The sequence below is a fragment of the Pipra filicauda genome, unplaced genomic scaffold (assembly GCF_003945595.2).
Source record: "Pipra filicauda isolate LSUMZ 115617 unplaced genomic scaffold, ASM394559v2 scaffold281_size1565311_pilon, whole genome shotgun sequence".
NCBI classification, from domain to species: Eukaryota; Metazoa; Chordata; class Aves; order Passeriformes; family Pipridae; genus Pipra; species Pipra filicauda.
Window position 1 is genome coordinate 372,696 of NW_024104400.1, and position 122,443 is coordinate 495,138.

The following is a 122,443-nucleotide window of genomic DNA, read 5'->3' on the forward strand; positions in this document are numbered from 1 at the left end:
CCCCTTTGCTCACAGCAGGGGTGTTGTCAGGGACGCACAAGGCAGGGATGCTCTGGACCGATTGCCTCCAGGGCTGACACTCCTGCAGGAAGCCTTCCTGCTCCAGGAGTGCATGGGATCCTGTGCCCAAAGGGCTTCTCCCCACTGTGCCCTCACACAGGGCATCACAAACTGCTCTCCAGGGAGATCTTGGGAGTGCCAAGGGGCCAAGCTCACATGGAAGCATCAGGTAGAAGGAGGGCAGCTGCCACCATCCTGGCTGGGCACACCTTCTCCCCGCAGATGCCAACACAGTGGGCAAAAAGGTCTTTGCAATCCCTCTGCAGTGTTACCCCAGCTCATCCCAGAGCCAGGCATGAGCCTGACCAAGTGTGGGTCAGGAAGTGCAGCCCTGTGACCGTGTGACACCTTTCCCCAGGGCAGAGGGTGAGGGGAGCCGGTGGCGTGGGAGGAGGTTGGCGCTGCGGGAGGAGCAGCACCCCGGGTGCGTGCTGGCGCCTGATCGAAGCAGGACCCCGCCTGGCTCTGGGTGGGGAGAGGAGGTACGTGCCAGCCTGCTCGCCCACATCGGCCAGCCGTGCCAGCACTCCTTCCAGCCTCTCCTGGGCAACACCTGGCAGCCTGGCCAGCCTGTGTCCATCCTGCTCCGGGCAGTGAGGGGATGCCTCTGCACAGCCAGACAATCTCCGAGCACTGCCCGACCTGCTGCTCCACCGAACAGGCTGGGCAATGACCCACCCTTTGGTCTGAGCCATGAAAAGGGCTGGGGTCCACCTTGCCCTGGGCCAGAGCAAGTCAAGGAAGTCACAGGGAGACAAGGGGGCCTCAAGTGTGATGAATTTGGGTGGGAGAAGCAGGGCAGCACCGCCTTTCCCACTGTAATGTCAGGCTGGTGAGCAAGAGTGCCTGGACAGCGGTACCAGGGTGGTATTTGTGTCACAGCACCACTTGTTCCTGTCCATCGAGTGTCACTTTGTGGCAGCAATGCAGGAGGAGAGGAGCCAGGGCAGGAGGAGAGGAGCCATGGCCTAAAGGGCATCCCGGGGTGGCGGGGCCAAGGCATGCATTCCAGCTGGCTGAGTGGGCTGGAGCAACAAGGACACATTGATGGGGAGAGGGGCCACAAGTGAGCGTGAGAGAGGTGTGGGTGTGAGACCAAGCTGTCCTGCTCTCCCTGCTTTGGCCCCGGGACAGCTCTGCCAGGGAGGGGGCTGGGAGGGCCCCCTTGCCCACCAAGACCATGCATCAGGGTTTGCTTGCTTTGCTCCCAAAGGACAGAGCTGCACGTGGCCTGTCCCGTGGCCTGCAGTGTGGTTTGCCAGCCCTGCTCACTGCTGAGGTGCCAGGGAGATTTCGTTTCAGTGGCAGGAGTAGTTTGTACTGCTGGGAGGTGCTGACCTTGGTGTGCCCAAATCCTCCCACCACCAGGAAGATACCAGGCAGGCAGCCAGCTGAGCCCACCTTGGTCTCCATCATGGGCATCCTGACACCCTGGGACACCCACCCCATGACCCAGCAGACTTCGGAGCGATGTCCCCACAGGTCAGGTTTACAGGGCTCTGATATAGCACAGGGGGTTCAGCATGGCTTGGCAGGGCTAGTGGCAGAACACGCCACACCATGCACTGTGCCTGTCCCTTCCTGCTCCTGCAAGACCCAGCTCCCTCCAGACTCCCAACATTCCCTGGAGCTCAGGAGAGCCCTGCTTAGCCCCTCCAGCCTTTTGGGACGGAACCATTTGCCCACGATCACAAGGCTATGGCCAAGGGGGCTGGCACAGCTGGCTAAAGTCTGGTGATGCCAACGTCAGCTGCTCAGCAGCTCGTCACCTCAGTCCCCTCGGGATGCTCCAGCACTGCCCGTCTGCCAGGGCAGGTGCCTGGCTCCCCACAGGCAGGGGTAGGTGTCCCAAGGTTGGGCAGGGATGACAGCATGGCCCTATGGGGAAAAGGCTGGACAGGATTTATTTCCAGCTGTGAACTTTAAAGATGCGGAAGAGGTTGGAGCTGGAGCAGGTTGCAGGGGTCTGCCCTGGTCATCAGCATCGTGCCAATTCCCTCCAGCATCAAACTTTCCCTTCCTGGTGAGACGTGGCCTGATCCTGGATGGTCTCTGCTGGGATTATTGCCACCTCCCTGGCCACTGTCCAGCACGAGGAAGGTTAAAGCCAACCTTGTGCTTTGGGGGAGCACCGTGACCTGCGTGGGACCAAGGGGCTCGGAGGGGCTCGAGATGTGTGTCATCAGAGCTTGGCAGCTGTGTGTGTGCCCAGGGGATGTGACTGTCCATGTGCTGTAAGGGGACTGCCAAGGGGAGTGGGGGTCCAGGTTGGATCCTGCCCTTGGGAAGGACTGAGACCCTGTTGGTACATGGCAGAGAATCACAGAATTATTTAGGGTGGAAAAGACCTCTGAGATCAAGTCCAGCCTTACCCCAAGGCATGTGTGTGGGGGGGAGAGGGCTGGAGAGGTGATAGAGACTGCAACCCGTCCCGAGGGCAATACTTTGCAAATGAGCTCTGAGTTATATTTATCCAGGTGATGCACATGGCTGGCTTTGGAACAGGAGATCATCATCCTGTCTGTGTCCTGAGTTATATATAAATATATATTTGAGGGGGCTTTTGCTGCAGAATGACTCCAGTGACAGAGCAGAAGCCCTGGGCCTGCCAGACTCCAGGATCAGGCTGGGGTCCAGTCCTCGCCACCCCCTACCTGTGATTCCCTTGGGATGGCAGCAGGTGACTGATGCCTTGGGGCAGGACAAGACATCCTTATGGTGATCCCCCTGTGACACAGAGCGGGACTGATCCACTAGTTTGGAGGCAGGGCACAGTCTCAGGTTGTCCCCAAAGGTTGGCACAAGCCAGGTGAGGGCTGGCTACTGAGGCCAGCACACGGAGAGCCACGGCAGTTCTGTAGGTACACGTCCCGCCAGCAGCTGATTGTCTTTCACGTTGTTATTGTTCTGAAATGTCAGCAAGGGCAGGGTTTCAGCGAAGGTCCCTGATTCGAAATGCCCGGGATTCCTTGCAAAGGCCAGGCGGGGTATTAATAACCAGCTCTGCTGAAGCTGCGCCGCCCTGCATGTCCTTGCCTGACCTCCTGCGGGTGCTGGCTCACGCACTGGCTGAGCGCGGCTCCTCTCCTCTCCAACCCCCACCAGATCAGGTCTGTCTGGGCTTCGCACCCCCAACGGGGTCCAGCCACCCCCTGGGCGTTGTGGGGCTGCTGGGATTCCCCCCAGGCATCCTCATGGAGCCAAGCAGGGGAGCGCCAGGTTCTGGCACCTGCGAAAGGGGCTGGCGAAGGGCTCGGGGGGGTTCTGTAAATAGGGTTTATTCTGGGCTGGAAGAGCAGATTTGGGTGGCATGGGGTGTGCCACACTGCTCTCACAGCTCCCCAGCCGCCATGCTCATTACATAACGAGCTGCCTCCCAATTAGCGAGCGGGCACTCCCGCACGCCGCAGGGCAGCCACTGCCAGCGCCCAGCGGGGCTCCAGAGCGCCCGCTCCTGCCTGCAAAGGGGCCCAGGATTGCTTTTGGAGGATGCCAGAGGCCCTGCCTTGGGGTTCCTCTCTCGGGCTGGGGATCCCTGCAAAGCTGAGCGAGGGGCTGGGGGAGGCAGAGCCCAGGCTGGCAGCCCCCTGCCCACCTGCTCTGGGGTTCAAGGGCACTGCGTGGCCCCTCGTGCTGCAGGGCGTCCCTTCATCTTCACGGCCACCCCAGTTCCCTGAAACTGGACTAGAAAAGGGGAGGCAGTACCTGGGCATGATCCAGCCGGCACTGTCCAGGTTGACACAGTAAGCTTTGAAATGAGGACAGTTCGGAGTTCAGAGCCACGGCTGGCAGGAGCCCCAGGGCAGGGCACGGGCTAACCGGGAGGCGATAAAAACGAGTTCAGTGACAGGACTCCACCCTGGGCCTGCGTGGGTGTGAAGCACTTTGCTCTGCGGACAGATTTGTGGATTAAAGCTCTGCAGAGGGTTCAGCCTGCCATCCTCCCTGGGGCTGGGCATCCCCTCCCACTGGAGAAGGTGGCTGTGCTCCCCCCACAGACAGGCACAATGCATGGGGAACGCCATGGGGTTTTCACTGGGCTGTGCCATACCTGGCTACCTTGCCTCTGCATTCAGTGGCTGTGGGACCCTTTGGGGGGTGTGCAAGGGTGCCCCATGGCCCTTGGCAGGGTGCCCACCAGGGCAGCCTACACTGGGCTGGCAGCACTGTGGGGCTAGTGTTGACAAACACCACCAAGGTGGGATGTTGGGCCACATGGTCTAGGGCTGGTACCAACTAGATCAGCCCTTTTACCTCTTTCTCTCCTACCTCAGCATGTTATGGGGAAGCCATGGCTTTGGGGCCTTCCTACAGCATGGTGAAGAGGGCTTGGCTCTGAGCTGGGTCCTCTCTGACCTCCCCTCCTCACACTGGTGCTGGGGGGCAGCTGCTACCACGGGGCATGGGAGGAAGAAGAGGGTCTGGTGGCAAAGTTAGAGAAAGAAAAATTGCAGCTCTCAGCAGGCCGGCTCTGGGGTGTGCACTCACACGCAAGAAAAAACAGAACTGGGAGTACAGCCAAGTACCTTTATCAGAGGAAACAGGCAGCCCCACAGCTGGACACAGGAGCCTGCCAGGGCTCCATCCACCACCCCACGCCACCTCCAGCCTGACAGGTTGGAGGAGTCTCCACAGCACAACCCCTGCCCGCTGCCTGGCACGGGGGGTCACCCGTGTCCCCTGCCCACAGCCATAGAGCTTGCTGTGCCTCCGTTGGGGGTGAAGGGAGGTTCCTCGTCAGCCTTCCCCAAGGACAGGTTCCCGGTCAGCCTTCCCTCACTAAAACCCTCCTCAGGTTTCCCCAACATGGCAGAGGCCGCTGCCTCTGTGCAGCTCTTCCCACGTGACTCTGGTGTCCCCTGGGCTGGGACTGGGGCCAGGTAAGGCCAGCAGCACCAGCTCTGCAGGCAGGGGCTTGCAGCCTTGCCTGGGCACTTAGAGGTGTGCCCAGGAGGGGTTGCCCGCTGCTCTGGAGCAGCACATGCCCCAGGTTGGGGGATTTATGAGCTCCCTAAGGCTCTGGTGGGCATGACCTGGGTCCCCATGTCACAGGGCTCCTAGTTGTGTGGGGCTTCCATGTGTCCCACACAACCTCTGGAAGGCACCAGCTGAGCCAGGGGTAGTGCCAGGCCTCAGCGAGCAGCTCAGTCAGGGTGTGTTCAGGAAGAGGAAACCAAGAGCTGGACAACTGCTGTGCTTTGGCAATGCTAGCCTCTTAGCCCTGGGGACTGGCACGGCAGCCCCACGCCAGTGCCACAGGGCAAGCAGGCACAGTTTTGGATGCTGGGGCTGGAGCAGCATTCCCACACCATTGCCACAGGGCAGGCAATTCCAATTCAGGATTCTGGGACTGGCACAGCAGATGACCCAGCTGCCTGCTTGCCTGTTGGCAGCCCCTGGCATTACCCTTCCCAGCACCAGGATAGGGCTGCTGGGCAAGACCAGGAGCTTCTCAGCCCTGTCCCACCATGGGCTCCCACAGTCTCCAGCCATCACTGGTGTCCCTGGCCACCCCTCCCTCCATTCCTGCAGGGCATGGCTGGCCCTGGTGCTGGCATACCCACTCCCTTGGCCGCCAGCAACACAGCTGCAGGACTTTGGGCTTTGACAGGCAGAGTTTCCTTAGCGTGTTTGCAAGCAGTGGTTTTTCCTCTCCCACTCCACTCTGACCCTTGGAGCGGGAGATCTGGCTCTGCAGAGCAGCCTGGGCAACCTTGGCTCTGCGCCTCTCTCAGTTTGCTCTCCAGTGTCTCCGAGGCCAGGCTATAAACATTTCCCACGCCTCGGACCCTCTGATGGGCCTTCCTCCCATTGAGCTGAGTCCTTGGGAGAGAGCAAGCCAGGAATGCTGCCATGGAGCTGTGAGCACAGCCTGTAGCAGGGGGAGAGAGCTGAGGCTGGGGAGCCAGGGCCGCTCCTGCAGCCCCAGCAGTCCTGCCAGGGCAGGAGCATCCTTTGGTGTGTGGCACCGCAGTGCCTGGCTTGGGTCCCACGCACAGGGCTCAGCACAAACAGCACGTCTTGTCCCCAGGGCCATGACCCACAACACTGTGCAAGTGTGGAGTGCCAGGCAGTGAGAGATGATCCCCTCATCCTGCTCCCTGTCACCCCTTGCTCCAGCCAGGCAGAGCCCCGTGGGGGCTGCAGGCCTCCGCATCCCATTGCTGAGGAGGGGGCTGTCACTAAACGTCACTTGGCAGAGGAGCTGGCATCTCCCGGGCTGGGACACAGACTGTGTGAGGGCTGAGGGGCTGCTGGTAGCTTCAGGGTGTCCTGCAGGACCACTGCTGGGGTGATACCAGCATTGGCTGGTGTCACCACCTCTCCTCACTGCTCGATGACAGCTGCGGGTGGTGTTTTTCCCCAGACAGCACAACAATTAGTGTCACAATTACTCTGTATTGCGGCTACTGTTGCTGTTCCCAGAATAACCACAGGCACGAGCTGGGCCCAGCCTGACGAACCTCCCATCAGTGTCTACAGAGGCAGGAGCTGCCCTGGTGCTGTCTCAGGGATACAGTTCACAGCATTGGCCCTTCTCACCCAGCCTGCTCCAAGATGCCCATCACTGTGTCCTCTGGTGCCATAGGGTAGCTGCAAGTCCACGGCCCCCTGCTCTTTAGGAAGGGCAAGGGGTATGTTGCCCACCCTGCTCCGCTTGGAGGACCACGTGTGGGTGGTGGGAGAGGAGGTGGCTGCCAGCAGCCTGGCAAGGCCTTCAGCCAGGGCTGTGGGGGGGGCTGGGGCCCCATGTAGGACCCTGCTGCTGTGGGGGCATTGGGGTGGCTCAGAGGGGCTCCCTGGGGACAGCTGGCACGAAGCAGGGTCCAGCAGAGCTGGGAGCTCATGCTCCCGGCGTGGAGATGCCAGCAGGGCTGCCGGTGCCCCCCGTGGGCTGGGTGTGCCCCCCCGCTGCAGAGGGGCCCGCGGAGCTGCCTCGCGCCGCGCCGCCGACACGGGGTGTGCGGGCAGGGCTGTGCGTCAGCCGTGAGTCAGGCAGCGTGTGCGGGGGGTGCTGGCACTGCACGTGCATCCACACGCGCCGAGCGGCGGCGTGTTTGCCGGGCGTGCCTGCAAAGTGCTTGCCATAGGGACACAGAGGCTCTGGGGCTGGAAAAGACCCCGAAGGTCGTCGACTCCAGGTACTAAACTAACGCGTGGGCACACGCGTGCAAGCAGCGTGCACGAGCGCACATGTGTGTGCAGAGCGTGACCCCGTGCGCGGGGTGTGCGCCCGCGTGGGCTGGCAGACACACGTGTGCATTAAGAGGTGTGGGCGTGCTGTGTGTGCAGGGGGTGTGCGCGCACATGCATGTGCAGGAATGTAGGGGCTGCAAGGTGTGCCATGGTTGTGTGTGCCCAGTGACGTGTCCAGGAGCCCCGTCCCCCAAGTGGGAGTGCTGTGGGCACAGGGCTGCAGTCCCCCTACCCAGCCAGCCCCTGCCCTGGCCACAGGCTGCCTAGAGATCCCTCATTCATTGAGTGTGGGGAAGGAGACTGCTGCTTCTCCACCCCTCCAGAGCATCCCTCCCTGGGGTCTCATGGAGGTGGACAGTATCCTGCCAAGCCTTGGAGCTGGGAACCCGCACCCTGAGCAGTGATGGCTGTGGCCAGGGCTGGGTGGAAAGACCCCAGGGGGTCTGCAGGGAAGTCAGTTACACAGTCCTGTTTATTTTTGCAGTAGTCCCACTCCATGGGAAAAATATTGGAGGTGGCAGAGCTGAAGGGAACTTAGCCCAAAGCGCTTTCCAGCTTCACTTCAGCAGCTGCAGAAATTCTGGGGTTTCCCCAGTCCTTGGTGCCTGAGTGCTGCATCAGGAAGGGACCAGACAGGAACTGGGACCTCCAAGCTGCGGGACATGGGCCACCGGCAGAGCCCTTAGTCTCTACTAATGATTTAGGGCTTCCTTTGGGAAGGAGGCTGGGCAGGACTGGGGGGGGGGGGCTTTAGTACAGGAGGTGGGAAAACAGGCGCAGCTGTCAGGGCTTGGGGCAGGCTGGGGTCTGCCCATCCTATCTCCCTGCTGCTGCCACCTCTGCAGGAGACAGAAGGTGGCACAACTGGTGATGTGCCCAATCGTGGGAAAAAAAGTGCCTCTCCCCATCTCTCCTGCCCTCTTTGCAGTGAGAGCGGCACCCTCCCTGAGCTGCAGTGGGAAACTGAGTCAAAGGACCCCTGGTGTGGGTGGTCTGGACTTGTCCCAGTAAGGGGACAGCTGTGTCCTACAGGCTGCTACCCAGCCCACCACCAGTCACTCTTGCAACAGGCACACACAGTGCCCTTTCATCTGCCGATGGAGGGGGGCACCGCGCGGCTCGGGGTGGCACACTGGCCACCGGCCCTGAAAGGGCCAATTGAGCGCAGCTGAGGTCATCCCCCAGCATGTTTACCCCGTGCCCGCAGCCCCTGGATGCGGCCGGCACCCAGGCTGTCTCTGCCATCGCAAGCTGGGGGGACACGGCCACAGGCAGAGCCGGCATCGCTGCCGGGGAGCAGAGGGGCCGCAGCGGGGCCGTGGGGCAGCATGGCCTTCCAGCCACCATACTCCCCGAGCCTCTTCAGAAGGAGGGATTGGTGAGTAGGGTCTGGTGCGGGCAGGGGGGGTACACACGTCAGCCCGGTGGCGCGGGGGACAGACCCCTGCCTGCTCTCTGCAGTGCCAGCCCCGCACTCAGCCCTTGCCCAGCAGCTTTGCGTGGGCTGGGCTGGTGCCAGCACAGGGGGATATGCATCATCTCCCCCCCAGGTCCCAGACGGGCCCACTGGGGAGACAATGCTTTCTCACACCCCCACATCAAACCCGTGGGTGCTGGGGCAGCCGGGCGTGCCTGGCTGCGGTTTGCGGGCAGCACAGCATCTCATGCAGGGTGCCTGTGCCCTTTGCCCCCCGGGACCCCACGGCCCTCGCCCTGCCCTGGGAGGTCGGTGTGATTTGCAGAGAGCTGCCTGGCCAGGTCTGGCTCTCGGCAGCAGCTGTAGTGCACTGTACCTCCGTTTTCCTTTCTGATGGGGAAATACCACCTTGTTCCCCCTCCCCACCTGAGGAAGGGGCCTGGCAGCACACCTGTCAGTCAGGGCTCCTTGCTCTCTCCCAACAGCCAGCTGCCAGGCACCTTCAGGATCCCCTGGATCAGGGCCTTCGGGGCCCTCTGCAGCATTCCTGGGGTGCACGTGTGTCGTGAATGAGTGTTTTAAGGTCGCTTAAAGTGCCCTGCCAGCTCTAACATTTTCTTGGATGCTGCGCCGTGCATGAGCTCTGCCACGGGCTCTGTTCAGCATCAGCTCTGCCATGGCCTTCAGGGGATGAAACGCGGGGGTCGGGGGCAGTGGGCGGCCACTGAGCAAAGTCCCCCCAGGCCCAGGTCCAGAGGGCAGAGATAAGCGGGGAGCCGAGCGCCAGGAGGGGGGCAGCACCCGGGTGGGCAGTGCCACTCCATTTCCCGGGATGCTGAGGGCTTTTTAGGGGCCCTGCCTCCACCCCACGGAGGAGATCCGCTTGCTCTATGTGCAGGTCGCTGTGGAGGACCCGGCGTGACCCCGGGGCTTGCACACGCGTGTGCACACAGAGGGACGCCACTGCACACAGGCAGCGCGCCCCCGGCCCTGGCCGTGCACCCCAGCACCCCCCTCCTGTGCACCCCCAGCCCCTGCAGTGCCCCCCGTGCCCGCGGGGGGGCCCCCCCGTCCGGTCCCGCCGCCGCCCGGTGCGGGGTTATGCAAGGGCGGGCGGGGCCGCCTCGGCCGAGGGCGTGTTCGGCACCCGGGGGGGGGTCTGTACCCCGGGGCTGGTCGGCACCCCGCGGTCGTTGTTCTGCACCCTGGCGGTGTTGTTGTTCTGTACTTCGGGGCTGCTCTGCAACCCGGGGGTGGTGGTGTTCAGTACTCTGGGTTTGTTCTGTGCCCCCATTCCGTTGTCGACCCCAGGTTTTGTCTGCACCCTGTGGTTGTTGTTCTGTACCCTGGGCATGTTCTGTACCCCCAGTTTGTTCTGCACCCCCGTGGCGGTGGTGTTCTGTGTAGCGGGGGTTTGTTCTGTACCCCGGGATTGTTCTGCAACACAAGGGGGGTGTTGTTCAGTACTCCGGGCTTGTTCTGGACCCCTGGTTTGGTCTGCATCCCCCGTTGTTCTGCACCCTGGGTGTGTTCTGCACTCCGAATTTGTTCTGCACCCCCTATTTGTTGTTCTGCACTCCGAATTCGTTCTGTACCCCGGGTTCGTTCTGTACTTGGGTGCTGTTCTGCACTCCTGGTGTTCTGCGCCCTAGGTTTGTTCTGCACCCCGCAGTTCTGCACGTCAGGCATGTTCCGTACCCTGGGTTGGTTCTGCACCCCGTGTTTGCTCTGCCTGCAGGTTTTGGTTTCCCCTCCCGGGGTTGTTTTTCACGCCCAGTTGTTTTTCTGCTCTTGTTTCTGTTGTTTGTCACTCCAGTTTCTGTTTGTTTGCACCCTCATTTCTGTTATGCACCCCGGTTTTTTGTTTTGGTTTGGTTTTTTTTTTCATATCCCCATTTCTGTTTTTCATTCCCGTTTCTATTTTGCACCCCTGTTTCTATCTTGCATGCCCGTGGCTCCCCTTCCCCTCCTGCCTCCCCTTCGCAGCCGCGGGGCCCCACTATGTGGGACCTGCAGGCTGCACCCCCAAACGCAGAGCGGGTTCACCCCTTCTCCCAGTCCCCCAAGCAGCTGCGTGTGTTCCCCCCCCCCGTCCTGGGCGCATGTGGGGAGCACAGGAATGGGGTGCTGAGGCATGCGGGCTGTGGGGGAACTGTATTAGGGGTGCCAGGGGTGCCAGGACTCTGGTTGCAATAGTGTGTGGGGGTGCAGATTAGGTGGGGACACAGTGTTGAGGGCGGGGGTCCTGCACTGGGAGTGTTGCTGCGCTGGGGTGCAACTGGAAGGGGCGGAGGGGCGGCAGTGGGGTGCAGAGGTGCAGTAGGGGGGTGGAGGTGCAGTACGGGGGGGCAGGGTGCCGCACCAGGGGTCAATGTGTCGCACCGAGGGGCAGTAGTGGGGGTCAATGTGTCACATCGGGGGGCAGTACCGAGGCAGCCCCGGGCGCGGCGCTGCGGGGCGGCGGGCGGTCCCGGCCGCGCTGGCCCCTCCCGGCAGGGCGGGCGCCGCCGATATAAGCGGGGGCAGCGAGGGGGGGCCCGCAGTGTGTTCGTCGCCGTCTGTGTGAGTGTGTCCCTGCGCTCGCAGTCATGAGCACCGGCATGTATCAGTCCCCCATGGAGGTGGCTGTCTACCAGCTCCACAACTTCTCCATCTCCTTCTTCTCCTCCCTGCTCGGGGGGGATGTGGTCTCCGTGAAGCTCGACAACAGGTAGGGGCAGCCCCGGTGCCGCCGCGGTGCCCCCGCCGTTCGCCGCAGGGCCCCGGGGGAGGGGGCGTCCCGGTGCCCCAGCGGGGGCCTGCTGCGTACCCTGATTGAGGTCCAGGGGCATTGCTGCTCCCGGAGCGAAGGGCGCGCACGACCGGTGCCTGGATTCCTGGATTTCCCCGGGGAGGGGGCCGCCCCGATGCATTGGCAGGGGGTGTGGGGGGGCTGGCTGCGCGGATCCCCGTGGAAAGAGGGGTGCTCGGTGCTAACCCCCGGCCTCTCCGCTTTCTTCCAGCGCTTCCGGAGCCAGCGTGGTGGCCATAGACAACAAGATCGAGCAAGCGATGGTGAGCTGCAGGGCTGCCCCCCCCCGCATCTTCCCCCGTCATCCCGCGGGTGCTGAGCCCTAGAGGGAGGCTCCCCGCTCCCGGGCGGGTGCTCTGCCCGAGGCGGAAGGTCCCTCTACCCCCGGGGGTCCTCCCTCCCCAGCCCGCTGCCGGGCAGAGTCGTTCTTTGTCTGTGGCTGGAGCTCATTGGCTCCAGCCGCGCCGCAGTGCGCAGGGAGTGAGGGTGGACATGGAAGGGGACCCTCGGGTTGTGAGGGTGACGGAGCCGGGTTCTCTGGGTAATTGGAAACTGCAGCCTCCCCCCCCCTCAAACCCCGGGACAGGAGTTGGGGCTGGAGGGCGCCTGTGTACGCAGAGAGACCGGAGAGATGGGGGCTGAGGGGGAGCTATGCTGCCTGAGCACCAAGCCCTGGCCAGGATTCCAAGGATAGGGTGGGGAGGGACAGCCTTGGGAAAAGCTTCTGCAGCACTTGGCACTTTTCCCAGTACTTGGTAAAGGGAGGGAGCTACCCCCAGGGCATAACTCTTCAGTGATGGTCTCTTCTGTGGCCTTTTGCAGGATCTTGTGAAAAATCATCTGATGTACGCAGTGCGGGAGGAGGTGGAGGTCCTGAAAGAGCAAATCAAGGAACTGTTGGAGAAAAACTCCCAGCTGGAGCGTGAGAACAGCCTCCTGAAGACCCTGGCCAGCCCCGAGCAGCTGGAGAAGTTCCAGTCCCGGCTCCCAGTGGAGGTGCTGTGCCCTGAGGAGCAGAGCCCCGGGGTGGCTGCCCCGGCCCAGCACTCCGGGGCCTCTGCGGTGTAAGGTGGCTCTGTCCTTGGGGTGGGCAGAGCCACAGAACTCTTTCTACTTAATCTCCTGCAAAATCGTTTCCGCCTTCATCTCACACGAAGGACTGCCAGACCTGGCGCTGAGCCGTGCCCCCCGGGCAGCCCTGGCCAGCCCGCAGAGCCAGTGGCCGTCTCCTGCATGAGGATGCTCTTCTTCAAGGGAGACGCGGGCAGCTGACCCCCCCTCCCCATCCAACCGCCCGCCGGGTGCCAGGAGGAGATCTGTGGCTGCCCGTCCCGGGCTCTGCTGAAGCCTGGGCACCTTGGCACCCTGGCAGTGCTGGGCAGCCTTTGGCACCACGATGGGAGCCTGCGGTTGGAAGGAGCGCCGGCCGAGCCTCGGGCCACGGCTGCACTCTGCAGGGGGGTGTCTCTTTCTGGCAAAGCCTTACGTTGGAGGGAGACCGACGTTTAGCGAGCGAAGCACATTTGTCCCACGAGCCACCCAGGAGCCTGCTGGAACCCGACCCAGACTGAGCAGCACCGGAGGTGGCAGCTGCAGCGTAGTGCATGGCTGAACGCACAGCAGTGTGGGGATTACAAGGAAAAAAAAAAAAAAAAGCTTGTTTTGTTAGTTTGGGCATCTTCTGTAGCTGTATCTATGTATAAACATGCACACGAGCGGTGCCTCCGAGGCTGTGGGGTGCCCACTCTGGGCCAGCCATGCCCTTTGGAACAGCTGGGGGATTCAAGCCAGACTGGAACGGTGAGCGGCTGTCACTGGGTGGCCAGCTGCTGCAAGTTGCAGCAAGGAGGGGGCAGATTGACCCCTCTCTGGTGTCCCACATGATGAAGCAGTGTGGCAGCACTGGGAGGATCCGGACTGACCACTGGGCAGAGCCACGAGCGGGGCTGTGCTCCAGCCTGCTGGGTTGGGAGGAGCTGACTTGTTCTCTGAGCTCCCCCCTGTACCTGGCCTGCTCTCTGGGAAGAGATGGGACATTGCTTTTGATGTCAGAAGCGGTGACACTGTTGTGTAAATCTAGATAGAAATGGCAATAAACTCTACTTTTTATATATACGTGTGCCCCAAGCTGTGTCTGTGGCTGGGAAGGTGGGGGACAGTGGTGTTGCTGAGGAGGAGGCTGGGGCTTGCTGAGATGGGACTGGTGAGGATACTGGGCTAATGTTGTTCCCCAGCTGGGAAAACCTGGCAGCTCCCCACCTTTGCAAGGGATCAGATCCCAACAGACAGCCCTGGCTGAGCCAAGATGGGGTTTTGGAGACAGGAGCAGGCAGCCCCTTCCCAAGGCTGTGTGTGCAATAGGGAAAGGTGCTGTGAACTTGCAGGTCTCTGTCCCCTGTGTCACACTTGTGACCAGGGGTGTGTGCAGGGCAGGCTGGGGGGGCAAACAGGAAGGGGGCTTTTCTCAGGCTGTGCAGAGCTGTATGTACCCACAGCTCTACTCTTCCTCCAGTGTTTTTGTTCTCACTTCTCACAGTTATCACTGATATTTGTGTTTTGTTTTTTTTCATTTTGAACCATCCCAAAGGGATGTGAGGGTCAGAGGATGGGTCATCTAGACTGAACAGTGCTTGATGAGGGCTGAGAGTGCCCCAACTCTGTCCTAAGTCACAGCCAGCCTTCAATTCAACCCCATGGGGTATGTGGGAGAGGGCAAAACAACCCTAAACCCTCCACCTCTGGGAATGCTGGTGGCTATGACAGGTTAAAGGCTGGTAGGTGCCCGGAGGTGTGTGCACAGAGCCTCAGGACGTTTGAAGCCAGGTGCCAGGGTTTTATACCTGGACACAACTCCTGGGCCAGCTGGAGCCATCCCTGGGCCGGCATTGCCCGTGCCCATGGGAGTGGGTTGGTTGCTGTACCCTGTGCTGTGGCTTCAGATCTCTACCGTGGTGAGGGCAGGGCAGCTCAGCCCCAGCCCCACGTGAGTCACGGTGGAGCTGGGTATGGTTGGCACCCTGGAAACGCTGAGTAAACAGCAAAACACAGGCCATGGTGTCTTGAAACCATTACTGGGTGACTGTCTCCTCCCTGTCCTGTCTGTCCCAGGACTGGGACCCCACCTCAGCCTCACGCAGGCAGCCCTGCAAGCACTCTAGTGCGAGTGTCTTGCGTGTGTGAGTGCACGTGTGTGATTGCTTTCCCCGTGTGTGTAAACAGGTTCAGGCCCCTGTACCACGTAGTTACGCATCCCTTGCACACAGCGGTGCTGCAGCAGGCTGCGAGGCACACACACAGCTCATCTCCAATGCTGCCAGCCTCCCCAAGTGGGGCACAGCTGCTCCAGGAAGGGCTGTTCCACAGGGCAGCTGGATCCAGCTGTGCTCACACTGATCGGGTCGCTACAGTGGATGTTAGGGGCGCTGGGAGATGGTCCATCTGCCCTTCTGCCCCTCTCGGCCGGGGAAGGTTTGGGCAGCAGTGATGAGCTCTGTGCCCCATTAGTCCTTGCTGCACCTTGCAACCCAGCTGCATTCAAGGGGTGCAGGGATGATGTTTGGAGTAGTTTGCTGCCTCTCCCCGTACTCCATCCCCTCTCCACAGCCTTGGGGTGCCCCATAGTCCCTGTGTGCCTCTGTGCAGGGGGACAGGCAGTGGCTTCCAGGCAAACCCCACTCGTTGCAACCACCTCCCCCAAACCACTTGCTCCAGCTCAGCCTTCCTCCCACGGGTGGGCAGAGCCTTCCCCGTCCCTGCAGCGTGGTGTGACTCGATGCCAGCCAATGGCACAGGGCAGCCTCTGCAGAGCACTCCCCCCCGCCTGCTGGCCCATGGTGCCCCAGGGGTTAACGCGCGGGAAGGACCCGAGAAACGGCGGATTTGTGAAAAAATGAGAAACTGCTGCACAGAGCAGGCCTGCTTGGCCCGGGGGGGAGCTGCCTGCACACCCCGGCATCCCGCACCCCCTGGTCCCCCGCACCCAGCCCTCCTCGGCCACCAGTGTCCTGCACCCTGGCGTCCCACTCCTGACTGTCTCAGCTCAGGGCCACGATGGAGAAAAGGGCTCGGGGGTCGTGTTGTTGCAGCGGGGGTGGGGCGGGGGGGTTGTCCGTGCAGGTGATCCTCAGCGCAGAGAGCGCAGGTGAGCAGCAGCCTGGGAGGAGTTTTGGAGCAGCAGAGGAAGGGCAGCAGGGTTTGGGGGTCCTCCCAAGGGTCAGGGTACAGGGGAGACACCCCGAGCCCTGCACTTCCCGCTCCTCCGCTGGGTTCTCCTGGGGAGATTCCACTCCAGCCAGGCAGAAGGGCGTTATGCAACATCCCTCCCTGCTCCTCGAACACTGCATCTCTCCCTGCTCCTCGAACTGAACGCAGTGTCCCAGCCCAGCCCAGCCCAGCCCAGCCCCGCGGGAGCCTCACGGAGATGTGTGCCTGGGATTTTCCACACAGTCCTTAGAGCCCAGCACCCCCATAGATCCAGATCAGCCCAGGCCTCTGGCAGGGCTGGGGTCAGCCCACTGCAGCTGCCTGGGGTCACTTGCAGGCCTAGGGACCCTCTCAGAAGGGGAAGCTGCTCTGCACACTGGAGACTCCCACTGGAGAGTGGCACAAGCCGTGGTGCCAGCCCTGAGCAAGCCACAGCTCGGTGTCATGCGGGTTGGTGCATGGTGGGAGCAAGAGCTGGCCAGAGCTCACACAGGCAGCCAGGGTGCTTGGGGTCTGCCTGCAGCAGCCCCCCAGGACACCTGCACAAGCACTGCATGAGCACTGGAACCCCCCATCTGGGTACTGCGGGACAGGAAGAGATGCAGCATGAGGATGTGCCAGCAGCAAGCCAGGCTTGCAGGACTCGTCCCCCAGGAATCCCCGCAGCAGGGTGGGTGGGCTGGGCAGAGGGGGTGCACCCTATTTGTGGCTGCAGAATTGTGGGTCCTTGTCTAGCCTGTTTCCTTCCCCACAGTTCACCCACCCTTCTGCTGTTCCTCAGTTTCCCCTCTGCAGTGTTCACGTCTCCTGGGAAGGGAGTTTCTTCCAGGCAGGGCCAGACTGAAACCCTAGCACGCCTCCAAACAGTCCCAGCTGGGGACAGGGGTTCTGGCCCCCATGGCAGGCAGGCCTAGACTCCAAGCTTGTGCAGGCAGAGGGACGGGAGCTGTTCCCAGTGCGCATGTGTGCCGGGAGCTGCTGGCAAGGCTGCCCGCCGTGGGCACGCTGCAGCTGTGCCCTTTGCCAGCGCTGTCAGCCCACGGGCACTGGCACCTGTGGGGTACAGGCAGTGCCTTCCAAAACAGCACAGGGAGTCCTTGTTGTTGTCCCTGTGTGTGCCATGCTGCTGTTATATAACTGTGTGGAACCAGCCCGGGCCTGTGCCCTCTGCTCAGGGCTGGGACAGGACCCAGCAGCGCCAGCCGCCAGCCCCCTTAGGGCTTTTGGTGCCCTGACAGGTGAGGGGGCTGCTGTTCCGCCCTCCCAGGGGCACTGCCACCCCCTGTCACCCACCAACCCCAGTGGGATGGAGACCTGCCGAACCAAGCCCAGCCAGCCGTGGGGGGCAGGGGCTGCATGTGCCAGGGGCTCAGTGCTGGGGTGGGAGCCGGGGACAGGGCTGCTCAGATGGGTACATGGTGTTCCCTTGCGGTTTGTGTCCCCAGCACCCTGCCCTGACACCTGGCCACAGGCGTTTGTTGGTACCAGGAAGTGAAACAAACATCAGGCAGTCGCCTGGCAGCGAGACCGCAGCCGCCCCAGTGTGCACCGCGCTCCCGCCGAGCCCCCACCGCCACCCCCTGCCCCTGGCACAGCAGCCATCCCTGCCCTGGGCACTGCTGGGCAGCCTAAGGGGAGCTGCTGGCTCGTTCTCTCCACCCTCAGGTGTCCTCCCTGCATCCTCCTGCGCTGCAGGATGAGTTTTCCCACTGGGAAAAATAGAAATTAATGCACTGAACACCTGCATGGTTTGAGGCCCATGGGCTGCAGCCATGTCCCCGTCCTGTGAGGGGACGAACTTGTCAGCAGGGCTTGTTGGGGTAGGACAAGGGGGGATGGGTTTTAAACAGGGTTAGGTTAGATTAGATATAGGGAAGGAGTTTTTTACAACAAAGGTGGGGAGGCCCTGGCACAGGTTGCCCAGAGAAGCTGTGGCTGCCTCATCCCTGGAAATGTTCAAGGCCAGGTTGGACAGGGCTTGGAGCAACCTGGTCTAGTGGAAGGTGTCCCTGCCCATGGCAGGAGGGTGGAATAGGTGACCTTTAGCGGTCTTTTCCAACCCAAGACATTCCGGGATTCCATGAGTCTATGACTCTTTGGTCTGGCTGGGTCCAGCTATCGCTGAAGGTCCCTGCCTGTGCCACAGGGGTGTCATGCTTCTGGAAGCTGGAAGCACTGGCTGCCCTTTCATCCCCATCCAGCTGGAGAAAGGGCAGCCCAGTGAGGAGCTGTCTGCCCACAGTCTGCCATGGGTCAGCACATGGGGAGCCACAGCTTTGTCCCCGTGGTGAGATGGCTTTGCATGTAATCCTCTGGATTGACACTTCCCAGGGCTGAGACAGCCATGAGACCTGCTGTGGCAAATGGATTTGAGCTTCCCAGGTAGAAACAAGGTCAAACAGCTCCAAGGAACTGAGTTTAGAGGAGCAGGAGAGGAGAGGAATGTGTTGTGTGAGGGTTGTGTTAGAGACAAGTGGGACATGCTGTTGAACAACAGCATCAAAACCAAAAGTTGCTGAGGAGGGTGGAAACTAGCTGGGTCATGCAGGAGGGTGACAAGAGTGCAAAGGACAGATAAACAACCTGAGATGCCTCCTGCCTGTCCATGCCAGAGCCAGTGCAACAGCTCCCTGCGGTTAATGGGATCTATCGGAGGCGATAAGGAGGCAGCTAAACAGTGAAATGTTCCCGAGAAAGTAAACTTCCTCATTCCAGCCAAGAAAGGGAGATTGGTTGAAAGCAAACAGCACCAGGACAAACAACTCAATTAGAAACAGCAAGTTCTCGAACCCAGACAAACAACTCAGACCCGGAAGGTTTCGTGTGGGAAGAGCCACGCTTGGAGCAAACACTTCCCTGTGGGACTGCCACTTAATGAATGAGCACTTGGAGTTACAGAAGGTGCCAGGGATTAGCTGGGATTTAGGGGCCTGGGGGACCTGGCCAATTTGCTTTAATTGATCATTAGAAACAGTATAATCCCTGGGAAAATCAGTGTGGGAAATCCGGGCGCCAAGCCCTGGGAGGACTTTGCAGGGGCTTACAAGAGGGCACAAGTCATGGAGGGGTTGTCTCCACTGCAGAAGGGGCACAGAGGCTCCCGAGGAAAAGTGGCTTGGCTTGTCCCTGACTTCCTGGGGGCTGCCCACAGCCTGTCTAAGTCCCCAGCCTCCTGCCCAGTGCCCTGCCTGCAGAGGCAGCTGCCCACACTGCCCAGCCCCAGGGGCAGAACAGAGGGAAAAGAGTTGACCTGCACTCTGGGCAAGGCTGACCTCTCCCTTCTGTCCCTCCATGTACTGCTGCCACTCAAGCCCAGGGCTGCCTGCAGGCCATGCTGGGGCAAGAACAGGCAGCTGGTGACCCTGGTGTGGGTGACATTGGGGGCAGCCCTGTGCCAGGTTTACACCATCTCCTGTCTCTGTGGCTGGCATTCGAGGTACCTCCTGTCAGCCTTCCCAGCCCTGTCAATGATTACCCAGGACAGAGGTTGCCCAAGAGCCACCAGGACAGCAACAAAGCAGAGACAACATCCCCAGACAAACACCAGCCATGCTGGCCAGGGCAGGGTGCCAGCTCCAGACAACTCCTGCACAGCTTTCTGCTGACACAGCCGTGTGGGGCCACCCCACTGCCTCGCTACCCAAGGGCAGTCTGCTACAGAGGGACAGAAAAGAATCCCTGAGTGGCCTGACCCTCTCCTTGCCTCTGCAAAACCAAGTTCTCACCGCCACAGTGGGTCAGCGTGACGGCCCATCTGCCCCCAGTGGGGATGCCAGAGGTGTCACGGGCCCCTGCGCTGGAGGAGATCGGGGCTGGTGATGCCATGCAGCACTCCAGCATGTTTGTTGTGTCTGAGCCCTCCTCTGCCCTGCACAAACACCGCTGCCCGGGCCTGACCTGCTGCACCCGGTGGCAGTAACCCCGTTGGGGTTAAGGGTCAGCTTCAAGGCATGAGATCTCCCTGGCTCTGGGGTCACAACCTGGAGTCCCTGCTGTGGTGTTTTGGTCTTTGGTTTTGGCTGTGGAGCCTCCCTGGCATTTCAGAGGAGGGGTCCATAGGTGAAAGGCTCACCTGCAGCAGCACCAGTGGCACCCAGGGCTTGGAGGAGATAGCAAGAGGTGGGCTGCAAGAAGCTGCCTTTTTCCCAGAGGATGTATGGGCTCTGTTTGTACTTGCACAGTGCAAAGCAGCATGACACTTCTAACCTTTTCCCTCTGTCCCTGGAGAAACTTCCCCCTAAACCTTCTTGCACTCTCCCCTCAGTCAATCCAGTAATTCTTCTGTGCCTACAGCAGAAGACACACTGCCAAGGTTAAAGATGGTCCATGGCCACCTCTGAGCCAAACATAGCTACATCTCCTGTCTCAGAGGTCTCGGAGGTCCCAGAGGCAGGAAATGGGGCTCCTGACCCACCAGGAGGATCCCAGTGATCTGGAGAATGCGAACATCAGCATGGCCCCAATTTTAAGCAGCAAACTCTGGGAGAAGTGTTGCCCACAGCAGAGCGGCTGCTGCTCCCCAACAGCCTTGTGCTCTTGGGAGAAGAAGCCCCCAAGGATGCTTTGAGCTGGGGTGATGCAGACAGGATGGTCTGTGGGTGCTGGAGCCCCTCAGCTGCCCTGGTCCCCCCTGCAGCTCCCCACAGCGTGGGCTGACCACGGGTGACAAAGCTGAGGTGGTGGCAGGGACACTGTGGCTTGGTTGGCACCACAGGGAGATGGTGGGAGGGCAGGCAGGGGGTGGCCACTGCCAGGCGTGGGGCAGGTGGCTGCAGCCTTGCCAGCACCCTGTTACTTATTCTCCAGGAGGGAACCTTTGGACTGTGGAAGGTTCCAGGCTCAAGGAGGGAACCTTTGGACTGTGGGGGCAAAGGCAGAGTCCAGGCTGGACTCCATCTCTCCGGCCTCCTTTGGAGAGGTGACCGCTGGGCTGGGAACACCCACACGCAGGGCTGGGGTGAATGCACTGCACAGGGGCTGGAGCATCCCCTCCAGCAGTGGAGCCCACACATCAGGAGGCCCTTTTCAGCTCCTCCATTCACTCACATCCCCCTCAGTTTGGGCTGAGCCAAGCCGGGGGCTCAGGCCCCTGCAGGGTGAGCTGGTGTGAGCACAGGGCATGCAGGGGATGCAGAGCAGGACATACTCTGTCCTGAGAAGGACGCAGTGCCATTCCGTCTTTGTGTGAAGGGGCTCCATCAGCCTAGGGACAGCTGCAGAGAGCTCATCCTGTGCAGGAGAGCTTGTCCTGGATCTCTCCAGGCTGTCTCCATCCCAGCACCGACCCCGCAGCAGAGCTGCTGGACGGCCCCCGCACCCCGGGCTGTGCTCACGTGGCCGCGGCAGCAGCCCCTGCCCCGAGCTTGGCAGCTGGGAGGGACCGCGGCTGCATGTCCGCCGTCACAGCTTCCAGCCGGGACTGGCTTCCTCCCATGGAGGCTCCCAATTAAACCAATTTCTTGGACAGCTTCAGTGATGCAGGAGCCAGAGCCTTTGTAGTTGTGCAGCCCCTTGGGCCACCCCCGGGGTCTCCCTGTCCCCCCAGCGCCTTCCCCATCCCCGGGGCAGCACCTGCTCTCTTGTGTAACACGTGGCCTGATCCCCTGAGGTAGTGCTGCCACTGGCCCCGCTGCTCTCCGTAAGCCTTATTGGGAACATATCCCAGCAGGAGCCGAGTACTGGGGACTGTCCCGGCCTCTCCAGGCACAAACAAGGTAGCGCCATGCTGGGATGTGAGCCGGAGGCACCTCTGAAGCTGCCGCCTGGTCCGGGCCCCGCCGGTGCCAGCCCGCTGTGCCCAGGATCCGTGGCGCCGAGCAGAGCAGCACATCAAAGCCCTTCTTCCCTCAGCTCCCCACTGCCCCAGCCAGGCACAAAGAGGGGATTTGGCCAGGGAGTGGCAGGGAAGATGGGCAAGCAGGGCCAGGGCCCCTGTAGGGCTGGGGCTTGGGGGTGCTCCAGGGAGACGGGTGTCTTCCCATTCCAAGCACCCCTTCCACTTGCTGGAGCTCAGTCCCAGCATGTAACAGATACAGATACTCGGAGTGGCTGGGGTGGAGTATGGATGGGAGCATCTGGGTGGGAACACCCAGATGAGAGGTTGGGAACAGCAGGGGACAGAGTGAGGCTTGCATGCACAGCCTGCACTGATGGCTGGGAATGGGGACAGCAGTGGGTGAGCTGAGCTGGTCACCCCGGGGCACAGGAGCTGCATTCCTACAAGCCCAGAACAGATGGACAGACAGAATGGTAGCAAGGACCTAACAGGAGGATGCAGAAAACTCCTGGAGTGTGACTACAGCAAGACAGACCCAAAGGTGTCCCAGACTGGGTGAGACAGTGCTTGGACACACACCAGGGTCCCTGTGCCAGCCAGTGGTGCGAGCGCAGCGCTGGGGGCAGGTGAGACGTGGGCTGGGGCCGGGTGGCAGACAGAGCCTGTGCAGTGGTGGCAGTGCTGCTGCTGCCCTGGTTCACCAGCACTGTGGGACACTGCACTCACTCGTCAGGGTCACGTGCTCAGCCCTACACCCATGGCACTGGCACACACACCCAAGGCACTGGCCCACGGGCGCATTCCTGGCTCCATGCTCAGTTGGACCCCTAGGCAGCCTCTGGGGTGGCTGAAGGCTCCAGAGGTGTAGGTGAGACTCTGCTGTGGGGAGCAGAGTGTGAGCAGCTCGGCTGCTCCGGCAGCGCTTTGCAAATTTGGGTGCAGCAGCAGACGTGGGGTGGAAATCCTTGGTGTTGGCACTGTCTGGAGCTCTGGCCCCTCTGCAGCACAGGGGCTCAGGGACCGAGGGCAGCAGGGCTGGGGCCCAGGCAGAGAGCCTGGATGGCAAAGCACTGAGCAGCGGTGACTGCGGGCTCTGCAGACTGGCAATTATTGTTATTGTTGTTATTATTGTAATTACAATGACAGCAACAGCTACTGCTGGCTGCCATTGCATCACTGCTGGCATCATCATTGTCATTGCACTGGGAAAGTGCCACCCCAGGGCAGGAAGCGCCTGAGCCAGCGCCTGTCCTGCAGTTTGTCCCTCTCTGAGGGGGCTCACAGCACTCTGTCCCTCTATCCAGGGACCCACAGCCCAGGACTCCGCTCTGTTGCCTGCAGGTCTCTGGGCTGAACAGGACAGATGGGGCTGGAGATGAGCTGACAGCTCCAAAGCACCCTGCTGATCCCGGGGCCGTGCCTCTTCCCCAGGTCACTCCCTGCCAGGAGCTCACCCTGTCCCCAGGGACTGGCAGGGTGTCATTTGGGGTATAGCCAGGGTGGGTGTCGCTGTCCAGAGCTCTGCCTCTGCCAAGGAGGATGCACTGCTCATGAAAGGGCCCATGTGGCTTCCCAGCTTTCCTCTCACCCCAGCAAACACTGCTGTTAATGGAGGGATTATTAGGGAATTAAGGGTTGGAGCAGCAAGCAGGTCTGGGCTGTGGGCTTCAGAGGGCCAGGGATTACCCTGGGACAGCAGTCTGGTGCCAGTACCCTTCCAGCCAGAGCTGGCGCTGCTGGAAAGCTGAGCCCAGGGTGCTGGAGCCCAGCCCAGCTGGCAGTGCCTGGCCTCTGCTCCTTTGGGAAGCAGGGATGCTGCACACCTCTCTCCTTCCATGTCACCTGCTTGTCCTCAACCTCCAGGTCCCAGAGGGTTCCTGCTGCATGACTGGGGCTCCCAGCTCTTCTAGGTAGCGAGATGGGGCTGCCAAACCTTCTGGGCTGGTGGAGCAGTGCCTGGGAGCCAATATTACCCAAAAGCTTACCAGCTGCCCTGGACAAAGGGAAACACTTCCCAGCTTCCTGTAACTGCTCACTCTTCCTTAATTTCACACTTAGAGAAGAAGACACGGACACCCAACTTGGACAGCCTGCACCCATCAAAGGCACCCACCCCTCCTGCTTTGCCCCCAGCTGCCTGCTTCCTTCAGGATGCCGTGGGGGAGCAGGGGTGTTGCTGTCCCTCGCAGGGCTGGGCCACCTGGGAGCACCCTGCTGCATTTCTGGCAGCTCCAGCTCTGCCCCACCGCACCCAGAGCAGCCGTGACAGGGCTCACACCTCTCCTGCCGAACGCCTCCACGTCACCACACAGAGGGGAGGAAGGTCCTTCTCAGCCCGGGAGCAAATCCCTGCTCCAAGCCGGGCCTGGATTACTCTAAGGGGCTTGTGGCAGCAGCAGGTCTGGCTGCAGCGTCATGGCCCGGAGAAAGGAGCACACGTGTGGGGACATGTGAGCACACACAGAGACCCTGCGCCAGGGCTGGCTTGGGCATCCCACCAGTACCCGAACCACCGAGGCTGTGACCTCTCAGCGTTCCTGTATTGGGGAAACAGAGAAGGAACGTGTCATTTTAACAGCTCTGACCTGGCTCTGCTCCCCTCTGTCTGCCTCTCACAAAAGCTCTGCTGGCGGGTGACCCACAGGCACAGCAGCAGCGCTGGGCAGGGGCAGGGGCAGGGGTGGTTCTGCACACATGCTGGGTGCGATTAGGCAGCCAGAGGCTGCTGCAAACAGCACTGCTGCAGCATGGGAAAGCCACAATACTAATTAATCCAGGCACTGGCTTGGGGCCAGGATAGACCTTCCAGGGCTGTGGGGATTCAGGCAAAAATACCCCTGCAGTGGGTGGGTGTCTAACCAGGGCCTGGGTCTGGCAGTCAATGTGCCCACCCCTGGGCTGCATCTCTGCCTTGGGGTCACCCGCTTCTGCCTAGGGCTGGAAGAACCAACCCCTGCCCCCTGCCACCACCCTGGGGACACTTCAGCTCAGAATCCGTGGCCAGGAGGGGCCAGCATCTAGGGGTGGGAAGGTGACAGCATAGCTTCATGGCCCAGAGGGATTTGGAGGTCCCTGGCCATCTGAGCCCCACTCCAGCCACAGGCCAGTCTCCCAGTGTGCTCATCCCTGTGGCATCCAGAAGCTGGGTGCCAAGAGCCAGGCACAGTGCTCTATATAAGTCCAGCACATCTGCTCTCTGCCTGCTGCTCCCATCACAATGGCAGGTGGGTGCCAGGCCAAAAATGCCTTTCCCTTCCTACCTCCTTAGGGCAGTAGGATGGATGGAGGTGGGAAGGTCATAGGGAAGGTTGAGGTGAGAAACCGAATTCAGAGGCTGGCCTGGTACCCCCACTCCCAGCCTCTCCCACTGCATCCTGTCCCTGGGATAGTCCCATCACTGGCAGGTAATCCTTCAGCCTTCAGCCTCCTCCTCCTCCCATGAGCTTGCAAGCTGCTCTGCGCAGCCTGGCTCTGCTGACCACCTCTCACACCTTCTGCCACCCTCCATGAGCATTACAGGGCAACCTGCTCCAGGGCATTTTCCAGAGCTGGGTCCGCAGCCCTTGAAAGCACCCAGGCACCCTGAACTCCCTCATCTCACCCAGGTGTCTTGGTTAGAGCCACTTCCACTTCCACTTGTGTGGAAGTGGGGAACACATGTCCCCACATCTACCAACCAAGGCACCAGGGCCTGGGGGAGAAGCTGAAGGGACTTTCCAGCCCAAACCACTTCCAGGAGGGATCAGCTCCCAGACACATCAAAACAAGAACATTTTCTTCCTGCTTCAAGCTAAATTTTTGCATCAGGCAGGACTGATTATTTTTAATGAACCATAAACGGGGAAATAGGCACTCTGTTTCTGCTAATTTTGTTTTTTTTGGAATCTCCCAATTTTCAGGTCTAACGTATCCCACAGATGATGCCCCATTGGCATGGAGGGAGCCTGGTAGGGAGGGCCTCTGGGCTGAAAGCTGAGATGTGCCCTGTATTTTTAGAAGCTGGAGACAGCCAGCTGGATCCCACTCCAGATCCACTCCTACCTTGCCCTGACCCTCTGAACTCTGGGTTTCCAGGTCAAGGTGCCTTGGGACACATAAAAAACTTTTGCCCCCAGCAGTGTCGTGCTGCTGCTGAATGCAGCTGTGCAGAGTAGGACTTATTTTTTTTATTTAAAACCGGTCTCTTCAGGTGGTTGCCATGGAGGTAACATTGCCATGTCTGTCATATCCTTTCCAGGACAGGGAGCACATCCTGAAGGTGCCCCTGGCGTTGCAGGGGCTGACGCGGCAGCAGCACTGGCAGGATTGGGCCACCCCAGTTTGTGGGCAGCTGGGCACGTCATGGCCGTGGGATGCCAGAGAGCTTGGAGGCACTGCCTGTACCACCCATGACTCTGACTGGACGTATCCCAGGAAGGGCTACGCTGTGCCCAGGCACCACACTGCTTCTGCAGCCCCCTCTGTTCCTGGCCTGCCGAGCTCTGGCCCACAGAGGAGCTGCTGCTCGGCCGTGACCATGTTTGGGTGTTTTTGAGCCAGTGGATGACTCAGATCTCTGTTCCCAGGACTTGTTTACCGAGCGGGGTGGGAGCAGTAGGAGTGTGAGGCTGGCAGCGTGGCAGCCGTGCGATGCCCCGCGTGCCCCCGTGGGCAGCTGCCCCTGCCACCCACTCCCATCCTCCTGCTGGGGCTGGTCAGGGACAACTTCTGCTTTTGGAGCGGGAGGTTGCTGGCCCCCACCAAGTGTGGGGAGCCCTGGGGAGGGACTTGCTCAGGCTCACACAGAAAGGCAGAGGCAGATCTGGGTGTGCTGCTCCAAAGAGGGTCATTCCAGGCTGTTTTACCCCCTCTTGGTAGGATCAGCCCAGCAGGTCCTTTTGTCCTTACTTAATGTGCTGATCCCATGTAGCGCCTTGCCAGTTCCATGGCTGTGCCTCCGTCCTGTCACCGGCTCTCCCAGCTGGCAGCTGGCACCGTCCCCTTGTGCCTGCCTGGTGGAGCTCATGCCACGGGGGTTTCTTGGAAAACAACCCACTTCTTGCCCTGCCTGGAATAGCAGCTCAGAAAACGCAGTGCAAAAATCCCCTGGACTGAGCAATGAGTCGCTGCTCTCCTGCAGCTGATCCCACAGCCCTTGCACCAGTGCAGTGTTCCCGGGGGTTTGGGGAGCCTCCCCAGTGTCCCCTCCCACATCCCCACACTGCACAGCCATGGGCATCTTCTCAGCCCTCCTGACCACAACAGCTCCGGGGCTCTGCTTTGGCTGCTCTCTGTGGACATCCCAGGGCTTCTCTCCGCCCTGCCCTGCCCTGACTATCCCATCACCAAGCCAACTGTTGCTCTGGGAGCATGAACCAAAACCTGGTGCTTCCGCCTGCCCACGGTGTCTCACAGCACTGCCCAAAATAGCTCAAAAAGCCTTAAAATATTGCTGCCCACTCAGCCCAGCCAGTACCCTGAGGAAGATGTAGGAGTGTGTGCAAGGGAGAGGTGAGCAAGCGGAGGGACCAGCCCAAAAACGTACATCCCATGGGATCATCGTTTCCCCAAGCGTGCAGGAAAACAGCTGTTGCTGTGGCGACAGCTCAGCGCTTGCTGCTTCCTCCCACAAAGTGGGGTGACACGACGTCACCAACCGGCCGGCGGACGGTGAGTGTGGCCACGGCCGTGACTCAGAGCTGGCCACCGGCCCCGACCCCGCCTGGTTCCCAGCCTCCCCCCTCCTCCTCTCACCGCGCCTGGGCATCTCTGCCTTTCTTAGAGCACCCGTCAGGCATCAGGATGTGGAGTTTGGGTCACGATCAGCACATTCAGGAGCGGAGATGAGGTGTCCCCATCCCTCCAGCCCTGTTGTGGATTAGCCGATACCCGCCCCCTCCCTGGCGTGTCCCCTCTGTACCACCTCTGCCCAAACTCCCTCTGCCTCCATCCTGGGCACACCGGAGCATCCAACAAGGACCGGCAGCGTGCTGCCCTGAAGCATTCTCTCCACAAGTGAAACGCTTCCCAGCGCTCTCAGGTTAATCCCGCTCCGCTGCCAAAGCATCCAGGGGAGGTGCCGAGCTGGAGGTGTACAGGGTTCATGAGCCGGGGGAGTGGGATCCGGGGGAGCAGGATCGGGGGAAGCCAGGTATAAACAGTGCGAATTGCCCTGTCCCTCCCGGGGACCAGCCATCCTGACACACTCACAGCATCTCCAGGGAATGTTAATCCCCCCTGTATTAAACTCAGATTACATAAAACTCTCTGTTTGCAGTTCTAGTTCTCCCTCTGGCTCTGTGCCGCCGGAGGACCCCTCTTCCCAGCTCCCCAGGCTCCAGCACCAGGCCAGTCTCTGGGCTGTGCTGTCCCCATATCTCCCTCACAGAGCCGGATGCACGGGAGCACTCCTGAAGGGTCTCCTCTCCCCCCGGCATCTCTCTGCTTGTCCCAGTGCACAGACCCAGAACGTGCTGAAGGTGTTTTAAAGCTGAAAAATGGGGGAATCCCAGGGGAGACAAGACCAGAGCTGAGCTGTGGTGCTTCTCATGAACAGTTTTCCTGAGAAGGCAAAGAAAGAACCCAAAGTCCCAGCTGCCCTATTGCTGCTCATTGCCACCCACGGAGCTCACCTAACCAAAGGAACAGCTGCTTCCAGACCCCCTGACTCTACCCAAGGCTGCAGCATCTCAACTGGGAGGGCCAGGACTGTCCCAGGGAAGATCCTCTGTGCCCGTGCCAGGACCCAGCAGTATCAGGCTCCCAAAACCCTTCATTTTGCTCCCCTGAGCCACAGAGTACCTTCTCCTTGGGGGTTCTCAAGCAGGCTCTGGACTCCCACCCCATCATGGAGCAGAGCCACAGCTTAGACACCTGGAGCCTCCTTACCACCAGACAAGGAGCCAGAGGGCAATTCTAGCTCCCCCAAGTCCCCAGTACCCCTCCTCCCCCATCTGGGATGCCCTCAGCCCCCACGTGCTCTGTGCTGCCTGTTTGTGTGCTGCTGCCCTGGTTACCCACCACTGAGTCACCACCAAACCTCCTCACAGAGAGGGAAGCCCAGGCTCATATTTTCCATGGGAATCCTACAACTCATTCAACCTTCTGAGGTGGGGAGAGATGTTGACAGAAGTGGGCAGAGATGTTGACAGGGCAGGGATGTCCCAGCGACGAGGGCTGCCTGGACAGGGAGCTGCTGAGGGCACATCCAAGCCCCGAAGGGATGTTGGGTTTCCTTGGGGCTGCATTAGTGTGTGATCTGGGCAACATATCCAGGAGGAATCCTTCCCTAGGAGCTGCCCTTCTAGGTGAGCAGCCTTAGTGCCCATAAGTGGGCTCACTCCCAACATGTGCTTTGTGAACCCACATGCGGGCGCTGAGGCTGATCACCCCTTCTTACCCTCAGTTTTGCAATGTTGCAAAATTATCTCTGGCTCCCCACAGCCCCCCCCCAGCACAGGCTTGTGAGGAACCAGCATCTGGAAGGGATCAGTGCTGTAACCACTGCGGGGAAAGGGGAGGGCTATAAATAGCAGCAAGTTTCCAAATCAAAGCTTTAAAAACAACCACCAAAGAACACAGGCTGAGGCGCTGGCTTTTCTGCCCAGCATGTTTATATATATAGTCATTTTTTTATTCCTAGCTTGTTTTCAATCTTCCCTCACTGCTGGGATGTTCTGGGTCTGTCCTCTTTCCCACCAGGCAGCTTCCCAGAGACAAATTTCTTGGAAGGTTGTAACCTCTTTTAGTAAATAAATCTCAGGCAAGAAGGTCCCAGGATCCATTTTCTACTCAAACAGGCTTGTCCTTAGTTTGGGGGTGCCATAGGGCTGGCCTTGGTGGCCCAAGGGTGCTGTGGGCACAGCAGGGAGGACATGGATATTCCATCAAGTGGAGGGGTGATGTTTTCTGGGGGAACTCATTAGTAATGGGAAAATCTCAGCACCCAGGAGGAGAGTCTGGACGCACACTTGAGTTTAACCCTCATGGCTAAGAGGTGTTGCTGGTGGAGAACTGAACCTGGGAAACGTTGCCTGGCTGCTTTGAGGGTTTCCTTTGGACCATCCTGAAACAGTCCCCCTTGCTCAGGCATGAACACTCCTTAGAATGACCCAAGCCCAATCCCACGTGTTGGTCCCCTAACCCTGTGTCAGGAACAGGCATTGAACCTTCTGGGTTCTTCCCATTCTCCCTGCTGTGGCTCATGGACTCACTTTCCAGCCCCTCACAGACACCACAGCTCTAATAAGGGATCCTTCCTGGACCATTTGTGGCCCCAATTGCATGTCCTGTGGGACATCTGTTCTGCAGGGCAGTGGGCCCCAGCTCCTGGTTGAGCAACTCAGATGTTGCAAGGCAAGGGAGCAAGGAGAAATCACACCTTTACCCCAGCAAATTACTCTCCAGCTTGAAATCACCAACTGTGGGTCAAACTCCTTGAGTCCTGGTGGGGCCCTGCCATCTCCCCCTGCCCAGGACTTCTCAGCCACTGTGGGTAGTGGTAACCAAGCCTCAGGAAGTGTGGGTGCATGGCCTCCTGCACAGACCAAGCCAGTGCTGCCGCGTTTATCCCGGTTTTATTGCTCACTAGAGTTGTTTTGCTGGAAGGGCTGAGGTCTGGCAGGCCCTGTTCTGGCAGCAGTGCTGTGGTGCAGCCGGGCCAGCATGGCGTGACACACACGTTTGAGAAATAACCTCATAAATCTGCTTAATTCAGCCGATGAATCATTCCCACTCCTTGTGGGCTGCCTTCCCGTGAGCCGAGCCTCACTGCCCCTGCTCTGGGAAACAACACAGACAAAATGTACCTGGGCAGTATTATCCCCTGAGCAACAACAGCAGCTCATCCTGCCCCCTCCCCGCAGCCCTTTGCCCTTCCTAACGCTCCCAGTCTCCTCGCAGAGTGCTGGGAACTGCCTGGCACCTCCATGGCATTCCACAGCCAGAGCAGCCAGACATCTCCAGCTCCCCTCTCTGAGCCTCCCCAGGCCAAGCGGGTTAGAGGACAGCAGGCGCTGGAAGCAACCACGTCAGGAAAATGCGGGGACAATCTTGCAGCCAATCCTTGGGCTGCTGGCTGCTGTTAAGCTAAAGCCATGTGAGAGTGGGACCAGCTTTCGGGGGACCCACTGGCACCCAAGGCCACGGTGACAGCCTCAGGCAGCACATGTGTGGCTGACACCAGCACGGGCAGCCAGGTTGTTGGCAGCCAAATGGTGAACAGCAGGGTGGCTGTGAGCAGCACCCCCAGAGATCATTTGTGTCCCAGTCTCCAGGCAGAGCACAGCAGGCTGTGCTGGCACCGAGCTGCCGAGTGGCTCCGGATTTCCCCGTCACAGCAGGGATTGTGCCATCGGCCCACAGAAATGTCAGCGTGTCCCTTCTCCGGATGACGGATGGTCTCCAAACTTATCCTACAAGGAAGTAATCAAATGGGCTGCTTGCTAATTTGGGACAGGGAGAGGATGGCACAGCCTCACGCTATGCTGTCCCTGCCTCACAGCTGGGACAGGATCCTGGGCGAGCTGGCAGCACCCCTTGGCAGGACTGGGGTTACCATGGGAAGGGGAAGGCTGGGTCACACTCCACCATATCCATCCAGATGGATGAATATATCCACCTAGTTCAATGTCACAGCTGACAATGGTGTCAAAAGCACCAGGAGCAGAGCAGGTGATGGTGATGGTGTTCAGGTGATGGTCCCTGCCTCACCCTTGGCAGGGGGCTGGTGCTCCTGAAGACCGGTCCATCCACACAACAGCACTGCTGCCCACTTGGGCCCACTCTGTCATGGATAGGTCTGGGATCAGTCCTCTGCAGCCCCTTCTGGGATGGGTACACAGCCCACCAGCTGGAACCTCTTTCTGGGGGAGAAAGGTCAGAGTGAGAGGTCTGGATGTCACACACCCTGCTGGCACATTGGCAGGTGCATATTTGTCCCAGGGGTGCTGGGGAGCTGTGGCACCTCCCTGTTTCCATCACAGCCCCTCGTGGCAGCATCCCACCCGAGTCAGACCGGGTCTGCCCCACACAAGAGGCACGTGAAGGGTCATTGATGTGGACACTTGTCATGTCCCTGAAATAGCTATGAGCTGCAAACCTGGGCTGGGAAGGGGGGGGCGTCCATCATGAGGGCTGTGGCTGCAGGAGTTACGTGACAATCCAAGCCTTCCTTTCAAGAACAATGACACCAAAACAGCGAGTTTCCTGCATTCCCAATTATGGTGGGGAAAACCTGGGAACTTTTCTAAGTCCTTGCTACTAACGTCTGCAAAGGAAATGTCGTTAGAGAGACAGTGAAAAGATGTGATAAAAAACCAAAATCCCATGACATGTGATCATGGGATCACACCCTGCCCAGCTCCCGTGCCTGTGTGGCATGTCCCACCCCTCTTACATGGCCAGCTCACAGCATCCCTCACAGCTGGTGCCATTCTGGCCAGCATCCCAATGCTGTGCCCTGGGGAAAGGACTTGCAGAGATGGAGGAAAACCCAGGATGAGCCATCGGGTGCTCTGCTGACACAGCACAAAGTGGAAGCAGTGCACTTGGCCAAGTTCAAGGTCGAGGGCTGTAAATTCCTTGTTATTTTTAACTCCAGGATAGTAGCTGGCTGAAAACAAGAGGAAGAACAGCTGGGATCCAGAGAGGGAGGAGAGGTGCAGAGAAGGTGGATGCTTTTGCCTGCTGAAATAAGGGCAAAAACTTAAAGAAGAGGCAGGAGGGGTGAGAGAAAACTGGTGCTGCAAAGTGGCAGGATGTCCCCAGGGAGGGCCCTTGGGATGAGCAAGGTCCTTGTCTGTGCCCCACCAGTAGTGGAGCTGCAGCTGGACCCATCCTGGGGGCTGACAGGACCTGTGAGGACATGTGAAGTGCTGCTGCAGCCTGGGGCCATAGGTGGATTGGGGGCACAGGGTGAGCTGGGCTGCAGTGTGTGCTGGCACACACGTGTGCAGCCAGTGTTTTGCTTTCCCAAAGGCAGCACTATAAAACAGCAGCATGTGGCTAATATTGGGAAAGAGCCTTTTCTCCTCCTTGGTGCAGTGTCTGAAGCAGGGTTGGCATCCCAGCTCCCTCCTCCTGCCCTGCCCAGCAAGGCCCAGCAAGGGTGGGCAGGGCTGCAGTGCTTGGGACTGGGGCTTCACCTCTGGCCAGAGTAAAGCCTTGGTGCCTATGGCACAGTGTTCCCTGGCCCAGCTCTTGGCATGTGGCTCCATCAGATGGGCATTTCCAAAGTAGCCCACACATCGTGTCACATCACCCCAGCGATGGGATGCATACGGCGAGGGGACAACACAGAGGCCACACACCTGCAGCTCTGTGCATCCCCCACCCCGCACAGGGCAAGAGAGTGGCTGCCAGGAGAAAGCAGTGATGTTCCTGGGGTATGAAATGATTAAATGCTGGGTTTTGAAGAGAAAAAAACAGTCAAGGAATAACAGAAGAGAGAACAGCCTTGCAGCAACTGCTGCGCAGGGCTGAGCTGTGCACAGGAGCGTGCTTGCACAAACACCCACACCCAGCCTCCTGCTGGCACTCAGATCCTGTGGGATCCAGCTACGTGCACAGGACATGTGTGCACACACGTGCGTGCACACACTCTCACAGGGGTGTGTGATCCCTGGGATCCAGCCACAGGCAGCACTGGTGGGTGGGCTCAGGTGTCCAGACCCAACCTTGTGCCCACCATGGTCCCACTCGGCCCCAGACCCACAAGGCTCTGCCTTGCTTGGACACCATGTACTGGGGCCAGTGATGGTGCTCCAGGGAAACCTTTGGATCCTTGTCCTTTAGCCCAGCCAGAACAAACTGGGCAATTAAAGGGGATTTTCTTGCTCGCAGCCTCTTCTGCTAGCACAGACCTGTCCCTTGGCCTCCTCCCAAGCCTGCCCTCCTGTTGTGCCTCGTGCCCTAGCTCTCCCTTGTTGTCATCTCTGACTGCATCTGGTCCGACTTCCTGGCTTCTCCACACACCCCACAGAGACACTGGGAACAATCCCAGCCCCGTGATGCTGCTGGGATGGGTTGTTACGCACATCCTGGCTCAGGGCAAATCCTTCCTTGGGAAAACCAAAGTCTGACTTCAAAGACACCCAGGGCTGGCGCTCTCTGGGCTCCCCAGGACAGTCTCGCAGATGGTCTCTGAGCAGCTGGGGTCTCAGACCAGCGCTACCACCCATGGACCCTGTCATGCCTCAGCTCTGGGCTGATGGGAACTTTCCTGGGTTGGGGGGCACAGTCCTGCCAGCCCCCATATGCCCAGGAAGCCCAAGAGCCCAAGGGCTCACATTGCCTTTCCTACCCTGCCACTGTCTTCAGGGGACACCCGAGCTGCCAGAGCATCGCCTCTCCCGAGGTCTGCATCCCCGAGCAGCACAGCCCTGCACTCCACTATGGGGACATGGGCAGAGGCACTGCCCCATGGTGCTGTGAGGACACAAGGGACACACCACTGTGGGGGCACAGGCACAGGCAGTGCCAGAGGAGTTGACAGTCAGCGAGCATCTCTCCCTGCCTGGCAGTGCCAGGCTAGCAGCTCCGGTGGGAGGATGGGTGCACGTGAGGAGATACTTCATGCTCCGGTCAAACCCTGTGCAAACAAAGCAGCATGATCCGAGGACCGAGGGACAGCCCCCACGTGGGGACAGAGCCACTGTGCTGGCACACAAAGGCCCCTTCACTGCCCTGGAGAGACAAGCAGTGTGTGCAGTGGCATTGAATCTGGGACAGGGACAATCGCGGTGCGAGCCCTCCTCAGACAGAAAGGCCTTTGTGAGCCACGAGCATCCCCAGCTCTGCAGCCACCACGGGTCCCTGAGCACAGCCTGAGCCATGGTGCTGGGCTCCCCTGGAGCCAGGTCATGACAGGGCCACCCCAGACACGGTCTGTGTGATGGCTCAGTGTGTGGGAAGTGCTGGGAGGCTGGATGGCACCCAGGCAGCCAGAGAGCCGGGAGCCGGCTGCTTTCCGCAGCTCTGCTGGATCACCAAATCCCTGCTCCATCCCAGAAGCCCTCCTCTGCCCCGTCTTCTGTCTCCTGTTGGTGTGACTCATGTCTTGTGGTCTCTCTGCGCATCGGAAGGGCCTGGGCACCCCACAGCCAGCCCGGCGCCTCTGAGCGCTGCGGGAGAGGCAGCACCCACTGAGTCACACCGGCAGCACCCGCTTCCCACCCCACGGCAGACTCACACCTGCTGGGCTCCCCACAGCGTTGACCCCCAGCACAGAGCACCCCAGGGACCCACTGCCACTGGGAGATGGCACGTGGGGTTTCTCCAGGGTGCCACCCACCCAGCATCGCCCCTCCACAGTCAGTCATGTCGGAGCTGGGCGAGCAACGAGCAGGAGATGGTGGCTTGCTTTGGCTGTGCATCCAGACTCAGGGAGCAGAGGACTAGTGTAGCAATCCGTCTCTCTGGAGACAGGAGTTGGAGAAGATCACGGTGTTCCCCTAAACTCAAGCAAACACAAGCAGATGCTGCCAGACCGTGGCCTGGGGAAAGACAAGTTCTCTCCATGGCCATTCTGAGCAGGCTGGGGCAGCAGCCTCGCCAGAGCCCGGTGAACCCTGTAACTGGCACATGGCATGCCAGCTCCCAGAGACAGCCTGTCCTCACCACCACCACGTTCCAGCTGGCTCCTTCCAACAAGAGAGTGACATCAGGGCATGGCCATGGCTTGGGGTGACCATCTTTGCACACTGACACTGCCAGACTGGCCTGGGGTGCACAGTCTGGGGCTGCTGCACCCCCTATGCCTTCAACTGCCGTGTGTGCCTCTCAGTTCCCCCAGCCAAGTGACACTGCTCCTTAACACTGGGGCCCAGCACGTGCCAGGAGGAGGCCGAGACAGAAGGAAAACCAGACACAAAAAGGCTCAAGCCTTTAACAAACAGGTTTGTTTTCTCTCTTCTGGGTTGTGGTTAGGGTTAGGGATAGAGCTGCTGGGGCTATCATATGGTCAGGCCATCTGAACTCTGTGGCAGAGCCAGGGCTTGCAGTGGGGACAGGTGACTCCACAGGAACCCCATGCACCCCAATGCCAGCCTTAGCTGGGTGGTGCCAACCACAGGGTGAATGTGGGCACTGGTGGCACCCAAGCAGGGGCTATCCGGGGAAAAGCAACCCAGAGTCCACGGGAAGGGGGTGGGAGGTGTGCCAGCGTCGTGGTGCCCAGTCAGCCAGCCCAGGGCTCAGTGCAGGGCCCAGCCACAGCTTCTCAGCCCTGCTTGGGGCCCTCCCACACCAACAGGAGTGTTTCCTGGTCTTTTATTCCCTAAGGAGGGACCGCAGGTCTCAGGCACCTGGAAGACCCACGCCTGGAAGCTGTGCTGTGCTCAGAGGGCAATGCAGGGAGGACATTCTCTGCTGCCAACAGCCGGTGCCTCACCCCTTGTTTTCAACTTTATGTAAGCAGGGAACCCAAGCCTGCTCCAGGACATGGTGAAATTGGATCCATACGGAAACAATTAGAAAGGGGAGGGATAAGGAGGAAACTTTGCTTTGTTGGCACAACTCTCTGCCCAAGGAAGAAAACAGAGCCTGTGAGCCAGCCCAGATGTATTTGTGATGGGGGAAAACAACCCATGAGTGAAGGAGAGGCTTGCTCCAAGCAGGCTGGGGTTGTGGGGCAGCTCGCCCCACACCCAGCCCCTCTGGGACCAGCTTTGGCTGAGGGTGAAAGGAGCAGATTCTTGAGGACAGGGAAGCTCTTGAGGAGTAGAATCATAGAATATCCTGAGTTGGAAGGGACCCTCAAGGATCATCAAGTCCAACTACTCCAACAAGGAGGTTGTGTCTGACCAGGGAAGCTCTTCTCACTGGTTTGGAGACAACCCACCCTTAAGCCAAGGCCAAGGCCGTCACACAGGGACTGTAAAACACTCACTGGGATCCCCTCTGCCAAGACCACCTACAGGTCCCCAGCCCCAGTGCTGTGCTGCTCACACAAATACGAGATCACCTCTGACCTGGGCACCCCTCCTCTTCACAGGACAGGGAGAGGACAAATGTTTTTCTGCCTCTCTGTGTCACAAGCCCAGCCTGCACCCTGATGTGCCTTGGAGGCTCAGCAAAGGCCCAGAGGGCTCCACTGCTCCTCTGGGTTGTTTTGTACCTGCAGGGCCTGTTGATAGGGAACACTCGCCACCACAGATGCTTGGGAAAGGCACCCTGGGGCACGAGGTGTTCCAGGATGAAAGCAATTTTATCCCCCAGACTGTGAGTCAGCTTGGAATGTAGAGTCTGGAGCATCTTCAAGGGTGATTCCAGGATTGCACCACTGCAGTGAGAAAGTTTGTGCTCCTGGAGAAGTCCTTGGTCAGCCTGTGTGGGTAGGTGTCCACCTGGACAGGTGAACTAGTGCTGGTGCTGCAGGGTGATGGCTCTGCCTGCACCACAGTACCCACAGAGCCACACCAGCTCCCTCAGCGGCTTCAGCATCCTCCCTTACTCAAACCTTACCCTCCAGCCACAGATCCTTCAGAGCTCTGGGCCAAACCCCATACCTGCTCCAACCGTCTCCAGGGCAACTGAGAAGAACAACCTGTTCTCAGGGTACCCATGGATGTAGCCATACTCTCCAGCTCCTCTGCTAGCATCCTGAGAAGGATGAGACAGCAGCAGCTGCTCCCTCAACCCTTTTTGGGACAGGGGGCCCATGAGGCAAACAGGAGCATAGCTGGGCACAGGGTGCTGGCCTTGCCTCACCTCAGTGAAACCTGGAAGCCTGATGCAAGCACACAGGGAACTTGCTCTGCTGGCAACTTCCACTGTGTCTTTCATCAGCCAGACATCTGTTCCAGGTTTGTGTCTTTCATCAGCAAAGACCTTCAGAGCAGGAATCCTGGGAGGTGAGTACCTGGAATGTGTTGGGAACAGGTAATCCCAGGTTTGTCCTTCCCTGCAGGAGAGGAGGAGCAGGGCAGGTGAGACAGGGCTGCAGGTGCTGGCTGGTTTCCTGGACTGCTCAGCAGGAGCATGGGCTGCACGGCCACCACGCTGGGCAGGGGATTCTCCCTTGCAAGGGGATGTGGTCTCTGATAAACCATTGGAATCCTGTCACTGGATGTGTCCCTGCTGTCACTATTTGATATCTGTGATGAAGCACTCAGGACTCCCAGTCTGCTGTCCCTGGCTGAAGGCTGTTCTCAGCCAGTGCTCGGCAGGGTGGGAGATGGCATGGGGACAGTGGGAGCTGAGACCTGCCAGCCCTCCCGGGAGGCTTCCAGGAGCTCCTGTGCAGTGTGCTAGGCTGGACCTGAGACCCCCAGGAGATGTGAATGGCTCAAGCCAGCACTGGGACCAGGAATCTACAACCACAGGGCAGAGGATGCGACTCAAGAGTGGTCAGAGCCAGCCCAAAGAACTCCAGTCTGTGGCATGGAGCTCATTCTCCATGGGAGGAAGTGTACCCATGCCTGACCCAGTTTGCCTCTTTGTGACAAGCCACCACTGACTCTGGAGCCACTGCCTGACACCTCCCACCCTGTGCCCACCAACACTGAGCTCTCCAAGAGATTACAGCCTGCTCCAAAGTGCCCTAAAATACCCCAAAACATCTCCCTCACGTTGGCATCCTTTGGGCTTCCCAGGGTGACCAGCAAGATCACCTGCCCCAAGCCAGGTAGCCTAGCTGGGCCTCCAGGACCTCTTCAGTGACCAATTCAGCTTGTTCAGGTGGTTGTTTCCATTCCCTACCCAGCTCCCTGCCAAGTGTGGATTAGTTTCAGGTTGGAAAATATGGATTCCTTCCTTACTTCCAAATGTGAACATTGTTTTCTCTTGCATGTCTTTTGTTTTTTGTTGTGTTAGACATGGAAAGTTCCCAGCATTTGTCAGCCTTGGAGGCCAGGCAGGGAAGAGAAAGCAAACACTGTGCTCAGCTGAGGACAAGGAGGCTGGAGGGGCTGGAAATTTTAAGCACAAATTAACCCCAAGCACACTCCCCATCGTTCAGCCAGGCCTGGGCTGAGCCTTTTGCAATGACCATGTGTCTTTGTGCTGTGCCTTAGTTCCTCATTTCCTGCTCATCATTTCCAATTAGCTTCAGAAATCATGGCCCAAACTGGAGCTACCTCAGCCTGGCCTGGACGGTGTAACCCACATGTGGGAGCAGCTGAGCTGTGCCTCAGAGGGACACAGCCACCTCCAGGGGACAACCTACAAACTCACTCTGGTCCTTCCCTCTCTGTCCTGTCTGACCACTGCAGCAGCACTTCGCCAAAACTCCCTCTTGCCCTTCCCAGTCCTCACAGCAGTTCCCAGCCTTGCCATGACCCTTTTCTGCTGCTTTTCCTCTCCTCCCACCCATGCTGCACATGTGCTGGTGTGCCCAGGGGAAACATCTACCAGCACCCAGAGATGTGGGGCACTCATATGGGCATTGGTACCTTCTGAGAGCATCCTGGTGTGCCTGTGGCACAAACGTTCTAGGTCCAGGAAAACTCTCAGGTGTCCATTTTGCCCAATGGAACACTGAGCATCCCAGATCCCCTTCGCACAAGGGAGAGCAGTAACCCTATGACAAGTCTCCTGGAGGAGCTGTGAGGGGCATCAGTGGAGCTGAGTGCCAGCCCTGGGAGCTCTGCAGGGCTGTGGTAGCCGGCAGCCGGGTGCACTGCTCACCACCCCAGATAATTATAGCTCCGCTGTTTATATACCCTCAGCCCGCGGCCGCAGGAAGGAAGGCTGGAGGACGCACTCCACGTAACAGGGCTCCCCACCCCTTCCCCGCTCCCCCTCCCACCTGCACCCCCGCGTGTGAACCAGGCGCGTGTGACAAGACACCACGGCCCAGCCTTGTTTGTCAGAGCTGGTCACAACCCGCAGCTTCCCCTTTCCGACACCCGCGGAACCCCGCTCCGAGCTCCCCAGGCACTGCTTCCCCCCTTTGCACTGCTTGTAATCACCTCTTGCACCCCTCAACCTGGCAGCTTCTTGATCCCACAGCTTGTCTGGGGACATGGAATCTTGTGCCTGACCCCGTGCATGGCTTAACCATGTGGGTCCTGCAGCCTGTACTCATCTCCAGAGCTGTGGGGGGTCAGCGCTCTCCTCTTCGCCCGGGTTGGCCACGGCATGTCTGCCAATCATTCCTCCCTGCCCTTGCATCCCAGCACACGGCATCTGCACGGCAGTCCCATGCTGCTTGCCAGGGGCCAAGCAGGACCGAGCAGAATGCAAGGGAACTCCCAAGCTGTGGGGTTGTCCACCTCTGCAGGGACATGGCTAGAGCGGAATCCCAGGAAGGTGCTCTGTGTCGGGTGGCATCTACGGTGGCACTGGAAGGGGGTGCACAGCCGTAGTGGGGAATGGGGGAGGGGAGCCCCTTGCCCACCCAGCAGAGAAGCAACGACCCGGCACTGCTGGGCTGCAGGACTGAGAACGGGACGGGCTGTGCCCCACACGGATGGTCCAGGCCAGCCAGCTGCGGCTGAGCCAGCACTTTTCGTGTTTGTTTGGGCTGTTAGATAACTTCAAAAGCAGAAGCTGGAAGGGCTGGCGGCTGAACAGTTTGTTCTTTCCGACTTCCACACGCTGCTGCCTCAAACCTCAGCGCAGCACAGGGCTTAAACCACAGCCCTGGTGTGCTGCCCAGAGCCACCCCGTCCCCTCATCCTCACCCCAGGGCCGAGTTCTGCCTCTCCCGGCTGCCAGAGAAGGGACCAGAGCAGAGGGAACTCTCCTTGGTAGGGGTCTCATCCCTACACCTCAGGCTTGGCAGCGGGGCGAGTGGCTGCTGCCACCTCCTGGCCACGGCCCGGGCTCAGCGGTGCCACCCGGGCACGCCGGGGGCAGGAGGAGGTACCTCCGGGCTGCACCGCGCACCGAGGGGAAGGAGCGAGGGTCAGGCACGGCAGCACCACCCGGCACAGCCCGTACCCGCCCGGCGCGTATCTCTGTGAACTGGGACAGGGAACGGCGGAGGGCAAGGCCACGGAGATCCCCGTTCCAGGGAGTGTGCTGCACGGCTTTGACAAAGGGCAGCCGTGGGAAGTGGGTCCGAGTTACCTTTGGGTACCCGAGCCTCTCCGGGGACAGGCAGCCTCACCTCCCCAGGGAGGAGGGAAGGCTGGGGATGCAGCACTGAGGTGTCACCTGCTTGGGGACCACAAGGGTCCACACAGCCCCTGAGCCCAAGAGGGTGCCAGTCCCGGGCACGGTGCTGTGCCTCAGTTTCCCAGCCACCGGGAGGTGAGGGCATGAGGCACACAGAGCTCTGTGGAGAACAAGCAATGCTGAGAACCCCTCCGAGGCTGCCCTGGTCCTCTGCACCTGATAATGGGAGCTCTGGGAACAGAGATGCCCAGCCATGCAGACTCGGCTCCCGGGTCTGAGCCAGGGTCAGAATCCAGAGCTCCCACATTCCCTCAAGTGGCACAAAGCCCACCCCACAAAGGGGGACCCCCCTACTTGATCAAAGGGAAGGGCATTTTGCCACAGCTGGTCCCAACATCCCTCACTGGGCTGCATCACACCTCCCTTCAGCTGTTGGAGCAACCCAACCAGTGACACAGGGTCCCAGTTCCCAGTAGCAACTGGGAGCTTCCAAGAAACTACAGGGGAAAAGGAAAGGTTGGGCCAAGACCAAATCTCTAGTGCAGGCTTTGCCTCTGTCCAAAGAACTGGGGTGAGAGTCTGATCCTGTGCCTGAGGACCAGGAGCCAGGAATATCACCCTGGAGTCTGCTAAGATCCCTCTCCCAGTGCTGGAACACTGGGGATGAAATTCCCCCAGGCTGGGACCAAGTGACAGGTGAGGATCAGCATGTGCTGCAGCCCTGTTGAGAGCTGGCACAAGTGAGGCAGGGAAGTAAAGCAGTACCATGGCTGCTCTGGAGGGAGAGGGAGCCAGAAAAGCCAGACAGGAGAGAGGACAGGTAGTAATAGATCAGAAGCCAAATGGATGCAGAGAGGAAGACGCTGCAGACTTGTTAAAACTGGGGTTTGCTCAGCTGAGGACACAAACAGGACTGACCCCGACCTAGAGCCCCCCAGCTCCATGTGCTTTGGTCACACTGTGTGCCATAGTGGCCAGAGAGGTGCAGGAGGCCGGAGGTGCCACAGCATGATGGACATCACGCCTTGACTCAGGGCACAGTCACTGGCATGAGGCAGAGCGGGCAGGGACAGAGGCCCCAGCACACGTGGGCAGGCGAGTGTTCACGTGGGGGTGCCCAGCCACCTCTCAGGGATCCTCTGGCCTGGCCAGAGGCAGCCCTGGGAGTCTGGCAAGTGCTCTTCCTCCCTCTGGTGCCCACTGACCTGTGACACCATGGTTCTAAAAACTGCCCCAGGGCTGGCACAACTTGGAGCCAGCTTGGAGCCACCATGTCACACAAGGCCTCTCTCCTGCTGCTCACTCACCTCCCCATGGGCAGGGGTTGGGGAGAGCCCCAGGTCTGACAAGGGGAGTCCTATGGACTGCTCAGACAATGGAGGGAATGAGGACACATCCCAGACAGATTTTAGAGCTGAGGGCAGGCTCTGAAGCAGCCAGTGAGGTTTGCCTTTGCCTAGGACAGGATGTCTTGGGAAACTGCACACCCTCCACAGCTCTGCACCACACGCATTGGGGAACAGGCAGGATCAGAGGCTGCATGAGAGCTGCGGGCTCATGTACTTTCCTGTGGGCTCAGGGCAGACTTGTTTTCAACCTGCCTGAGTCAAGGGAACGTTCAGGCTTCAGCTCTGGGGACAAGCTCGGACTACAGCTCTGCTCTGCATCCCCGTGGCACACCCTCCATCTGCTCTCACGTGCTCTGGGGCAGCACAGCAAAACCGCCTGATGCCATCTGCTCACTCGTGACTTCCACACGCTCCTCAGAAGCCTCTGGCTGGACAAGAGGAACAGGCCAGATGCTGAACCAGTGTAAGGCAGGAATGCCTGCGGGATTTAAAGCAATGAGGTCAGACTCTTATGGACCCCAGTCCTTCAGCCTCAAGACCCCCTGCTCCCACTTATGGGGTCCTCCAAGGCAGCCAAGATGCTCAGTGCTCTGGGCTTTCCTGGCTGCAGGAGGGCAGAGCTGCCCAGACTGCTTCCTATGGGCTCAGGAGCAGCTTCCTGAAGGCAGGACGTGGCTGCTGTGGACAATAGGAATAGTAGCACCTCTGAGGGACGTGGCTGCCGTGTGCTGAGGAGGAGCAGAGCCCAGGGTGTTTATTCAGCACTTTGTAGCCACATTGCTCCCCTGGAGGAGCAGAGTCACCACATGGAGGTCGAGATAATCTATTGCTGCTGCAGCTGGGCTCCTCAGACCCGCTTCCGCTGCTCCAGGCCTGCAAGTGCATTTGAGGTCAAGCAGAGGAGAGACTCCTGACACTTGGGAGTGCTTGGCTTCACTGCTTTCCATGATGGGGAGGGCCCAGCAAAGCTCTTGGCCATTCTAAGCCAAGCTGCTCCTGCCCCAGGGAACCAGCCTTGCATGCCACTGGAGGGACAGGATGGGCTTGGCCTGTGCCGGATCCACTTGACCAGACTTTGTAAACAAGCTTTTATATAACTGTTTTCTGATTGCTTCGAGCACCTTCCAAGGGAAAACCAAGGCGTCCATAGTCATCACGCCTGCTTGTTAGGAATGGGTTGAAGGGGTTGGTTCCCCCCCTGGTTACTGTGAAAAGCTGCCCATTCCTGCAGTGAAACCTGCTAAGGCAGCACTGATGCTCTTGGGTCAGACCCAGGGTACCATCACAGTGAGCAGGCTCTTCCCATTACTGCCACACAAGGAGCCTGCAAGCCATCCCACAGCTGGGACAGGCCCAGGAATGGGGACACTCACAGCCTGGCTCCCCTCACCCTGGTGGTTTCTCCCAGGCTTCCCAGCTATGTCCCTGCTCCCCAAGCCTGCGTTCAGCAGCACCAGGTGTACCCGGTGTATTGGGACTAACCCCATCCTGCTGCCCTCTGCAGGGGAGTGGCTCCTGGGGCCGCAGGCAGCTGTCCTGGCAGCGATGGAGAGCGTCCTGCTGGCACTGGGAGGGGTCCCTGCATCCCCACTGGGAGCTCAGCTGGGCTCAGGGCTTGGACGCGGTGAGGGAGCGCAGTTCCCACGCACTTGGCCCACGCAGGCCACTGCACATTGCTCCTGCCTGCAGGAGAGCTGGGAATGTGGCTGCCTGGGCTGGCTCCCTGGGAGCGGATGTTATTTTAACTCCCAGTTCCTCTCTCGTTTTTGCCAGGCAGTGACCGGTTCTGCTGCTGGCTGAGTGATAAAAAGCCCCTTTTTTTGCTCCCCCTCTGCTATTTCTAGGCTATTTTTAGGCTTTTCTCAGTGGGTCTTTGCTGCAGATACTCAAAGGGCTGGAGCAGGTGTCCTGCTTCACGTGCCCAGAGGAAGGGACCGATGTGTAGGGCAGGAGGTGCCAGTGAAAAGGGCTTCCCAATCCGGATGGGGAAGCACGTGCCTTGTAGCACCCTCTGCCCAGTGCTGCATGCAGAAGTGAGCTCCTCTTCTCCCACACAGCTGTGCTGTACAACAGTTGGCCTTCCTTGAGGGAGCCACGATGCCCACGTCTTCCCAACCATGCCATCAGCAGCCTTCACCTCTCCAGAGCTCAGCCAAGGCAGCTCCTCCATGTGATGCCAGCGGGGGGGTCCCCGTGATGGTCCAGCTGCAGCCCTGGGCAAGGTGAGGTGCAGAGGCACAGGGAGAGTCTTCTGCTCAGGGGAAGTTGATGGGACACAGCCCAGGCTAAAGGTGCCCAGAGAGGGTCACACACAGCTGCGGCAGTGCAGGAACTGCCAGGTGGGGGTGGCAGAGCTGAGGTCAGCCGGTGTCACATTCAGGCTTGGGATAGGGACCATCCGTCATGGGACTTTAAGTTGGGGAACAGACCATGAGGGACATGTTTCCTGCCAGCACTGTGGAGTGCTGGTGCCATGGCCGGATCCTCCCCACTGAGAGTACCAATGGGAGTGATGCTGCCCTGCCCCCACAACAGAGGACATGAAATAGCACATCCCAAATCCCTTGTTGTGTCCATGTTCAGGAGAAGGAAGTGCTCTTTGGGCAGCAAAGGAAGAAACAGTCTGTGTCCCCAAGAGGCAGCGACAGTCCAGTCTGAGGCTGGGGTCCTCTGTTTGCAGCTCTCCCTCCCCTCCAAAAGGCTGTTTTGTCCCTGTAGGACAAAAGGACTCTCCACCTGGGGCAGGAGGTGATACCGTGTGTGGCCCCACAGCCCTTTGCCTCCTGGAAAATTGCAAAACCCTGAGCTTCGCTGCAGCTCCAAGAAGCTCAGAAAGAGCCAGAACCTGCTGGAAGGCAGACGCCCACGCCGGCGCTCAGCCAGCTCGAACCTTCCAGGCTGTTACGCAGCGCTGAAGCCCCACGGTGGCTTAGCAAGGGCACTGCAGACTCCTGCACGTCACAGCCCCGAGCAGCCCCGGCCAGCTGCGTCCAGGCGCTGGGCCGAGGTTCGCTGTTTTTCTGCTTTATCAGGATCTTGCTGAGATCGGCGGTGAGTGGGTCATGTTTGTGCAGTGGTTTGTGCAGGCAAGTGGTTATGTAAGTGCTCAGGGTTACTCTGGAGGCTTGGCTGGCCGTGCCTCCCCCGCCCGAGTGCGCAGCCGCTGGGCCACGCTCCGGCACGGTGAGCAGGGACGCCGGCACACACAGCCCTGTGCTCTGTGGAGCTTCGTTGCCATCCCAGCTCGTTATCAAGGTGCACGGGGTGTGCACGAGCCACTGCAATGCCCAGGGATATTCAGGGCCACATGCCAGGGGGGCAAGGGCCGCGGCTGCGCACTCAGGCAGCGCTGTCCGCACGCGTGTTTACCCTGCGCTGGCTCCCGACGTGCCGCTGGCTCTGGCCACTGCCAAAACGCCTGCGCCTGCTCCAGTAACCCAGCTCCTGAAGGTCGCTGGCTGGAGGCCGGGCTCGTGTCCCATCTGCCTGCTTTTATTATTGGTTGTCCTTATCATCGCTCGAGAGAACAGCACGTCCCAAGCACCCGGGGGCAGGACGGGCCTCGCTGCTGCTGCTGCTGCCTTTTGGCCAAGCTCTGTCTCTCCCCAGTGGAGATGTGCAGGCACCAAGGGCTGTGCTGCCCCCCCCCCCTCTGCCTACATGCACAAGACACGATGCCAGAAGCTGGGGCCAAGAGGAGACAGCAGTGTTCCTCTGTCTGCTGCCGTGAGCAACCCACAAGTCCCTCTTTCTCTTGCCACTGTCTCCATAAAAAGAGTGGGTTACCACACAGTGTCAGACCCCTGCATATACCCGTTTCCAGGGTGTGCTCCCAGCAGGAGCCTCAGCAAGTGCATCCCATCACCCCACCACTGTCTCAGCTCCCACCACACCCTGATCCAGCCTGGAGGCTGCAGGGACATGGGAAGTGACAGGGGACCCTGATCAGAGACAGGGTGAGTGGTGCTGCTCCACCACAGCCTGACTGGGCTGGCACAGCCACCACGCACGGCACAGGACAGCAGCTGGGTGGGAAACGGTATAAGCAGCTCTGGGCTGTGAGCAGCTCTGGGACTGCCAGCCCAGATGCCAGGGGGATGGACTCAGGAGCACCAGGGTGGCAGTAGGGACATGTTCAAGTGGCAGCAAAAGAGAAGAAGAAAGGGAGGAAAGTGAAACAAGGAGAGGAAAGGAAGGGAGGAAAGAAGAAAGGGGAAAGGGAGGAAAGAAGAAAGGAAGATAGGAAGAGAGATAGGGAGGGAGGGAGGGAGGGAGGGAGAGAGGGAGAGAGGGAGGAAGGGAGGGAGAGAGGAAGGAAGGAAGGAAGGAAGGAAGGAAGGAAGGAAGGAAGGAAAGCAGAGTCCTCCCAGAGGAATCATCCCCAATATCCTGTCCCCACAGGAGACCTGTGACCCAACCCCCCATTCCCTCTCCAGGTGTTGGCTGACGTTTAGCTCCTTTGCCATTGATGGCACAGAGCACAAGGTCATCTGCAGCCTGATGAACACGAGTGCATTGCCCACCTGGTACCTGAAGGGAAGCAGAAATGCCTCCATGGGATATTTTCACATAGCAACAAATTCCCATCACCCCTGGAACACAGGGAGGATAGCCCTGCACGGCCCCAGGGCTCCCTGCTCTCAGGAGCACAGGGCGACCCAGCCATCCTGGTTCATGTGCATCCTCACACTGGTGACTGTCCACAGGAGGGGAGGGGACAGAGGCCTTTGGAAACGGTCGTGTTTCTCCAGAGACCAGCTGCTGGTGATTACCAGTGGTGCCCCAAATAATGGGATTTTCCTGCTGCGCGGGCAGCTGTGGATACCACACGTGTTTGTGGCTATTGGTAGGAACTCACAGGCTTTCCAAATACCCTTTATACCCCTCCTTCACCAGCACAGTTCTGGACCCTTGGGGACACTGTGGAAAGCCATGTGTGATGCCAGGGTTTGAAACGCCCATCTCCTGCAGGTGCTGGGGTGGTAGGGCACAGCACATGCCAGGCTGCACTGGGGGACAGGGACACATGTGGCACTGTGCACAGGTACACTGGCCAGGCCTGGACTGCCTGGCACGAGCTTTTCACTCTCCTGTTGAGAGCACAGCTGGATGGCAGGGCAGGCCAAAGGAACTGCAGCTCTGGGACACACTGGTCAAATTAAATTGGGCTCTCGTAATGCTAATTATACACCCTCTTCATACCACAAACACACTGGTCTTTGAGGTATTTCCAACATGCCAGAAGACACAGCCAGGCAGAGTTGGCCCAGGCAGCCTGGAAGGCCTTGGCAAGGGTTACCCAGTGCCCTCAGGAGACATGCAAAGAGAACCAGAATCACAAGAAGGCAAGTCCTGGGGACAGGAACCAGAGCAGCACACAGCTCACCCCAGTTTGGCCCATGTGCTTGGAAAGGGGAAGCTAAGGGGCAGTTCATTGCCAGGACACAAGAACGGCCCCATGGTGAAATGGGGGTGGTGGTGTCTCTTTGGGGATGGTAGGACCCAGCCCAGCCCCATAGAGTGCCACCATGTCTCAGGTGAGCTGACCACCCGTTGCTTTGCCATGTGCCTAAGGACAGCTCTTGCTTGGGGGGTTTCTTGGGCCAGACAAGCCAGCTGGACATCAGCAGGTAAGTCTGCCTTGCTGGGGATAGTCTCCCAGCGGGGTCAGACACACTTTCCAGAGAGGAGTGGAAAATTCCTCTCACCGTGCAGGCACTCCCTGCAGCCCGGGCACACCAGCTGTTGTCCCGCAGGACTTGGCATGCCCCAGAGTGTTTATCAACACCATTTCGCAAGAGCCATGGCACACAGCCTGGCAGGGGCATGCAAGCTGCTTGGGCAACCTGCTCTGCTGAAAGCCCATGCTCTTGGGAAACACTCCTGAGGCCTGTCCCAGGCAGGGAGCCAGGCCGGGAGTCCAGTGTGGGTCCATATCATCTGAGTGGCCCATCAGCACCTGAGTGGTCATCAGCTCCTGATGGCCATCAACATTTTCTTCTCCTTTCCTCCTGAATTCAAGGATGGAACTCTGAGCTTTGCTCTTGGCTCTCTCTCAGTCCTGCAGATCACTTCCCTCAGTCTCTTCTGACAGGATTGTAAATTACCTCAACAGGCTGGTCCCCCCTTTCCCAGGGCATGCTGATCTGTTCTCACAGGGGACATGGCTTGGGGAGGGGTCTGAAGGGGTCTGGAGGTATCAGCAGGAGCAAGAGCACGACTGTGTTGTCAACACATCTGGCTGAGGGATGCCCTGCAGGCATAGACAACACATCTGGCTGAGGGCTGCCCTGCAGGCATAGACCAGCAGCTGTACAATGCCTGAGAGATGACACGGCAGGGCCAGCCTGTCCCCAGTTAACTCCAGATGTGCACAACTGGCAGACACAGTCCCCTTGGGCAGGGAAGGAAGCGGGCACATCCCAGACAATGCTGGTTGGGCAGGACAGGGGACGTGGAGCTGCAGTCAGGTCACCCCCAGGAGCCAGTGTGAACCCTGCAGTTGCCCCAGCCAGGGCTGGCGATGCCCACCCGACCCCATGGTGCTGAACATGGGCAGATCAGCAGGCGCAGCAGGAGGGTGTCAAAAAGTCAAAGTGTCATGGTGTTCTGCACTTCTGGAGGCACCATGGAGCCCAGGAAATTTCTTAGCTGATCCTGAATCCTCAAGATGCACTCCAAAGCTCTGCTCAAGTGGGAAATGGGTGGTGGGTTCATGGGGTGTCACAACTCCCAGGGTAAGGAGGCAAAGCATGACTGCCCCCAGCCTCTCAAAGGAGCCAGGAGCTCCCCTTGGCACCAAGGGGCTACAGGGCTCAGCCTTCCCCAGTAGCCAAGGCCCGTTGCAATGGCTGGGGTGCAGAGATCGAGCGGGGTGCTCCAGGAGTGGGGTCCACCCCAGGAAGGCCATCCACCTTCTGAAGCACTGCACAGACTCTGCCCCGGTTCCAGCGCAGCTGGGGCGGCAGCAGCGAGCAGGCTTCGTGCAGCCGCCAAGATGTTTGCCGGAGCAGAGGCACGCATAAACATTTTGTTTAATCAAGGACACTGAACACAGTGTACCCTGGCTCGGTGCGGAGGGAACAGATGCGGCGCTGCGGGGCAGGGGCCAGGGACACCGAGCGGCGGTGGCAGAGCGACCTCCCGTGGCACGGTCCCGACCGCGGGGTGCTCAGCGCCGTCACTGCGGCGGCAGCGGGAGAGAGGAGTCCCAAAACATCCGCCTTCCCTGCCCCGCCACCCTGCTCTGAAGGGAAGCTGTCCCCCGGCTGCCAGCGGGTCTGGCTGCATCCAGGACTGTCCCTCCGGCTGCCGTGCAGCGCAAGGCTTGGTGTGGCACAGCCCTGCTGCAGCCGCGCCGGGATGGAGGGAGAGCGGGGAGAGCGCCGAGCTGCCCTGCCGGTGGGTCTGCAGGCGGTGTCCCCACAGCAGCGTTGTACCAAAACCTCGGCCGTGCCAACTGCTGTGTTCCCAGACAGGCAGCATGGGATCCCCTCGGGCCCTCCTGCCCTCCAGGAGTGGGGTGTTCAGGCTGGGTACCTCCTGTGTCCCGCCAGGCCCGTGACCGCAGCGAGGGCGAGGCAAGGTCAGAGCCCTTTCTCTGCCAGCCCCGGGTGTGCAGCACGGGCACCCAACTAGCAGCTGCCCAACGCTGCCGGGTCCTGGGCCAGCGGGCAAGAAGACAGCTGATGGAAACGCGGACCACAGCATCCCTCTGTGGTGGATCTGGATAAGGGCAGGCTTGGAAGAACTGCCATCAAATTCGGGGGACTTTTTTGTTTGTTTGGTTGGGGTTTTTTTCCAGGGATCAGCTGGCAATTAAGCATCTGAGTTGCTGTGTTTAAACCTGAACCTTTAAACACCCTTTTCCTCTCTCCCCACCCCAGCACTGTGCTACATAAACTCCAGGTTTCTTCTGAAGCTTTATTTTAAGGAGAAGTTTCAAAGGGCTCCTTTCACAAAGAATTGTGCTGTCAGGCTCTTTCTCTTCTTTTAATTTCATGAAAGGTGTTTCTTGTCCAGTGGTGACAAGATCCAAGAGAGCTTTGGAGAGCACTGTGAAGGCAGCCAGACTGTGGCTCTTCTTCCCACTCGCCTCACGCTCTGCTGCCGAGCCTGTTCCGTGGCTTCCCGGGCAATTAGTGGTTACAACACGAATCCACACAGTCGGCAAAACCACTCCAGCTTTCTGTCTGTCCTTGCTAACTGCTTCTGGTTTCTTAAGCCTTTGGTAATGATGAAATGACTGGGGATAATTTCCAGAGTGTAAGACCTGGGATCGTGTTTTTCTTCTAAGCAGCTGGTGTCCCTTAGGATAAGGCAGTGGGACAGGTCTGGATGGGTGAGCTTTACTCTGCATTTCCAGCCCCCATGCTCTTGGCAATCAGTTTGGAATTAACTGGTTTCTTAGCCAGGGTGGTGTTTGCTCTGTCAGCTGGTAACTGAAAAGCAGTGCCAATCACTTCAACCTCAGGCTTCTGGACCTTATTGCTTTATTTTTAGAGCACCTTCTAGCCCACTAGCAGCTGATCCAGTGTGAATTTCAAAGCCCTGTTCTTTAAACCCTGAAAGACAAAGATTAAGGGAGACACTTTCCTCGGAAAATAAATGCCAGAGTTTAGGGAAGGTCTCTGCAGAGCAGCAAGGAAGCAGAGACCCAGGACAGAAGTGGCTTGGTTCATACCCCTCTCTGCCAACATTTGGAAAGAACTTGAGGGGGAAGTACTGGCAAATCCACTGAGAAATGGAGGAAAAAAAATGACAAAAGCAGTGCTGGGATTACATTTGGGAGGGCTGTCCTCTCCCTTCTCCATCGAGAGGAGTTTTACCATTCTAGTTCTGGAAGAAACCTGCAGGACACCTGACTTACCTCTGAGCTCCAAGGGAGCCTTGCCATGCCTGGCTCTGGGCCTGGCAAAGCCGAAGATGCAACCACCAACACCGCCCGAGATTTGGCAAACCCTGACTTACCACTGCTCCTCAGCAGGGGACTCTGGGCCTCTGTGAGCTGCAATGGCAGAGACACAGGTGTGAGGAAAGGTTTGGGCCCATGCACAATCCTGTTGTAACCCGAGGGGGTGGGGGTGATTAGATATTGTGGGGGGAAAGGCAAAGGCTACCTAAGGGCCTTGGTAAGGTCACAGGCATTCCAGCAGTGTCAGAGCAGTGGAAAAGCAGCTGTTAAGCCACCTGTGCACCATCAGCCATCAAGCACAGCACTGCTGGGACCTGCCCCTGGGCTGGCTGGTGTCTGTGGTCACGGACAACCTGCCAAGGGAAACGAAGACGCTGGGGAATTAAAATCAGCAGAGGACAAGAGTTTCCCTTGTCCTTGAGAGAGCACAGGACACCCCAACCTTTTACAGCTGGGAGCCCCTCAGGCTGATGACCTGGTGACCAAACCCAGGCAGACAAAGCTGCTGTCCGTGCTTTCCCAGGGCACAGGAAACTAACCCCAAGCAGGAAAGCGGCTTTTCCCCTTCCCTTCTCTTCTTTCCTTTCCTCCATTTGCATCAAGCAAGGAGAAAAGTTCTTTGATAAGAGTTTGTGAAAATAGAACTACTATCAGGATGACTTCCATATAAGCTTAGGTTTTAGGGGACAGAGGTCGGTCGATGCCCTCCCAGGGCGTGTGAGCTGCAGATTGTCCCATAAACGCTGATGTGTTGATTTTGCAGTTGTAAAAGATTTTCACAAGGAATGTATCCCCTCGCCTGCCCCACTTCGCACTGATAATTCAATCACCAACTCTGTGGAAGGGAAGAGATACAGTAAGGCCCACTCAGATGCTGCTTAAATCCTTGCTTTAAAAGACAGGATTTCCCCCCCCCCCAGCATTACCAGTTCTTGTAACTTTTGTCCTGAGGTTTGAGTATTATCCAGTCTCTTCCAGATTCCATAATCAAGCACCTGAAAAACTCAGTGCATGTTTGACAATAAGTGTGATAATGGTTGCCTTTTATTAGAAAGCTTGAGAATGAGGCTTGGTGTTTAAAACGCAGAAGAACGTTATAATTAGGTGTCAACTTTAAACTGATCGGTGTTAATGCCCCATAGGTCGGTAACACCCCACAAGCGTGTTTGTGTGCACAGCCTGACCCTGAGGACAGGCTTTTGGATGTGGACAGACAACCTCTGCAGGAAAGGGAAGTGTCTCCTCCACAGACCAGCAGGGCAGCCCAAGGGCACTGCGGGTGCACCCGGCGGTGCTGGGCTCGGCCCCAGTGCTCCAGGGATGTGCCCAATGGTGCCGGGATCAGCCCCAGAACCTCCGGGATGCACCCAGAGGTGCCGGGCTCAGCACCCCGCAGGCTGCCGCCGCACCTGCCCAGGTGAGGCTGTCGCCGCAGCCCCTTCCCGGGGCGGGTTTCGCTGTCCCCGCACAGTCCGCACGTCGGGAGAGCCGCTGTCCCCTCAGCTCGGGTTCACTGGCGGTTACAACACGCATCCGACACAGCCGGCAAAACCACTCCAGCTTTCTGCGCGTCCTTGCTAACCCCCTGTGGGGTTTTTTAAGCCTTTGGTAATAAGGAAACCACTGGGGGTAATTCCGGAGCGGAGGGGCGGGACGACCCGGGACGGGCAGAGTGGGTGCCCCCCGGCTCCGCCGCGGGGCAGCGCTACGCTGCCCGGGGGAAGGTACGGGCCGGCGCGGCCCCCCCGTGTCAGGCGGCGCCGGCCGCGGGCCCGGCGCACAGGCCGCGGGCGGGGCGGGGCGCGGTCGCCGTGGAGACGGCGTCACTTCCGCGCGGCCCCGGGGGCGGGGCGCGGCGCGCGCAGCGGTGGGGCCGGTGCCATGGCGCTGTCGCGCGCGGAGCGGTGGCTCGCGCTGCTGCTGCGGCTGCTGTCGCGCGCCTGCCTCGCGCTGCTCGCGCTGCTCCCGCCGCCGCCCGGGCCCGGCCCCGGCGCGCGCGCCGTCCCGCCGCCGCGGCGCGAGCTCCTGCTGCTGCCCGCGCGCCGCCTCGCGGCGCTGCTCCGCGCGCGGCAGGTACCACCCTGCGCCCCCGCGGGGAGGGGGGGGAACGGGCACGGCAGGTACCACCCGGGGTGGGGGAGGAGGGGGGGACAGCGAGGACCGGGAGTGGCCCCGGGGGGCAGCCACGGGGCTGTGACCGCTGTGTCCCCCTCGGAGAGTCTCGGCCGAGACGGTGCGGGGGGTACCGGGAGTGTCCCGGCCGCCCCAGCGCGCCCCTGACGGCGGTTCCCGCCCGTGGTCCGTGCCCAGGTGACCTGCATCGAGGTGGTGGAGGCGTACGTGGAGAGGATCAAGGAGGTGAACCCCCTGATCAACGCGGTCGTCAAGGACAGGTGAGCGGAGGGCGCGGCTGAGGGGGTGCTGGGCTCCCCGCTTGCCCCCTCCTTCAGACCGGGGCGATGCTCCGCACCGAGGGTGCGGTGCTCCCGGCCGTGGCTCAGCCGGGACGGTGCCCTCTGCTCCAGCACAGACCGGGGGGTCTCACCTCCCGTCACAAGCTCTTGCTGCAGTTGGGGTCTGCCCGCCCTGCGGGGACCCCGCTGCTCGCCGGTCCAGTGCCAGAACATCGCCCGCTGCCTCGTTGCAGGTTTGAGGAGGCCCTGCAGGAAGCCCAGCAGGTCGATAAGCTGCTTTCAGAAGGCCCTGGCGATGACTATCTGGAGGAGAAGTTCCCCTTGTTGGGAGTTCCCATCACTGTCAAGGAGGCCTTTTCTCTCCACGGTGGGTTTGCCTTTGTTCCTCTCCGCTTCACAGGTTGTGACTCGCCACCCCAGGATGGTGGGTGGCTGTGGCAGGTGCTCAGAGGGAAGCAGTTTCCCTTCCCTTGGTCTGCACCAAGCTCTGCCTGGGCTTCTGTGTCCGTGTTCACTAGTAGCACACAGGTGCTGCAGAGCTTGTGGTGCCTCAGAGGAGCAGCCCTCGCTGGAAACCTCCTTCCTGCAGCCCCGGGTGGTGTCTGGGCACTGGCCCTGACACCTTCCTGTCAACCTTGGCACCGCAGGGATGCCCAACACCTCCGGCTTGGTCAACCGCCGCAACGTGATCGCCACCTCGGATGCCACGGTGGTGTCGCGGCTGAAGCAGGCCGGTGCCATCCCACTGGGTGTCACCAACTGCAGTGAGCTCTGCATGTGGTATGAGTCCAGCAACAGGGTCTACGGGCGGACCAACAACCCCTACGACCTGCAGAGGATCGTGGGTGGCAGCTCAGGTGAGCCCCGGCATCTTGGCATGGTCCTGCATGACCGACGGGTTTAAAATGCAGCAGGGGAAGGGTTGCAAATCTCTGCACGTGGCTTTAATGCGTCCCTGGGCCCCTGCAGAGCTCACAGGCCTCTTCCCTTGGCACTGCTGTTGGGCTGCTGGGGGTCCAGCTGCTTTGTCCCTTGTGAGTGTTTTACCTAGCATTGCTTAGGCTCACTCTGTCTTACTTTGGCAGAAATATCCCTTTGGCCAAAATTCCCCAGCTGTCCCCCAGCCACTGCTAAAGCAGGCATGGCCCCCGCCCCTCTGGGTCACTGTGAGGTGCTCCTGCTTTTGCTAGATGACTTGCACCATAAACCTGTGGGGTTTTGCCATGTTGTCTCCTGTGCAGGTGGGGAGGGTGGTGTCCTGGCAGCTGCCTGCTCAGTCATAGGCGTGGGCTCTGACATCGGTGGCAGCATCCGGATGCCCGCCTTCTTCAACGGAGTCTTCGGCCACAAACCCACGACAGGTAAGGGGGTGTGGGGGTCTCCTCCTCCCCAGCAGAAATGCCATGAGGTGGAATGGGGGCTGTGGGATGAACTCGTCTGGGACACCCCTGTGCTGGTCTCTGGTGGGATTGCTGTAAGGGGTCAGGTAACTCCTTGCATGGGACAAGCCCCCTGCGGGAGCACAGCCGGGCTTTGCAGCAGGAAGCCTTCGGTGGCAGAATGCCAGGAGCGTGGGAGACAGGGAGGGGTTTTACCCAGGTATTGCATCCTCAGCATGGGATGTTTTCTCAAGGTTGGGATGTTTTTCTGGCTCTCAGTATCCTGGCTGGGTGCTTTTCCTCCCTTCCCCACCCCGTTCACCTTGCCATCAGCCCTTGTGAGGTGTGCAGTCCCTGAGGAACCACGTCGCCCTGTGCCCAGAGCCCCCCAGCAGGGCTGCCCTTGGCTGGGGGTGATGCTCAAGGTGGTACCCAAGGTCTCTCTGCTCGCAGGGGTGGTGCCCAACGACGGCCAGTTCCCAAACGCTCACGGGGCACGGACCAGATTCCTGTGCACGGGACCCATGTGCCGCTATGCCGAGGACCTGGAGCCTGTGCTGAGGATCATGGCCGGGCCCGGGGTCAGCAAGTGAGTTGCTCCCACTGCTCCTGGCTGCTGAGCTGGAGTCAGCAGCTCTCTGGTCTGCACAGTGGGTCAGTCCTTTGTACGAGACAGATCTGCACCCCACCCAGTTTGTTTGTTACTGATTTCCTTCCTCTGCCGCTGGCTTCAACGGGACCTTCGCAGCTGGGACTGTCCTTCCCACCACCCACGTGCTCTGGGGAACAGGCAGCCATGAGCAGACTGTTGGTTCCCTCTTGCAAGCTGGTTCTCAGTGCTGTCCCACGTGGCCCTCCCCTCCCAGGACTGGCCTTGCTCCTGGGTGTTACAGGGCCTTTTTCCTGTTGCTGAATGATGAGTTTTCCATCCCACACCACAGTCAGTTTGGTTCCTGCATAGGTCTGTGTAACCAAGAGCTGTGGCAGGTGCCAGTGATGAGCAAAGCAGAGATGGGGCAGACAGGGCAGCCCTCCTTTGTGCCACAGCCTGCGAGGGGCTGTTGTCTCCATTACCACTTCTGTTTTTCCCTGGCTCTTGTGCAATCCCAGCCTTGGCCATGGACGGGGTTTGTAATCACAAGGTTCTTCTGGAGAGATAAGAATTTTCCCAACGGGAACTTGCTGGGACTGCCGGGGCGGGAGAGCAGCTGGGTAGACTGTGGGAAGCAGGTGTCTGGGTGTCCTCAGGGTCTGACGTTGCCACCCTGGGAGGCAGAGCAGTGTCTCCTGAGGACACATTAACATGTGTGTGAGCAGTTCTGGCAGCTGGGGAGGAGCCAGGGATGGGTCTGTGACAAAGCCCCTTTCCCAGGCTGAAACTGAACGAGAAAGTGTCACTGGAGAAAATCAAATTCCACTGCATGGATCACGACGGCGGGTCCGTTTTTGTGTCACCTGTGGACAAGGAGATCTTGCAGGCCCAAAAGAAGGTAGGAAGGAGCAGAGGTTGGTTCTCGCTGGGGTGAGCCCGAAGATAGAACCTGGGGACACCAGTCAGAGGAGCCCTGGGGAGGGGAGGGAGCTGCTCTGTGTGTGGCTCCTGTGGGGACTGGCAGGATGGAGGGCTGGGGAGGCAGCTTTCTGTTCCAGTCCTGTGCTTCCAGGGGTTAAAAAGTAGAAAGAACCTTTTCTTCTATGCTAAAGAAGAAACAAGAAGATCTTGTGAGCAGATGCCCTTGCCCTCTTCTCTGTACTTTCCATGGGCTGATGGCAGCACCTCACAACCTTATGGAAACAAACCCTTCCTACTCGTCCCTTCAGGTGGTGGAGCACATCGAAAGCGACCTGGGGGTCCGAGTTCAGCATGTGTCAATCCACAAGATGAAGTATTCTTTCCAGATCTGGTCAGCCATGATGTCGTCCCAGGACAGCAATGGAGAGGTGCGTCAGACCGAGCTGGCAAAGGCACAAATTTGGTGGCAACAGGGAAGAATCAGCTGCCTGGGGCCAGCAGTGGAGAGTTGTAGTTTTTCCAGACCTGCCTGAGGGCTTTCCCTGCTCCTTTTGTCCCCCCAGTCCTCCCTTCATCTCTTCCCAAAGACACACAGCCCCTTCTCCCTTGCTCTCCCATGGGATGAGGCCATGACTCCCAGCAGAGGAGCAATGTGGTGTAGGGAGGGGAAGGTCATTTTGACACATTGACCTTCATGCAGGTTGGTAAGGATGCTCCCCCAGCACGGATCGTCCTGCCTCACTCTTGGCTCTGTGCTGTGTCTTCTGACGTTGCAGGCTGGGATTAACACCTTTTAGGATGCCAGGACAAGCAGGGCATTAGCAGCTTTCCAGCAGCAGGCCTGCCTGTGTTACATTTCCCTTGAATTGCAGCCACTGTGCTATGCTCTGTGCATGCAGGGAGGTATTTTATAGAGAAAAACCCTCTCAGGAGTGTCGTACCTTGTGCATTCCTGGCACGCGGGGAGTGGTAGGAAACAACACAGCCCCATGCACTAAGGAGGGCACATCTGGCTCCTCTGCCTCCTTCCTGGTCCCATGACCATATCATAGGAGTAAATGCCTGGACATTATCTGGACATCATCCCTTGCATCATGCCCATTGGGTGCTGGAAGGTGCTGCTTTGGGAGGCTCTTCCTCTCCTTCTTCCTGCTTCTGGCAGGGAGAGATGCCCCTGCTGCCACCCTGGATCAGTGCTAGAGCTGTGGAGCACTCCTGATGGGCATCTCCTGTGTGAAAATGGGAAGGGCTCACATCAGGATAACGGGACAGCTGGAATTTCACTGTCCCTTGCAGCCTGTGCCTCCCTGCTGTGTGCTGGCAGTGCTGACGGGGGGAGTGGGTGTGTTACAGGAGGCACAGCGATTCACAGACCTGCTGGGGGACCACGGGAAGCCGGTGTGGCCGCTGTGGGAGCTGATGAAGTGGCTCGTGGGGATGTCTTCTCACACCTTCCCAGCTATTGGTGAGGCTGGGGGGAGCTCTGGGAAGTGCAGAGGCAGTGGTGGGGTGGATGAGTTGTTAAATGCAGGTAGTCCCAGTGCCTAGCAAAGGGACTTGGGGTTTGTGCTGAGCAGCTTCAGCCTGGTTTTGTAATGACACTCAGTGTCTTTGAGTCACATTTCAAGCTTGAGGGAGAGTTGGCTGGATCTTTGATGCATGGAAGTGGGTATCCTAGGTGAGGATGATGAACTCCTGCTGTGAGCCCTGTCAGAACTGCTGGGGAGTCTAGAGGGAGCCAGTCAGGGTCTGCACTGATCTGATTTCATAGCAGCAGGTACCAGAGAACCCTAATCAGTGCAGTTGGGCTGTTGTCTAATGAGTGCTGAGGTGACTCTGCCAGCTCTGCTCAACCCCAGCACCTGGAAAAGCTGGAAATGAGGGGCAGGCTGAAAGCTTGTCCCTTGGCAGAGCTGGGGGGATGCTGCCCAAAGAGTCATGCCAGGGGCAATCTGCTGTGAGTACTGGTGGGCAGGGGGACTTGGGGGGTGCACTAGGACTGGGGGATGCTGCATGTGGCCAGGCAATGCGCTTTCTGCCCCACGTAGCCCACAGTCTTCTCGCTCTATGTCCCTATTTGTACCCTTTCCCTGCAGCCCTGGGGCTGACGGAGAAGCTGATGAAGCTCAACCACAGTGGGAATGCCAAGCTGGTGAGCATGGGGAAGAGCCTGCAGGAGGAGATGGAGGCGCTGCTGGGGCAGGACGGGGTGCTCCTCTACCCCTCACACCCCACCATCGCCCCCAAGCACCACTCCCCCATCTGCATGCCCTTCAACTTCGCCTACACGGGTGAGCAGCTCTGGCTCTTGTAGGGTGCAGGTAGGGCTGCCCAGGCTGGCAGCCAGGGTGTTGTACCCAAAGTGTTCCCATTGCTGACGGTGGGCTGTGCAGCACAGAGAGGGGTCTGGCTGCTCCACAACAGGGGTTGTCACGCTTTGTGCCACGTGGCATCTTTCACCCGCTGTCCACAGCGGGGCAGGTCTGAGTGACATGTCTAATCTCAGGGGCCAGTGTGCCCCAGAGGTGTTCCAGCTACCACTGTGGTTTAGCAGGAACCTGAGAGCCAGCATATCCTGGGGTACAGTCTGGGGCTCCCTGCATGGCTTCCCTGTGGCCCGAGCACCTTGGTGCTAGTGCTGGTGTCAGTGCTGCCTGGCTTTGGAGGGATGGAGGAGTAGAGTCCCAAACCAGATCTTGGCATGCCATCCCTCGTAGGTGCTATTTGCAGATACGATGTGTGCACTGGGAACCTCTGGCCAGTGATATCCCTTGTCACCATGTCTTAGCACCACTGTGTCAAGCACCAGCTCCCAGGAGTAACACGACACGCCCGGGGTGGGAGAGCCAGGCAGTGGTGTATCCTGGTCACTGTGCTCACTCTGATCCATCCTTTTCTCTTCCAGCCATCTTCAATGTCCTGGGCCTGCCGGTGACACAGTGCCCGCTGGGGCTGGGCAGCGAGGGGCTCCCACTGGGCATCCAGCTGGTGGCAGCCGCCTACAACGACCACCTGACGCTGGCGGTGGCCCGGTACCTGGAGAAGGCCTTCGGAGGATGGGTTTTGCCAGGGAAAGTTTAGCCTTGGGAAGCAGGAACAGAGAGGGTGGTGCCCAGCGAGGCAGTGGCAGGTGCTGATGTTCCCTTTGCATCCCACTGCACCCTCCTGGGAGCAGCTGGCGATGCCTCCGGCCATGGGGCAGCCGGGCTGTTGCTGTTGGATTCTTCATCCCTGCAGCACCTTCTGTCAGGGAGACACCTGCCCTCCCTGAGTCCCTCAGGAGCCCCGGTGCTGCAGGCTGAGGACGTCCTGCCTGCAGTGGGCATCCACCTTTTCCTGGCCATGGAGATGGCCAGTGCTGTAACCCTTGCTGCTTTTGAAGATGCTGAGTGTGATCTTGGCAGAGGAGATGCTGCCAGACTGCTGGGGGGCAGCCACTCAGCCCCTCTTGGGGCCCCCCTGGGCACATGAGGGTCCTCCTTGGCCTGACCCTGCCCACAAGACTGGACTGTGCCTGCTGCACCCAGGCTTGGCAGCCCCCACAGCCCCCCTGGTCGGCTGCAGCATTCCCACTGCCCTCTAACCAAAAAGGGAGAGAGGCTGAGGGGGCTGGGCTGAGCCCTACGCCCGCCTCACCAGAAGTGCTTTGTGGGGTAAGGGGTGCTGGGCTCTGCCATGTGTGCAGCTCCGGAAGGAGCTGTTGCTCTGAGAGCATTTGTAGCACTGGATAAAGTATCTCCTGCCTGTTTCTTCCCCTTCTGTCTGGGAGGGATCGCCCCTGCCACCTGCCCTGCCAAGCTGCCTGGCCTCTGCCCCGGGAGTGGACATGGGCAGTGATGTGGGGAGCTGTCTGGGTGGACAGCAAGCACAAGGTGTTCTCAATGAGTGTGGTATTAAAGAGTCTGTCCAGTCTGCTGTGGCCATGTGTCCTTGTTCCTGATGGCTGTCACTGGCCCCATCTCTGCTCGGGATGTGTGGGATCTGCCCAGTGCTGCTGGCTCTTGGAGCAGTGCAGGCACAGTAGTGGAGGTGCTGGCATTGACCCCACGTGTGGCACTTGGACACTGTGGGCCTCTTGTTTTGGAATGCCCTAGCTGATGGTGACTGCTCGGCCCCTGGCAGCGCTGAAGAGTGCCAGCAAGCTCCACATGCTGCCATCCATGGCTCCATGAGTCCTTTAGTGGTTGCAACAGCTCTTGGGAAGCTCAAGTCTGGCTGCTTTCTATCCCAATGGGCTGCCAAAGGCCCAGGGCTCGTGGGGTGATGCACAACCATATGCAGGTCCCTTGGGGTCTCTAGGGCAGAGCTATGGTCTCAGCCCTGCGTGTCCAGACTGCAGCACTAGTCTTGGCAAGGATAAAACTTGTTGGTTTTGCAGAGACATCCTGGCCTATGTCTGCCCTGCTCTGTGTTGCCCCTGGCCTGACCCCCATGCTCCTTTCTGTCCCCAGGCCACTGATGGTCCCTGCAGGGGGGGTGCAGGGTGCTGGGATGAGGTGCAGGCAGCATGCAGCAGGGTGCTGGCACTGGCTGTGTCTTGGCTCTGGCGTGCAGAGGGCACTGCTGAGCGCCCATGGCCCGCAGGGATGCTGCCAACAAGGAAGGAAGGGAAAAAAAACAAACCCTGGCTCAGGAAAAAAAGCACAAACCACCAAAGCCAAATCACATGTCATTGGACGTCTCCCAGCGCAGGGGCACAGAGGACTCAGACCTGTCCCCAGTCTGGAGGGAGCCTGGCAACTGAGCAGACCCTGATGACGCTTCCAGTGAACGCTCAGAGCCGGATGTGGGGCTGCTGAGCTGAGGGTGTTGCGTTTTACAGAGCGTGGTGGGCACAGGTGGGTTCCTGATACAGCAGGGACCAGCGAGGAACTGCGTGGGTCAAGGTAGGGGGGAGCACCAGTGCCTCAGGTGCCATGACAACAGGGATGCAGGCAAAGGAGGGGATGTTGTGGAGAGGGGGTTAAATCCCCACAATCTCAGCCAACGGGATATCCACCAAGCCATACTTTTACAGTTGCTACAACACAGGGAGGGTTGCTGAGGTTTTCCCTCTGGCCAAGGCAGAAGGGGAGCAGGTGTGCTGGGGTCATTGTGGGGCTAGCAGGGACTGGCCCGTGGCCACCCTCACTGCTGTGGAGGCACTGTCTCCCCTGTGCTACCTCCAGCAGCTGGAGAAGCCCTGTCCCTGCCTCTGCAGGCAGCCGGTCCATCAGTTCCCCAGTTCTGTGCCGTCGGTCTTGGGGACTTCTCCCTCCAGACAGAAACGGTCCTGCCTTCACTGGGGTCTGCTGCTAAGCTGGTAGGGCTCTCGCTGGCTTCGGGGTGGGGGCAATCCCTAAACCCACTGCCTATGCTTCAGCTCTGGAGTTTCAGAGGTCTTGCCTCTGAGCCCTTGCCCGCGGTTTGCAACTGCATGTCCCTGCTTGTTGGCTGCTCCTCCTTGTTTCAAGCTCTGAATGCTGCAAGGGACAGAAAACAGGGACAGCATTTTGTACCTGCCTGCCAAGGTGGCTGCGCTCGTAACATTAGCACAGAGTCAGTGTGAAATGGGAAGAGCGAGAGGCAGCAGCTGCAGTGAGCCAGCCCTGTGGGTGTCCCGTCTGGCCAGGGGATTCTCCCATCCCTTTGCCTCTGGAGGTGGCCCCAGGCTCCCCACAGGCGGAAGTGTCCCCACAACCAGTAGGTTGGCACTGATGGCCTCAAAGCCCTTGCACATCTCCCCCAGGAGAGGAAGGTTACCTCTGTGGCCAACAACAATAGGGAAAGATTCCTGGCAGCTGAATCATGGGGCAAGGCCATGGTAAGGAGGGGCTGGCCAGGTCAGACAGAGGTGCCCAGTGGGACAAGCCTCTGCTGTGGTTCACAGGACTGAGGTCTCTGCTAACAGCCCCAGGGGGTCCCTCAGGGTGTCCCATTGCACCTGGTGGGGTGCCGGCACACACGGGGCACTCCCCATACCAGGGAGGCTGTGGAGGGCTGGGGGTGTCCTGGCAGCGGTGTCACCGGTTGTGCCAGTGTGAGTCATGCCCAGAGCTGGGCTGAGTCACCTTCACAGTGGTGTGAGCATCGGGGGAGGAGGTTTCACAGACCCACATCCCCGTGACGTCGGCAGCCTCTCCGTAACAGGCACCTCTGTGCCACGCTGGGCACGCAGACTCCATGGGCAAGGCTTGCCTGTGGCTGGTGTCGCTGGCTGAAGCTTTTCAAAAAAAATATCCTTTCTCTAACCACAGGTCCCAGCTGCCCATCATGCCTGCAGGTGGCAGAACAGCTCCAGCACACCCATCCCTCGCCACAGCCCCCGGTGCGGCGGCGTAGCGTGGGGACAGATGGACGGGCCGTGGTGGGATGAGCCCTGCCCTGCACCTGCTGCTGTCTCTGGCCAGCTGCTCCCTCCTCTGGGGTAAGCTGGTGCTGGAGCTACCGCTGCAGGCTGGGGGGACCCTGGGTGCAGGGCAGGGGTGGCACAGGGACACCTCTTAGAGCTACAGAAGGTACCTGTGGAGAGGAGGGGACCGAGTGGTTTTCAAGTTGCGAGAGGAAAGAAAACCCCAGGGTCAGCAGCAGCTGTGTCAGGGTGTCGGCGCCTTTGGCAGGGGCATGGAGAGGGTTCTCTTGGTGTGTGAGGCATTGGGGGGATGCAGGTGCTGAGCATCCTGCTGCAGGGTCAGTGTTTGCCTGCTGTTGCCGAGCTGAAGCTGGGGACTGTGGGAGGGGGAACCTGTGCAGCATAACCATGCAGTGACCGGCCAAGGAGGGGACCCTGCAGAGCAGAGCAGCGCTGCCTGACACACCTCTGCCCCCTCCCAGGGATGCTACTGCGGCCACGGCGCGTGAGGCTGGAGGCACAGAACTTCCACGTGTGGCTGCGGTGGGAGCCGGACCCCAGCTCGCCCAGCCATGTCACCTATCAGGTGGAGTGGAGGAAGCGGTAGGTGGGGAGGAGGGGGCAAAGGGTCTGGTCCCCCAACACCCTGACAGAGGCTGTTGGGGACCCTTGGTAGCCAGAGGGTTGCTGTCTGGCAGTAAATAACACAGAGGAACAGAGCAGTGGAGTTGACAGGGATCGGCTCGTCCCACCCCTGCACAGGCGAGGTCAGCTCAGGACAGTGTCCTGTTGGGTTTTGAACACCTTCAGGGATGGAGCCTCCACACCTTTCTGGGCAGCTTGGTGCCTTTCCTGGTCACTCTGCCAGTAAAAAACAAAGGGGTGGATTTTATGCTGGGGTTTTGGGTTTGAGGTTTTTTTTCATTATGCTGAATGGGATTTCCTGTATTTCAACATGTGGCACCTGCCTCTCGTCCTTTTGCCGGGCACTGCTGAGAGGAAGGCTTCATCTTCTTTACTCCATTGTGTTGATGAGACCCCTCACCCAAAGCCACCTTTCTCTGAGACTCAGCAGTCACTGCTCACTTGGCCTCCCTTGTAGCACAGAGCCTCAACCCCTCGGTGGGCACTCCCTGCCCACATATGTTTCCTCATCACAGAGAGCACGGGTCAGGGTGTAGTGCCAGGTGCCATCTGTCCCCAAGAGGGACTCGACTTGCTGGTGACACCCCTCCTCACACATCTCAGGACATTGTTGACTGACACCTTGGCTTTCCTGCACTTTCTGCCTTGGCAGGATGGCGGTGGCTGGGCAGCCCTCCCTTTGGGCTGGGGAAGTGCCAAAAAGGAACAATCCCTGTGCTTTCTCCCTGGGCAGGACCTCGAGCTGGATCAAGGCAGATGCCTGCAGGGGGAACAGCACTGGCTCCTGGAAGTGTGAGTTGTATTTTGACAGGATCCACGATATCTACTGGGCACGGGTGAGAGCGGTGACCGGAGGCGAGCAGTCTGAGTGGGCCAGTTCCAGCGAGCTGCAGCTGTACAGAGACAGTAAGGACAGGGGAGGTCCTCCAGCTGGGCTCTTCCTGGGAGGGGAAAAATGGGGGGAGAGATCCTTGAAGAGAGCTGGTGGGATACAGTGAGAAATCGTATGAGGATACTGGTGGGAAAAGTGCTAAGAACTCTGACTGGAGGAAAGGGATGGGGCAGAGCTGCTGGAGGAGGACTGGGTGAAGAGCAAGGGGACAGAGGAGGCACTCTGAGGTGAGGACGATGGATGGGAGGCCCAAGGCCAACAAGACAATGTGAGAATTTGGGTTTCTGGAGAATGCAGTGAGTTGGGGAAAAGAGGATACACCTCCAGGCTTGGCTTTTGAAAGGTGTTTTTGCTCCAGCAAGATGAAGCTGGGGCAGGCAGGGGCAGGCAGGAGCAGCCTCTCTGGTGATGCCTTCACCTTGGCTGCCATGTTCACCAGGTGGAGGAATGTGCCACTTCTCAGTCCCAAACTGTCCTGTCCAGAAAGCCAGGGGGTTTCTTGAGGACAGGAAAGACTCAAGACCACTGACACACCTCACAGGGGGTTGTTGCATGAACCAAACGTGCCAGTGGCTAAATGGGGTCAACATTCATTGTTTGGGTTCCCTCATTCATTCCCTCTGCATCCAACTGGCATGGAAATGGGTGTGCTCACCTAGAATGTGATTGCTGCCCTCAGCAGTGGGTCTCCAGGCCCTGGGGGATGGCTCAGGGGTGAAGGGCTTGGCACTGGGAGCGGTGGTGCCACAGGTCTGTCGGCGTGAGGAGGAAGCAGAAGCAGTGTTGGCTGTCATGAAGAGGTGGTGGCTGCCCTTCCTGTAGCTGGTTTCACAGCACAAAGTGCCATCAGGCGAGACCCAAGGAGCTTCTGCGCACTGGGAGGAGGATGTCAGATAGAAAAATATCATTTCTAGAGAAACAAGATGCCTGCCTTCTTTTGAAGGACTTAGTTTTCTTCTTTTCTTTTTTCTTTTTCCCCCCCTCCCTACAGCAATTGTGGGGCCCCCCAAGTTGTCCTGGCTGCTCCAGGATCAAATCCTCCACGTAAACATTGCCATGCCACTCACTCCCTACCAGAGAAGAACTGGTTCCTACAAGCCAGTGGACCGAGTGCTGCTGAAACTGTGGTACTGGCTGCACCTGTACGAGGGGGACCTGCTTGTCCAGCAGGTGTGTGGCAGCTGGGCAGGGCTCGGAGCTTGCGGGGCTTGCATGAGATTTCCTGGGGCAGCAAAGCTGCCGTCTCGGGTTGCCTCGGTGTGGGGGTGCCTGTGCCCCAGCCCTGCCCACACCTGGCTGCTCCCCCAGTCTGGGGCTCGCACCCCAGCAAGGCAGGAGACCCCTTTCCTCCCTCAGTCTGCATGGGTAAGGAGAACCTGTGACGGGTTCTGTTCAGATGAAAGGTGATGCCACAGTGGTTCCAGAAGGCACTCTGGGACCTGAACACCTTCTGGGGCGAAGAACCAAGCACTGGAGGTGCCAGGGAGCAGGGGCTGTGGAGCAAGTGGGACACTGAGGCTGCGCTGGGCAGTGGAGCCATGCACAGCCACTGTGGTCACCTGTCCCATCGACTTCCAGGTGCCCTGCAAACGGAGCAGCGAGGAAGTGCCTTGCACCTTTGGGCCCCTGAAGCCCAGCACACGGTACTGTGTCCGGACGGCAGCCGCTGGCATGGCCAGGGAGAGGAGCCGGGAGGCCGAGCAGTGCCTGGTGACTCCGGCAGGCCCCCCAGGTGGGAGGAGCACTCTCGCCAGCTCAGCCGGCGCGGTTGCATCTCGGGTCCTGCAGTCTTGCGTGTGGGTCCCTCACCCCCAGCCATTGTGATCAGGGTTGTGACCCAGCACTGCCCTGGGGGGACCTCTCAGGGCGATGCTGTCTCACCCTCTGCCTTGGGCTTGCCTCCTCGAACATCCCAGCCTGCCACGGGGGCTCCAGGGGAAACACTGGCACAGGGTGGGCTGGGAGGGATGTGCTGGTGTCTTTCCACCTGTCGGTCTGCTGTGACCTCCCAACAGGCTTTCCCTGGGTCCCTGCTGTGGTGAGTGCCTTCTTTGTGCTGCTGCTGCTGAGTGCGGCCGGGTTCTGCTTCTTCCAGCTGCACATATTCCTTAAACCCTCGGAGATGCACCTCCCAAAAACACTGGTGAGTGACGATCCTCCTCCAGCCTCTGCCCCATGTGTGCCACAGCCGAGCTGGGATACCCTCTGTTTGCAGGGGCTCAGCACCTCCTTCCCTCCACCTCTCGCCCCACCAAGCCCATCTTGGTAGCCAGGTGCCTCCTCTGCTGTCCAAACCACTGTACCCCAATGGGAAGGTACAGGTGGAGTGCATCAGCCAGCTGTGGGTCACAGTGCAGGAGGGGTCTCAGCAGCACGGCCCCCACGCTGGCAGGGGTTTCAGCTGGCTGAGGCTGAGCCTGTCACTGCTTCTGTCCCTGCAGGCACTCCTGAACAACGAGCTGAGTGTGGCCATCCGGATGCCTCCCCTCGAGCTTGAGGAGGAGCCGCTGGCCCTGCTCCTGCAGACTGTGCTCTCCTCCTGTGGGCCACCTGCAGCTGGACAGGCATCACCCACGGTCCCACTGTTCCTCCGAGGCCTCACACAGGACATGACCGGCTACTGTGCCAACGGGTTTGGCCTGGGCTGCCCCACGGAAGGCGCCCCATCCTGCACCCAGAGCCTGCTGGGACATGCCTTGGGCTCCCAGGTCCCATCACAGCTGGAAAAAGATGAGGAGACAAGTGATGGGGATAATGTGCCAGAGCAGCTGGTGCCAGTGGGACTGACCAGAAACAGCTACATAGGTGACAGGGACAGCTGTACACCCAAGACATGGCTCACCCCGCACCTCCAGCTATATTCTAAATGCCAGTGCCCAGCCCTAGGAGCAGGCAGCCGCCTTCCTCTGCCCATGCCCGGCAGGAGCTGCAGTCAGGAGGACCTGCGGGAGGGCCTCGGCATGGCCAGGCACTGGGTCCCACTCAGCTCCGTGAAGCTGCCGGCCGGTGAGGAGGAGGAGGGAGGGCAGCTCCTCTGCGCTCTCCGGCCCCTGCCTGGCGTCGGGACTGAGCCAGGCGACAGCACCATGCAGCGAGGCCACTCAGAGCAGGCAGCACCGGGCATCCCCAGCCCCTGCCAGCCACCGCCTTCGCCCGGCAACGTCCCGCGGGCAGCTGCCTTCTCCGGCTACGAGCCACGTGCTCCACCTGGGCCACCGTGAGTGGGGGCACCCTGGGGATCTCCAGGAGCCCCCAGCTCCCAGCACAGCCCAAGGTGCCCCCGAGCCATGGTGGCTGCCTGCCCCAACCTGCTGGTGCCAGGCTGGGGACAGGGCAGGGGCAGGTTCCCGTGGGCAGGCACAGGAGTGCTCCAGGCTCAGCTGCCATGGATGGGCAGGATCCGCATCTCCAGAGCTTCCCTTCCAGAGTTTTGGTGCTATGGAGCCAAAGCATAAGGAGAAGAGACCAAAGTTCAACTCCCAAAACTCTTATCTATTTATCTACTGGTATGTGTGTATATGTGGTACAGTATCTATACTAATGCAAATTTATGTAACACTCATATATAAACCCTCTTTAATGAAAGAGGAGATTGGGTTTTTTTACTTCTCTGGAAATAGTGACTGTGGGCTGGAGTTGTTTTTAAATATCACTCATTTATTACAGAAAGCTGGCTTCTGTGCTCACTGTTTCTGTGTTACAGACCCAGCACAGCCGTGTCTGAACAGCAGCTGGGAAAGGCACTGGGAAAACCGGGGGAAGGTCAGCAAACCCTTTCTGTCCTGATACCTTTCGTTTGAGACTGGTGACTAAAACGTTTCCACCTTTGGAGCTGCACTTTGGGTTGTTGTTTTCCGTGTACACACGGCCATCTAGTGGAACCGGGGAACGGTGACATTGGGGAACGTCCACTAGATAGCGGTGTGTACTTGAAAAAGACGTAAATGCATCATGGTTCTCTCCAGACCACCGAATGTGAAGATCCAAAGTTGAAAACGTCCTCAGTTCAGTTTTGGGAAACGGACTTGCAATTTTGGCTCCTGCAAGCGAACTACAGCCCTTTCCCCCAGGAAGGAAAGCCCATACCCTCGGTGTCTCAGGTGCAGATGGTGGGCTGCCCAGGGCACTCCACAGGCAGCAAGACTTTCTGTCCTGAACCCTTTTGTCTGGGAGCAATCTTTGGCTGTATTCAATTTTGGGAGAGGGGAAACCTCCTTGTGCTGTGCCACAGGCTGGCAGCAGTGGAGTTCAGCTCTGCTGACAAATTCAGGCTCCTGGACTGATGAGATTTACTCTGGATCTGGGAACAGGTGAGAAACTGGTATCCACGTCCACTGTGTTGGAGGTGCCAGGCTCACACTGGGGCACAGTTGGCCAGGTCTCTGCAGATCAGAAGAGAACCAGCTCTTTCCTGAATCTGTGGCAGGGCAATGGTGCTGGGATCTCCACAGGTGATTCACGCAGTTACTCAGTGGCAGCAGAAGGCTCGCCCTGGCCCAGGGGTGGCTGAAGCAGCTGGGATGTCCCCACTGATATGAAAGAGTTGTTCATGCAGAGTGGAAAAAGGCAGAAGGCTTGTGACATTTCAAGATGGCATTTAGCATCTGAAGTTTCCAATCTCTTGGATGCAAGAGGGGTTTTTCTGCTTTGCCTCAGAGGTGCAAGCAGCATGTGGGACTCTGCAGAGCCACAGAGAGAAAAGGTGTGACACTTGCTGGGACAGAGGTCCCAGCATGTCCCAACAGAGACCTCTGTGCAGCGAGGGGTCTGGGTGGAGTGTCTGGATTAGATCCTGTTTTGCTCTACCTGACCAGGCATTTTGTGCTGAGCAGGATGGAGCTGGGTCAGGTGTAAGCCCCCAGCCCCAAGCAGGCCCCCAGCCTCAGGCAGGCCTGGCCAGTCCCTTCATCACCACTGCAGCCTCAGGCACGTGCATACACCCTGCTCCTACCTCAGCATCCCACACTGCCTCCACAGCATGGAGAGGGGTGAGCCAGCGACCGGGCCTCAGGCACCCAGCCCACCCCACAGCACCATCACCTCTGAGGTCAGATGCCATCCTGGTGCCAGCCTCGGGCCCAAGGCACAGTGCTGTACCCGCAGGTCCTGGTGCGGGGGCTGGTGAAAGCTCTGACTCACCCGATCAATGGGCTGTTCCTGCCTCCTCTCCGTGGTGTTTTCAGCTTCTGCCGGTGCCAGATCAAAGGAACGAGAAAGATGCAGCTGCAAACAGCTCTTTATTAGAAACAGCAGGTTTAGGACTTTGCAAGAGGGTATTTCTTATTACTAATTCTTGGAGAGCGGAGCTGCCAGCCTATGAAAATGCTGGAGAGGGGAAAATTGCTGTGTGGGGGCTAATGGGGCTTTCACAGCCTCTGCATGGGAACCATTGTGCCTGACAAACATGGGGGACGTGGTGGCCCCTGAAACAACAGGGGAAAGTCAAGCTTTAATGTTTTGCAGGCTGTCAGTACCAAGGAACATTTGCCTTTGAAAGCCACAGGAGGCAGAGCTACAGTGAGCCCACCCTGCTCCGCCTGCTCTCCCTCCTACCTGTCACTGCAGCTGCCCTGCCACCTCTGGGACAGCCCAGAGCTATCCCAAACACTCGTAGCCACCTCAAGCACTGTCCAGCACGTGTTTGTGTATCTGGCAGGGACCTGGGACCTCACTGAGTGAGGCCCTGTCAGCCAGCCTCCCCATGCAAGTTGCCTTTGTGATGGCTCCATAGCTCCAGATGGGTCCCCAAAGTGGGACAGAGGAGCAGCATTAGAGCTGTCGTGCTGGACCCCATTCTTCAGCCAAAAAAGGCTTTGTGGTTTGACAGGTCCAAGCTGCGATGTCCAGGCCACTGACTCCTGCTGCACCTCCCTCTCAGTGGTCTGAGCTGCTTGGCCTGGCTGGGAAGTTGACTGGGATGTGGGTGGGGACTGGGAGCCCCAGAATCTGGAGCCTGATTGTGGAGTGTTCGGAAAATGTGCCTGGAGAGGGCTGCAGGGCTGACAGGCTGCAGAGATGTGAACTCGCTGGCTCAGACCTGTGCAGTTTCTCTCCAGGCAGGAGCTTTCCTGCAGCTCAGCAGGTCAGGACCCAAGTGGGGCAATGGGGACGCTCAGGTCACCCCAGGGCACTGCAGAGCAAAATTGGTCCTGCTTTGTGTGCTGGTCTGGGAGTGCCCTCGCCTGGGGATGCGTGGCAAGTGTCTGCACTCAGGAGGTGCCATGGGCACCCTGCTGAAGCTGAGCTGAGGGAGTCAGTTGTCACCCAGCTCTGTCACCAGGTCCCCTTGCTCTGCAGGATGACCTCCCCTGCGTTGGACAGAGGAGCCTGATCACTTGCCAGTGCTCAGGGTCTGTGAGACATGGCCAGTCCTTGTGCTTCCCATCCTCCAGATGCACGTCAGGAGATGTCTGGTCTGTGGACAAGGAGCAGTGGCTCAGCTTAACACCTTCCCAGTCCCTGGCACTGCTTCAGTAGCTCTCTGCCCCCCAGGATCACTAATGCTCCCAGTGACAGCCAGCACCAGCAGAGCTGCCCTCTGAGCTGGGCACATCTCACATTGCACTCTGAGTTTGGGGAGGGTTCTGTGCTTCCTCCCCATGGCAACCCTCTCCTGCCCATGTCCTCACAGCACAAGTCATGAGCCTGCCTCCAGGACTTCATTCTGTGACATGAAACTTGGCACTCATGGGATGGGAAACAGGCTAGATATGGATTTTTGTTTGGAGAAAAGTCCCAGCTGAGTGTCCACTTGGGATGAGGTTAGCCCGTGGTTTAGGGTGGAGAATTTCTGTGTTTTGGGGTGGAGAGTGCCCATGGTGTGGACTAGGGCATTTCAGCTCCCAGGCTGCTGTCCTAGAACTGACTTCAAAGCTGAAGGAGAGCCTGGGAGAAGAAAGGGACATCTCCCTTCCTTCCTTTACACTTCTTGGCTGTAGCCCAGCACTGCTGCAACCCCTTGCACGAGGATCTTTTCCTTTTTCTCACAGCTTGCTTCTGGAAGTTACCTGCTACCACTGTCCCAGCACCTTCCATTGGGGCCATCCATGCATGACTCTGCCCCTGGCTGGTGTGCACAGAGCTCTGGAATGTCTACAGTCCCTGCTGGGGAAAAGGGAAAAGGGTCTGCAGCAGAGGAGGGGTGTCATGGGGGGGGGAGAGGACCATAAGGATCCAGGGTGCAGGACTGTTTCTCCCATAGCAGTGGACCTGTGGCAAGGCAGAGTGACCACTGTGGCCTGGCAGGGACCTGCTGCTGCCAGCAGCAGATGAATAAATCCCTCTCACTGGAGCAGTGTCCTGTGGTCGCTCCATCCCCACGCTGTGCAGGGTCCTGCACCCTCCCACCACGGCGTGTGTGGTGTGGGCAGACAGCAGTGCCTGTGCCCTGGAAGGGGATGTCTCTCCTGACACGTGCATCCCAGTGATCCAGGGCAGCAGAGACTAGGGCTACAGCTTCATTTCTGCTAAATCTCAGAGGGGTTTCCACTGTAGGGAAGTTCTCTCCACCCCGCAGCACCCTCCATGCCAGCAGCCTTGGCTCCTGGCTGACAGCACACCAGCAAGGCATATTAAAATATAGTTTATTGCTGTTCTTAGTTTAAAAAACCCCAACAAACCAAAACCAAAACCCACTAATAACAAACCCAGTCCCCAAACCCAGCGCTGTCCGAGGCAGGCTTGCGAGGACACACGTTTAGTGCAAAGAGGAAAGCGGCAGTGAGGGCTGAGGGGGCTCTGCTTGCCCTGTTCCCACAGAGCCCACTGCCCTCACTGTACAGTATCGATTCGTCCTGGGGTTGTTTGGGGAGGGCTGGCCAAATTCACGAGCTCTGGTGGGAGTCCTGGGGGAGCTGGAGGTGTCAGAGGGGGAGCATGGGATGTCGTGGCTGTGCAGAGCAGCTTTGACGCCTCATGTCAGCGACATGGGACAGGAAAGAACAGTGCTGAGCCAAGGGGCATCATACCTGCCCACACCTCTCCAAGGACACAGCACTTTGCCAAGCAGCCACTGCCTGCTCTCCTGGGCTCTCCAGTGTGGAAACCAAACTTGTGGCCTATCCTGTGGCTGCTCCCAGTTTCAGGTGCCTGAAGAGTTAGTGGGGACCAGGGGTTGTAGAGTTAGAGCACGGCTGCATCCCCTGCAAGGTCCTGCAAGGCATGGAGAGGCTCCTTAGCTCTCAGGAGCCATGTGGGACCTTGCAGCCAGCAGAACAGGGCCCTGGGTGCTGCTACCCACGGGAGGGATGCCCTGATCCTCAGCCCTCCATCCTCAGCCCTTTGTGGGTCCCCTCACCATGGCAGGCTCTGGCATCACACCAGGCATCACCCCCAGCACCCACCTTCCCCCGTGTCCTCAGAGGAGTCAGCACGTCACAGACCTCAGCAATGAGCACAGTCTGCCACTGCAATGAGCTGCTGGGGCACAGCCTTTTGGTGTCTTCAGAGGGAGCTGGATGCCTTGGAGGAAGAGAGGGCTGCTCAAATGGCAGCCCCAGGTGCTATACAGGGTGGCACCAGGTGAATTCAAACAGCTCCAGCTCAGGGAAGGCACTGGGATCCCAGGATGGGCACAGGGTGGCTGGGACCACATAGGGCTGGCAGAGCAGCCCCGGCTGCACAAAGGGATGGGGAGGCCGGGCTGGTCCAGCCATCTGGGGGGTTCATCTCTTCCATGAAAGCACCGCTGAGGGGGGCTGGTGCTTAGCTTTTCCCAGGACAAGTAGTCACAGGTCGTGAGACATGTTTTCAGGGATTAGGGATGCAGCTGCATCCAGATGGGACCAGTGTACAGGCGTGGTCAGCACTGACAGCGCCCAGGGGCTGCAGCCAGCAGTGCAGGAGGATGAGGCAGCAGCAGGGGCTGTGAAGCAAGGCACTATTTCTGAAAGGCAGGGGGTAGCAATGCTGTAAACCCCCTCCAGTCCCTCCATCGGCTGGTTTTGGTTGTGTCAGGACGGTGGAGTCGGAGGGCTTGGCCGGGGCAGTGCTGCCAGCCCACCCCTCGCTGGGGTTAGGTCATCTTCCTGGCGACGCTGGCGTAGGTGTGCTCGATCTCCTCATCTGCAGGACAGGTGTGACTGAACTCATCGCAGGCGTAGGCGTTGTTGAGGTAGCGCCAGACACCCGTCATGTCCTCTGGGATCTCGAAGCCGCGGTACTTCTTGGCTGCAATCTACAGGGGAAAGGAGGAGGAAGAGGAGGCTGAGACTTCCCAGACCTGGGGGAGATTCACTCTCTGGATTTGGCAGTGGGGACTCCCTGTCAACCCCTCTGGGAGCAGGTCCCCCACCTTGGCCCTGCAGGCTGGTGCCATTACCTTGATGATGTGCAATTTGGGCAGGAGGTTGCAATCAGCCAGCGTCAGGTGGTCTCCATCCAGGAATTTCCTCTTGGAGACGGTGATGTCCTCCACACTGTCCTGGTCAACCTCCTCTGGGAGAGGAGTGTTCATATAGACATCCAGGCGATGAAACTCCCGCAGCAGGGCCTTCTCAAAATCTGGGAGGGCAGGAGACAGAGAGCAGTGAGCGGGTGCCCTGGGCTCCCAGCTGAGCCCCAGGCTGTGCTGGGCTGGCTGAGCCTTCCCCAGGCTTTGCAGAGAGGGAAAAAGCCCTCAGACCACACGAGCGAGGCACAGCATTGACCCTGGCCAGTCTCTGCTTCCAGGGGACCCGAGCAGCATCTCCCCATGCTCTGCTGTTATCCCTGTGGAGCACACAACTGACTTCGTCCTTCCCACCTCCCCCCTCCGCTTCACGAGGAGGCTTTGGTGGGGCAGGCAGCAGGGACTTTAAACTGATGTCAGGATTTGCCTGCAGACAAAAGCATCTCTCCCTCCCGAGGATTACAGCCCAGCAACCCCCACCCACAGTCCTTACTGATATTTGCTTCCTTGCGTGGGTTCTTGATGTATGCTGAGAACTTGGCAAAGATGTCACTGCCCACGTCAAAGGACTCCTTGTACTTGGGGCTCAGGTGTGGATACCTGGAAAGAGACGCTCATGTCAGTGCAAGCAGGGATGGAGCAGGGAGGCAGCAATGTCAGTTCCTGGGCCGCTGTGCCCAGGGCTGGTACTGGAGGATGCAGGGGATGTTCAGCTGTCTGTGGGAGAACTGTGATGCTGTGAATTACTGCAGCTGCCACCCTGTGAGTTGTGTCATCTATCCTGGGTGTCTGCCAGAGGACAATCTCAGGGCAGAAACTCCGTGGCTGAGGGATGCTGGTGGCTGTGGAGCCCCGGAGTAAAGCTGTGCCTGCAGGCAGTTCTGGCCCAGCCCAGAGGATGAACGTTGGCACAGAGGGGTCTCGGGAAGCCAGAAGCTCCCATGACACCCTCAGGAACTGTCTCCTGCTTGCAGACATGTCCCAGGGCACGCTGGGCAGCTGTGACAAATGCATTTGAACTTCCTCTTGTGCAGCAGCGGGAGGGCGGCTGCAGCCGTGCAGGGCACGGGGAAGGCTGGTTTGGGGGGCTGCAGGCAGCGCCCCAATGAGCTCGGGGGGCACCACCCCCACAGCAGCCCTGCAGGCCACCTGCACTGCTGCAGTCAAGCAAGGCCTTTTGCTTTTGCTCAGCTGAGTACACCGGGGATGAGTGAGCAAAGGGGGTCTCGTGTTCCCCCTCTGCCTCAACACCAGCTGCCACAGCCAGCAGCAAAACCACGTTCCGGGGTCCCTGCACGGACCTCGCCGCACTCCTACTCTGTCCCCGGTGACGGGATGCGATGACTGGTGCGCTTCCTCTTATTGTTTCCCATTCCTGCCGCCCCCACGCCCTCCCTGGGGGACCCAGCCCCTCAGCATCGCAGCCCCTGCTCTGCAGAGCAGGCTCAGGGGATGTGGGGGCCATTCCCCTGCCCGAGCTGCCCTCGGGCACCTCATGGCACCCTGCCCCGCTTTCCCAACCTGCCAAGCGCTGCGCAACACTGTGCCGGGGCCAAAACGGGGGAGGAGGGAGTTTGTAATTACGTGGGCGGGCACAGGGTCTGCTCCAGGAACTCCTCAATCTTGATGAAGTCTGTTTTCAGCTCCTTATTGAACAGCAAGAAGGGTGGGTTGGTGCCCGGCGCTAAATCTTTCAACTCTTCAGGTTTCCTGGAGCGGAGAAAACAAGCAGGCTCAGAGCCCGCAGCCTGCCTGCCCCCGCCAGCCCCAGGGGGAGCGGGGGGGGCAGGACCAGGAGCGTCCCCAGTTGCACACTCTGCTGGCTTGGGGAGCTGACAAGTTCCCCCCAGCCCCTCGGTCTGCCCTGTGGTGCCTCTGGCTCGCCCTTGCACCCAGCAGGACAGGGGGGCCGTGCACACGTTGGCAGGTAGCCCAAGTGCCTGAAGCCCGCGGGTGGCGGGCAGTGTGTGCACAGGGAGTGCCCCTGTGCAGGGGCACACGGGCTGTGGAGTGGGCAGGGGGAAGAAGGGCCGATGGGGGAGCTGAGCAGGGGGTGTCTCCGCCCACTGCTGGCACGGGGCTGCGGGGACCTCTCACCTGGTCATGTCCACTGTGGTGACGTTGAACTTGACCCCTTTGAGCCACAGCACCATGAAGAGGCGCTGGCAGAAGGGGCAGTTTCCGATGTTTTCTCCATCCAGACCAGCCTGCCGGGAAAGCAAAGAAATGAGGATTTAACCCTTCCACACACAGGATGCCAGGAGTTGGAGAGCCACTGGAGGTAGGCACACGGAGGGCTTGGACAGGTACCCAGCACAGGGGCTTGGCTGTAGCCCTGAGGCCACTGGAAAGGACATAGAGCATCCTCAGGATGCCCAGGGTTTGGTCCTTCCCAGAAATGTGAGATAAATCTGGAAGGAAGTGGAGAAGGAGGCAGGGGAAGGAGGCGGAGGGTGATTGCTAATGGATGAGGAGGAAGGGAGGGCCCGCTTGGCTGGGAGGCCAGGCTGAAGAGGGTGGGAGAAGGGAAATGAGCTCATGTTTGCCAGGAAAAGAGCAGTTTGTTTTCATGTGCTGTTCATGTCTGCCTCCAGTCTCATGTGCATTTAATGAACCCAGGCATGACTCCCCCGGACTGGCGGTGGCCAAGAACCACCCAGCAGCCTGCCCCAGGCTGGGGGCAGCAGGGCTGTGCTCAGGGGAATTTGTGCTGGCATCCCACACAGCATCAGTAGGAAACAGAGACGACTTTCAGCTGCTAAAGGAACCTCTTTCAGCCCCTCTGCATGGGCACAGCTGCTGCATCTCAGCACTCAGGGGGCTGCTCTGTGACCAGGACAGGGTCAAACAGCAGTAGGAATGCAGGAAGGTGAGGGGCTTGGACACCCTGCCGGAGTCCCACTAGGGCTCCCTCACCAAGGTCTCACCCAGGTGATTCCTGTTCACCAATCCCAAGGGAAGGCAGCAGCAGGCAGAGGGAAGCCCATTTCCTTGCTGTGTAGCAGCTGGACAATCCTTTGCGAAAAGGACTGAAATGCCTTATGAGGAGTTTGGCAAGAGGAATGTGGAAGGTTCCCCCCCCCCCCCCGTGCAAACAGACTGGCTGAGGTGCTGCTCTGAGACAGAAGTTGTGCTGTGGCGAGAGGTAAAATGGCTCACAGGAAACTCAGCCTCTTTAAGAGAATGAACGAGTTCCTGAGCTGCACTTGAGCCGTGGTGCTCTGGAGAGGGTGGCTGCCCTGCCCCAGCAGGGAGGAGCAGCACAGATCACACCAACCTGTCACAGGGGGGTGCTGCTCCCGTGGAGCCGTGGGACATGAGCCCCAGTGGGACAGCTCTGGACTAAGCCTTGATATCTGCTGGCGAGCTGAAGTCCAGAGGCTAAGCAGAAGGGTGAATAGATTTAAGAGGATCTGATGGAGTCAAATAGCAGCAAAAACATCCATGGTGGGCAGCTGGAGGTGGCTCCGGAGCTCGCACCTCTCTGGGGCTCCAAAGACAGGATGGCTGAGGAGGCAAGACCTGTGCCTGGCTCTCCTGGGCTGGAGGTATGTGCTACAAGTCACCTGTCTGTATCCACAGCTGCCCAGAAACCTGTGGACCCTGGAGTGCTTGGCTTCTCTAGGGGAGACACACCGTCCTCAAATTCAGCCTAAAGGGGACAGTAAACAGATCAAAACCCTGACACTCCAGGTGGTGAGCTGGAGCAGGGCAGTCTGCTTTTCCACCATGCCAACACCTTTTAGTCCTTTCAGAGGCAAGAAAATTGCTTTTAACAAGCATTTTTTGTGCTCAGCTATCATGGAATGATGCTCCTGAGGAAAGAAACGGGAAGAGAAAAACGTGTTGGTTCATTTGGGACATGCCCAACAGTGAAGCTGAATCCACACACGAGGCTGGTCGCTGGCTATTAATAACAAGTGCTCCCAGGGGCTTACAGCTCAGGAGCATCCTGTGTCACTAATAGCAAATAGGGCTTCTTTGGAAAGGGGTAAAACTGGGTCTCAGACTTCCTGTGAAGGAGCTGGAGGGAAGAGTCAGAGAACAGCCTCAAGGGCTACCTGTGGGCAAGAGCACAAGGCATCTCTGCTCCCCGTCCCCTCTCCATCACTGCTGCCACCTGTGACCCCAAACTGCTGCCATTCTTTGGAACATCTCCAGCACTAACAGCTCAGCAGGTGCTTTTGTGTCTGCCTAGCATGAGGACCAACACTTTCCTTCCTTCTCTCCCTGCTGGCTATGCTCCCCTCAACTTCCCTGGCCTGGCACAAGGCTGGGAATGAGAAGGATTAGTTTGTCCTGTTGTACCCCCTGGGAGCTGTTGTGCTGAGCCATGGCAGCACATAGCTCTGGTGGAGTCCCACTGGAGCAGTGGTGGGGTGGGGAGGACGGGGAGAGGAGGAGGTGCCCCTCGATGGGGCTGCTCTGGGCTCAGACTGTGCTCTCCTGCTTCAGGCTTCTCAGTGCTCCTCTAGGAGCTCCAGCCTCTGGGCAGCTTAGGCTGGTTTTCCCCCTCATCTTTTAAAAATGGAGAGGTGGGGGATTTTAGAGTGAAAAGGAAATCAGGATGGCCTCTGCAGGGAGAAAGGATTAAGCCAGGCCCATCCCAGGATGCTCCGAGCCAAAACCTTTATCTGGAGGAAGCGGAGGGGAGTTCCAGCAGTGCCTGGGCACTGCTGGGAGAGCACTGAGCTCTGGAAGGGCCCTGCTGTCACCAGCTGGCCATGGGGAGAGGCCCCAGGAGCCAGGGGCACTCAGGGGAGACTTGCAGCCACATGCCCTCCCTCCCTGGTAAATGCAGAGCAGCATGGCAGGGGAGTCATCAGTCTGCACTTCCTTCCCCAAAGAGCCTCGCCCGCTCTCCCTGCTGCAGCAAGGACTGGGGTGGGGGCACAGAGCCTGCAGCCCCCCCAGGCTGACTTTCCTCACTCTTTTGTCCTCAGATGATGGATAAATCCAGCCTGGACTAGTGCAGCATCTCTAGAGGTGTGCAGGCTTTCAGCCACAACTCTATGAGGCCTCACGAGGCTGCTCACGGGGCATTCAAACCCCGAAGTTACTTGGCAGTTCCTGTGGTTTCCCCTTGGTGAAACAGCCTGAAATGCAGTGGGAGGACGGAACAGCTTTGCCTGCTTGGGGCACTGCTAAATGCTGCTAAATAAATGAGACTTGCCACAGCTCCTAGAGGCACCCCAAGAGCCAGAAAGCAGCTGAATGCCTGGTGGGGCTGCGGGACAGAGTGTCCTGCCAGGCAGGGACACCCCCCAGCTGGAGGGACAACGCTCTTGCCACGGGCACGGCAGGGTGAGGAATAGCCAACCCCTTGGGGACACCCACCCCAACCCAAGGGCAAAGTTGGATCTGCTCCATGCCCTGCCTGTCCTCACCAAGGTAACTCCGGCGTTCACCAGAGTGAAACAGGTTGCCATGCTGTGCCATGCCATGCCATGCCGTGCCATGCCGTGCCAGTGGGCACTTGCAGGAGCTACCCCTGCGATTTACAGCTGTCACCAGGAGCTGTGTCCTCGTGGAAGGTGCCTGTCACCAGCCAGAACCACTGTGTCTTCAGTAAAAGATGGGTCCTGAGTGCTGGGAGGGAGTGGCACAGCATCAACTTCGCTGTGAACAGACAAGCCAGGAGGGTTTTTTCGTGCTAAATGAAGACACAGAGGAAGTCCTGACGACACTGCTGGTTTTCTGTTTCGCTTCCCTCTGAAAACCCCCTTGAACATGCTGCTGCCATTGCAGTCACCTCTTGTATCATCTTCCTTTACAGCCATCCCAGGCTAAGCAGGGAATTCAAGATGCAGATTACTTTCACCAAGAATACGCTTGTCTGGGTTCGGCTCAGCCAAGCTCGATGTCCAGCAAGCAGTGCTGTGGCAATTTTGGCGAAGGGATGGGGGAGATCCCTCTTGGGAAGGCTCAGATAATCCTTTCTAATACATTTCCAACTACAGCCTAAGGAAGGTGCCTGAGCCAGAGAAGCCAGTGCCTCCAGCCCAGTGCCACGGTCCTTTTGTGCACCTCCAGGAAAGGAGGAGCAAAGCCCATGGGGCTGAGTGGCTACAGAGAAGGATCCTTAAAACCTCGATGTGGTGGCACAGGGGGGCATTGCCCCCCCAGTCACTGTCACTTGATGGCGTGTCCCAGGGCCCCACTGGCATTGCTGCGGGCACACGCAGTTACCAGCTGCCAGCTTTGGCTCCTCTCTTTTTGCACCTCATGTGCCCAGTGCAGATATTTTGAACTTGAGTGTTAAAATGTTCCAAGGAAAGCGTTCAGAAAATTGCTTAACAGGGAAAAACCCAGAAACCATTTCCAGCAAATACCCCTCTGTGATGCTGCCCCGTCCTGCCCACGCCTGGGCTCCCGCGCCGGCTCCCCAAGCCATCCGTGCTCGTTTCGCAACCCCCCTCGCAGGAGAAGCTGAAGTGGCAGCTCCCAGCCCTCCCGCTCGCTGTTCCCAAGCTGGGGCTTGTCTTATCTGGGTTTCGAGAGGCACGTGTGTGCCCACTCCTTCATCACACCAGCTGCCAGCAGTGCCACTCCCCTGGGGTGCACGACCACCGTGAGACCAGGGTGTCTCTCAGACTGCTGGTGTGACACCCCATGGTCCCTGCACCACCACATGCCTGCTCCCTTCCTCTAGGCACCCACTTAGCCAGTCCTCATGGCAAGTAACACCGAATTTGGTACCCATCTCCAGCCTCATGGAATGTGAAGACACTCATGAATTCCCACCACCTGCACCCAGCTGGAACCTGGTGAGGGTGAGCCAAAGAGTCACTGTCCCCCCCACCCCCCACCGAGACCCACCTTCACAAACAGCTCAATCTCGGGCTCCTTGGTGGTGTTGTGACTGTCCATCCCGGCAGTGTGGGGACGGCCTGCTGGCTACACACTGCTGCCGTGAGTTGGTCTGTCCTCTGCAGAGCTCTGACGGGTGAGGCTTTCAAAGGGCTGATGGCTTGGGCCCCTCGGCTGCTCTCGCCCCGTGGAGGGCTGGGGCTCGCCCTTTCCTTCCTTCTGAAGAAGGGAGGAGCAACAGGGTGTGCCCTGGGACCCGCCAGCAAGCGGGGGAAGCTGCCGGGGCCTCTCAGACGTGACTCAGCATGGGTCTATCTGGTCATGTTCACGAGTCCCCTTCCAGTCTATCACACCCACCCAGGCACTGCTCCAGTGCCTCTGAGCAGTGGGCTGGTGTCCCCAGCACTGCTGCCGTCACTTCCCAGCTGGAGCAGGGGTTTACAGAGGAAGTGTCTCGCCTGCCGCTCCTGCTGCTGCTCCAGTCTCATAGTGGCCCTTCACCACTCTCCCACCCTCACGCCGCCGGTGTCTGGTGCCCCAGGGCTTCTTCTTTATCTCCTTGGGGTGAACCCAGCTGACCTTCCCACTGCCTCCTGTGGCTGCATTACAATGGGTATCTGCCTGGAGGGAGGGTACAGCTCCTCTCCCAGCCCACCACCCTTGGGGGCCCCTGGCTGGGCTCCTCTGAGCACCCATCGCTGCAAGGAGCAGGGCTGCACAGGGAAAGTGCTCAGGGAAGCTGAGTGGAGCAGCTTGGCCACCTGCCACCAGGTTTTTGAAGCCAGGGCACAGCCCTTGGGCAGGAAGGATTGCAAAACAGCCAAAGTGGGAGAGCAGAGAGGCTGGAGCAGTGTCTGGGAGCAGTGGGGAACCCCAGAGTGCCCCTGGCAGCCGCCCAGCTGGGTGGTGTGTGGCAGGATGGTGGGACGGGATGTCTCCGGGACTGACCCCCGGCAGGGCCCCATTCCTGGAATTTGGGCTGTTTCGCAGGAAGGATGAACGGCTTGCTTTCCTCCCCAGGATGGGAGGGAAATGTTTGCTGTCAGATCGCCCTGGCTGCCGTCCCAGCAGAGACAGCTTCTCAGCACCCATGGGCTTAACTCTTGGGCAAGACCCATCTTGCACCTCTGGATTCCAAAGCTGGTACCATTGCACAAAATGGGGATCCCCGATGCTTGACTCTGCCCCCCCTCCCCCCAACTCAGATAAGCTCCAACTTTCCTAAAAATAATCAATCCCTGATCAGACAGCAATCCCCACTGAAGCAATTAGGATGGAAAATGATTTTGCAGGCTCCTGGAGGAAGCTCCCCAACAGAGATGCTTCTGCTGGTCCTGCTACTCAATCCAGAGTGATGTTTATGCTGGGGGCTGCAAGGGGAGGCAGGGGGGGCATTTTTATTTCTGCCCCATCAAAGATTTTGGAGAACTTGGAACCTTCCTCGAGGGGTGTGTGCCGGTCCCTGCTGCCACCCCGCCCTCTGCCGCTGCCCCTGCCCGGGCGATGCTGAGCCTGCGGGAGCCGCGATGGCTCCTGGCACTGCCGACTGCTGCTGTCTGCGCTGACCTCAGCCGGGGTCAGAGCCAGCAGCTCCAATCCGTGGCATTTCCCTCCAGCTGAAGCAGCAGGCAGGGACTTAACTCCTGCAGGCGGGGGGCACGGGATAGCACAGTGCCCGCCCCAGAAGGTGCTGGCATGTCCAGTACCTGGCCCCACAGAGGCTGTGGGGCAGAAGGGTGGCAGCAAAGACCGGCACCCTGCCCACAGGGTTGGGTGCAGGCAGAGTGTTTGTCTTTCTGCAGGAACAGCCGCCTGGGAGGCAGTTCAGGGAGCCTTTCCCTTCCTCCTCACAGGGTGAATGGCCGGACATTTGCCGAGATCGAGATTACAGCACATATGTATCCGGATTTCTGCCTCACCGTGCCTGGGAGAAAGCTGGGGGCACTTTGGAAACCTCTCCAAGCCCTGTCCATCTGCCCAGGGGGAACAGAGGCAGGAGGGAGGGGGCTGCCGGTTTTCTCCGCCAGCAGTGGTGATGCCAAGGCATGGCACTGGCTTACCCGTCGCAGAGTGCCTTTGAAAACATGTCCCCTCCCTAGGGGAGGTGTCCCTGTGCTGAGAGTGAACCAGCTGTCCCGAGCAGCCCCTGGCCCCGGGCAGCAGACAAAGAGCGGGTGCACATGCGCCCGCCCGGCCCGGGGCAGAGAAATGAGCCATTGTCCCCGCGCAGTGCCAGCCCCGCCAGCCACCACCACGGACCCGGCCGGCACAGGCTGCCTGGTGGGACACAGCGGCTGTGCCATGGCCAGGCTGGTGGGGCCAGCAGCAATCCTGGTGCTCCTCTGCCTGGCCGTGGGTCTGGAGGCCAGCCCGGAGCTCTCCGGTGAGTCGGGGCGCAGGCGGGGAGGAGGGGGATGCTGGGACCGCGCCGGTGTGATGGGAAGGCGAAGCGACAGCAGGTGGGTGGGGTAGGGGCAAGTGAGCTATAAAACGGGGCAAGCCAGAGGGAGTTTGCCCAAAACACAGGGATTTCTTTATCCCCACGCAGGCCTGTGATCCGAAAAACATCGCACACGTCCCACAGCCGCGGTGTGTGTGAGGGAGTGGCTGCCCTGCTCTGTTGTGCTCCCTCGGACAGTTTGGAGGCAGAAAAGCAAAGAAAAAAACATCAAGGCAGTCCCTGAGCTTTGCTGAGCCCCGCCCCCCTCCCCCCCCCAACCACGATGCTCATGCCCTCGGTGCTGGGCAGTGTGTGGAGCACCCAGGGCTGCCTGTCGTGCTTTCCCTGCTCTGAGAAGTGGAGGGAAGAGATGGGCTGAAGCTGTACCTGGTCCCTGGAAAAAGCCGATGGCTGCAGCCCCAGCCAAAACCAGCCGTGAGTGGGGGTGCTGCAGGGTGCCCTGGCACAAAACACAGCAAGGGCCAGAGCCTCTTCCCCAGGGCCTTGCTGGTGAGCCTTATAGATGTAGCCAAGGCAGAAATTTGGGATCTGTTGTGCCCCAGCACTTTGAACTGTCAGGACTGGTGCAGGCAGGCTGGGCACAAGGCATTCCCCAGGGATCATCTGGGAACAGCCACGCACACCTTCTTTGTGCTTTATCGAGCCTGGGTGGGTGAAAGCCTGATGCTGCAGGGCAGGCTGCAGTGAGGAGGACAACCACAGCACCAGGAACTGTGTCAGCCACACTAGTGGGCCACCAGAATCACTTGCAAAGTCTGCATGCAGCCTCCTTGCCGTGGTGCCACCCCAAAAAAATCATCTTTACAGCTGCTCACTGCCCCAAAACAGTGTGATGGAGAAACCTCTGTCCTCGTGGCACTGTTTGAGCCTTGGTTTTAAAATACAAACCCCCGGTCCTGCCAGCCAGGTGCTGACAGCAGGGCAGGGCGGGGTTTGGGGAAACCCGTTTCTTCTCCTATTTCTTCCCCGAGTTCCCCACCATCCCCAGGATTTGGCTGAGCCCTCTGTGCCTGGGGCTGCCCAGAAGCAGGGGGTTTGGGCAGCTGCACCTCCAGCACTGTTGGGGAAGGTGGGTTTGGATTCAGTGCCAGGCAGAAGTCAAGGCCCGGGTGGGTCTGGAATCTTCAGGGGAGCCTGGCTCCTGCCAAGTGTGGGGCTGTAGCAGGGGATACAGATGTAGGGGAGGGGGGCTGACAGCCTGGGCAGGGCCCTGTGCCCCTCACAGCCCCCAGCATCCAGTGAGATGGGACAACCATATCACTGGACAGAGCTTGTCCTGTCTGCTCTTCGTGGGCACTGCACCCTAAGGGGCAGAAATCCAGCTCTGTGCCATCCAGGGAGCATCTTTGCATTGCACTGGAGCTTCGACCTGGCTAAAACACCTTGTTTACTGCCATCCACCCTCCTCTGCTTCTCCTTTCCTTTCTCCTCCAGCATGCAGAGGAGCAATCAAGGGCTTGCTTGTGGGATGCTGGGCCCCCCGCTCATTCCTCCCAGCTTGTGAGGAGAAATGTCAAGGGAGAGAGTAACTCTGGGCCAGAGGCAGCTCCCAGCTGCACCCACTGACTCCCCAGGGAGTGATTCTGGCCGCAGATGCCAGAGGGTTAGTGGCAGCAGGGAAGGTGAAAGGGGCCCTTTGTGCCTCTGAGCCTGGCACTGGTTTGCGGAGGGGGAGAGGGGGGAGCTCATGCTCCCACCTTCTTGTGTTGGTTTGGGGGAGTTTGACACACTGGGGGCTGGGGGACAGGGTTCATGTCCTGCCCCAGGCCCCAGCTCTAGAGGGGGGGCTGGAGTGCAAGTCCCTCCGAAGACCCCACAGCTGGGGACTGGGGTCTGTGACCCACTCAGCAGCCCCGGGTTGCCCTGTCCCCACCTGCCAGCCTCAAAATGATGCTTCCCCTTTGCTTTTGTTTTATTCAAAGACACAAATTGCTCCACTCAGGGCCCTGCACATAGCTTTTTTTGTCAGTTTTTCCTGCTTCCTCAGCCTTCTCCAGCAATCAGTGCCTGCTCAGAGCACCTGGCAACTTGCAGAGCTGTTACTAAGACAGCTTCCACGCCCACCCAGCACAGCTGATGCCAAGTAGAGCTGATCTCTGCATGTTAAACCCTTGGAGAGGATGGGCAGGACAGTCCCACCTCACTGTTCCCTGCAGGGAAACAAAAGGGTTAGTGGTGTGTGACACAAACTAGGCAGGATTGAAAGAGAGAAGCATTCCATGATGGGAATTCAAGGAGGGAAGAACCAGTGCCCATTGGAAGGGCTGTGGGCCAGGAATGGCTCACACAGATGCACTGGGCTTCTCCAGCAGAGACCTGGGGCCAGGCTCATATTCATCCATACCAACCCAGCCATCTGTGGGAATCCGCAGCAGCTGCTGGACCCTTTTCTCATCCAGCTCATGGCTTGACTTGTGACAGACCTGTGACAGAGCACATCCTCCTCACCCTGACTCTGAGATCATCGCTGGGGGACCATCCCTGGCTTATCCTTGGTGTTCCCCCACCAGGGCTCCATAAAAAGCCCGATTTTCTCTGAACACTTGACAGCTCCTCATGGGATTCTCCTGTACATGTTTTCTCTGACCTGTTCTGCCTTCAGCTGTCACTTCCCGTTGCTAACCAGTTCAGCTATTCCAGGCTGCTTTCCAGCCCCTTGGCAGCAGTGCTGTATGCAAGGTTTGCTGCAAGCCCATCTTCTCTGCTGCTGCCCTGCTCTGGTCCTGTTCACCCCCAGCTCAAGACATCCTCACTGCCACCAGCACTCGGGAGCCCAAGTGCCGCCACTGCCGCGGTCCTGGTATCTCCTCTGGCCAGGGCCAACCGCGCTTTCCCCTTCCAGGGTACCTGCGCAAGGTGCTGAAGAACCACACTGCTCACACCTGCGATGGAGAGCAGCTCCTCATCGTCTGCCCTCGCAAAACCACCATCAGCATCCTCGGTGCCTTCTACGGGCGCCGTGTGCCCAGCACCAACCTCTGCCCCAGCCCTGGCAACGCCTCCCAGGAGAGCACGGAGTGCACGTCGGGAACTGCCCATCTGGTAAGGGAGGGGTCCCAGGGGCCGGGCTGCGCAGCCCTCTGTCCCCACATCGCTGAGCTGCCTGCTCGGGCTGGGCGTGCAGACAACACAGCCTCCCTCTGCCCCAGGGTGGTTGTGGCCATCAGCATTGGCATCCACCTGCGGGGCCCTTTTCCCAGATTTCGAAGATAAGGGTGAAAGAGATGTTCTGCCATGGGCCCCAGAGTGGGGCCTGGCAGGAGGCACTGCTGCGTCCTGAGGGTGCAGCAGGCTCAGGGAAAGCCCTGGCAGCTGGGGCTGGGTCCCGGGAGAGGAGCAGTGCTGCAGCCACGGTGTCGGGCTCGTGAAGCGAGACAGGACACCACGAGGTGCTGTGCTCAGCTCTGTGGGTGCATCCCCTGGGGTGAGCACAGAGCTCGGCTCTTCCCCAGCCACAAGCAGCACCTGTCCGTGCTGGCAGCTCCCAGGGAGTGAATTAATGAAGTGGATCAAAGGGGGCCTGCTCGATGGAGAGAGTAGGAAAGCAGAGGTTGGCAGAAGGAAAGGGAAGGGATCTCCCCAAAGCTGATGCCTGGGTCTCTCGGTTTCATGTGCTGCTTTTCTACCCCTGTTCCAGCTCCTTGCTAGGGCTGGCACAAACCTGCAGCAAACCCAGAGGCTGCAGCTGCCTGCAGGGAAAGGGAATGAGCTGGAGAAGAGGAAAAAGAGCTGAGGGGCCAATTCCCTGCTCTGGGAGCTCGCAAGGCTTTGCTGCCTGATCCTGCTCCAGCCATAGATCCCCTCCTGGCATCCTGCATGTCCCGGGAGCTCTGCAAGTGCAGAGCCAGACCATGCTGGCATGTCACCAGGCTGGCCCCATAGAGCACCCTGCAAACACAGGTCAGGGTCCCCCTCCCTGCAGGACGGAAGGTACAGCCTGGCACAGGCATTAGACCAAGGGGCAGGTCTGAGAGCAGGTCTGTGTAGCTCTGGTTCACACTGGGGTGGAGCCGCTCCAGTCAGGGGACCGTGCTGGGACGAGGCTGGAATACCAACTGCTGCTGAAGGAGCAGGAATGTCTGGAGGGCAGAGAGCAGGGCTGCTGCCGGGCCTCAGCTCTGTTTAGGCAACACCTGCAAAGAGTGTTGCCATCGTGTTTCCTTTGTGAATCTCCCTTCTGGCAGCCAGCGAAGACCAAGGGGAGGCTCAGTCTTCTGCTGGGCTGAGGGGACAGGGACAGAGGAGGGGAAGGAGAAATGAGAAGGGTCTCCGTTCTGGGCGCTGGGATCCTCGGGCGAGGAGGCAGCGAGCGTCGGGTTGAGGGTCGGAACAAACCGCTCCCTGCCGCCCGCAGCCTCTGCTCCGCTGCGGGGCCGCTGCTGCGGGAAGGAGGTGGATGCAGGGGCAGGGAGCACCACAGCCACCCTAGGCCGGGCTGCCCAGGGATTCCTGCCACACCCAAGGGCCCGGAGGCTGCGTGGGCAGGAGGGGACAGCGGCCACCCCGCGGGACCTCGGCGGGACCCGGCGGCCGGTGGGTGAGCCCTCGTCCCCACCTTGTGGCTGCGCGGGGACATTGCAGGGACCGCGGGGACCTGAGCCCGTACAGATGTCACAGATGTGCAGCGTGGTGTGGTGCTGGCGTGCCAGCACAGTAGTAGCAGGAGGCACTAGTTCGGGAACAGGCACTGGAATTGGGGTGTCTTGCACCGGAGGCAGGCAGGAGCAGCCGTGGGAGACCACTGTGAGAGGCTGTTTCACTGAGCCTGCTGATGGCACTGAGGGAGAGCAGGTGAGCACAGCGTCGGGACTCCACACCCACCTCACGCCTGCTTCCCTCTGCTCCCCAGAAGCTGCTGGCTGAGTGCCAGGACAAGCAATGGTGCCAGTTCTCAGTGCACAGCCAAGTCTTTGGGCCAGACCCGTGCCCTGGGACGCACAAGTACCTCATCACTTCCTACAAGTGCCGGCCAGGTGAGGTGGAGCAGGGTCTGGGTAATGCTGCATGGGCTCTTTCTGGCTGCTCAGAAAGGGGCAAGGAGGAGAGCAGGGCTGCTCTTGTACCTCACAGCTCTCCTCCAACCCTGCCCTTGGCCTAAGGGAGGGGCTGCAGCTGATTCAGGATGCATTGGGACACTGCGGTGTCACTCCCCAGGGAACCATCGGATCAAGACCGTGTGTGAGAATGACAAGCTTAGGCTGCAGTGCCGACCAAAATCCATCCTGGCCATTTATTCTGCAAATTATGGACGATTCCTGCGGGGCAAACCCGAGTGTGATGCTCTGAATACTGGAGGACCCCATATAGGTATGCCAGAATGGTTCGAGACAGAAATGGGGCCAGGAGCCATGCAGAGAGTATGGCACAAGTACAACACTGGGCTGTACCTGTGCCCCTGGCCCCCAGCTGGCCAGTGCCTGGTGGACAGGGGCAGGCAGCCCTGCCTGTGGGTCCATGCCTCGTGTCTCTGCAGAGTGCTTGGCTCCAGACGCCCTGCGCAGGGTGTTCAAGAAGTGCCACCGCAAGGGGAACTGCACCGTGGCTGCTGACGAGGCCACCTTTGGGGACCCGTGCCTCCCCGGCATGAAGAAGCAGCTGCGAGTCTCTTACACCTGTGGTGAGAGCTCCCTGTGGAGCTGGGGGCACAGGGGCACCGGCAGAGCGCCTGCTGTGCCCACCTCGTGCCAGGCAGGCGGGAGCACGGGGCTCCTCAGGGAGGCAGGGGCTGCTGGGGAGGAGCGGGGTGGTGATGTTTGGTGTGTGCTCTCCTTGCAGTGCCCAAGCAGCTGCTGGAGGAGGTGGGCCCTGACACCTCGGACCCCTTCCTGCTCTCGGACTACATGCACGGTAACGTGGCGGGAGGGAGGTTACACCACAGGCAGTGTGGTACCATGTCCATGCTCGGGGGAACCAGCCCTTCCATGGCCTGTCTGTGTCCCTATACCTGCTCCATCCTAGCATCTCTGTCCCATGGCTGAAGCCGCCCCTTGGTCGATGCCCATGGCTGAGGGGCTGGAGATGGGTCTTCTGGGAGCAGGGGAAAGGAGGGCCTGCGGAGTCATCCCCATGAAGGATGGAGTGTGGTGTGGAGAAGGACAGGCAGGGCAGGCAGCTGGGCCACAAGGAGCCAGGAGCACCTCGTGTCTCAGCCTGCGCCCCCTTGTCGCTGCAGGTGGCTGGTACAAAGGGCCCAGGTTCTCCAGGCTCCGGGAAGACCGCATGATTTTTACTAGCTCTCTGGCAGCTTTTGCCCACCTTTGGGGTACGTGCCCTCCCCGGGTCTCACGCAGCACCCAGGGGAGCGGGACAGGCTGGGGGGTGACTGAGGTCCCAGATGGCCCCAGCTCAGCCCAGGGCTCATCTCAGAGGCAGCCGGACCCCAGACCCCTCCAGGCACGCAAGGGAGGTGGGCACCAAGCACCCGTGCTGGGTTTGGGGTGGACAGGTAGGGTGGGAGCTCAGGGGTTGAACAAGGCCTGAGGACCTTCAGCATCGGCAGTTGCAGTGCAGCTGCGGTCCTGCCTGTGGATCTTTCCTTTCCAACGGGCCAGATTACCCATTTGGTCTCCTTCCCTCCTGCCCTGTCTGCAGGCACTGATAGAGAGCACCTCTCTGCAGGCAAAAACTTCCCTTGCCAGAGGAAATTACTCATTTAATTCCTGAAGAGATGATTCTTTCCCCTGCTCTGCCTCTCCACATACCAAGGGGGGATTCTATGGGGAAAGGCACATTTTGGGACACTGGTGGGTGCTGATGAGGCTCTGAGTGCCACTCCCATGATGACTGGGGCAGGGTCTGTCCTACCCCTGCAGCCTGGATGCTGAGGGCATCCCTGCTCCTCTCCTCTTACTCCCATATGCCTGGCAGAGGGGGTTTGCAGGCACTGGTAACCTGCAGGCTGCAGAGCAGTTTGTACCCTGGTGTGTCTCCTTGCTCTTCCCCTCAGGTGTCCCAGAGAAAGTCGGCCTCTACTTTCTTTGCGGGGTCTCAGGAGGCCTCATGCTGCTGCTGTGTATCATCAGCCCCAAAACGGCCTTCCTGCAGGAGGTGGGGGAGGCTCTCAAAGACCCAGAGCTGGGGAGCAGCTCGGAGCTGGGCAGGACCAAGCTGCGGGATGAGCAGGATGAAGACCTTCCTGACGACAGCTCCTCAGACTCCTCCTTCCGCCGCCTCACCCGCACCTACCGGGCCACCGACAGCATCTTCAGCCCTGAGCTGACAGCAGCCATGGAGGGAGCGGTGGATCACCAGGGCTACGGCGGGGAGGAGATCTGGATGCCCAAGGAGTCCAGCCCGTATGCCATCCATAAGATCAAATCAGCCACCAAATAAGGACTGGAAGAAAATGGGTGGGGAGCAGCAGGGGGTGCAGGCTCAGCAGTGGGACCCGACATCAGAGACATGAGAGTCTGGGCTCCGTGAGGTGACTGCACATCCCGAGCCGCAGCAGAGTCACGGCAGCTCCAGTGTATCCATCAGCCCACTACTCCACCAGCCTGGAAACCTCTAACCTGGGAGTGAGATGCGGTCCCTGGTTGTGATGAGGGGCTGTGGGATGGCTCCTTTGCCACAGACACGCCGCTAACCCTAAGCTAACCTCCCTGTTCTTGGCTCGCATCATGTGGCTCTAGTGTTTAACCCTGCTCAGCCGAGCCCACCCTCAGCCCTCTGAGGGTGTTTGCTCCCATTTCTCCTTGGGTGCTGGCTTCCACCCCTGGTGCTGCAAACACATCCTGTACTCAAGGAGCGTAGATAGAGAGGCAGGAATGGCCAGGACATGGTGGGGATGCAGGTGGAGCAGGTGGGCAAGCACAGGGGGCATCACCCAGCACAGCTCCACCAAGGTGCATGCCATGCAGCCCTGGTGCCCTGGGGGAGTTGCTCCCTGGGCTGGAGCACCTCAGCACAGCACTGGCTCTCACCTCCCTGAGGGCATTCAGGAACTCTGTCACCCTGCCTTGCTCTGTGCTTTCCTTCGTGCTTTCCCCACTGTCAGGAAAGCCCCTGGCTTAACTTGCTGGGGCTTTTTCCAATAAATAAATGCAACAGCTTTTGGACTCAATGTCCCTCCCTGACCTCGGCCATTAGTAGTGAAAAGAGGAGAAAAAGGAGGAGGCAAAGTTCAGCCCTCCCTGTGCAGAGCAGCTCCTTGGCTTCTACCAGTGCTGGCACTGGGCCATGGGGAGCAACAAGTTGGGCCTGTTTTATCATGGGAAAGGATAAGGTTTCAGCCTGGGGAAGGGAAATGGGGGAGAAGCAGCCTGTGTGGATTCCATGAATGATGCTTCCTTGTCCTTGCTGCTTCTCTTGAGCCTGAGGCTCCCTGTCTGGTAAACGATCCTGGAGCTAAGGTCTCCAGATGCCACGCAGAGGGGCTTCTTGGCAGCCCTGCAGTGCCAGGGAGCTGGGCTAGGGCTGGGGGCTGCTCCAGCTCTGAAAGGCAGCTCTGTGGTGCTGTGGGAAGAGGCTGGATGGCAGCAGTGACCCAGCTCTCCTCACAATAGGGACACACTAGGCACAGATGCTCTTGAGCGAGCACACAGCAGAGCCTAGTGGGGGGAGCCAAGGACTTGCATCCAATCTGATTGGCGTGTTTGCTGAGGAAACAGCAGAGCCCAAGGAGAGCTTGAGGGGCTTTCACCTCCAACCGGCCCCCAGATCCATTGATGATGGGCAGGGCTGAGAATCACAGCCTTCCCTCCATGTGCCAGCTGGCACAGCTCCTGCTGCAGACCCACGTCATCACCTTGCACTTCTTGCTCCCCTCATCTTTCTTCCCATACCCCCCATGGCTGGGGGGGATTTCAGCTCGTATGGTGCAAGTCACAGCCCCTGCAGCAGGGCTGGGCTTCCCAAGAGCCTCCCAAGGAGCACCAGCACAGCAGCGCTGTGGAGACTGGAAAAGCCGGCTTCCCCATGCCAAGCCTGGGCAGGACAGGCAGACATAGACCTGTCCCAAAGCAGGCAGCTCACCCCAGCCCCCACAGAGCCATGGGCAGAGTTGGATGGGGGTTTTGGCTGAGGATCTTACCCCACAGGGCAATGCACCATGTTTCCATTGGCGGTGGGATTTGTCCTGGCTCTGCCTGGCTAGTATGCATCCAACTCATACTTTTGTCTGGGCTATACACTGCCCCAACATGCATAAGGATCCAGGCAGGCACCTAGATCCCACAAGGATCCCAGAACAACAGCGAGCAAGCCTCAGAGAGCTCCCAGGCCAGGGACAGCGGCAGCGACACTGGGATAGGTGGGGCTGGAGAGGACAAGTGGCCAAGGAGGGCACAGGGTGGGCTGGAGCTGCAGCAGTCCTGAACCAGTTTTGGGAACTGAAGGGACCCAAGATCAGTGGGACCCAGGTTTAAACCCCCACTGGCCCTGTGAGCACCCCGTAGCTGTGCTGCACCCCAAAGTCGTTCTGGTGCTCCTGGCTGTCCATGTCCCAGGTCTTTCTGCTGGAGACGTGGCAGAGCTGCCTGCACACAGCCCAAGCCGTGTGCCTGATCCTGCCCACGTGGACCCTGGGTGGCAGGTTTAAATCCCCTCAGATGCTGGCACTGGAGTGCTTCCCTGGCCCCACCAGCAACAGTAGCACATGGGTGTGGGATTATACCAAAGGATTTTCTTGGGCTAAACCTAGGAATCTGCAAAGTTTTTCTGGGAATCTGGTGGCTGGGGGAAGCTCTCCTCTGCTGTAGCACAGAGCTCTGCTGAGTTTACCTCAGTGGGGGCTTCGCTTGAGCCAGAGCTCAGTGCAGTGCTAAAGCCCCCCAGAGCTGCTGAGGGCACGGGACCCCCACACGGTACTGGCACATGAGCCAAGGACTGTGCTAGTTCCAACATGTTCTCTGGAAAGCCACGAAGGAGCAGAGTGATACAGTGAGCATCAAATGTATGAGCCTGGAACATCAATCATGCGACTGACACACGAAAAGTGGGTGACTTTTCCAAGACTCGTTTATCAAGGAACAAAGCAATAGGGTGTGAGGAGTCTCATGCATTCCTTTCCTGACACATGGAAGCTGACTACAAGCCAACCACATTATCCCATGAGTATGACAGCCTTGAGCGAGCCTTCTCTGAGCATTCCCGGCTCCATGGCAGGGGTGTCCTCCAGAGCCACGACGCTCTCGAGGCTGCTCCTTGAGGCACAGAGAACTCTGACCCTCGGCAGATCTTTGGTAAGCAGCCAGTATCACATATAGCTCATAGTACAGGGACTGTGATCTATGATTTGGTAACTTTGACCCTGTCCTGGTCGCTGTGGATCCCGGTTTGAATGGGGTGGTCCCAGCGAGCCTCGCCACTGAACGTGGTCTGTTGTGCCTGTAGGACACCACGTGAGCACTGCTCCTGTGGTACCTCCCACAGTGAGAGCAGGGTTAGATAAAATATTCCAAAAAATTCTTCCCTGTGAGGGTGGTGAGGCCCTGGCACGGGTTACCCAGAGAAGCTGTGGCTGCCCCACCCCTGGAAGTGTCCACGGCCAGGTTGGATGGGGCTTGGAGCAGCCGGGGATAGTGGAAGGTGTCCCTGCCCATGGCTGGGTTTGGAACTGGATGCGCTTTAAGGTCCTTCCCCACCTAAACCATTCTGTCATTCCATGATTCTCCAAGTGATCCGAACCCTCCGTTCCTGATGGAGGTCACGGGAGGTGCACAGCCCACCCGGGGCACACCCTGTCCCCCAAACCAGAGACCCCAGCCCCGAGAAAGGGCAGCCCTGCAGTCAGGGGTGTGGGGCAAAGTGGGGGACCCACAGCTCCAGCTGCAGGCAGAGGCAGTGGACTCAGAAACCCACAGAGGTCGCTCACAGAATCACAGAATCAGTTAGGTTAGAAAAGACCTCTGAGATCATCGAGTCCAACCCTATTGACCCAACAACACCGTCTACTAGACCATGGCACTGAGTGCCTCATCCAGTCTCTTCTTAAGTACCTCCAGGGACGGGCAGCCCATTCCAATGCCCAGTGTCCCATTCCAATGCCCAATCACCCTTTCTGTGAAGAACTTCTTCCTAATGTCCAACCTAAACCTCCCCTGGCGCTGCGTAAGGCTGTGCCCTTTTGTCCTACTGCTGGTTGCCTGGGAGAAGAGACCGAAACCCATCTCGCTACATCTCCTTTCAAGGAATTGTAAAGAGCGATAAACAAGGTCTATCGCTCCCGAGCCTCCTCTTCTCCAGGCTAAATAACCCCGAAGTGTGGCGGCAGCCGCTGAGCCCCCACGCCGGCCAGCGCTGCCGCCATGACACCCGCTCCGGCCCCTCAGGGAGGGATTTAAACGGCACCCGCTCCCACCAATCACCGCCCGCTCAGCCGGCCGCTCGCCCCGCCCCCTCCGCGGGCCCGCTCTCCCATTGGCCGCCCGGGCTGAATTTTAAACCCTGCCGCCCTGCCCCTTAGCAACTGCATCCGTCCGCGCCCGCCGATTGGCCGCCGCCCAGCCCCGCCCCGCGCGCTGATTGGGCGAGGCTCGGCCAGTGGGGTCCGGCCGCTGCCGAACTGCTACTTTTGAAAGTGCCGGTGCCGGCGGTGCGGGGAGAGTGGGCCGGGCATGGGTGAGTGTGGGTACGGGGAGAGAGGGCCGGGCATGGGTGAGTGAGGGTACGGGTACGGGGAGAGAGGGCCGGGCATGGGTGAGTGTGGGTACGGGTACGGGGGAGAGAGGGCCGGGCATGGCTGAGTGTGGGTACGGGTACGGGAAGAGAGGGCCGGGCATGGGTGAGTGTGGGTACGGGTACGGGGGAGAGGGCCGGGCATGGGTGAGTGAGGGTACGGGTACGGGGAGAGAGGGCCGGGCATGGGTGAGTGTGGGACGGGTAATGGGGAGAGCGGGTACCGGGCATGGGTGAGTGAAGGTACAGGGCACGGGGGAGAGCGAGTACCGGGAACGGGTGTGGGACGGGTATGGGGGAGAGCGGGTACCGGGCATAGGGGAGTGCGGGACGGGTAATGGCTGAGGGTGGGTACAGGGGCTCTGGGGGGCGCTGGGAACCCCGGGAGGGTTGGGTGAACAGAGAATTCGAGCACCCCGGTGTGCTGCAGTGGATTGGGGAATCCCGGAAGGGGAGGGGGCAGGTGAGTGGGGGACGCTGGCACCCCCGGGTGGTGCGTGCAGGGGAGTGAGGGTAACTGAGACCACCCGGGGTGTGCAAGGGAGAGGGGGTCTCCGAGGGAGTACAAGCCCTTGCATCCTTCTCTGGGGTGCAGGAAGCTGGGAACTGCCTCCCTCTCCCTGCCCCCCCGCATCCCTGCAGGGGGCTTTAAGTGGGAGTCTTAGGGCTCCATGTTCTCTCCTTCTTGGGAGGTGCACCCGCAGCCAGACTTGCTCCCTACCTGGGCTTGTCTTGGGGCACAACCTGCCTGCCATGCTCAGGGAAGGGGTGGGGGGTCAGTCCCTGCTGTGCTACCCCCCAGGAGGGACAAAATGCCCCCCTATTCTGCCTCAAGGGGGGGAGGGTGTCCCCGGGGGCAGACAGCAGCCTCACACCCTGCTCTGCCCCCAGCTTGCTCGCGCAGGACCAAGGAGAGGACGCCACTGCCGAGGGAGAGGACGCCGCTGCCACGCAACGCCAAGATGCTGGCCACTAAGCAGACCCGGGCAGGCAAGGTGGGCCCCACAGCAGAGAATGTTGACCCTGAGAAGGTGAGTCCTGAGCCAGGCCAGGGGTGGGAGGGGGGCTCCTGTGGGGCAGCTGACCACCACCTTCTAACAGCCTCTATTGCAGGAAGAGAACTGTTACGCCAAGAGATCTTCATCCTCGCCCCAGGGTGGGCCCAAGAAGAGGTCGGCATTTGGGGACATCACCAATGTGAGTACTTGTGTGAGGATGGGGGCTTTGGTGCCCCCTGTAAGCCCCCCACGGGAGGTGGGGATATGTCCCACGCCCCACTAGCAAGAGGAGAGGTCTCCCTGCAGGGCACATCTCGCTTCCCTCTGTGCAGCCCCTGTACCCCTCTGTTCTGACCCAAACAGGCTCGCAAGAACCAGGTGGTGGCAGGGAAGAAGGAGGCCGTGAAAGTGGCACCGCCCAAGGCTCAGAAGGCACAGGGCACACTAGGGGTGGCCAAGAACAATGAGATCAACCTGAAAAAGTGAGTAGCTGTGGGCAAGGGGGTTGTTGCAGGGCAGTGGGCAGCACCTGCAAACTTGTCCCATAGGGAAGAACAAGTGGTAGCAGAGGCTTCCCTTGGGTGATGGAGACCATGAGCCAGATGTGGGCGGTAAACAGGAGATAAAATGGCATTGAGTTGTGCCACGGGAGGTTTAGGGTGGATATTAGGAAAAATTTCTTCCCCTAAAGGGTTGTCCAGCCCTGGTACAGGCTCAGTTCTAGAATCTCCATCCGTGGAGGGATTTAAAAGCCATATGGATGTGGCACTGCGAGACGTGTTTTAGTGGTGGACGTGGCAGTGCTACAGGGAACAGTTGGACTCCTGGCCTTTGAAGGTCTTTTCCAGCCTAAATGATTCTAAGAGTCTCTGTGGGGATATTTTAGGGGTGGTTTAGCCCCTTCCTGAAGCAGCAAGGGGCTCTGGAGAGCCCCTTTCTGCCAGGAGATTTGGACTCCTCCCAGGAATGATTTATACTCTTGTCCTGCCCAGGTCAATGAAGAAAACTCCCCCAAAAGCTCCTTCAGAGCCTGAAGTGGATCCTGTTCCAGAGAAGCCAGTACCTGTGCAGGAACTGAAGCCCCCCAAGGAGAGGGTAGGGACCCTGGACTGCAGCATGGCCCCAGGCTCATCTTCACAGCACTGGTCTGTGGCTGCCACCGGTGACAACAGGGCACGAGGCAGTGCTCTGGACCTTGGAGAGGCTTGGGCCAGCATGATGGGAAGCTGGGGAGGGGGGTTAAATCCCCCACCCATCTTCATCCAAGAATTCTCTCATGGGAAAGAATGGGGCAGGGGCTGCAGGATGATGAGGGCAGGTAGGAAAAGGAGTGCAGAGAGGCAGCAGTCTTGCCCTGACGGGGTGACCAGCACCCACAGAGCTAAGGGCCCCCTCTTACTGGTGCTTCCTCTGTCCCAGCAGGTACCAGCAGTGGAGGACATCGACAAGGAGCAGCTGGGTGACCCCTATGCCAGTGCAGAGTATGCCAAGGACATCTTCGAATACATGCGGGAAAGAGAGGTGGGCAATGCCTGTCCAGGGGGCTGGCAGCCCTGTCCAGGGAAGGGGTGACTGTGTGGGCAGGGCCACCCACTGCCCAGAGGCTCTGAGCACCTGGTGGAGGCTTGCACAGGGTGGGAAGGGGCTCGTTTGAGGGGGGATATCTGTCCAGTGTCTGATAGCTGGTTCTTTGGCAGGAGAAATTCATGCTTCCTGACTACATGGAGAAACAGCCGGACATCACTGGGGACATGCGTGCCATCCTTGTGGACTGGATGGTGGAGGTGCAGGTGAGGGGCCATGGCCTTCTGCAGAACAGCCCCCCATGATGCCTTTGTTACATGGGACCTTTGTGTGCTGGCAGAAGCTCCTGTGAGCGTCTCCAGTACAAAGCTGATCTTCCCCCTCCCTGGGCTAGGGATGAGCCTACACCCCTCCCTCTGAGCCTGGCCCCTGTGAGAGCTGAGGGGGCAGGGTAGGCCAGGCTTCTGCCTGATACCATGTCCTGCCCCCCACCTGCATCCTTACAGGAGAACTTTGAGCTGAACCATGAGACACTATACCTGGCTGTGAAGCTGGTGGACCACTACCTGGTGGAGGTGGTGAGCATGAGGGAGAAGCTGCAGCTCATCGGCTCCACTGCCATCCTCATTGCCTCCAAATTCGAGGTAACTCCTTCCACGCTGTCCTGGGGAGCAGGGGCAGAAGGGGCTGTGCCTCTCTGGTCCCTGTGGGGTTTTGGAGAAGGCCAGGTCCCAGGCCACTGCTCATGTTGCATCTTCCTGTCCCAAGGCTGTGAATGCAGTCATGGTGGGCTGGCTCCTGTCTCCTGGGGTCACTGAGACCTGACTCCTCTCTGCTCTGCAGAGACCCTCAGGACACCTGAGTTCACCTCATGCAAGCATGCAGTTCAAGCTAAGGGCTGGGGCAGCAGAGACCTCACAGAAGCCCCACGGGGTGTTTTAACAGTCCTTGTGAGGTCCAGCAGCGTGTGAACCCTGACAGGGTCTGTGGGACGGGTGGGATGTCCTGAGTGGAGCCAGAATAAGCCCCCACTGGGGTGCTGAGCAGTTATGCCCTGTCAGGAGCGGTGCCCACCGTGCGTGGATGACTTCCTCTACATCTGTGATGATGCCTACAAGCGGGAGGAGCTCCTGGCTATGGAGATGAGCATCCTCAGCACCCTCAAGTTCGACATCAACATCCCCATCCCCTACCGCTTCCTGCGGCGCTTTGCCAAGGTTGGTGCAGCTGGAGGGTGGGCTGGCACCCGGGTGCCTCCAGGGGGTGGTGATGGGCATTCCCAGGGCTTCAGGCTCCCAGCTGGCAACAAGGAAGGTTTGTCCAGCCCCCTCAAGAGACATAAGGGTTGAGGATGCTGACTTGTGGTAGGGTGTGGGGTCTCTGTCCTGTGCCCCAGGGCCAGCACTCTTGATCTCAAAGATGCTGGGGAGGGGAGCAGTGTTGCTTAAAAGGGTGATTCCCTGCCCCCTGGCTGCAGTGTGCCCGTGCCACCATGGAGACGCTGACGCTGGCCCGCTTCCTCTGCGAGATGACACTGCAGGAGTACGACTATGCCCGTGAGAGCCCCTCAAAGCTGGCTGCCAGCTGCCTGCTGCTGGCGCTTACCATGAAGAACCTTGGGGGCTGGGTGAGTGCCTGCCTACTCCCCTGTCCCTGCTGAGGTGCCCCGAGGGACACCTCGGGGATGTGGGGGGCGATGGACCGGTGGGTGGGATGATGCTCTAGGGCTATGATCACATTTGGGGGGCTGGAAAAGGGAAGATGATGGCTGTCTCGTCACTGAGACGACTCAGCTTAGCCCTGTTGTCCCCTTGCAGACCCCTACACTGGAATACTACAGTGGGTACAGTGCCCAGGACCTGCATCCCCTGGTGAAGAGGCTGAATTTCCTGCTCACGTATCAGCCCCGCGACAAGCTGAACACCGTGCGTAGCAAGTACTCACACAGGTGAGTGTCATGGGCTCTGTCTCGGGCCTGTCCCCATCACAGGGGGTGGCCCCACCAGCACACACCCTGGGGTGCTGTGGGGAGCTGGGAGTGCTGGTGAATGGGTGTCAGGGCTGGGGCTGAGCTCTAAGCAAACATGTTCTTTTCAGGGTCTTCTTTGAGGTTGCCAAACTTGCCCCCATGGACATGCTCAAGCTCGAGAAGGCACTCACCAGCTGCTAGTCCTACTCTGTAAATAAAGCCTGTAAATAACGGGGCGCCCTTGGGCGGTGGGGTACCATGTACATAAATAATAGTAATTTTAACTGAAGAAGAGGGGGGGAAAAAAAAAGTCATGTGTAACTGTTAATAAAATGTGTTTGTTAAAAAAATGTGTCTGTCACACATGCTGGCAGGGGCAATTATGAGCCCCAGTGCTGTACTTCCCCTTGCTGTAATGGGACAGAGGGTGAGAGCAGGGTTGGGGGTTCCATGATGGGGGAAGCAGGGACCTGAGGGGTGAAAGGCAGAAAGGGATTCCCAATTCCCTCCTCCCCACCCCTCACTTTCCCCTTAGTAATGACACTACACGAGCAGCAGCAATGAGTATCTTCTCTCCAAATATTTACACAGCTTAAATACCCACATGGGGAAGGGGAAACTGCTTTGGCCCCAGCTTGGGCGCAGAGAGGGTGGCCCCAGCTCCTGTAGTGACCCTGTTGGGGCTGGACTGTTGGTCAGACCACATCATCTATGGGGTTAGACCTCTGCTTTAGTGTCTCCAGCCCCACAGGCTTAGGGAGAAGCAGTGGCTCCAGGGACAGTGGGGACAGACAGATACAGCGAGGCAAGCGAGGGGGCTCCACACACATGGGGCAGGGCAGGGATCTGTTCCCTTACCCGCCCCCCAGGTCCCTGTGAGCAGCACCCACCCAGCACCAGGGCTGGGCTGCTGCCCCACTGACAGCCCTAGGGTGGGTTGCTGAGCTCTTTAATGGCCTGAAGGATCCTCTTCATGTGGCCCACTTTGGTGATCCCAAGGTCCTGCAGGAAGGAAAGAGGGGAGCTGATGTACCTGCAGGGGCCAGCCCTGGGCTCTCACTGGCAGGGAAGCCTCAGGGCAGAGACGAGGCTGCACAGCCCACCTCCCCCTGCTCTCTTTGCTGGAGCATGGTGCTTGCTTGGAGCCCTCTGTCCTCTTACAAGCATGTCCCCATGCCTGGGTGAAGGAGAGGGCAGGGTGCTGTTGATCCTGCTTTGGGCAGGTGGTTGGAGCCTTGCAAGCTGGAGGACTAGGGACAGCCCCTCCCCTGCTTCCAGCCCCTGTGTGCAAGCTGTGCAAGCTCAGCCCTGCGGGGCCAGGTAGAGGGTCAGCACCTGCCTTTGCCCCACCACCAGGAGGGATGGGGAGAGGAGGGATGGAGGACACCATGCTCCCCAGGCCTGGGGGTCCCTCAGGGGGCATAAGGGGGTTGTACCTTCAGGTCTCTCCTCTCCAGCAGGATCAACTCTGAGCCCTGGATGTCATGCCGGACAAAAATGTCTCTGTACTCCCCTAAACCGAGCGCTTCCAGCCAAGCTGCCACCTCCTCGGAGCCCCACTTCTCTGCTAGCAAGGGAGGAAAACCACAGAGGTGGCCTGGGGCCTGCGGAGGCAGCCGGACGCAGCAGGGCAGGCAGCCAGCAGCAAGCATCCCCCCTCCCACCCTTGGCTCCTGCAGGGCCAGAGGCTGCAGCAGGCTCAAGCTGGAGAGGTCTGTCCTCTCTGTAGCTTACTTACAGAACAAATGAGCTGCTCCCCCTCAACAAGACCCCCAGCTCTGGGTGAGGGACTTACCCAAAGGGCTGAGCAGTACCACAGCCCCTTTCTCCCCCTTGCAGTGGAGTTACAGGGCTGGGGGGCTCTGCATGTCTGACAGCAGAAAAAGTAAGCTTTAAGGGGCTATGGGTGACAAAGGTGATAGCCCCAGGCAGCCAGGACATGCCCTGTACCCCTTCCCACAGCGTGCCCAGGATAGGAGGCCAAGGGATAGGTCAGCAGAGGCTGCACCTGTCTCTCCCTGGCACACTGCTCGCTTTACCTGGGAGCGCGCTGTTGGCCTTCTGCTTTTGCAGCTTGTCCTTCTCCTTCCTGGGTTTGGGGATGTTGAGGCGAAGCTTGAAGCTGCCCTTGTTGGCACTGCCAGCACCTTCCTGCAAGAAGCCAGGCTGAGCAGGGTGCTACAGCTCCCCGGAGACAACCCCCAGCCCCTGTGCACCCACCTCCTCAGCAGGGTGGGCAATGGGCCCCAGCCAGTGGATGTCCAGCAGCCGCTGCAGCTCCTGGCCCAGCACATTCAGGGGGCCGTGAAGGGCCTCCTCCTCCTGTGGTGAGTCCAGCTGTGGGGGACAGGGACCATCCCCAGCCCTGCTGCCACCCCCAGAGGTACCAGCCAAGGGCACAGGCCCCTCCGTTGGGGGATTTTGGGTGCTACCCAGCCCCTCACTCACCGCCTTCCCCTCCAGGAATGCCCTGGTCTCAGCGTACAGCTCCTTGATGCTCAGCACCACCTCCACAGCCGCATTCCTGCTGAGGAACTGGGGGGCACAGAGGGGGAACCATTGAGCAGCAGAGCCCTGGGAGGGTGGGTGAAGGAAGCTGCCTTGCACTCCCAGCCCCAGCTCACCTCTGAGGTGCCAGCAGCTTTGTTGGAGAGGGCTTCGCTCAGTGCCAGGGAGCTGGCGTTGACTGCGTGAGCCAGCTCCTGCTCCACAGCTTTGTGAGCCTTGGCTGCCTCATGGATCCTGTGGGTGACAGGGGCTGGAGCTGCTCAGGCTCCCCTGGGCTGGGCAGGCAGTTCTGCGTGGCCACAGCACAGCTCTCCCCTCGTCCCCGTGCCCACCACATCCCGCTTCCCACAGTCTGACCTGGCAATGAGGGTCTCGGCAACCCGCGAGACCTGCTGTAAGAGGCTGCTCTCCTCCTCCGTCAGGTACTCCATGGACTGCTGGGAGCTGAGCCGTGGTCGGGCGGCTGCTCGGTAGCTCTCCCCTTTCTGCTTGTCCTCCCAGGACTTGAGGGTGCTTTCAAATGCCTGCAGGGGACAGACATGGCCCCCCCGAGCCTGTCACACCTCCCTGCGGCCCAGCATGGTCCTGCTGTGCACCCCAAGCTCACCCGGTCCCTTGTCAGCATCTGGGCTCGGTTCTTGTGCTGGATCTTGATGACCCCAGGTGGCTGGATCCAGGCCTCTCCATCCACCTGCACAGGGACGCCCTCATCCCCCCGGATGGTGATCTTCACCACGCGGCACTGTGGGGCGGACAGCCCATGGTTGGCATTGTGGCTGGCTCTGCACCTCTGGCTGAAGAGCCTCCCAGGGCCATGCAAGGGCCAGGCAGGAACTGAGCCAAGTGGAACCGCACTGCCCCAGTCTCCACTGCTGCCCCAAAAGCTTTCTGGCACCGCCCGGGGTGGTGGCACCCACAAGGTTCCTTGCCCCTACCTGTGCGATGCGATGGTGCTGGAGGTTGATGACCCGTGACACAGCCATCTGGATGCTGCCAAAGACAGCCACCACCTCCAGCTTCTTGTCATCGAAGGATGGAGCCCCAAAGTTCTGTAGAAGACCAGTACAAGCAAGACTTCCAAACTGGGCTCATTCTGGGACCCAGCTTTTTCCCCCGTGTGCGTCCAAGGCAGGAAAAACCCCAACCCTGGGTTTTTCCTGGGACTGTGGGAAGGACATCATGCCCCTCCAACCCACCTCACAGCACTGGCACTCACATTGTCCTCCTTGGTGCCTCCCCAGAAGTTGATGCCCCCAGCATAGCTGGGGATGTTGAGGACAGCGATGCCCTGCAGGCTGGGCAGCGAGATGGGCACCCCGTCACACTGCAAGAGAGGGCTGAGCCTGGGGGGCCGCTGCAATGCCACCCCCCCACCCTATCTCTGCTCCCCTGACCCCGTACCTCCAGCTGCACCCGCTGCTCCAGGTTCTTGTAGGTGCGCTGCAGGAGCTCCTTGGTGCCCAGCACCCCGTACCACATCATGTTCTTGGTGCGGCTGCTGTGGGGCGAAGAGGGAAGGGTCAGGGGGCTCTGCACCCTCCTGGGGACACTGGGCGGAACCATCCTGGGCCACTGGCCCTGCCTCAGTTTCCCCACTTCCTGAGCAGTGGGGCTGCCGGCTGCCTGCTCCCAAGAGAGCCAAGCCACAGCATGTGGCACCCAGATGTGGACCCTTCCATGCCAGCATGGCATTGTCCCTCTACCCAGGTGCAGAGTGAGTAAATCCCACCAAGCCCTCATGATTTCACACTTCCTGGGGTACTTGCAGCCTGCTGCCCACCCACAGGGTGCTCGTCCCAGCACTGGGTGCAGGTGAATATCTGCTGCAGGCAGGAGTCCCCAGCATAGCAGCACAAAGCCACACCCACAGCTCCTGGCATCTTGACAGTCCCTCCTAGTGCAGGCACTGGAGAGCCAGGGATACAAGTTTTTTCTGGGGGAAATTGTGGGGGTTCCAGCCAACCTGCACTTCTTGGGGTGCTCATCCCGTTTGTTGTTGAACTCCAGGGAGATCTTTGCATCCAGACCAATGCCAAAGTAGTTATTCATGACGCATTTCTCCAAGAAGTGGCTGAAAGCAGCAGACAGGGACAATGGGTTGGGAGGCAGCTGCACACTGGCACCACTGGGCTGGTACTGGAGGATGGGGTGTAACATCTGCCAGAGCAGTGGCATGAACTCCCAGAGGGGCTGGCACTGGGAAGCCTGATCAAAGCTAGCAGGGATGGCTGCAGTCCCCTCAGTCCCCACAGCAGGACACATGTGGAACACCCAGGACCTGACTGCACTGGGCAGGGGGGAGCCCTGAGCTCCCAGTATCACCTACAGATCCCACACCAGGCACAGGAAGGCTTCCCCACCATGGGCACTGCAGGGCTGGGAAGTGCCTGGTACCAGGGACACCACACTGGTGTCAGGAGGCTTGCCCAGCAGCCACCTCCAAGAGGCAGCGTGGTACCAGCTCTGCTCCCACTCCATGAGGGGAAGCAAGGGTGGGCCAGGGTCCCCGGGGTAGGCAGGAGCCCAGACTCACAGGGTGCTGGGGTCTTCGGGGAACTGCAAGCTGCCGAAGGTGTCTGGCCGGTCCAGGATGATGGAGGAAGATGCAGAGGTCACTGTCACCCGCCGGGAGCCTGACCAGCAGGGAGAGGGAGGCAGCTGCTGCACGGGTGCTCACCCTGAGCCCATTCCACGGCTCACCCTCGTGCCCCCACAAAAAAGCATGTGCCCCACTGGCATCTTACTGAGCCTCTCCTCCTCCTTGTTGAGCTCCTCTGAGCTGTCCTTGCTGGCGCCCACGGTGCCACGATAGGCTTGGGTCTGCTTGTTCTGCTCATCCACAGCTGGATGCAAAGAGGGGCATGACAGGGAGTCTGGGCAGCCCCGTGGCCCCGTGCCCCCTCCCCAGGTCAGCCTTGGGGGCTCGTGCCAGCCAGGGCCCAGGGTGGCAACTCTGCCCCGGGATGGGGATCTCCCTCAACCACACCAAGCGTCAGAGAAGGGCTGATGCAGTTCGCGAGGGGAAGCTAAGGCACGGGTCCAGCACCAACCCACGGTGGCTCCACAGCCCGTGCCAGGCTGCTGCAGCATCAGGGAAACTGCCAGTCCCCACCACCCCCTCACCTTTCTCCGCCTGCTCGATGATTTGCCGCAGGGCTTTCTTCAGGCTGTTCGCCCGCAGCATGAGCTGCTCCTTGGATTTGAAGATGCGAGGCACGGGGCTGGGGTTGAAGCTGCCACCTTTCTCCTGGTCCTTGGCATCAGCAGGGGTGGCTTGTGCCATTCCCTCGGGGACCATGATGGCCTGAGCCTCCTCATTCAGCTCCCGCACCAGCGAGTCCAGCTTCTCGTTCAGCATGGCACACTGTGGGACCCCCACCCTGCTCAGCACCCAGCACGAGCTGCTGCCCCTGCCAGTGTTGGGTGCTTCCCTGGGCACCCTGAGTGACTGGGCATCCCCAAGCATCTGGAAACCCCATGCCTGGGCACCCCCAAGCACAGAACACCCCAATACATGCACAGCAAGGGCACGGCTCCCCAGAACAGCCCCTCCCAGCCTCCCACTCCTCCGGGGCTGTGCCACCAGCTATCCTGCAACCCACCTTTCTTGCCATCAGCTCAGCCTCCTGCTTGTTCTCTGTTGCCCTCTTGTAAGCCCGGCCTACCTCAGCCACAAAGTCATTGACAGTGCCACAGAGGAACCTGCCGAGGGAAGCAGCAGGAGCTGGAGAGGGGCACAGCATGGCCAGCTGGGTACAGATGCCAGCCAGGGGGACTGCTGGGATAGCACCCCCAACTCCAGAGGGGCAGTGCCAGGATTATCTGCTGGGCACCAGCACAGTTGGCAACTGCTGGTGGCCAGATGAGACAGCCTGGCTGAGAGGGGTGCAGTGCCCATGGGGACATGACCCAGCCCAGCAAGAGGGCTCTGGCACCCCCATCGACAGCCCCCTCCTTACTTTGCAGAGGAGATCACCACTGAGTGCTTGTCCGACTCCAGGATCTTGGCCAGGTGGAAGGCAACAGAGTCAGCATAATGGGAGATCTGGGCCTGGAGAGGCACAGGGGAGGACGGCTGGAGCCCTGCCATCCTGCCGTTTGCCCCACTCGAGGATGGAGCCTTGCCTGGCCAGCCCTGGACTGGGGATGAACAGCCCTTCTTCAGCCTGCTCCCCATCCCTGAGGGCAGCCCTGCCCGTGCTGCTGGGCAGAGGGGATGCTCAGCCACAGTAAGAGGGAAACTGAGGCAAGAGGCTGAAGAGTCCAAAGCAGCTGGCCAGCAGCAGGCCAGTTCTACCTTGCCTGCCGCCTGCTCCCAACTGCACATGCTGAGACCTGTCAGACTCATTTCATTGGATGCAGCCACCTGACAGCCCCCTCATAGCCTCAATCCCCAGGGACCCCCAGCATGACCTCTCCCTGTGCAATCCCTTTCTGTGTGCCCCCAAATAGGCTGATGGGTTGAACAGAAACCTGCCCTCCAGCTTGCCCTCCCCCATCTCAAGCCCTCAAACGCCAACAGTTCCCACCTGGATGTTGGAGTCCCCATTCTCTTCCTCCTTCAGGGCTGGGGGGGACTGCTTGGGGGCCTCGTAGGTCAGCACACTCCACCTGCCGAGCAGAGACCGTGGCTGTCTGCCACCTCCTGGTCCTCCAGCACAGGGATGGGCAGGGAACAGGGACAGGCTGCCTGAGAGGTGCCAAGGTAGGACGGGGGCAGAGTGGTGTGTGTCCCGTGCCATGCTCACCGGTCCAGCATCTTGGTGGTGGCCCTTTCCAGCTTCTCCAGGATCTGCAGCAGCTGGGTATCATCATCGCACAGGCTGCCCCAGCCCAGCACCCTCGCCAGGTCATTGCCAGTCCCCAGGGGCAGGACACCCAGCTGGCACTGCAGGAGAGATGGGGGGGCTCAGAGCAGCCCCCAGGGGCATCTCTGACACCCCCAACCCCACCCTGCCCATCACTCACAGCACCCCGGGGCACACAGGGAGGTCCCAGCTGGGCTGAGTGCCCAGTGCTGGGGATGGTGCCAGCCTGTGCCAGCGGTGACTCCCACTCACCTGCTTGTGGAGGCCAAGGGCATCGATCTCAGAGAGCACCCAGCCCACACTGCCATCCCCCCCACACACCAGGATCCGGAAGGTAGAGAACTTCTGGAAGAGGCGCAGCCTGGATGGGGGGCAAGGAGAGAGGGGTTGGGGGCTGTGCTGGGTGCCTGCCAGAACCCCACCAGGGCCACCCCTGGGTGCTCAGGCTGGCACTTACCCCAGGTGTGGGCCCCCGTTCATGAGGTCAAAGACTTGGGCTGGGTTGAGGAACTGCTTGAACTTGCGCAGAAACTTGACTCCCTGGTTGTCCCCACTCTTGGAGTTTACAAAGGCCAGGAGAGGGCTGGAGCAGGTCGAGGGGCAGGTGGCTTTCCAAAAACCTGCAGTGAGCCCAAGCATGTGAACCTCAACTACCAGTCCCCACAGACACCTCAGGAGAGCAGAGGCCACGTGGACACCCCGACTGTGCTGTGCCTGACCTGTGGAGTGCTGGGGCCGGAGGGACAGCGATCAGGGTGCCCAGGGGATGGTGAGGGGCACAGGGAAGAGGAAACACCGTGCTTTTAAGGAAATGAGATAGGGAATGAAATGTGCCTGAGGCAGAGCAGGACTGATAGCTGGCCAGGAGCCCGCACCCGCCTCAGGCATGTCTTGGCCACCCCAGTCCCCGGGCCAGTGCCTGATGGCTGCTTCCCTTGGCAGACCTGGCAATGCTGCAGCAGGGAACGCAACAGTCATCACTGCCACTGGCACCAGCCCTCAGCCACTGCCCTTAGAGCCCACTAGGCTGTGACTAGTAGCCTCAGCACCTCCAGCACAGCAGGGGCAACATCCCTGCAGCCCAGCCCCTCCTGGCCTGGGCATTGCTCCATCTCCGCTCCCAGCCGAGCAGAGCAGATCGGCAACGCAAAGCACTGGGGGCTGCTGAGTCAGAGCGTGGGCTGCCGCGGAACAGCCTGCTGCCAGCGGCACCCATGTGCCAGAGTGGGACAGCGGGGCAGGACAAGGGGGGGCCAAGGCCTCGCTGAGCTGCTCCCACGGCAGCAGAGCCCAGGCGGGTGGGCAGCATCCACAGCCATGGCTGGTTGGGTTGCTGGAGAGAGACAGGGCAGAGACGCTGCCGGGGATCAGCCACCAGCAGCGGAGGCTCTGGAGCCGAGGAGCAGCCGCGTGATGGTTACCCTGACAGCATCCCGATGAGTAACGAGAGGCAGATGAGCCACCGGCTGAGCTGAGTGGTGAAAAGCATTAAAGAACGAAGAAGGAAATATCCGGAGGAGAAGAACAGATTTTGCTCAGCGGAGGCCAGCTGGGCCCCTCAGGAGACAGAGATAGTGGGAGGGGTCCCCCCAGGCTCTGCATGGCTTCTCCCTGCAGTGCCCCATGTCTGGGCAAAGCTGTGCTCTGCACTACCAAAAAAACAGCTGAGGTTCAGACACTGGGAAATAACCCAAGCAAGAACCTCATCCTGTCCTGTTAGATGCTGAATCACTGGGGTGCAACAGCCACACATCAAGGGGGCAGGACTGGCACCACTGATCCCAGCATGGAGGGACCATGATCAGAGCCACTATGAGAGGTAGCCTGGCTGAAGCAATTGAAGCCACATGCAGGCAAGAAGTGCCACCCCAAAGCCCACAGGACACCACTGCAGCCTGGGAGCAGAGCGCAAGGCAACTGTGCCCCACAAAACAGGCACAGTGCCACAAGCCAAAGCCTGCAGAGGAGCTCAGAGAGCTCAGAGCCCTGTCCCAAACAGCTTGTCTTTCCTCCTAGCCCAGCCCTATGCTCTCCATGACTCACCATCCGAATCGATGCTGTTCAAGGCAGTCGGCGGGATGATGGACACTTTGTACTGGCCCAGGGGGCACCTCTTGCCAAACTGCTCCTTGCAGGCACTGTGAACCTGGAGACACGGGGACATCTGCATCAGCAAAGCTGGGGGACGCAGCACTGAAGTCCCCAGCCTCAGCTTTCCCAGTGATGCACCCCAGAGGGGCAGTGCTGTCTGTGCCGGGAGAGGGGTGGGGACAGGGATGGGTACATCCTTACGATGGCCTTGCACCAGAGGCACCGCCAGTCCTGCAGCCTCCGGACGCTGCCGCAGGCACGGTCGCAGACGGCACAGCGCGCGCTGACGGGCAGGTTCCCCTCCAGCCACTGGTGGGGCATGGCCACCTGCAGAGAGGGGTAGCCACTAGTGGAGTCCTGCGTGCCTCAGGGACAGTGTCAGAGGCCACCCCTTCCCCCAGGCACCACGGAGGAGGTGGGCAGAGTATGATGCCCAACAGCAGGGCAAGGCAGGCCTGAGACCCCTCCTGTGCCCTCTTGTCCCTGCCTGCCTGGCCCCTTGCAGTACATGGGGCAGGGCAGAGGTGTCCCCAGAAAATGTCTGTGAGAGGCCCCATTTGGAGAGCAACAAGGGATCCTGATGCAGGGTGGCAGAGGTGTCCCCAAGCCATGTCCTTGCAGAGCCAAGCCTAGAGGCCATATAGTGCAGGGGACAGCAACCAGGGACCTTCCTGCTTCCTGATTTGGTCATAGCAAGACCAGCTCAGCTAGTGGATCTGTCCTTACAGGATCCCTGACAGGAACTCCCACGTGCTTACCCCATCCTCATCCTCGATGATTTCAGTGCCAATGGAAGCCAGCGTTGTCCACTTGCAGTTGTTCGTGGCTCTGACAGCACAGCGCTTGTGTGCCTTGAACTTGCAGACTGCACAGGGGGGAGCAATGAGGAGCGGGAAAGGACCCCATGGGATGCACAGCCCTGGCCCCAAACCCCCTCTGCATCTGGGGATGCAGCCAGTGGGCATCACCCTGCACCCCTCCTGCTCTGGTCCAGTCCCAAGAGGGTGCTCTGCCCTGATCCCGGCCCCTGCCCACCCCCAGCAGGACCCTGGCACTGACCTTCGCAGGAGAGGCCGTGTGAGGTGACCCCCGGGAGGGCTTCCCGGCACACGTTGCAGAAGGTGGGGCGGGCGTGGGAGCAGGCGTACCAGTTGTGCATGCCCGAGAAGTGCTCCATGTTGAACTGCGTGGCCTGCTGGGGGGCACAGCCCTGCACTGTCAGTGCCAGGGACCCTCACCTGGCACTCCCTCCCTCCTGGCCCCCAGAGTCCCTCCGGCCTGACTCCTGTCCTCCTTGTGGGGCTGTGCCAAGGGCAGCAGCTCTTGCCTCGCAGCCAAAGGCACTCAGAGCGGTACCCACCCGTAGCCCCCTGCCCACGTCACCTCATGGATCTCCCACTTCTGGACAGACTTCAGGGCACTGATCCAGTCCTCCATCTCCTTCCGGTTCTCCGCGCACAGGATGAGTTTCCGGAACGGTGTGATCACCTGCAACAGCCACCACCACGTCCTCCTGCGAGGCCACCGCCAGGCCAGCCAGCCCCCAGCACAGCCCCCAGCAAACCCCTGGCACACAAGGCCATGCTACGGGGCACCCCATGGCTCTGGGGGGGTGAGGGGGTTCCGCGGTGCCTCCCTACGAGATGCCGAGGTCTCCACGGGGTGCAGTGGACCCCACACCCCCCTCACCGTGAAACTGTTGTTGATGTTCTTGGTGCTGGTCTCGGCCACGCTAGCGTCCGACAGGTCCACCTCGTCAAAGATGAGGGACTGCAAGGGAGAAAGCAGAGCCTCAGTCCACCAAGCAGGGATCTCTGTCCCCTCCTGGGCTGGCAGGCTCAGGTCCCCCCAGCTGAGCGTGCTGGAAGCTCCCCCACAGCCTACCTTGGCATCCTTAGCATAATAGAGTGTCCTGCCCCGCAGCTTGAAGTATCGCCTCTTCCATCTCTGGAAGGAGCTCGTCTGCTTCAGCAACAGCCCCTCCTTCACGCTTTTCTGCAGAGACCACAACGTCCTGAGCTCCTGCAGCCCCCCAGGACCCCCAAGCCACAGCTTTCCCCTGTGACACCAGTCCCTGGGTCCCCAGGAGCACAGATGGGACATTCTGGGGCTCACTCTGTGCTGGATGTAGCAGGGCAAATTATGTCCCCTGCCCACCATCCCCTGGGCACTGGGCACTCCCAGAAGGATGATCTGGAAGGATGTTGCTGGGCATGGCAGGGGTGGCAGATGCAGGACTCCAGTGGTACAGAGCCCCTGCTGCTGACGCTTCCTCCCCATCCCCAGCACAGTGCCCAGAGAGCCTCAACCTGCTGCAGCTCCCCAGAAGCCAAAGGCAGAGCCAGGGCCAGGAGAGCTCCCTGAGAGGGGACACCAGTGCCCCAGAGACACCAGGACTGCATCTTGGAGGCAGAATTACCTGGGGACTGCAGCCCCAGCCAGGGTGGAGAGCAGACAACTGGGGTGCAGCCAGCCCTGTCCGGCCCCCACAGCCCCTGGAGGGGACAACCTGGGGCTGAGGGCAGCCCACAGCAGGCAGAGCATCCCCCACAGCACAGCACATCTCTGCAGCCTGGCTGCCTGTCCTCTGCCCTCCCCGAACCGCAGCACCTGCCAATATTTACCCTCCTCGCAGCGGTGTTTACAAGACTCAATTAATTAGTGTTTGCAACGTGGCTACGAGCCTGTGCTGAGTGGGGCGGCAGAGATGCTCTGGCACTGCCTCATCTTTGATTGTATCTTCTTTAAACACCGCCGGCAGCCCCGTTCAGCTGCTCCTCTGCAATTAGCTGCTACAGCGCTTGTATTCGATTCCGTCACACAGTGACAAGCCACATTTAACGGCGAATTAGCGCTGGGCACCGAGGGCAGAGCTAGAGAACCGTGGCCCCGGGGCCCCGCACTCCCGTGCCCAGCCCGTGTGCTGCGAGAGCTGGCACCCAGGCACCCGTCAGCTTACAAACACACCAGCGCCGGGCCCCAGCCTTAATCCACTGCCCCACGGCTCTGAACTAGGTGGTCAGAGCACCAGGAGTAGCAGGAGCCTCCAAAGTCACAAAGAAGCCAAAACCCCATCTGGGGTGCTCCCTGAGCCTCAACTCCCTCAGATCCCTGACCCCTCCCCAGGCTCCCTGGGGCATGCACTGCGATGTTCCCAGCTCTCTTCCAGCTTGCAGTTTGAAGCCTTTTTTGGTCTCTAATGATGCTTTGCCCCCCAGGACCAGCGCAGAGTTCTGCTGTGGTGGACCACCACGATGCCTATGAGTGTCAGTGTAGGTTCAAACAGCCCCACTGTCCCCACTGGGACACACCACGTCCCCTCCTTGGCCTCTCAGCTGTGAGAGCGCAGAGGAGATGGTGAACCCAGAGCTGCCCTGAGCAGCAAGGGGAGCGTGGCCTTCCAGCAGGGTCCAGCTGTGACCCCTAGATACACACAAACCATGCACCCTAGCAGTCCTTGTCCCATGCCAGGAGAGGACAGGCCAGGGTGTTGCCATGGCCAGGTGGGTTCCGGTCACAAATGCCACCTCCACCACACCTGGTTGCACACTCTGGGTGCAGGTGCTGTGTTTGCTGCAGTCGTTGCTGTTGCTGCAAAGGACAGGCAGGCAGTGTGTGACAGCAAGGGGTGGCATGGGGAGATGTGACAGGGAGGAGCAGAACAGGATGACAAGAAGAAGGAAGAAGAGGCAGGTCCATGATGGTGGCTCAGAGCTATCACAGCCAACAGGCCTTGGGTGCTCAGCTCTGCCTGCCTCCAGGACCACGTGGATGGCAGGATACAGCAACGACAGCTGCCTGGGAGGGCAGCACCTGCCCCTGCAAGGGGGTCAGAGCTGAAACACCCCCAGCAGCAACTCCTGACAGATAGCAGCAACAAGGCATCACCCAGCCCCAAAATGTCCCAGTCCTGGCCACTCCAGGGACAGGATGCAGCTGCCCCCACTGTGCCAGCATGGTCTACGGCACAGCCTGAAATGCAGAACCCTCCCACCTCCACCACAACACCCGTTAGAGTTTTACAACACTCCAAGTGCCACAGCTGGGGGAGTGTGTCTCAGTTTCCACCCTTTGCAGACTAATCCCCAGCATCCCAACACCAGCAAAGCTGGTGCAGAGAAGCTCAGAGGGCACCTCTCCCCACGCCCACCCTCGGGGGCTGCTTTGGGCAACAAAGCCCAAGCCCTCTGTGCCACCATGAGCAGCACTTTGCTGCACACCCCCTCACACCAGCGCCTGCCCACCCACGCTCCATCACCACTGGTGCTGACGCCATGGGGTACAGGTTTAGCTGATGCCAGCATGGGGCTGGCCAGCCAGCCCTCTCCCTGGGGAAAACGAGGCAGGTCCCCTCTCCTAAATGAGCCCTGGAGCCTGGCTGTCCCACACTGCCTGGGCAGGCACATGAGTCTGGGGTGCCAGAGGGCTACTCCAGGTTGTCACTGGGGTGAGCCACCCACAAACCCAGTGTTTTGTCTGTGGGTCTCAGCCAGGAGCACGTGGTGGGAGCAGTTCCCAAGTGGCTCCATGGTTTTGGACCCCTGCTTTTGGCACGAGGAACAGGAGGAGACCTGAGAGGCACCTGATGGCCAAAGCCAGCAGCAGGCCTGGCCATGTGTGGGAAGCCACAGTGCAGCAGGCACTGCTGAGTGAGCCTGGTGTTTTCCCTTCACGGAGAGGAAAGGGGTGGGGATGGCAAGGGCAGATGGGGCCATGCCAGGGCTCATCTCCAGGATCACCACAGTAACAACAGCTCCCTACAGCAAGTGGCTTTCAGGTACCTCAGACCTCATAGGAGTCAGAGCTGAGCACATGCAGCATAGGCACTTTTTCCTGGAGAGCTTCTGGGGGCACTGGCAGCCCCTGGTCACCGGGCTGGGAGCTCTGCACTGGCCACTGCACAGCTGTGACTGTGGTGTGCCACTCACACCTCGAAACAAGACTGAGCCCCTCCACTCACCTAACCATGGCTTTTCTGGCTGCAGAACCCCAGGCAGCGCTGCAGGGAGCCTCAGCAAAGTCAGCGCTGGTCCCATACCAGCAACAGAGGTGGCGATGCAGTGTGACAACACCCACAGCCACGTGCAACCTGCCCAGCAACCAGCACAAGACCAGCTCCCCTCTGCAGGGCTCTGCCTTAGCACTCCACTGCCCTATCCCGAGGTCCCTCCCTGCTCTCTCCAGCCCAGGGGACTCAGCATCACCTGGGTTGTGCCCAGCACTGAGGGTATCCCAGAGATGCAGGGTGGGGAGGCAAAGGCAAGAATGAAACCATACGGTATCTGCAGACAAACTGCCACCTCCAGCTCAGAGGCAGCTGGAGCAGCAGTGGCAGCAGGGTCTTGGAGAAGACACAGCTAAAGTGGCCCTGTAAGGATGGCCAGCCTCCAGTAAAGTGCCCTGCCAGGACTGGGCTGGTCCCAGGGGCCATCATGCCACAGGCTGGCTGTATGCTTGGCATACATTGAAGCACAGCCTAGGTGAGCTCATTGCCCCCTGGGACCACACTCCAGCAGGGCTTCTTCCAGGCCAGGGTGCACCCCAAAATGCCAACCCTTCCCTCAGCAGTAAGGCAGAGCTCCGGGTTCCTGTTCCACTCTGCCATCCCCCTTCTCCCAGCTCTGCCACCATCATTCCTGGGAAGAGCCCGTTGTGCAGCCAGGTCTGACCTCAGCTGGGGCAGGAGGGTTTTCCTGCTGGGATTGGCTTGGACAGCGAAGCAGCTGCTGGAGAAGAGCCAGGAAGGTTGTTACTCAGGAATGCTGGCACATATGGCTGATGAGCACCACACTTGCCTGCCCACCCAGTTGGCAGCCCTACACGACTCCTGAAGGAATATGCTTGTCCCTGTGACCACGCAATGCCTCACTGGGGAGGAGGAGAGGGGAGAGAAGACCGATCACCTGCCAACACACCGACCTGCATCGCACCAGCATCATTCCAGGCAGCTGCCTTCCTCCTCCAAATGCAGCAGCCCACCGGGTACAAGCTGGGGTCCAGTTGGGTCAGAGCTGAGCCAGCAGATGCCAGAACAGCAGAGGAGAGCTAGCAGCCCTCAAACAGCCCAGCAGTGGGGCTGCCAGCAGCTGCTGGGTACCCCGTGGACTAGAGTCGGTTGGAAACCTTATCAGGCTTTGCAACACAGCAGAGCTCTTCCGGGACCAGGCAGTCAGGGGGCTCGTTGCCCAGGGCATGCTGTGGCCCAACAGGCTCATCTGCTCTCTGAGGACCCCTGCTGCCATTGCAGGACCACAAATACCCCTTCCCAGTGCTGTGTGGATGCTTGAAAGGAGATTCCGGCAAGGGTCCTGACATGCCATTACATGGTGCCACGAGGCTCAGACCATTGAAAGGGGACGGAGAATTAATGGAGAGGAATGAGGGAAGGAGCACCCAGAAGAAAGGCAATCCCCCTCACACCTCATCCCCCAGCAGCTTCTTTTTAGAAATGAGCTTGTGCTTCCCTATCTACAGCCACATCGGTCCCCAGGCATCCTGCTGGCAGGCATCCCACACCAGCCCGCCCCGTGCTGGTTCCCCCCTGCCCCTTGTGCCCCGGTGCTGCCAGGCACAGCCCTCCCACCCTGCCCAGCCACGGACAGGCAAGAGAGACACTTGCATAATGGAAAAAGTGAGCGGGGAGAGAGGGCAGGGCGCTTGAGAAACCTCAAACATCCGGCTGGCGACACTGGGGCTATCTTCACACCCCAGGCACTGGCTTGGTGAGCCCTGATTAATGAGAGCAAGCCCAACCTCCCTGGTCGCAGGCAGTGTTTTCTTGTGTTCAGATGCAATTTCCTATTGTTTCATCTGTGCCCATTGGCAGACAACATCAAGAACATGGTTCCCTCTTTGTGGCACCCTCCCCTTCAAATATTGATCCACACCACTGAGGACCCCCTGGATACAACCTCCCCTCCAGGCTGAACAGTCCCAGCTCTCCCAGCCTCTCTCCATACAAGGGATGCTCCAGTCTCTCACCAGTGTCAAGTCCGGACAATGCACTGCCTGGGAGCCAGATGCCACCCTCCTGCTGCAGGAGGGAGGTTTCCAGGTCTGGCCCCAGCAGCTCTACCTTGCTTTCCTTGTCTTTTGGCCAGGTTTCAGACGTCAGCAGGCAGCCCTCCTTACAGCCTGGCTCTACAGCACCGCCCCACCAGGCTCCCCACAGCTGCCCCAACAGCTCAACATCCACAGGCACCACTTGCCCCATCCCTGGGGCACCCTGAGCCTGCAGGATTCCCAGTGCCTCCAGCAAGGATGACAAGCACCCATTCCTTGGACTACCACTAATCCCACTGACCTCACCAAGCCCCCTGGGAGGATGCTAGTGGGTCCCCCAGCCCCACCAAACACCTGTGACGTTATCTCAAGATCAGGAATTATGAACATGACTCCCCTTTGCAAACAGCAGACAAGCCATGCCCCTGCCCACCATGGCCATGCACATTGTGCCCACACTGTGGGCAACCCTGGATCCCTGGCATGCACTGTGTCACTCTCAGTGCCTCCACCTCCCAGCTCTGGTGCCAGCACCCCAGAACCAAGCAGCGTTGCCGGATCCCTCCCCGCCTCCGCTCAGCTGCCAGGACAGCCTGTGCCAAGGCAGTGCTGGGAGCTGAGCGCCTTGGCCACACAGGTAGGATGTGCCCCTCCACCCCCAGCACCTTAAATGTGTTGGTGCACCCCAGAGTCTGTGTCCCCTCTTTCCCCTCCATGCCCAGCCCTAAGGGGACCAGCGCCGGGGAGCAGCATCGCATCCCCCTCCCGCTCTGCCCTTGCACCCCCCCTAGAACCTGGTGCAGGCAACTGGCAGCCCCCAGATGCATTGAGGAGGAAGAGAAGGGGCTGACAGCAAGACCCGATGTGTCCTGGGGCTATTCAGTCTGGTGGGGGCACCTGCACCTGGCAGCTGTCATTGTCACTGAGCACAATGACCTCGCCGCCTCCAAGCCGATGCTGGCACAAAATGCCCTGCAGGGCATCCACAGTTCCAGCCTGGAGGAAGCCAAGTTGGGGGTGGAGTGGGGGGACAAGACTGATGGGGAGATTTGAGGAGGGGGTGGGGGAATGGGCATTTGGAGTGTGGAGGCACTGGGACTGGGGAGTGGCGATCAGGAAGGATTCAGCGGATCCCAAAATGATCCTCACCTGCTCCTGTCCCAGGGGCTGGACAACAGCCTGGCACGGGGGAAGCTGCTCACTCCCATCACCTGGGTCCCCCCTGTCAGTGTGGATGGGCAGTGTGGTGGGGGTCCTGACCCCTCCCAGCCCCCCAACATGACAAGCTCCTATAGACCCCCTCCAGCACTTCACCCACTGCAACCGGCCAAAAAGTAGGCCAGTGTGCTCCCTCCCCCTGCCACTAACCCGGTTGTCTCAGGAGCTGCTGCCCTGGCACTGGACTCTCTCTCCCTCATTAACTGTGTGCTCATTAGGTACCTTCCCCTGGGGTGCAGGCAATGGTTCCCTCCCCTCACCCCAGCCCCACACGGGTGACAGGGGTGTGGAGGTGGCTCGGGAAGGTGCCTGCCATGGTACACACACTGTGGCCGTGGCTGGAGTGATGGGCAGCACACGTGCTGTGGCAGAACTGTGAGCCAGGGACAGCCTGACCTATGTGGCAGAAGCAATCTCATCCCAAAATCCTCATCTCCATAGGGAAGGAAGGAGCCCATCCAGCAAGGAGCCAGGCTGGCAAGCGCGGTCCTGCCCATCAGGACCAAGGCAAAGGAATCCTCAGGAAAAACAGTGAACCCCAACCCTGAAAACACTTAGGTGGCAGGGGAGGCATACACAGCTCGCCCTCAGCCCCTCCAGCTCCAGCCCAGCCAGGCTCACACCCTCTCTTCCCAGCTCCGCGGGCTGTTAACTCAGACGCGTCCTTTCCGCCTGCCCATCCATCACGCCACCTGCCTCCCCTGGCACGCTGCACAGCATCACCTCCTGCATGGCTAATTGCTCATGCCAGGCAGGATGCAGGCAGGGAGTCGGCAGCTCAGCCTTTCCCCACGCGCAGCCTGTCAGCGGCGAGGCTGAACCTGCTGATGGCAGGGGGGACTGTGGTGCCTGAGCTGGGGGCTCAGAGCCTGCTCATGTCCCTGTGCTGCTGCTCTAAGACCCGGGCACAGCCCAGTCATCCGCCCTTTCTCTCAGGTTTCCTAGCATTGATGGTTCCCTGCAATGTCCCTGTGCCCCACAGCATGGCAAGTGCTGCGTGGCAAATTCCAGTGGCTGCTGCCACCCCTCTGGGAGGGTGCTGAGGGCTCGCATATAGCACTAAGCACCCCAGGACCCTGCCCACCGTCCTGGCTTCCCACCGTGCCCCCCCCACACAGCCCCCTGAACCTGGCACAGCCCACGGCACCCACCTCGCAGCCAAGTTGGGCACAGCTGGTGCCAGCCTGCTCCAAAGAAAGGGAAACTGAGGCACGTTCCATGAGCATCCAGAGGGACTCGGCGAGAGCCCCCTCAATGCCGCATGCCCCTGAAGTGTCTCCTGCCAAGTGGGAAAACCCCAGGGTGCCACGTTGGGAGCGTGCAATTTCCACACCCCTGGGCAAGAGCCCTTTGCCCCACCTCATGCCAGTGCACCAGGCTTGGCACAACAGCCAATCCAGGGCCAGCGGGAGCCCGTCCCAGCCCCAAGCATCCCCAGGCTGCCACCGGACGCAGCACACCACCCCATCCCCGCTGCCTCCCTCCGTGCCCGCATCACTCAACATCAGAACCCGGGCACGCCCCTGTGCTCTGCAACTGCATCCTTCTGCCGCTTTTTCAGAGCTGTCCGCCCCTTCCCCAGGGTAGCGCAGCCACCAAATCCCCATCGAGGGGTGGCTGGCACCAGAGGCCGGCTGCGGGGGAACTTCTGGCAGCCCCTGCGCGCCGCCCAGCACTGCAGGCACCACCTTGACTCACTCTGCCACCTCCTGCCCGCAGCCGGAAGGCGGACGCAAAGGGACCGCTCGCCCGGCACGCCGCCCAGAGCATCCTCCCGGTGTTGTGCCCACATCCTCCCCCCCCAAAACGCCGTCCCCCAAACCTCCTTCTCTCCCCGCTTCCCACTCGGCCATTCGGCCCAGGTTATTTCTCCCTGCGCTGCAGGCGGGAGGTGCCTGGCCATTTCACTGCCCCCACCTGGGACACCAATGACCATGTGCTGCTGCTTGGCCAAAGGCGCTGCGCCCCTTATTTTTGTAGGTCCTACCAAAATAGCTTCCTCTGAGCAAACTGTGACACACACACACACACCCCAGCTGCTGTCGTACCAATGGTCGAGAAGCACAAGTGTCACGTCTGACCTCAAAGGTGTCCCCATCCATCCAACAAACCACCATAGGGGATTGGACCTAGGGAAGACTGTGGGAATGGGGTCCACAGGGGAGCTGGCACCGCCAAACGAATCTGGGGCACTAGGAAAGATGCAGATTCCATTTTGCCACCCACCAAGCGCTGCACACGCAGTGCCTGCAGCAGGGTGTGGGATGCCAGGAGCCTGTGGAACTGACAGGACCCTAAATCTCAGCCACAGAGCACCCACGGGGCAGAGCCTCCCTGAAAAGAGTCCTCTTCCTCCAGGGACACGGGGTGGGAGAACACAGGGGGAACCCAGGGGATACAAACACGGGATGAAGGCAGTCCAGGTATGGGAGAGACCCTGTTCCTGAATGGTGGGAAAAAATCCACACTCCACAGCCCCATGGGACCAATACTGACACTACCACTTTGGGTTTGCACCTTTTATATGTGCCCTCCTGCAGGGCACAGGGGCCAGAACCCTCCTGGCTCTGGCTGGGTTGAGTCTGCCAGCAGCAAGTGCCTGGCACTGATTTACACCCTGGAGCAGGTGAACTGCCCTGCCCCACTCTTGGCAATACCCCACACCCAACCAGCCCCTCACCCCAGGCACCCCACAGCCCTGACCTTGCTCCTCATCTGCCCCGAGGTGGAAACCTTCCGGATGAGCTTGTGGGAACTGTCCTCCTGCTCGCCCTCGCTGTCGGACGACTCCTCACCGCCCACCTCGGGTGAGATGGGTGCCAGCTTGTCCGAGTCCAGGGAGGACACCGACTCACGGGTCTTCCTCAAGAACAGGTCCCCAGGCACCAGCTTCTCGGCCATCTTCCCACCCGGTTTGGCTCAGGGCTCTGCAGCCTCCCGTGACAGCCCTGAGAGGACAAGGACACTCAGGAGTGGAGGAAGAGCCCCGAAAGGGGATGCGTGGCCCCTCACCCTCTGGGACTCAGCCAGCTGGGAGGTGCAATCCTGGAAATCAAGGGAGATGGCGCTTCCTCGCCCAGGAACGCCGCTCAGGGTGGCATCCTTGCAGGCAAAGTTTCCCCTCCTCGCCTTTTTTCGGTGTCCCAACTCTTCCTCAGCCCGCCTGGCACCGCAACGCCGTTCCTGGCTCGGCCGCGGGAGACTGTGGCTGCCCCACGCCCTGGCACTGGTGCAGAGGGGCGCACCCCCTCCCCGCAGCCTGTGCTAGCCCCCCTCGTTGCCTATCCCCCGGGGGCTGCTGCGTGGCCGGGGGCTGCGGGCGGTCTCCATGAAAAGCAGCAGCTGCCCCCCGCCATCCACCTGGCTCCAGCAACCGGGAACGGATGGGAGCACGTTCCGCCCCGCGCGTGGGTCGCCAGCCCCGAGCAGGTGTCTGCGGGCGGGCTGGGATGGAAGGGGGGTGCGGGGTTGCCGCATGCGGGGGAAGCCATCTCCCCACGGCATCCCTGCCGGCCCCGAGGGCTGCGGGGGGACCGGGGGAACACCTACCTGGACGAGCGAGCCTGAACGGCTGCAGGGCTGCCGTACCCGGGCCGGGGGCGGAGGGGGGGCACCGCACGGCGCCGTGCCGGGCCCCACGCGTCTACCGCGGGCCGGCTCCGCCGCTCCCCCCCCTCGTCCCCCTTCCCCGCGGCTGCCGGCAATCGCGGCGCCGTCTCCCCGCGCAGCAACAAGCGTTGCGGGAAGGGCAGGCAGGAGGGAGCGAGCGCTGTCCTGATGACCACCCCCCTCCTGGGCGCATTCCCCCCTCCAGCCTCGGCGCTGCCGGGGAGCCGGGTCCCCGCCGAGCATCCCGCAGCACACCCGGGCGGGGGGGGAAGGCGGAGCGCCCCCCGCTCCGCACACACCTTGCGCGACCCGAGCCGCCGCCGCTGCCGGTGCAAGGTCGCTCTTCCTTCGGCCCCCGCCCGCCGTCCGCAGCCCCCCCTGGCCCCGCCGGGACGTGCCTCCGCAGGCAGCCCCGGCCCTGCCCCTGCCGCAAGCCCCGGCCTGCTCGGCGCGGCGGGCGCTGCTGCGCGGCTCGGGCGGCCCACGCACGGCCCCGAGCATGCGGGCACGGCGGGCACCCGCCGCGCGCATCCGTGTGCGGCACCCGCGCGGGCACGGCGGAGCACGTGCGCGCCTGCCCGCCCACGCGGACACGGTGCGGGCAACACCCGGCGCGGGCGCGCACGGGCACCGCCGCCACCGCCGCGCACATATGTGTGCGCGCTCCCGCGGGCGCACAGGCGCGCACAGCCCCCCCCCATCCCCTCCCGGATTGGGCGCGCACACGCGCTGCCGCCGCGCACATACGTGTTCACATGCCCGCGCATGCAGGGGCAGGCACAGCCCGGGCACGGGCGTGCACATGAGATGCCACCCTGCACATACGTGTGCATCGCTCGCGGGCGTGCACCACCACCGGGCGCGTATGTGCTGCGAGGGCCAGCGCGTGCACAGGCATCACGGCTGCGCACATGTGTGTGCACCATCCATGCACGGGCAGGCACGTGCGTGGCTTCCATGCCCATGTATGTGGTCACAGGCCACCACATGCCCAAGCCTGCACATGCCAGGCATGGGAAAGCACATGCACCACGTGCACATGGGCACGGGCAAGCACACACACAGCCACTGTGCGTATATTTGTGAGCCCCTGACACGGGTGAGGGCAGGCACAAGGCTGGCACGGGTGGGCACGGACACCGTGGCCACCCTCATTTGTGTGCACGTGCCCACATGTGCACAGGCAGGCATGGGTGAGCATGTGCACAATTGCTGTGCAACCATATGGGCACATGGCAACACACGCATGGGCACACACAGGCACGGATGAGCACACGCATGGACACCTCCACACACTTGCTTGTACACACACTTGCATGTGCATGGAAACTTGCTGGCAGCCTAGAAAGCCATCCATGTCCTGAGTGCATCCCCAGCAGCATGGGAAGCAGGATGAGGGAGGGAGTTCTCCCCCTCTGCTCTGGTGAGACCCCCAGGAGTGCTGGGTCCAGCTCTGGGGCCCCCAGCACAAGGAGGATGTGGAGCTGTTGGAGCAGGTTGGGAGGAGACCACAGAGATGCTCTGAGGGCTGGAACCTATCTACTATGGAGACAGGCTAAGAGAGCTGGGGTTGGTCAGCCTGGAGATGAGAAGGCTCTGGGGAAACCTTAGGGCAGCATTTCAATATATTAAGGGGGCTCTGAAGGAAGAGAGAGTTTTCCCAGGGCCTGTCATGACAGGACAAGGGTCAAAGTGACCGATGGTGGGGTTGGTTGGACAGAAAGAGGAAATCCTTTACCATGAGGGTGGTGAGGCACTGACACAGGTTGCCTAGAGAAGCTGTGGCTGGCCCATCCCTGGAAATGTTCAAAGACAGGTTGGATGGGGCTTGGAGCATCCCTGGAAGATGTCCACTCCCCTCCCCAGAGCTGTGTTTGAATAGAACATGCTCCGGAGTGTGTGCTGGAGTGCACACACATGCACGCACATGTAGGGGTGTGCTGCCAAACACCCATGGGCAGGGAGAGAGGGTCTGGCATCACTTTCCACCCCATGATGTCCCATAGTCCCCCATTCTCATCTTACCCACTGCTGCTCTGGGCCCTCATGCTGGCAACCAGGCAGGCCTGGACAAGAGTCCTGCAGCCTCCCAAACCACAACCCACCCCTCTGCTGGGCCATGCCCAGAGGCAGGGAGGGCTCCCTTGTCCCTGCCCGATGCATGGCTTTGCCCTTTGGACTCCAATGAGCAGCAAGGACAAGGGGGCATACTGTAGGGTTTGGACCTCCATGTTCTGGGACTCCCCATCTCCCACATGGGGCTGGGGTCTCTCACTGAAGCATCACTATCCGCCGTATCCTCATCCTTCCCCACCTCCTGGTCCCTCAGGACAAAGTGTGTGGGATACAGCAGGGCAGAGCCAGGACCTGTAAAATGGAGAGATCATAGTGATGGGTAGAGAGACTCCAGGGCTAGGGGCTACCCCACCTTTGTGGGTTCTGTTTTCACCTATGCTATGACAGGCCTACCATCCTGCAGCTCCCCTGGGGTCCCACACAGGGATCCACAGGACCCCCAGTCC

At 59.9% G+C, this 122,443-nt stretch overlaps 7 protein-coding genes and 1 long non-coding RNA gene across 19 annotated transcripts in view; 5 read left to right on the top strand and 3 right to left on the bottom strand.

Annotated features, from left to right (window-relative positions):
• Window positions 1-13,580, top strand: part of TSC22D3 (TSC22 domain family member 3) — a 16,575-nt gene extending 2,995 nt beyond the window's left edge. The window contains exons 1-3 of one of the 2 annotated variants that reach the window (XM_027718867.2): window positions 11,195-11,384; window positions 11,677-11,728; window positions 12,288-13,580. In XM_027718867.2, the coding sequence (XP_027574668.1) occupies window positions 11,263-11,384; window positions 11,677-11,728; window positions 12,288-12,533 (420 nt within the window). In that variant the 5' untranslated portion in view covers window positions 11,195-11,262 and the 3' untranslated portion in view covers window positions 12,534-13,580. Of the gene's footprint in view, window positions 1-11,194; window positions 11,385-11,676; window positions 11,729-12,287 lie in introns of those variants that run through there. The other variant, XM_027718866.2, reaches the window with a different exon arrangement.
• A 36,123-nt stretch (window positions 13,581-49,703) lies between these two features.
• On the bottom strand, window positions 49,704-52,504 carry LOC120323533. The gene is made up of 3 exons (XR_005564071.1): window positions 50,951-52,504; window positions 50,701-50,838; window positions 49,704-50,395 (listed from the first exon to the last, which is right to left on the bottom strand). It is a non-coding gene; the product is annotated as an uncharacterized LOC120323533 (long non-coding RNA).
• Window positions 52,505-52,626: 122 nt separating this feature from the next.
• FAAH2 (fatty acid amide hydrolase 2) lies at window positions 52,627-59,970 on the top strand. Its single transcript, XM_027718885.2, has 11 exons — window positions 52,627-52,818; window positions 53,056-53,138; window positions 53,393-53,526; window positions 53,807-54,016; window positions 54,401-54,520; window positions 54,992-55,127; window positions 55,911-56,028; window positions 56,360-56,479; window positions 57,405-57,516; window positions 58,148-58,342; window positions 58,957-59,970. Exons 1-11 carry the CDS (start codon window positions 52,627-52,629, stop codon window positions 59,130-59,132), a joined length of 1,596 nt encoding a protein of 531 aa, XP_027574686.1. The 3' UTR covers window positions 59,133-59,970.
• Window positions 59,971-60,781: 811 nt separating this feature from the next.
• On the top strand, window positions 60,782-67,588 carry LOC113986817. Of its 3 annotated transcripts, none has more exons than XM_027718844.2 (8): window positions 60,782-60,937; window positions 62,288-62,457; window positions 62,865-62,985; window positions 63,761-63,933; window positions 64,911-65,089; window positions 65,498-65,651; window positions 65,935-66,062; window positions 66,361-67,588. In XM_027718844.2, exons 2-8 carry the CDS (start codon window positions 62,403-62,405, stop codon window positions 67,138-67,140), a joined length of 1,590 nt encoding a protein of 529 aa, XP_027574645.2. In that variant the 5' UTR covers window positions 60,782-60,937; window positions 62,288-62,402; the 3' UTR covers window positions 67,141-67,588. The 3 variants fall into 3 exon arrangements, with proteins under 3 accessions (XP_027574645.2, XP_027574646.2, XP_039238631.1); XM_027718845.2 differs by having other exon boundaries at window positions 60,782-60,889; XM_039382697.1 differs by lacking the exons at window positions 60,782-60,937; window positions 62,288-62,457 and having other exon boundaries at window positions 62,905-62,968.
• Window positions 67,589-71,506: 3,918 nt separating this feature from the next.
• LOC113986834 (chloride intracellular channel protein 2-like) lies at window positions 71,507-80,408 on the bottom strand. The gene is made up of 6 exons (XM_027718897.2): window positions 80,127-80,408; window positions 75,405-75,514; window positions 74,892-75,017; window positions 73,801-73,907; window positions 73,239-73,420; window positions 71,507-73,094 (listed from the first exon to the last, which is right to left on the bottom strand). The coding sequence occupies exons 1-6, from the start codon at window positions 80,175-80,177 to the stop codon at window positions 72,933-72,935; spliced, it is 738 nt and encodes a 245-aa protein (XP_027574698.1). The 5' UTR covers window positions 80,178-80,408; the 3' UTR covers window positions 71,507-72,932.
• A 1,875-nt stretch (window positions 80,409-82,283) lies between these two features.
• Window positions 82,284-90,635, top strand: LOC113986830 (protein eva-1 homolog C-like). Of its 2 annotated transcripts, XM_027718880.2 has the most exons (8): window positions 82,284-82,500; window positions 85,421-85,620; window positions 87,428-87,551; window positions 87,733-87,885; window positions 88,052-88,195; window positions 88,354-88,425; window positions 88,751-88,840; window positions 89,525-90,635. In XM_027718880.2, the coding sequence occupies exons 1-8, from the start codon at window positions 82,326-82,328 to the stop codon at window positions 89,908-89,910; spliced, it is 1,344 nt and encodes a 447-aa protein (XP_027574681.2). In that variant the 5' UTR covers window positions 82,284-82,325; the 3' UTR covers window positions 89,911-90,635. The 2 variants fall into 2 exon arrangements, with proteins under 2 accessions (XP_027574681.2, XP_027574682.2); XM_027718881.2 differs by lacking the exon at window positions 88,751-88,840.
• A 3,400-nt stretch (window positions 90,636-94,035) lies between these two features.
• On the top strand, window positions 94,036-98,917 carry CCNB3 (cyclin B3). Its single transcript, XM_027718884.2, has 12 exons — window positions 94,036-94,137; window positions 95,086-95,225; window positions 95,308-95,391; window positions 95,556-95,674; window positions 96,185-96,287; window positions 96,615-96,713; window positions 96,890-96,982; window positions 97,223-97,360; window positions 97,778-97,933; window positions 98,194-98,343; window positions 98,534-98,664; window positions 98,814-98,917. The coding sequence occupies exons 1-12, from the start codon at window positions 94,134-94,136 to the stop codon at window positions 98,884-98,886; spliced, it is 1,290 nt and encodes a 429-aa protein (XP_027574685.1). The 5' UTR covers window positions 94,036-94,133; the 3' UTR covers window positions 98,887-98,917.
• A 318-nt stretch (window positions 98,918-99,235) lies between these two features.
• On the bottom strand, window positions 99,236-120,327 carry LOC113986829 (diacylglycerol kinase delta-like). 8 transcript variants are annotated; one of them, XM_039382702.1, is made up of 30 exons: window positions 120,221-120,327; window positions 119,016-119,260; window positions 109,977-110,087; window positions 109,782-109,862; window positions 109,476-109,580; window positions 109,152-109,287; window positions 108,851-108,957; window positions 108,294-108,419; window positions 108,045-108,147; window positions 106,459-106,621; window positions 106,254-106,362; window positions 105,942-106,081; window positions 105,723-105,804; window positions 105,153-105,244; window positions 104,796-104,895; window positions 104,317-104,557; window positions 103,938-104,036; window positions 103,727-103,826; window positions 103,157-103,264; window positions 102,595-102,691; window positions 102,410-102,517; window positions 102,129-102,242; window positions 101,801-101,935; window positions 101,551-101,717; window positions 101,310-101,427; window positions 101,134-101,220; window positions 100,906-101,022; window positions 100,725-100,851; window positions 100,122-100,249; window positions 99,236-99,687 (listed from the first exon to the last, which is right to left on the bottom strand). In XM_039382702.1, the coding sequence occupies exons 2-30, from the start codon at window positions 119,211-119,213 to the stop codon at window positions 99,613-99,615; spliced, it is 3,474 nt and encodes a 1,157-aa protein (XP_039238636.1). In that variant the 5' UTR covers window positions 119,214-119,260; window positions 120,221-120,327; the 3' UTR covers window positions 99,236-99,612. The 8 variants fall into 8 exon arrangements, with proteins under 8 accessions (XP_039238636.1, XP_027574680.1, XP_039238638.1 ...); XM_027718879.2 differs by having other exon boundaries at window positions 100,122-100,252; window positions 100,725-100,836; window positions 109,152-109,284; window positions 120,221-120,326; XM_039382704.1 differs by having other exon boundaries at window positions 100,725-100,836; window positions 120,221-120,326.
• Window positions 120,328-122,443: the final 2,116 nt, after the last annotated feature.

Excerpts from the sequence above, each read along its gene's own strand:
- FAAH2 (XM_027718885.2), top strand. The coding sequence starts at position 52,627 with ATGGCGCTGTCGCGCGCGGAGCGGTGGCTCGCGCTGCTGCTGCGGCTG. Across the intron at positions 52,819-53,055 it reads CGCTGCTCCGCGCGCGGCAG|GTGACCTGCATCGAGGTGGT; the intron begins GTACCACCCTGC and ends GTCCGTGCCCAG. Across the intron at positions 58,343-58,956 it reads CTTCAACTTCGCCTACACGG|CCATCTTCAATGTCCTGGGC; the intron begins GTGAGCAGCTCT and ends TTTCTCTTCCAG.
- LOC113986817 (XM_027718844.2), top strand. The coding sequence starts at position 62,403 with ATGAGCCCTGCCCTGCACCTGCTGCTGTCTCTGGCCAGCTGCTCCCTC. Across the intron at positions 63,934-64,910 it reads GCTGCAGCTGTACAGAGACA|CAATTGTGGGGCCCCCCAAG; the intron begins GTAAGGACAGGG and ends CCCTCCCTACAG. Across the intron at positions 65,090-65,497 it reads GGGACCTGCTTGTCCAGCAG|GTGCCCTGCAAACGGAGCAG; the intron begins GTGTGTGGCAGC and ends ATCGACTTCCAG.
- LOC113986834 (XM_027718897.2), bottom strand. The coding sequence starts at position 80,177 with ATGGACAGTCACAACACCACCAAGGAGCCCGAGATTGAGCTGTTTGTG. Across the intron at positions 73,421-73,800 it reads ACGCAAGGAAGCAAATATCA|ATTTTGAGAAGGCCCTGCTG; the intron begins GTAAGGACTGTG and ends CTGCCCTCCCAG. Across the intron at positions 73,095-73,238 it reads CCAAATTGCACATCATCAAG|ATTGCAGCCAAGAAGTACCG; the intron begins GTAATGGCACCA and ends TTTCCCCTGTAG.
- LOC113986830 (XM_027718880.2), top strand. The coding sequence starts at position 82,326 with ATGAGCCATTGTCCCCGCGCAGTGCCAGCCCCGCCAGCCACCACCACG. Across the intron at positions 87,552-87,732 it reads TTCCTACAAGTGCCGGCCAG|GGAACCATCGGATCAAGACC; the intron begins GTGAGGTGGAGC and ends GTCACTCCCCAG. Across the intron at positions 88,841-89,524 it reads AGCTTTTGCCCACCTTTGGG|GTGTCCCAGAGAAAGTCGGC; the intron begins GTACGTGCCCTC and ends TCTTCCCCTCAG.
- CCNB3 (XM_027718884.2), top strand. Across the intron at positions 96,714-96,889 it reads AATACATGCGGGAAAGAGAG|GAGAAATTCATGCTTCCTGA; the intron begins GTGGGCAATGCC and ends GTTCTTTGGCAG. Across the intron at positions 97,361-97,777 it reads TCATTGCCTCCAAATTCGAG|GAGCGGTGCCCACCGTGCGT; the intron begins GTAACTCCTTCC and ends ATGCCCTGTCAG.
- LOC113986829 (XM_039382699.1), bottom strand. The coding sequence starts at position 119,213 with ATGGCCGAGAAGCTGGTGCCTGGGGACCTGTTCTTGAGGAAGACCCGT. Across the intron at positions 105,245-105,722 it reads ATGGGGACTCCAACATCCAG|GCCCAGATCTCCCATTATGC; the intron begins GTGGGAACTGTT and ends GTGCCTCTCCAG. Across the intron at positions 101,718-101,800 it reads AGATGCTGACAAGGGACCGG|GCATTTGAAAGCACCCTCAA; the intron begins GTGAGCTTGGGG and ends TGTCCCCTGCAG.